This window comes from Ranitomeya imitator, chromosome 1 (genome assembly GCF_032444005.1).
Source record: "Ranitomeya imitator isolate aRanImi1 chromosome 1, aRanImi1.pri, whole genome shotgun sequence".
In the NCBI taxonomy this organism is placed as follows: Eukaryota; Metazoa; Chordata; class Amphibia; order Anura; family Dendrobatidae; genus Ranitomeya; species Ranitomeya imitator.
This window is the reverse complement of record NC_091282.1, coordinates 78,139,918-78,284,096: the sequence shown is the minus strand read 5'-3', so window position 1 is coordinate 78,284,096 and position 144,179 is coordinate 78,139,918. Positions and strand designations below refer to the sequence as shown.

Sequence of the window (144,179 nt, the reverse complement as noted above, 5' to 3'; positions counted from 1 at the left end):
TTCTAAAAACTGCACCCCTCAAGGTGCTCAAAACCACATTCAAGAAGTTTATTAACCCTTCAGGTGATTCACAGCAGCAGAAGCAACATGGAAGGAAAAAATTAACATTTTACTTTTTAGTCACAAAAATGATCTTTCAGCAATAATCTTTTTAATTTCCCAAGGGTAAAAAGAGAAAATGGACCTCAAAAGTTGTTGTCCAATTTATCCTGAGTACGCTGATACCCCACATGTGAGGGGGAACCACTTTTTGGGCGCATGGCAGGGCTCAGAAGGAAAGGAGCGCCGTTTGACTTTTTCAAGCTAAATTTGGCTGGAATTGAGATCGGACGCCATGTCGCGTTTGGCGACCCCCTGATGTGCCTAAACAGTGGAAACCCCCCACAAGTGACCCTATTTTGGAAACTAGACCCCCTAAGGAACTTATCTAGATGTGTCATGAGCACTTTTATCCCCCAAGTGCTTCACGAAAGTTTATAACGCCCGGGCGTGAAAAAAAAAAATCCTATTTTTTCCACAAACATGATCGTTTAGTCCCCAATTTTTTATTTTCTCAAGGGTAAAAGGAGAAATTGGACCCCAAAAGTTGTTGTCCAATTTGTCCTGAGTACGCTGATACCCCATATGTGGGGGGGACCACTGTTTGGGCGCATGGCAGGGCTCAGAAGGAAAGGAGCGCCGTTTGACTTTTTCAAGCTAAATTTGGCTGGAATTGAGATCGGACGCCATGTCGCGTTTGGCGACCCCCTGATGTGCCTAAGCAGTGGAAACCTCCCACAAATGACCCCATTTTGGAAACTAGACCCCCTAAGGAACTTATCTAGATGTGTCATGAGCACTTTTATCCCCCAAGTGCTTCACGAAAGTTTATAACGCCCGGGCGTGAAAAAAAAAATTCCTATTTTTTCCACAAACATGATCGTTTAGTCCCCAATTTTTTATTTTCTCAAGGGTAAAAGGAGAAATTGGACCCCAAAAGTTGTTGTCCAATTTGTCCTGAGTACGCTGATACCCCATATGTGGGGGGGGACCACTGTTTGGGCGCATGGCAGGGCTCAGAAGGAAAGGAGCGCCGTTTGACTTTTTCAAGCTAAATTTGGCTGGAATTGAGATCGGACGCCATGTCGCGTTTGGCGACCCCCTGATGTGCCTAAACAGTGGAAACCCCCCACAAATGACCCCATTTTGGAAACTAGACCCCCTAAGGAACTTATCTAGGTGTGTCATGAGCACTTTTATCCCCCAAGTGCTTCACGAAAGTTTATAACGCCCGGGCGTGAAAAAAAAAATTCCTATTTTTTCCACAAACATGATCGTTTAGTCCCCAATTTTTTATTTTCTCAAGGGTAAAAGGAGAAATTGGACCCCAAAAGTTGTTGTCCAATTTGTCCTGAGTACGCTGATACCCCATATGTGGGGGGGGACCACTGTTTGGGCGCATGGCAGGGCTCAGAAGGAAAGGAGCGCCGTTTGACTTTTTCAAGCTAACTTTGGCTGGAATTGAGATCGGACGCCATGTCGCGTTTGGCGACCCCCTGATGTGCCTAAACAGTGGAAACCCCCCACAAGTGACCCCATTTTGGAAACTAGACCCCCTAAGGAACTTATCTAGATGTGTCATGAGCACTTTTATCCCCCAAGTGCTTCACGAAAGTTTATAACGCCCGGGCGTGAAAAAAAAAATTCCTATTTTTTTCCACAAACATGATCGTTTAGTCCCCAATTTTTTATTTTCTCAAGGGTAAAAGGAGAAATTGGACCCCAAAAGTTGTTGTCCAATTTGTCCTGAGTACGCTGATACCCCATATTTGGGGGGAACCACTGTTTGGGCGCATGGCAGGGCTCAGAAGGAAAGGAGCGCCGTTTGACTTTTTCAAGCTAACTTTGGCTGGAATTGAGATCGGACGCCATGTCGCGTTTGGAGAGCCCATGATGTGCCTAAACAGTGGAAACCCCGCACAAGTGACCCCATTTTGGAAACTAGACCCTCTAAGGAACTTATCTAGTTGTGTGGTGAGAATTTTGAACCCCCACGTGCTTCACTAAAGTATATAATGCCCAGGCGTGAAAATAAAAAATCCTATTTTTTCCTACAAAAATGATATTTTAGTCCCCAATTTTTAATTTTCCCAAGGGTACCAGGAGAAATTGGACCCCAAAAGTTGTTGTCCAATTTGTCCTGAGTACGCTGATACCCCATATGTGGGGAGGAACTACTGTTTGGGCACACGTTGGGGCTCGAAAGGGAAGTAGTGACGTTTTGGAATGCAGACTTTGATGGAATGTTCTGCTGGAATCATGTTCCATTTGCAGAGCCCCTGATGTGACTAAACAGTAGAAACCCCCCACAAGTGACCCCATTTTGGAAACTGTACCCCCTAAGGAACTTATCTAGTTGTGTGGTGAGAATTTTGAACCCCCACGTGCTTCACTAAAGTTTATAATGCCCAGGTGTGAAAATAAAAAATCCTATTTTTTCCCACAAAAATGATATTTTAGTCCCCAATTTTTAATTTTCCCAAGGGTACCAGGAGAAATTGGACCCCAAAAGTTGTTGTCCAATTTGTCCTGAGTACGCTGATACCCCATATGTGGGGAGGAACTACTGTTTGGGCACACGTTGGGGCTCGAAAGGGAAGTAGTGACGTTTTGGAATGCAGACTTTGATGGAATGTTCTGCTGGCATCATGTTCCATTTGCAGAGCCCCTGATGTGACTAAACAGTAGAAACCCCCCACAAGTGACCCCATTTTGGAAACTGTACCCCCTAAGGAACTTATCTAGGTGTTTGGTGAGAAATTTGAACCCCCACGTGCTTCACTAAAGTTTATAATGCCCAGGCGTGAAAATAAAAAATCCTATTTTTTCCCACAAAAATGATATTTTAGTCCCCAATTTTTAATTTTCCCAAAGGTAACAGGAGAAATTGGACATCAAAAGTTGTTGTCCAAATTGTCCTGATTACGCTGGTACGCCATATGTGGGAAAAAACTGTTTAGGCACACGTTGGGGCTCGAAAGGGAAGTTGTGACGTTTTGGAATGCAGAAATTGTCTGCGGTCGTCATGTTCCGTTTGCAGAGCCCCTGATGTGCCTAAACAGTAAAAAAAACCCACAAGTGACATCATTTTGGAACCTAGACCCCCCCCAAGGAACTTATCTAGATGTGCCCCCTTTTTGGAACTAATGTACGCTTTCTTGTAAAGTAAATTAGTAGTGCATGGAGGTGTGGTACAATCTGAAGCAATCCTTCATACACAGGCCAGGTTTTTCGGGGCAGGTGTCGCATTGATAAATGGTGTCCTTGCGTATTCCCCTTTTGTAACACACTCGGCACCTTTTTTGCGGCTTACCTTTTCTGCCGGTTGGCGGGACCACCCCCGGAAAATGCTGGCCTGGTACGATACGAGCACCTTCAGTTCCGGAAGTACTGGGGCCCTCTCCTTCCGGAGTACCAAATATCAGGGCCTTAACCACTACCTCCTGGAACTGAAGGTACGACGTATCGGTGTGGCGTGCACATCGTAACAGCAGGAAAGCGTTGAGCATTGCCATTTGTACGATGTGGACGGCCAACTTTTTGTACCACACCTTGGCCTTTCTCAAAGCACTGTATGGTTGGAGGAGTTGATCAGAGAGATCAACCCCCCCCATGCTTTTGTTGTAGCCCAGTACACAGTCCGGTTTGCAGACCTGTGTAGAGGTACCCCGTACAGTGCTGAGGGCTCTGCCATCACCATGTATGGTGGTCAAGAGAAGGACATCCCTCTTGTCCTTGTACTTGACCACCAGCAGGTGGTCGCTACATTGGGCCTTGCTCTCACCTTTTCTGAGCATCTGCCGAAGTAGCGTCTTTGGGAGGCCTCTCTGATTTTTGCGCACAGTACCGCAGGCTGCGGTACCTCGCGCAGAGAGGGATTTGTAGAGTGGGATGCTGGTATAAAAGTTATCAGTATAGAGGTGATAACCTTTATCCAGCAGTGGGTGCACCAAATCCCACACGATCTTCCCACTCACTCCCAGGACAGGAGGACACTCAGGGGGTTCAATCCTGCTGTCCTTCCCTTCATACACTCTAAACCTGTGGATGTACCCTGAGGCACTCTCACACAGCTTGTAGAGTTTGATTCCGTACCTGGCCCTTTTGTTGGGCAGGTATTGACGGAATCCGAGCCGCCCCTTAAAATGGACCAAGGACTCATCCACGCAGATGTCCCTTTTGGGCACGTACACTTCAGAAAACTTTTTGTTGAAGTGTTCGATGACCGGCCGAACTTTGAACAGACGGTCAAAGTTGGGGTCATCTCGTGCGGGACACTGTGCATTATCGGAATAATGCAGGAATTTATGGATGGCCTCAAAACGTCTCCGAACCATGGCCATTCGGAATACTGGAGTGTTATATAAAACATCTACACTCCAATATTGCCGCATTTCTGGCTTCTTCACGATCCCCATGTGGAGGACCAGGCCCCAAAACTGCATCATTTCAACTGCGTCTACAGGAGACCAGTTGGAAAATGATGTACCGGGGTTTTGCTCCAAAAATTGACGAGCATACAAATTAGTTTGCTCCACCATGAGGTTAATAAAATCCTCAGAGAAAAAGACTTTGAAAAAGTCTGTTTCTGTGAGGCCCGTGGTGTCAAACTTGATTCCTGATTCTGCCACAAAATCAGGAATCAGTGGCTCGTAATTTTCGGGGGGCGAGGTCCATGTGGGTTCCGCAGTGGGGAGCGCTGGTTCAGGAGTGGTGGGGGCTGCCTCATCTTCTGTCCTGGGGCGTCTGCGTGGTGGTTCCGCAGGACCCGAGGAGGAAGAGGAGGAGGAGGAAGAGGATGAAGAATCAGAAAAGTGAAGAAAAGTGGGATCCTCTCCCTCGCTATCAGTGTCGGAGGCAAGGAAAGCATATGCCTCCTCCAATGAATAGCGCTGTTGGGACGAACGGGACGAGCGGGACATTTTTGTGTGAATATGGTGATTGGGTGCACTTTATTGATAACTGTATGTGTATGTGTGGGGGGATAGTGATTTGTGCAAACTTATCTGAAAAGAAAATGCTAAAAGGAGAAGAAAAACCTGTAAAAAAAAAAAAAAAAGGCAGGCACAAACTCTGATAAGAGAACTGCGTCACTTATCAAAGTTTGGCGGCTGCGGGATGTATGTACGGAGGTTACGCAAAAAGGCTGAAGGGAAAAAAGCGAGCGCGAGAGTTGATCGGTGAACTGCGTCACCAATCAACGCTCGGCGGCTGTTAAATGGGCGCACGGAAGGAGGTGCAAAGGGGGGTAAAAAGAGGGGGAAGGGAGATGGGGGTGGAAGTGGGGATTGGGCAGGGATCAGTGATCAAAACGTACGGTTGTAGTCAGGTGGCGCAAAAGGGGGGTGAAAAAAAAAAAAAGGAAAACGGCAGGCACAAACTCTGATAAGTGAACTGCGTCACTTATCAAACTTTGGCGGCTGCGGAATGTGTGTACGGAGTTGGCGCAACGGGGGTGAGGGAAAAAAAGCGAGCGCGAGCGTTGATCGGTGAACTACGTCACCAATCAACGTTCGGCGGCTGTTAAATGGGCGCACGGAAGGAGGTGCAAAGGGGGGTAAAAAGAGGGGGAAGGGAGATGGGGGTGGAAGTGGGGATTGGGCAGGGATCAGTGATCAAAACGTACGGTTGTAGTCAGGTGGCGCAAAAGGGGGGTGAAAAAAAAAAAAAGGAAAACGGCAGGCACAAACTCTGATAAGTGAACTGCGTCACTTATCAAACTTTGGCGGCTGCGGAATGTGTGTACGGAGTTGGCGCAACGGGGGTGAGGGAAAAAAAGCGAGCGCGAGCGTTGATCGGTGAACTGCGTCACCAATCAACGTTCGGCGGCTGTTAAATGGGCGCACGGAAGGAGGTGCAAAGGGGGGTAAAAAGAGGGGGAAGGGAGATGGGGGTGGAAGTGGGGATTGGGCAGGGATCAGTGATCAAAACGTACGGTTGTAGTCAGGTGGCGCAAAAGGGGGGTGAAAAAAAAAAAAGGAAAACGGCAGGCACAAACTCTGATAAGTGAACTGCGTCACTTATCAAACTTTGGCGGCTACGGAATGTGTGTACGGAGTTGGCGCAACGGGGGTGAGGGAAAAAAAGCGAGCGCGAGCGTTGATCGGTGAACTACGTCACCAATCAACGTTCGGCGGCTGTTAAATGGGCGCACGGAAGGAGGTGCAAAGGGGGGTAAAAAGAGGGGGAAGGGAGATGGGGGTGGAAGTGGGGATTGGGCAGGGATCAGTGATCAAAACGTACGGTTGTAGTCAGGTGGCGCAAAAGGGGGGTGAAAAAAAAAAAAGGAAAACGGCAGGCACAAACTCTGATAAGTGAACTGCGTCACTTATCAAACTTTGGCGGCTGCGGAATGTGTGTACGGAGTTGGCGCAACGGGGGCGAGGGAAAAAAAGCGAGCGCGAGCGTTGATCGGTGAACTGCGTCACCAATCAACGCTCGGCGGCTACTAAATGTGCGCACGGAGGCGGCACAAATGGGGGTGGAGGGGGTAAAAAGAGGGGGAAGGGGGGATTGGGGTGGATGAACGGGGATTGGGGTGGATGAACGGGGATTGGGGTGGATGAACGGGGATTGGGGTGGATGAACGGGGATTGGGCAGGGATCAGGGATAAAACTTACGTTTAGTTGTCTTCTTTCTTTAGCAGGGATTGTGGTGCTACAGGCTGCTGTGGCACCACAATACCCAGCACGGCAGGGAGATCCAGGCACAAAATCCAGCAGGGAGATCCAGCAGTATGACCGCTCTGTAGGAATCCTCAGCTAGAATGAGGACCCTGCAGAGCGGTCATACACAGGTCAGGCAGGTGACACAGACAGGTCACAGAGCGGTCATGCTGCTGCTGTGACCTGTCATTGGTGGGATCGACCATAACATCGATCCCACCAATCAGAGCTTTCCTGGTGACCTGGCTGTGACCTGCCTAGGATCGGATCTGTTCGCGCCATCCTAGGCAGGTCACAGCCAGGTCACCTGCAGGGCACAGAGCGGTCACAGCGTGATCGCCGCTGCGCCCTGTGATTGGCGCGATCGACGATGACATCGATCGCGCCAATCGGCTCCTGCAGGCCCTGCTGGGCCTGCACTGTGTCCTATCCTAGGATCGGTGCTATTAGAGCACCGATCCACGCAGGTTCCGGCAGGGCACAGCGCGGTAATACCGCGCGGTGCCCTGCGATTGGCGCGATCGATGCGATCGGGCCAATCCGGGGTGTTCTTGCCGGTGCCTGGCGTTGCCAGGCACCGGACCTAGGATCGAGTACATCGGTACTCGATCCTAGCCTGTGACCTCATTGTTTCAGCCGCTCCGATTGGCTGAAACAATGAGAATGGCTGTGATTGGCTGTTCAGAATTGAACAGCCAATCACAGCGATCGAGAGGGCGGGTGGGCGGCGACAATGCCCTGGATGCCGAGGCCATCTCCCCCCAGGTGAGATGGCGTCGGAATTTTAATGCGATCACCGCGACTTAAGTCGCGGTATCGCATTAAAGGGCAGGACGTACTATCCCGTCAAGGGTCAGATAGGCCCAGGGCACCTCGACGGGATAGTACGTCCAAGGTCACAGAGGGGATAAGGGTTAAAAGTTGACCAGCAATTTCTCATTTTTACAACACCATTTGTTTTTTGGGACCACATCACATTTAAAGTCATTTTGAGGGGTCTATATGATAGAAAATAACCAAGTGTGACACCATTCTAAAAACTGCACCCCTCAAGGTGCTCAAAACCACATTCAAGAAGTTTATTAACCCTTCAGGTGTTTCACAGAAATTTTTGGAATGTTTAACCCCTTTCTGACCTCGGACGGGATAGTACGTCCGAGGTCAGATCCCCTGCTTTGATGCAGGGCTCCGCGGTGAGCCCGCATCAAAGCCGGGACATGTCAGCTGTTTTGAACAGCTGACATGTGCCCATAATAGGCGCGGGCAGAATCGCGATCTGCCCGCACCTATTAACTAGTTAAATGCCGCTGTCAAACGCAGACAGCGGCATTTAACTACCACTTCCAGCCGGGCGGCCGGAAATGATCGCATCCCCGACCCCCGTCACATGATCGGAGGTCGGCGATGCTTCAGAATAGTAACCATAGAGGTCCTTGAGACCTCTATGGTTACTGATCCCCGGCAGCTTTGAGCGCCACCCTGTGGTCGGCGCTCACAGCACACCTGCAATTCTGCTACACAGCAGCGATCTGATGATCGCTGCTATGTAGCAGAGCCGATGCCTTCTTCTAGCCTCCCATGGAGGCAATTGAAGCATGGCAAAAGTAAAAAAAAAAGTAAAAAAAAAAATGTGAAAAAAATAAAAAAAATATAAAAGTTTAAGTCAAAATAAATGAATAAAAAAAAAAAATCAAATCTACAAATATTTGGTATCGCCGCGCTCAGAATCGCCCGATCTATCAATTAAAAAAAAGCTTTAACCTGATCACTAAACGGCGTAGTGAGAAAAAAAATGCGAAACGCCAGAATTACGTTTTTTTGGTCGCCGCGACATTGCATTAAAATGCAATAACGGGCGATCAAAAGAATGTATCTGCACCAAAATGCTATCATTAAAAACGTCATCTCGGCACGCAAAAAATAAGCCCTCAGCCGACCCCAGATCATGAAAAATGGAGACGCTACGAGTATCGGAAAATGGCACAATTTTTTTTTTTTTTTTAGCAAAGTTTGGAATTTTTTTCACCACTTAGGTAAAAAATAACCTAGTCATGTTAGGTGTCTATGAATTTGTACTGACCTGGAGAATCATAATGTCAGGTCAGTTTTAGCATTTAGTGAACCTAGCAAAAAAGCCAAACAAAAAACAAGTGTGGGATTGCACTTTTTTTGCAATTTCACCGCACTTGGAATTTTTTTCCCGTTTTCTAGTACATGACATGCTAAAACCAATGATGTCGTTCAAAAGTACAACTCGTCCAGCAAAAAATAAGCCCTCACATGGCCAAATTGACGGAAAAATAAAAAAGTTATGGCTCTGGGAAGGAGGGGAGTGAAAAACGAACACGGAAAAACGAAAAATCCCAAGGTCATGAAGGGGTTAAAAAAATGAACATTAACTTTTTTTCACAAAAAATTTACTTTAACTCCAATTTGTTTTATTTTACCAAGGGTAACAGGAGAAAATAGACCCCAAAAGTTGTTGTACAATTTGTCCTGAGTACGCCGATATCCATATATGGGGGTAAACCACTGTTTGGGCGCATGGCAGAGCTCGGAAGGGAAGGAGCGCCATTTTACTTATTCAATCCAAAATTGACTGGAATTGAGATGGGACGCCATGTTGCGTTTGGGAAGCCCCTGATGTGCCTAAACATTGAAACCGCACACAAGTGACACCATTTTGGAAACTAGTTCCCCTAAGGAACTTATCTAGATGTTGTGTGGTGAGCACTTTGACCGACCAAGTGCTTCACAAAAGTTTATAATGCAGAGCTGTAAAAATAAAAAATCATATTTTTTCATAAAAATGATCTTTTCGCCCCCAATTTTTTATTTTCCCAAGGGTAACAGAAGAAATTGGACCCCAAAGTTGTTGTGCAATTTGTCCTGAGCACGCAGATACCCCATATGTGGGGGTAAACCACTGTTTGGGCGCATGGCAGAGCTCGGAAGGGAAGGAGCGCCATTTGACTTTTCAATGCAAAATTGACTGGAATCGAGATGGGACACCATGTTGCGTTTGGAGAGCCACTGATGTGCCTAAACAGTGGAAACTCCCAATTCTAACCCAAACACACCCCTAACCCCAACCACACCCTTAACCCCCAACACACCCCTAACCCTAATCCCAACCATAACCCTAACCACACCCCTAACCCTGACACACCCCTAACCCTAATCCCAACCGTAAATGTAATCCAAATTTACTGTGCACTGTGTCAGATTAGCAATCGGACGTGCACTCCTGGAGGCTCAGAGCAGGCGCCGGTAAGCCACCTTCCTGCAGGACCCAGATGCAGCCCCATGGCCATTTTGGATCAGGGGCCTGCAGGGAGAAGGTAGGAGACCCTCGGAGCAACGCAGGGAAGCCCGCAGGGAGCCCCCTCCCTGAAAGATGCTTCCCTATGCCCCCGGAACGCTGCGATCATGTTTGATCGCAGTGTGCTGAGGGCGGTCCGTGACCGCTCATGGCACATAGTGCCGGGTGTCAGCTGACACCCGGCCGTGATCGGCCGCGCTCCCGTGAGCGCGGCCGATCGCTATGACGTACTATCCCATCGGTGGGCATACGGGCCCACCCCACCTCGACGGGATAGTACATCTAATGTCAGAAAGTGGTTATAGGGTTTTTCATCGTATACTTACGGCATTAGTTTAGTAACTAACTCCAAGCCGAATGTATCGATGTCACTTGTGGTGAAATTCGGCCCATTTTGGGGGTTTTATATGAAATTATATCCAATTTGCTTTTTTTCCCTCTGTTTGTTTGTGTTGTTCCAATACACACAAAGGAAATAACGCATGTATAACAAAACATGTATGACTGCAAACATTTTCTGGGAGAAACACTTAATTTTCTGGAACTATTTCAAGGGCGCCAACACTTTCGGCCATGACTGTATTTCTCATGACTGGCACATCGGATCTCTACAAAAAAATTGCTAATTTTTATTGAAAGCCAAGGGAATATACTTCCTTATGTAAAAATATGCTGACTGGTTTAACTTTTACAGATAGACATATCAAGTCTATGTCTTGTTTTGTTCTCAGGAAAAGGCAACCACATCTTGAATTAAAGTAAAGATTTAAGGTTGAAAGATCTGGAATGAAAGGAAACGGAATGAGAAAAAAAGTGTTATAATTCAATATACAAGAGATATAACCGGATACTGAATAAATATAATATAGACAAATAGACAGTAATACAAAAGAGACTTTTCACGTGTAGTCTCAATACATTTCAAATCACAAAGACTGTGGCAAAAACCTGACATTCAAAAAGGACAAAAACAATATAAATGGCACAATTATTCAGAGAATAGCAAGAGAAAAAAAAGCATAAAATCATGCAATCAAGTTCTCTGGATAACGATGTACTGAAATGTAACTCCTTGTCACTTTTGCGGGCTGCCATGGAATACAGGGCCGCAATGTGATGTCATTAATGGTGGGGTGTGAGAATAAACATGATGTCACTTCCCGGAGGACAAGCGTTAGGGAAGTCGTGGGATATTTTCACAGCAAGTCGAGACCCCCCCAAGAAGTTTGGGAGGAAGGTGGACTGAAATCAGAAAGCACAGAATATAGACATATGAAAAGGCGAAAAGCATCTCGGCAACACTGAAGCCATATCATTCCCCAAAATCAGCCGGTACCATGAACCAGTGTCCTATAAGAAAATTTAGGTGGAGAATTTCTATACAGAAAAAAGAAAATCAGTAGTCTGCACATAAAACACGAGAGGTAGTTATAATGACTTAAAGGCTAAAGACAACTTTACCCTGTAAATTTTCAAATGCAAAAATCAGGCATTTTTCCAAATATTAATTAAACATTTAATATTGATTCTGCTGTAGAGTCTATAACACCAGTACATAGCTGGCTGTCGGGCTGCTCATGACAAGTGACAGCAGACTGTTCCACTCTGTGGTTGTAAACAACAGATTAATGTGTGGAGAGAGAGATGGAAGAAAGCACGCAAGTGGTTAGTGAGGGCAGAATATACAGCCATTACTGTATCACAGGAAACCCAGGGATGAGAGAACACATGCAAATAAAGGTGGAAAGTGGTCACATAGGCGGCATCTCTGTGATGACAGAGGGGACATGACAGGCACTGATGTTGGGTGGTGGGCATAAAGCAATCCCTCCTGAGCTGCAGAAGAAGAAATCAGTATAGAAATGTTGTGCTCATGTCTATTAGCCACTAGTCACATGAGGGTGGCTGCCTAGGGAAGCATAAGACCTTACGCTTACAAGTGACCATGCCTGTATAAAGCTAGTGTGCATGTACAGTGAGGAAAAAAGTATTGTCAGCGACCAATTGTGCAAGTTCTCCCACTTAAAAAGATGAGAGAGGCCTGTAATTGACATCATAGGTAGACCACAACTATGAGATTCAAAATGAGAAAAATCCAGAAAATCAACTTGTCTGATTTGGCAAGATTAATTTTGCAAATTATGGTGGAAAATATGTATTTGGTCATTAACAAAAGTTCATTTCAATAGTTTGTTATATATCCTTTGTTGCCAATGACAGTGGTCAAATGTTTTCCGTAAGTCTCCACAAGGTTGGCACACACAGTTGTTGGTATGTTGGCCCATTCCTCCATGCAGATCTCCTCTAGAGCAGTGATGTTTTGGGCCTGTCACTGAGCAACACAGACTTTCAACTCCCTCCAAAGGTTTCCTATGGGGTTGAAATCTGGAGACTGACTAGGCCACTCCAGGATCATCATATGTTTCTTATGAAGCAACTCCTTCATTGCCCTGGCGGTGTGCTTGGGATCATTATCATGCTTAAAGACCCATCCACCTTTCATCTTCAATGCCCTTGCTGATGGAAGGAGGTTTGCACTCAAAATCTCACGATACATGGCCCCATTCCTTCTTTCATGTACATGGATCAGTCGTTCTGGTCCCTTTGCAGAGAAGCAGCCCCAAAGCATGATGTTGCCATCCCCATGCTTCACAGTAGGTATGGTGTTCTTTGGATGCAACTCAGCATTCTGTCTCCTCCAAACACAAGTTTTGTTTCTACCAAACAGTTCTACTTTGGTTTCATCAGACCATATGACATTCTCCCAATACTCTTCTGGATAAGCCAAATGCTCCCTAGCAAACTTCAGACAGGCCCAGACATGTACTGGCCTAAAGGGAACCTGTCAGCTGTTTTGGCTGATATAAGATGCAGCCACTGCTTTTCAGGGCTTATCTACAGCATTCTATAATGCTGCAGATAAGCCCCCAATCCGATCTGCAAGATAAGAAAAATACGTTTTTTATATTCCCCCGGGGGGGCACCGTCCGGTCCGATGGGCGTCGCAGGTTAGGGTCCTGCCATCTTCTTGCAACACCGCCCTCCTGCTCTTCATGGCTCCCCAGCATCGCGCTCCTGCGCAGGCGTACTTATCTGCCCTGTTGAGGGCAAAGTAAAGTACTGCAGTGCGCAGGCGCTGGGTATCTCTGACCTTTCTCAGCATCTGCTCACTGCAATACTTTACTCTGCCCTCAACAGGGCAGAGAACTACGCCTGCGCAGGAGCGCTGATGCCGGGGAGTGATGAAGCAGGAGGGCGGCGTCACAAGAAGATGGGAGGAGTCGGGTCCAGACCTGCGACACCCATCGGACCAGACCGCTACCCCCGGTTGAGTATAATATAACTTATTTTTCTTCACTTGCAGGTCGGACCGGGGGCTTATCTGCAGCATTATAGAATGCTGTAGATAAGCCCGGAAAGGCAGTGGCCGCATCTTATAGTGGCAAAATCTGCTGACAGGTTCCCTTTAAGCAGGGGGACATGTCTGGCACTACAAGGTCTGAGTCCCTGGCGGTGTAGTGTGTTACTGATGGCAGCCATTGTTACAGCAGTCCCAGCTCTATGCAGGTCATTCACTTGGTCCCTCTGTGCTGTGTGGTTCTGAGATTAATGCTCACCGTTCTTGTCATCATTGTGACCCCATGGGGTGAGATCTTGAGTGGAGCCCCAGATCGAGGGAGATTATCATTGGTCTTGTATGTCTTCCATTTTCTTATTGCTCCCACAGTTGATTTCATCACACCAAGCTGCTTGCCTATTGCAAATTCAGTCTTCCCAGCCTGGTGCAGGGCTACAATTTTGTTTCTGGTGTCATTCGACAGCTCTTTTGTCTTCACATAGTAGAGTTTGGAGTGTGACTGAGGTTGTGGACAGGTTTCTTATACTGATAAGTTCAAACAGTTGCCATTACAGGTAATGAGTGGAGGACAGAGGAGCCTCTTCAAGAAGAAGTTACAGGTCTGTGAGAGCCAGAAATCTTGCATGTTTTTAGGTGACCAAATACTTATTTTCCACCATATTTTGCAAAATAAATCTTGTCAAATCAGACAAGGTGATTTTCTGGATTTGTTTTCTTATTTTGACTCTCATAGTTGTGGTCTACCTAAAATGTCAATTAAAGGCCTCTCTCATCTTTTTAAGTGTGAGAACTTGCACAATTGGTGGCTGACTAAATACTTTTTTTCCCCACTGAATGTTCTGAGTGTGTGTTTGCCTTTATTTTTCTTATTTTCAATGTAGCAAAGTCATATTTCTCTCCAGCCGCTACACCACTGCCTCCACTCTAGGTCAATTATTGCTACAGAGTACATAATAAACTTATCACTCTTACCCAAAGCCCTGCACAGTTCTGCACCACCCTACATCTCCATCTACCACCCACTACCTGTGTTCTGTTCTAATCATTTAAGACCAACATTCTCTAGCACCCGAACCTCCCACTTTAATCTCTAGAACTTCCCTTGTGCTACGCCAGTTCTCTAGATTGCACTACCCCGGACAATCCGGTTAAAATTTACAGCATCCAGAGTTTATTTACAAATAAATTAATAATAAAAAGGCACAACATTTAAGGGATACTACAGTAGGACATTTGTTCATGAGGTGGGAGGGGTGATGCCTCCTAAAGATAAGCCAAGGAAATCAAATTAGGCATGTTCTTACAAATGGAAAGGCAGTGGGAATGATATTCCTAGTTATCTGGAGTCTGTCTGGTGGAGGTGTGAATTCTATCCAGGTAGTGACTCATAAATCCAGGTGTTAAATTGAGTCCTAGTGTCAAAAGAATTGAAAATCTTTATATTTAGGACTCAATTTAACACCTGGATTTATGAGTCACTACATGGATACAATTCACACCTCCAACAGACAGACTCCAGATAACTGAAGGTACCTTCACACTGAGCAACTTTCCAACGAGAACGACAGCAATCTGTGACGTTGCAGCGTCCTGAATAGCGATCTCATTGTGTTTGACACGCAGCAGCGATCTGGATCCCGCTGTGCCATCGCTGGTCGGAGCTGAAAGTCCAGAACTTTATTTGGTCGTCAGGTCGGCGTGATTCGTCATGTTTGACAGCAAAAGCAACGATGCCTGCAATGTTTTTTCACGGAGCTACCAACCAGCGAGAACGAGAAGTGAGTCGCCGTTACGTCACTGGATTGCTCCTGCATCGTTCTGGAGTTGCTGTGTTTGACGTCTCTACAGCGACCTAACAGCGACGCTCCAGCGATCTAGTTTACGTCGGATCGTTGTCTATATCGCTGGAGCGTCGCTAAATGTGACGGTACCTTAAGAACATCATTCCTACTGCCTCTCCATTTGTAAGAAAATGCCTAATTTGATTTCCGTGGCTTATCTTTAGGAGGCATCACACCTCCCACCCCCTGAACAAATGTCCATTTCTGCTAAGTCAACCACTTTCCTCCCTTGTCTCTCTGCCCCCATGTGGAAATTTTCACAAATTTAGTTGCAGCAGATTTAAAAACTATTAACAATAAAAAGAAAAATGACAACCTCACCTGGTGCCAGAGAAAAGCATTGCGTGAGATTATGGCACTGCCAGATGTCATTATAAAACCTTCTGACAAGTGAGGAAACGTGGTTGTTTGGCCCACAGATAAATATGAAAGAGAGGCATTTAAACAGCTACGTAATAAAGAAACTTATACATTACTCTCTCAGAACCCTCTTTCTAACTTTATGTCCGAGCTCGTTGAGATACTTGAAGAGTCTCTTGATAAGGGGACCATAAATAAAAAAAATGTTTGATGGATTGGTGATAAAATATCCTGTTGTGCCTACATTTTACCTTCTCCCCAAGGTCCACAAAGACGCTTGTCAACCCTCCTGGACGTCCGATTGTCTCTGGCATGGGAGGGTTATGTGATCCAATATGTAAATTTGTGGATCACTATCTTAGATCGCAAGTTGAAACTTTACCCTCCTATGTTAGAGACACTACGGACATCCTGAGAAGATTGGACGGTTTGATTTTAGAGCCTGATATGCTCCTCGTCACGGCAGATGTGGAAACACTTTATACCTCCATCCGCCATGACGATGGATTGGAGGCTGCAGCATTCTTTCTGGGGTCCAGCAACATTGATTCAGAGATTTGACCTGGTGTTGAGGCTCTTGTGATTCATCCTTACACATAATTTTTTTACTTTCAAGGACCGATACTACCTTCAGAGCCGCTGTACCGTGATGGGCATGGCGTGTGTGCCCTCTTATGCTAACCTCTTCCTAGGACTTTGGGAGAGAGGTTTGTTCCAGGGGGGTGCACACTGCACCTCGCGGATTTTGGGGTGGTATCGGTACATAGATGATATTTTTATTTGGCATGGTTCAGTTTAACAGCTTCAATTATTTATGCAGGATTTAAATCATAACAGCCTCAACATCAGGCTCACATACAATTACAGCTATAAGGAAATCTAATTTTTAGATATCATGTTGCTGGTCCAGGACGATGGCTCCATACATACTGATGTATTCAGGAAAGAGACTTCTGTTAATGCACTCATCCATGCCTCCTCATCCCACCCTGGCTCCACGATTGGAGCCATTCCCATTGGTCAATTTTTAAGGATGAGGAGAATTTGTTCCACGGAGGAGGCATTTGAAAGACAGTCAGTGGACCTTGAGGAGAGGTTTCGTGCACGTGGGTACAGTAACAGGAGTATACAACGCGGTCTTGCTCGTACCAAAAATCAAAGATGTGATCTACTTTCGCAATCACATAAATCTAGAACATTTCAACGTTTAATCACTAATGGGGATTGATGAGGAAGATTCTGAGTAGACACTGGCCAATTCTAAAAACAGAACCCACAGTTGCCAAATACCTTTCAGATGAACCACTTATGACAGCAAGATGGGGCAAAAATCTGAGAGACATACTGGTGAGAAGCCACTATGTAACTAAGACCCCAACCATATTTGGAGCTGGGAAACGTAGGTGGGGATTCTACCCGTGTGGAGATTGTCTAGCCTGTCGTAATCATGTAAGGGCAATGTCCTTCAACTCTGCCAATGGTCATAAAGAATTTAAAATTACAGACTACATAAGTTGTAGCACCACATTTGTGGTGTATATGGCCAGGTGTACATGTGATTTGTCCTACGTTGGTCTGACCTCACGTGAACTAAGGGTCAGGACCCGTGAACATATAAGGGATATTCTGGCGGCTAGTAAGGTGGAGGGCATTGCATCCTTAAAAACTATACCTCGCCACTTTAGGCTGTATCATGAATGCAATCCAAAAGATCTCAAGATTTTTGGCATCGACCACGTGAGATGTGGAATAAGAGGCGGAGACTGTTGTGAATTCTGTGGCAGAGCTCCCTCCTGTGGTCACAAGTGGTACTTCGGCTGATTCTCTCTGTGAGCTTCTGTTGGTGGAGGGAAGTGGAACTGCTGCTTCTGAGTTTCCTCCCTCAGGTGATCTGGTGAGGTCGTTAGGTGCTTCTCTACTTAACTCCACCTAGTGCTTTGATCCTGGCTTCCTGTCAATGTTCCAGTGTTGGACTTGCTTTTCCCTGGATCATTCCTGTGGCCTGCTGCTCTGCATAGCTAAGTTCTTCTTTGCTATTTGTTTGCTATTTTTTCTGTCCAGCTTGTCTAATTTGTTGCTGGAAGCTCTGGGACACAAAGGGTGTACCTCCGTGCCGTTAGTTCGGTACGGAGGGTCTTTTTGCCCCCTTTGCGTGGTTTTCTTTAGGGTTTTGTGTAGACCGCAAAGTTACCTTTTCTATCCTCGATCTGTTAAGAAAGTCGGGCCTCACTTTGCTGAATCTATTTCATCTCTACGTTTGTCTTTTCATCTTAACTCACAGTCATTATATGTGGGGGGCTGCCTTTTCCTTTGGGGTATTTCTCTGAGGCAAGGTAGGCTTATTTTCTATCTTCAGGCTAGTTAGTTTCTCAGGCTGTGCCGAGTTGCGTAGGCAGAGTTAGGCGCAATCCACGGCTGCCTCTAGTGTTGTTTGGAGAGGATTAGGGATTGCGGTCTGCAGAGTTCCCACGTCTCAGAGCTCGTTCTATGATTTTGGGTTATTGTCAGATCACTGTATGTGCTCTGACCGCTATGTCCATTGTAGTACTGAATTGCCTTTCATAACAGTACAGGAAGCCAAAAGTACTAATGATTCTCAATAGAGGGAAAAAAGAAGTTCTGAGACCATTTTTTTTTCTTTGCACTGTGTTTTGCCTTTTTTTTCCCCTAGACATTTGGGTGGTTCAGTACACAGGTGTAGCGATGGACATTAGAAGTCTGTCTTCATTTGTGGATCAGCTCTCGGCAAGAGTACAAAAGATTCAAGACACTATTGATCAGAAAGCTATGTTGGAACCAAGAATTCCTATTCCTGATTTGTGTTTTGGAGATAGAACTAAGTTTCAAAAATAATTGTAAATTGTTTCTGGCCTTGAAACCTCGCTCCTCTGGTGATCCAGTTCAACAGGTTTTGATTGTTATTTCTTTTTTGTGCGGCGACCCTCAGGACTGGGCATTTTCTCTTGCGCCAGGAGATCCCGCATTGAGTAATATCGATGCGTTTTTCCTGGCGCTCGGATTGCTGTACGATGAACCTAATTCAGTGGATCAGGCAGAGAAAAATTTGCTGGCTCTTTGTCAGGGTCAGGATGAGATAGAGGTATATTGTCAGAAATTTAGAAAGTGGTCCGTGCTCACTCAATGGAATGAATCTGCGCTGGCAGCTATGTTCAGAAAGGGTCTCTCTGAAGCCCTTAAGGATATCATGGTGGGATTTCCTATGCCTGCTGGTTTGAATGAGTCTATGTCTTTGGCCATTCAGATCGGTCGACGCTTGCGTGAGCGTAAATCTGTGCACCATTTGGCGGTATTACCTGAGCTTAAACCTGAGCCTATGCAGTGCGATAGGACTTTGACCAGAGTTAAATGGCAAGAACACAGACGTCTGAATGGGCTGTGTTTCTACTGTGGTGATTCCACTCATGCTATCTCTGATTGTCCTAAGCGCACTAAGCGGTTCGCTAGGTCTGCCACCATTGGTACGGTACAGTCAAAATTTCTTCTGTCCGTTACCTTGATCTGCTCTTTGTCATCGTAATCTGTCATGGCATTTGTGGATTCAGGCGCTGCCCTGAATTTGATGGACTTGGAGTATGCTAAGCGTTGTGGGTTTCTCTTAGAGCCCTTGCAGTGTCCTATTCCATTGAGAGGAATTGATGCCACGCCTTTGGCCAAGAATAAGCCTCAATACTGGACCCAGCTGACCATGTGCATGGCTCCTGCACATCAGGAGGTTATTCGCTCTCTGGTGTTGCATAATCTGCATGATGTGGTCGTGTTGGGGTTGCCATGGCTACAAGCCCATAATCCAGTATTAGATTTGAAATCCATGTCGGTGTCCAGCTGGGGTTGTCAGGGGGTACAAGGTGATGTTCCATTTCTGTCAATTTCATCATCCACCCCTTCTAAGGTTCCAGAGTTCTTGTCTGATTACCGGGATGTATTTGATGAGCCCAAGTCCGATGCCTTACCTCCGCATAGGGATTGTGATTGTGCTATCAATTTGATTCCTGGTAGTAAATTCCCAAAAGGTCGACTGTTTAATTTATCCGTGCCTGAGCACGCCGCTATGCGCAGTTATGTGAAGGAATCCCTGGAGAAGGGGCATATTCGCCCGTCATCGTCACCATTAGGAGCAGGGTTCTTTTTTGTAGCCAAGAAGGATGGTTCGCTGAGACCTTGTATAGATTACCGCCTTCTAAATAAGATCACGGTTAAATTTCAGTACCCCTTGCCATTGTTATCTGACTTGTTTGCTCGGATTAAGGGGGCTAGTTGGTCCACCAAGATAGATCTTCGTGGTGCGTATAATCTGGTGCGAATCAGGCGAGGAGATGAATGGAAAACTGCATTTAATACGCCCGAGGGTCATTTTGAGTATCTAGTGATGCCATTCGGACTTGCCAATGCTCCATCAGTGTTTCAGTCCTTTATGCATGACAACTTCCGAGAGTACCTGGATAAATTCCTGATTGTGTACTTGGATGACATTTTGATCTTCTCGGATGATTGGGAGTCTCATGTGAAGCAGGTCAGAACAGTTTTTCAGGTCCTGCGTGCTAATTCTTTGTTTGTGAAGGGATCAAAGTGTCTCTTTGGTGTGCAGAAGGTTTCATTTTTGGGGTTCATCTTTTCCCCTTCTACTATCGAGATGGATCCTGTTAAGGTCCAAGCCATCCATGATTGGACTCAGCCGACATCTCTGAAAAGTCTGCAAAAGTTCCTGGGCTTTGCTAATTTTTATCGTCGCTTCATCTGCAATTTTTCTAGTATTGCCAAACCATTGACCGATTTGACCAAGAAGGGTGCTGATTTGGTCAATTGGTCTTCTGCTGCTGTGGAAGCTTTTCAAGACTTGAAGCATCGTTTTTCTTCTGCCCCTGTGTTGTGTCAACCAGATGTTTCTCTTCCGTTCCAGGTCGAGGTTGATGCTTCTGAGATTGGAGCAGGGGCTGTTTTGTCGCAGAGAGGTTCTGATTGCTCAGTGATGAAACCATGCGCTTTTTTTTCCAGGAAGTTTTCGCCTGCTGAGCGAAATTATGATGTGGGCAACCGAGAGTTGCTGGCCATGAAGTGGGCATTCGAGGAGTAGCGTCATTGGCTTGAAGGAGCTAAGCATCGCGTGGTGGTATTGACTGATCATAAGAACTTGACTTATCTTGAGTCTGCTAAGCGGTTGAATCCTAGACAGGCTCGTTGGTCGCTGTTTTTTGCCCGTTTTGACTTTGTGATTTCGTACCTTCCGGGCTCTAAAAATGTGAAGGCGGATGCTCTGTCTAGGAGTCTTGTGCCCGACTTTCCGGGTTTGTCTGAGCCGGCGGGTATCCTCAAGGGAGGAGTAATTGTGTCTGCCATCTCCCCTGATTTGCGGCGGGTGCTGCAAAAATTTCAGGCTAATAAACCTGACCGTTGTCCAGCGGAGAGACTGTTTGTCCCTGATAGGTGGACCAATAAAGTTATCACTGAGGTTCATTGTTCAGTGTTGGCTGGTTATCCTGGAATCTTTGGTACCAGAGAGTTGGTGGCTAGATCCTTTTGGTGGCCGTCTCTGTCGCGGGATGTGCGTGTTTTTGTGCAGTCCTGTGGGATTTGTGCTCGGGCTAAGCCCTGCTGTTCTCGTGCCAGTGGGTTGCTTTTGCCCTTGCCGGTCCCGAAGAGGCCTTGGACACATATCTCTATGGATTTTATTTCTGATCTTCCTGTTTCTCAAAAGATGTCAGTCATTTGGGTGGTCTGTGATCGCTTTTCTAAGATGGTCCATCTGGTACCCTTGTCTAAATTGCCTTCCTCCTCTGATTTGGTGCCATTGTTCTTCCAGCATGTGGTTCGTTTACATGGCATTCCAGAGAATATCGTTTCTGACAGAGGTTCCCAGTTTGTAAGGTTTTGGCGAGCCTTTTGTGGTAGGATGGGCATTGACTTGTCTTTTTCCTCGGCTTTCCATCCTCAGACTAATGGCCAGACCGAACGAACCAATCAGACCTTGGAAACATATCTGAGATGCTTTGTTTCTGCCGATCAGGATGACTGGGTGTCCTTTTTGCCTTTGGCTGAGTTCGCCCTTAATAATCGGGCCAGCTCGGCTACCTTGGTTTCGCCATTTTTCTGCAATTCTGGGTTCCATCCTCGTTTCTCTTCAGGACAGGTTGAGTCTTCGGACTGTCCTGGTGTGGATACTGTGGTGGACAGGTTGCAGCAGATTTGGACTCATGTAGTGGACAATTTGACCTTGTCCCAGGAGAAGGCTCAACGTTTCGCTAATCGCAGATGCCGTGTGGGTCCCCGACTTTGTGTTGGGGATCTGGTTTGGTTATCTTCTCGTCATGTTCCTATGAAGGTTTCCTCTCCTAAGTTTAAACCTCGTTTCATTGGTCCGTATAGGATTTCTGAGGTTCTTAATCCTGTGTCTTTTCGTCTGACCCTTCCAGATTCTTTTTCCATCCATAACGTATTCCATAGGTCATTGTTGCGGAGATACGTGGCACCTATGGTTCCATCTGTTGATCCTCCTGCCCCGGTTTTGGTGGAGGGGGAATTGGAGTATATTGTGGAGAAGATTTTGGATTCTCGTGTTTCTAGACGGAAACTCCAGTATCTGGTTAAATGGAAGGGTTATGCTCAGGAAGATAATTCCTGGGTTTTTGCCTCTGATGTCCATGCTCCCGATCTTGTTCGTGCCTTTCATGTGGCTCATCCTGGTCGGCCTGGGGGCTCTGGTGAGGGTTCGGTGACCCCTCCTCAAGGGGGGGGGGGTACTGTTGTGAATTCTGTGGCAGAGCTCCCTCCTGTGGTCACAAGTGGTACTTCGGCTGATTCTCTCTGTGAGCTTCTGTTGGTGGAGGGAAGTGGTACTGCGGCTTCTGAGTTTCCTCCCTCAGGTGATCTGGTGAGGTCCTTAGGTGCTTCTCTACTTAACTCCACCTAGTGCTTTGATCCTGGCTTCCTGTCAATGTTCCAGTGTTGGACTTGCTTTTCCCTGGATCATTCCTGTGGCCTGCTGCTCTGCATAGCTAAGTTCTTCTTTGCTATTTGTTTGCTATTTTTTCTGTCCAGCTTGTCTAATTTGTTGCTGGAAGCTCTGGGACGCAAAGGGTGTACCTCCGTGCCGTTAGTTCGGTACGGAGGGTCTTTTTGCCCCCTTTGCGTGGTTTTCTTTAGGGTTTTGTGTAGACCGCAAAGTTACCTTTTCTATCCTCGATCTGTTAAGAAAGTCGGGCCTCACTTTGCTGAATCTATTTCATCTCTACGTTTGTCTTTTCATCTTAACTCACAGTCATTATCTGTGGGGGGCTGCCTTTTCCTTTGGGGTATTTCTCTGAGGCAAGGTAGGCTTATTTTCTATCTTCAGGCTAGTTAGTTTCTCAGGCTGTGCCGAGTTGAATAGGCAGAGTTAGGCGCAATCCACGGCTGCCTCTAGTGTTGTTTGGAGAGGATTAGGGATTGTGGTCTGCAGAGTTCCCACGTCTCAGAGCTCGTTCTATGATTTTGGGTTATTGTCAGATCACTGTATGTGCTCTGACCGCTATGTCCATTGTAGTACTGAATTGCCTTTCATAACAGGAGACATGAAGCGGTCATTAGCACAACTAGAATGTCGCTGGATAGTAACATTAGGAACCATGTCTCCCCACGGCCTCAATGAGCAACTTAGCTTTTCGTCTTTCTTATAATTCATTGGGTCAGGTTAACGGTTTCTCTGTTTCTGGATTTTAATTTTGTGTGTTTTCATATTCTTTTATGTAGTATCGCCTCTAATCTATACACTTCTATCAATATCCGATATCCTGAGTATTTATGAATCGTCACATCAAGACGTACCATCTGAAAGACAACTGAGATTTGGCTTATGAACACTATGCAATATCCATCATCTGCATGAATTTGGGAGTATAGTAATATGTACACTTCATTGTATCTTGTCTTTTTCTTTGTGCATCTTTTTTGGAATTTGTTATCAACGTTTTTAAGTGTGTTATATATATATATATATATATATATATATATATATATACACACTAGATGGTGGCCCGATTCTAACGCATTGGGTATTCTAGAATACGCATGTCCACGTAGTATATTGCCCAGCCACGTAGTATATTGCCCAGCCACGTAGTATATTGCCCAGCCACGTAGTATATTGCCCAGTCACGTAGTATATTGCCCAGCGATGTAGTATATTGCCCAGCGACGTAGTATATTGCCCAGTCACGTAGTATATTGCCCAGTCACGTAGTATATTGCCCAGCCACGTAGGATATTGCCCAGCCACGTAGGATATTGCCCAGCCACGTAGTATATTGCCCAGTCACGTTGTATATTGCCCAGCCACGTAGTATATTGCCCAGCCACGTAGTATATTGCCCAGCCACGTAGTATATTGCCCAGTCACGTATTGCCCAGCCACATAGTATATAACATAGCCCACGTAGTATGGTATATTGCCCAGTCACGTAGTATATTGCCCAGCCACATAGTATATAGCAGAGCCACGTAGTATATTGCCCAGCACAGAGCCACGTAGTATAGAGACTTAAAAAAAAACATATACTCACCTATAGCCCGTTGGAAGTCCTGCTATACTTACCATCCGCCGCCTTTGCCGCTCTTCGCCACGCTCCCTGGATCGCTTCATTGCAAGCGGCAGCTTCCGGTCCCGTCCCAGGGCTGGTGTGAGCAGCATCTATGATGACGTCGCGGTCACATGACCGTGACGTCATGGCAGCTCCTTGTCGCACACCAGCCCTGGGACGGGACCGGAAGCTGCCGCTTGCAATGGAGCGGTCCCCGGAGCTTGGCGAGGAGCGAGAAAGGCGGCGGAGGGTGAGTATAGCAGGTTTTTTTTTTTTTAATTATTTTTAACATGACATATTTTTACTATTGATGCTGCATACGCAGCATCAATAGTAAATAGTTGGGGACACACAGGATTAATAGCAGCGGTAACGGAGCGCGGGCCGTTACCGCTACCATTAACCCCGTGTGAGCGGTGAGCGGAGGGGATTATGGAGCGGGCGCAGGGCAGTGAGTGCAGGGGAGGAGGGGAGGGACTAATCGGACTGTGCCCGATTGGTCGCGGCAGCCATGTCAGGCAGCTGCCGAGACCAATCAGCGAACGAATAACCGTGACAGGACAGACGGAAGTACCCCTTAGACAATTATGTATATAGAAAATATATATATATATATATATATGTATGTATATATATATATACATTTTTTTTTTAATTTGTTCGATAGTAACGATTATGTGTCACTATACAATAATTGTCTATATGATTGTTTGGCACACTTGTATTTTCAATATTTTAACACTTTATGTGCCTTTATAGTGTCTATGCCACCTTTTGGATATATATATATATGGATGGGTTGCATATTTTATCATCCTTCTCACTTTCACACATTTTCATGATATTTCTTATAGAGAGATAATACTCTTTTGGTACACCCCCTTCACTTTATTTTAACTTCCTTTTGCTATACTCACAATCCGCTGTCTTGCCCTCTTTCGATATGGAGACTGCGGCGTACACGCATGCGCAGTTTGGCAGGATTTGGGACTTACCTCCTCCTGCCTCTGGATGCGATATGACACATTTCACCTTATTATTTCTTCTTACTTTTATAATTTTTGACATCCCCTATATATTGAGAGACATCATTCCCCTGGCACACTCCTTTCACTCTATTATAATAGGTTTTTACTATACTTACTATCCGCAGTCTTGCCCTCTTTCAATATGGAGAACACGACGCGTGCGCATGCGCAGTGCGGCGGGTTCCGGGACGCATCCCATCCTGCCTCCGGAAGTGACACGGCGGGCTATTGACGTCATGAGGGATTTCCCTCTCCCCGCCCGGTCGCAGGGATGGCAGGGGTTGATGCGATTGATCGGATCCGCATGACGGTGCGCATGCGCCAATATTGGCGCTGATGATTTTAAACAGGTGTCTTCAGTATATAAATAATACTCAGCACACACATATTGTTACAGCCCCCCGAGGAAGCCCAACGCGAAACGCGCGTCGGGGCTGCTGGACACACACTGGCATATACTAATGGGTAAGATGAGCATATTCGTATTATTTTTTTCCCTTCTGGCCATGGATATGATATGGGACATATAAGATATTTATTTATCTGGAGGGACTGACAGTATGTACTCTGGCACTTTACTATGCACTTTTTTGAGGTTTCCTATGGTATATGCACTTTTTAAGGTATCTGCTCATTAAGCCCATGTTGCCATTACAGTGGGTTGTTTCCTATGTACACTAACTCTGTCTGTACCTTGTTATGTTAGGGTGGTTTCACATTTGCGGTTTTTTTTTTGCGTTTTTGCGGTAAAAAACGCATGCGTTTTTTTCTCCTATACTTAACAATAAAAACGCATGCGTTTTTTTGCATGCGTTTTGACGCGTTTTTGCAACGCATGCGTTTTTTCACTGCATGCGTTTTGTTGCAGAAATGCAACATGTAGTAATTTTAGCGGCGTTTAGCGGCGTTTTTTCATTGATGTCTATGTAAACGCATGCGTTTTTAAGCACATGCGTTTGCATGCGTTTAAAAACGCATGCGTTTTTATAGAAAAACACAAGAATACACACTTATAAGCCATCCCCCAACCCTAACCCTAAAACACAAACTGTAACACAAACTGTAACACAAACTAACACAAACTCTAACACAAACTGTAACACAAACTGTAACACAAACTCTAACCCTAGGGATCATAACCCTAACCCTAACACAAACCCTAACCCTAGGGATCCTAACCCTAACACAAACCCTAACCCTAGGGATCCTAACCCTAACACAAACCCAAACCCTAACCCTAGGGATCCTAACCCTAACCCTAACACAAACCCTAACTCTAACCCTAAAACACAAACTCTAACACAAACTCTAACACAAACTCTAACACAAACTCTAGCACAAACTCTAGCACAAACTCTAACCCTAACCCTAGGGATCCTAACCCTAACCCTAGGGATCCTAACCCTAACACAAACCCTAACCCTAAAACACAAACTGTAACACAAACTGTAACACAAACTCTAACCCTAGGGATCCTAACCCTAGCCCTAACCCTAGGGATCCTAACCCTAACCCTAACACAAACCCTAACCCTAAAACACAAACTGTAACATAAACTGTAACACAAACTGTAACACAAACTGTAACACAAACCCTAACCCTAGGGATCCTAACCCTAACCCTAGCCCTAACCCTAGCCCTAACCCTAGGGATCCTAACCCTAAAACACAAACTGTAACACAAACTGTAACACAAACTGTAACACAAACTGTAACACAAACTCTCACACAAACCCTAACCCAAACTGTAACCATAACCCTAGGGATCGTAACCCTAACCCTTAGGGTTAGGATCCCTTAGGGTTAGGGTTACGGTTAAAGTTAGGGTTTGTGTTAGGGTTAGGATCCCTAGGGTTAGGGTTTGTGTTAGGGTATGTGTTAGGGTTAGAGTTTGTGTTAGGGTTAGGATCCCTAGGGTTAGGGTTTGTGTTAGGGTTAGAGTTTGTGTTAGGGTTAGGATCCCTAGGGTTAGGGTTTGTGTTAGGGTTTGTGTTAGGATCCCTAGGGTTAGGGTTTGTGTTAGGGTTTGTGTTAGGGTTCGGATCCCTAGGGTTAGGGTTTGTGTTAGGGTTTATGTTAGGGTTAGGATCCCTAGGGTTAGAGTTTGTGTTAGGGTTAGGATCCCTAGGGTTAGGGTTTGTGTTAGGGTTAGGATCCCTAGGGTTAGGGTTTGTGTTAGGGTTAGGATCCCTAGGGTTAGGGTTTGTGTTAGGGTTAGAGTTTGTGTTAGGGTTAGGATCCCTAGGGTTAGGGTTTGTGTTAGGGTTAGGATCCATAGGGTTAGGGTTTGTGTTAGGGTTAGAGTTTGTGTTAGGATCCCTAGGGTTAGGGTTATGGTTTGTGTTAGGGTTTGTGTTAGGATCCCTAGGGTTAGGGTTAGTGTTAGGGTTTGTGTTAGGGTTTGTGTTAGGGTTTGTGTTAGGGTTAGAATCCCTAGGGTTAGGGTTAAGGTTTGTGTTAGGGTTTGGGTTAGAGTTTGTGTTAGGGTTAGGATCCCTAGGGTTAGGGTTTGTGTTAGGGTTAGAGTTTGTGTTAGGGTTAGGATCCCTAGGGTTAGGGTTTGTGTTAGGGTTTGTGCTAGAGTTTGTGTTAGAGTTTGTGTTAGAGTTTGTTTTACAGTTTGGGTTAGAGTTTGGGTTAGGGTTAGAGTTTGTGTTAGGGTTTGTTTTACAGTTTGGGTTAGAGTTTGGGTTAGAGTTTGTGTTAGGGTTTGTGTTAGGATCCCTAGGGTTAGGGTTTGTGTTAGGATTCCTAGGGTTACTAGGGATCCTAACCCTAAGTATTTATGTTTATAGTGGGTTTTCTAGTTGATTTTGATGATTGGCAGCTGTCACACACTTCTCATTATGCGTTTCAAAAATGCAAACGCAGGGATAAACGCGTTTAAACGCGTCTAAACGCGATTAAACGCAAAAAAAACGCATGCGTTTAAACGCGTTTTTGCATCAAATGTGTTTGCGTTAAAAACGCTGCGTTTTAAAACGCAAGTGTGAAACCAGCCAGCGTCTGTATGCTTTCTTTTGCTTAATTTATTGTCAATAAAATGTATTGTTACTTCTTTTAGTAAAAGTCTTGGGACTTTTTACTGCATGGTTTGTTGTAGGATCTGTAGTACCACTTAACCTCTTAATCCCACATCACGTACTATCCCATCAAGGTAACCTGGGACTTAATTCCCAGGGACGGGACAGTACGTCATAGGTGATCGGCCGCGCTCCCCCCGTGATGTCAGCGGATTATTAGCACGATGTGCCAGGAGTGGTCACAGACCGCTCCTGGCACATTAACCCCCGGCACACTGCGATCAAACATGATTGCAGCGTTCCTGCAGCATAGGGAAGCATTGTGCAGGGAGGGGGATCCCTGCGTGCTTCCCTGAGACCCTCGGAACACAGCGATGTGCTGTCCTCCTCCCTGAAGGCCCCGAGTCCAAAATGGACACGGGTCTCTTTCCGGGTCCGGCAGGGAGGTGCTCAGAGCAGGCGCCGGAAAGCCTTGAGCACTGCCTGTCAGATCGCTGATCTGACAGTGTTTTTCAAAGTGTCAGATCAGCGATCTGACACTATACTGCGATGTCCCACACTGGGACAAAATAAAAAAATATATATATTTAGATGTGTAAAAAAAATCCTAAATAATGAAAAAAAAATTAAAAAAATATTGTTCCAATAAATACATTTCTTATCTAAATAAAAAAAACAATAAAAGTACACATATTTAGTATCGCCGCATCCGTAACGACCCGACCTATAAAACTGTCCCACTAGTTAACCCCTTCAGTAAACACCGTAAAAAAAAAAGAGGCAAAAAACAATGCTTTATTATTATACCGACGAACAAAGTATAATAACACACGATCAAAAAGACGGATATAAATAACCATGGTACCGCTGAAAATGTCATCTTGTCCCGCAAAAAAACGAGCCGCCATACAGCATCATCAGTGAAAAAAATGTAAAAGTTATACTCCTCAGAATAAAGCGATGCAAAAATAATTATTTTTTCTATAAAATAGTTTTTATCGTATAAAAGCGCCAAAACATAAAAAAATATATAAATGAGGCATCGCTGAATCGTACGGACCAGAAGAATAAAACGGCTTTATCAATTTTATCAAACGTGGAACGGTCTAAACACCCCCCCCCCCCCCCCCAAAAAAAAAAGGAATTCATGAATAGCTGGCTTTTGGTCATTCTGCCTCACAAAAATCAGAATAAAAAGCGATCAAAAAATGTCACGTGCCCTAAAATAGTACCAATAAAAAGTCAACTCGTCCCGCAAAAATCAAGACCTCACATGACTCATCACTTCCTTAGTTAGGGAAAAATAATAAAATTTAAAAAAGTATTTATTTCCATTTTCCCATTAGGGTTAGGGTTGGGGCTAAAGTTAGGGTTATGGGGCTAAAGTTAGGGTTAGGGTTGAAGCTAAAGTTAAGGTTAAAGCTAGGGTTGGGGATAATGTTAGGGTTAGGGCTACAGTTAGGGTTGGGGCTAAAGTTATGGTTGGGGCTTAAGTTAGGGTTAGGGTTGGGATTAGGGTTAGGGGGGTGTCAGGGTAAGGGGTGTGGTTAGGGTTATGGTTGAGATTAGGGTTAGGGCTGTTGGAGTTAGGCGTGTGGTTAGGGTTGGGATTAGGGGCATATTCGGGTTAGGGGTGTGGTTAGTTTTATGGTTAGGGTTGGGATTAGGGGTGTGTTTGGATTAGGGTTTCAGGTAGAATTGGGGAGTTTCCACTGTTTAGGCACTTCAGGGGCTCCCCAAACGCGACATGGCGTCCGATCTCAATTCCAGCCAATTCTGCATTGAAAAAGTAAAACAGTGCTCCTTCCCTTCTGAGCTCTCTGCACCCAAACAGGGGTTTACCCCAACATATGGGGTATCAGCATACTCAGGACAAATTGGACAACTTGTGGGGTCCAATTTCTCTGGTTACCCTTGGGAAAATAAAAATTTGGGGGCTATAAAAATAATTTTTGTGGGAAAAAATGATTTTTTATTTTCACGGCTCTGCGTTATAAACTGTAGTGAAACACTTGGGGGTTCAAAGCTCTCACCACACATCTAGATAAGTTCCTTAGGGAGTATACTTTCCAAAATTGTGTCGCTTGTGGGGGGTTTCTATGTTTAGGCACATCAGGGGCTCTCCAAACGCGACATGGCATCCTATCTCAATTCCAGTCAATTTTGCATTGAAAAGTCAAACGGCGCTCCTTCTCTTCCGAGCTCTGCCATGTACCCAAACAGTGGTTTAACCCCACATATGGGGCATCAGCGTACTCAGGACAAATTGCACAACAAGTTTTAGGGTCCAATTTCTGTTGTTACCCTTGGAGAAAAAATTGGGGGCGAAAAGATCATTTTTGTGAAAAAAAGGATTTTTTATTTTTACAGCTCTACATTATAAACGTCTGTGAAGCACTTGGTGGGTCAAAGTGCTCACCACACATCTAGATAAGTTCCTTAGGGGGTGTACTTTCCAAAATGGTGTCACTTGTGGGGGGTTTCAATGTTTAGGCACATCAGGGGCTCTCCAAACGCGACATGGCGTCCTAGCTCATTTCCAGTCAATTTTGCATTGAAAAGTCAAAAGGCACTCCTTCCCTTCAAAGCTCTGCCATGCGCCCAAACAGTGGCTTACCCCCACATATGGGGTATCAGCATACTCAGAACAAATTGTACAACTTTTGGGGTCCAATTTCTCCTGTTACTCTTGGTAAAATAAAACAAACTGGAGCTGAAGTAAATTTTTTGTGAAAAAAAGTGAAATGTTAATTTTTTTTTAAACATTCCAAAAATTCCTGTGAAATACCTGAAGGGTTAATAAACTTCTTGAATGTGGTTTGAGCACCTTGAAGGGTGCAGTTTTTAGAATGATGTCACACTTGGGTATTTTCTATCATATAGATCCCTCAAAGTGACTTCAAATGCGATGTAGTCCCTAAAAAAAAAAAAGGGGCTGTAAAAATGATAAATTGCTGGTCAACTTTTATCCCTTATAACTCCCTAACAAAAAAAAATTAACGTCCTGGAAGGATGTAGTTTATAAACTAGCGGATAAAGGGGGCAATCTCGTCATCTGGCCTTGCCAGATGTACGAGAAACAAGTTTACTAGCTGCTGGAAGATGCAACATGCTACCGTAAAGTGATAATTAACCCTTTACCTTACAGGAGAAGCATGTGAACATCTTAGACAAGGTGTTCATGGAAGGCATCATCTCCAAGAAATTACTGGACACCATCAAGAACCTCCACCCCAGACTGCCTACATTCTACATCATTCCCAAATTGCACAAGAACCCTCTGGACCCACCCGAACGACCAATCGTCGCAGGTATTGGTGGACTGTGTGAAATTGTGTCCGATATTGTGGACTATGTTTTGAAACCTATAGTCTCTACTTTACCTTCATACATTAAGGACACCACAGCGGTCCTCCAACGTATTGACCAATTACAGGTGGAAGAAAATGTCCTCATGGTCACGGCTGACATGGAGGCGTTGTATACGTCAATTCGCCATGTGGATGGGTTAAAGGCTACTAGATGGTTTTTGCAATCCAGCAACATCCATCTCCCCATTGCAGACTTGATTCTGGTTTTGTAGGGAGTTTATTTTGAACCATAACGTATTTACGTTTAATAACAACATTTTTCTTCAGTTACAGGGTACGGCAATGGGGGCTTCCTGTGTCCCGGCTTCTGCCAACCTATTTTTGGGGGCATGGGAGAGAAGCATCTTTCAGGGGGATCTCATCCAGGATGTGAACTATGTTCACAACTGGATGAGATATATAGATGACATATTGTTCTTTTGGGAAGGCACTCTGGAGGGACAGAATGGATTCATGAACGCTTTGAATAACAATAACATCAATGTTAAACTTACGTTTCATACCGGCAGAAGCCTGGATTTTCTGGATCTGAAGATTGTGGTGGCACAAGACGGCCATATCAGTACCGACGTATTTAGGAAACCTACGACCACCAATGCATTGTTACAAGCGGACTCTTCCCACCTTAGATCAACCATCAGAGGCATTCCCATCGGGCAATTTTTACGACTTAGGAGGATATGCTCGAAGGACACCCAATTAGAGAATCAAGCCAAAGATCTCACTCGTAGATTTGGAGCAAGAGGGTACAGTGCCCAGTGTATAAAAAGAGGATATATGAGAGCTAAGAGGGCCATGTGGAATTAACTTCTATATAAACAGAGGAAGGAGATCACAGATAAAGAAGAAAACTAGGTGAGATTCATCTCAACGTACAATTGCCAGTGGCAAATTCTAACCAATATTATCCGAAAACATTGGGAGGTATTGATGGTTGATCCTACGTTGAAACACGTGTTACCCCCAGTTTCATCCTTTGTGGCTAGACGCTCTCCAAACCGTAAGGATACCCTAGTGAGAAGTCATTATGAAGCTCCAAGGGTGGGACCCTCTAGACCTACAGGTGGGGACCGAAAAGGGTTTTTCCCATGTGGAATGTGCAAGGGATGCCTCAACCACACTAGGTCCACAGAGTTCTGCAACTTTGATGGATCAAGAACATACAAAATTAGAAAGCATCTCAGTTGCAATTCCCGGGGGGTCATTTACCATGCCCAGTGACCCTGTGGCAAATTATACATTTGGCTAACCACTAGGGAACTCAAAATTAGAACTAGAGAGCACGTCAGGGACATTAAAAAAGCGAGGACTGTTGAAGATAAAACCACGTTGAAGACCTTACCCAGGCACTTTAAGAAATTTCATGATGGGCAAACTAGAGGCATGAGGATTAAGGCCATTAACCAAATCAACCTAAACATACGTGGGGGTGATTTACGTAGAACCCTGGCCCAATTAGAGAGTAGATGGATCTACAGGTTGGGGGCCATGACCCCTCAAGGACTTAATGAGAACCTGGCATTTGCTCCATTTCTGTGATGCGCACTGGATCCTTGTGTATTTACTTCCATTTTTGTAATATTACGGGACATTCTTTTATGGGATTGGGTTGTTTTTTTTGGGGGGGGGTTGGTTTTAGACATTAAAATGGTCATGGTTTTAACTGTTGATTCATTAGTTTTTAGGTACATGTAATCTAAAATAGCCCTTTTTTTGCCTGCCGTGGTGAACCGAATAGGAGATAAGCCTTCCCGTATGCTGGATAAAAGACAGCCTTACACCGTGATGAATATGGACTGTTAATGTCAACACTATTCCAGGAAATGGGACCATTGAACATTATAAATGGACATTAACTCCTGTCTAGTATCGTATGGGCTAGAATAATTAATATAATGAATCCATTTATTTAGTCTTTTTCCCTTTTTCTTTTACTACTATAGTGATATTATGATATGACATCTAGGATTTCTGTGTATTAAGGTATGGGTCGTCATTTTAGAGGGATATGGAGATAGAGCTTCTTAAGACATACCTGTTGGTTTGTCTAAGAGTAATATAGTATACGTAGATATATGTGGGGGGGACACCAATCAATGGACATGCACTTTATGTCTAGTCTTATATGAGATTTTTTAATAGAGTTTTCAATAAATTTTCATATGTATACTATGCACAGTCACTTTATTATTAATGGCACTTTATGAGCATAGCGTGCACAATGCACTGATACTGTATGATTATTTATGTCCAATAGGCACTTGAAGCAATAATATGCACATTATCACTTTTTAATTTATAAGTGGTAAGGAAGCACACAAAAATTGCTCCCTGGAGTAAGGATATGCACCATTCCACTTTTTTATTCATTTTATAATATATGAATGCACTGATTATAAATAGGCCGTAATAGAAATATGTTTAGTACACCTCCTCAGCACATAGCACTATAGTTCACTAAACCCTATTTACCGTTTGTCTCCTGTAATTAATAAAAGGGCTGTTCTTTAATTAGTATGGTTCCCTTTGGCAGTGTAATGTGTTAACAGGGCTGTGCGCATGCGTCCGCTTCCCGTCCTACTCAGTTCCGGATGCGCTCTAACTTGGATCGCTTGCGTGTCTGCATGTGTTCCATTGGGCGCAGGTCCGGAAGTGACCTGTTACCTCAGGAAGCGGGGATGAGCGGTGCATGCGCCGAATAAGCCTGACGAACACGACGTCACATGTTGTGAGTTCTGTTTTTGGGCTCCCTCTGGTGGTTACTGATGGTACTGGGTGATTTGTGTTCTGCTGTCTCTGGTGTCCACCTGTTCTATTAGGATTTGGGAGTTTCCTATTTAACCGGGCTTTCTTGTCATTTCCTCGCCGGCTATCAAGGTTATCAGAGTGTTTTGTTACCTCAGCTTCTGGCTTCAGTAATCTTCAGGACAAGCTAAGTTTTTGATTTTCTTGTTCCACGTTTTGATTTATTTTTGTCTTGTCCAGCTTGCATATAATTGTTTCTTTGCTGCTGCTTGCTCTAGCGGGCTGTAATTGCTCCTCATGTTCCATGAGTTGGAACATGAGTTCAAGTAATTACAGGATGGTTTTTTGAAGGGTTTTTTGCTGACCGCGCAGTTTACTTTTGTATCCTCTGCTATCTAGTTTTAGCGGGCCTCATTTTGCTGAATCTGATTTCATACTGTGTATGTGCCTTCCTCTCATTTCACCGTCATTATATGTGGGGGGCTGCTATTTCTGTGGGGGATTTCTCTGGAGGCAAGAGAGGTCTGTGTTTCTTCTAATAGGGGAAGTTGGATCTTCGGCTGGTGCGAGACGTCTAGGATCAACGTAGGCACGTTCCCCGGCTATTGTTATTTGTGTGTTCAGGTTTAGGGTCGCGGTCAGCTCAGGTTCCATCACCCTAGAGCTCGTTGGTGCTTGTCCTTTTGTGATTCCCTGCCATTGGAATCATGACAGTATAGCCGGCCACAAAATGTTTGGGCTGAAGTAGGAGGAAAAGTAGTCTGAGGAAGTTTTTTTTTTTTTTTTCTCCTCTGAGGTTGCTGCCTAGCCCTAATTGCAGCCTGGCTGATTTTTTTTTTTTTTCCTCCTCTTAATCCTTGAATGGCTCTGACCTTAGCTGTTTATCATGGACGTCCAGAGTTTAGCTTCCAGCTTGAATAATCTTGCTGCTAAGGTTCAAAATATACAAGATTTTGTTGTACATGCTCCTATGTCTGAACCTAGAATTCCTATTCCAGAGTTCTTTGCTGGAGATAGATCTAGTTTTCTGAATTTTAGGAACAATTGCAAGCTGTTCCTTTCTTTGAAATCTCGCTCTTCTGGAGACCCTGCTCAGCAGGTTAAGATTATTATATCTTTCCTGCGGGGTGACCCTCAAAATTGGGCATTTGCATTGGCACCAGGGGATCCTGCGTTGCTTAATGTGGATGCGTTTTTTCTGGCATTGGGTTTGCTCTATGAGGAACCTAACCAAGAGATTCAGGCTGAAAAAGCTTTATTAGCTCTCTCTCAGGGGCAAGATGAAGCAGAAATATATTGTCAAAAATTTCGGAAATGGTCAGTGCTTACTCAGTGGAATGAGTGCGCCCTGGCTGCAAAGTTCAGAGATGGCCTTTCTGAGGCCATTAAAGATGTTATGGTGGGGTTCCCTGCGCCTACGGGTCTGAATGAGTCTATGACTATGGCTATTCAGATTGATCGGCGTTTACGGGAGCGCAAACCTGTGCACCATTTGGCGGTGTCTTCTGAACAGGCACTTGAGACAATGCAATGTGATAGAGTTCAGTCTAGAAGTGAACGGCAAAACTATAGGCGGAAAAATGGGTTGTGCTTTTATTGTGGGGATTCAGCTCATGTTATATCAGCATGCTCTAAACGCACAAAAAAGGTTGATAAGTCTGTTGCCATTAGTACGTTACAGTCTAAGTTCATTCTGTCTGTGACTCTGATTTGCTCATTATCATCCATTTCCGTCGATGCCTATGTAGATTCAGGCGCTGCCCTGAGTCTTATGGATTGGTCATTTGCCAAGCGATGTGGGTTTAGTCTTGAGCCTCTGGAAGTCCCTATTCCTTTGAAGGGAATTGACTCTACACCTTTAGCTATGAATAAACCTCAGTACTGGACACAAGTGACCATGCGTATGACTCCCGTTCATCAGGAGGTCATTCGCTTCCTGGTGTTGTATAATTTACATGATGTTCTAGTACTTGGTCTGCCATGGTTACAAACTCATAATCCAGTCCTTGACTGGAAAACAATGTCTGTGTTAAGCTGGGGATGTCAGGGGGTTCATGATGATGCACCTCCGATTTCTATCGCTTCATCTACTCCTTCTGAGGTTCCTGTATTTTTGTCGGATTATCGGGATGTTTTTGAGGAGCCTAAGCTCAGTTCGCTTCCTCCTCACAGGGATTGCGATTGTGCTATAGATTTAATTTCTGGTAGTAAATTTCCTAAAGGTCGTTTGTTCAATCTGTCAGTGCCAGAGCATACTGCTATGCGGGATTATGTTAAGGAGTCCTTGGAAAAGGGACATATCCGTCCATCTTCGTCCCCTTTGGGAGCAGGTTTTTTTTTCGTGGCCAAGAAAGATGGGTCCTTGAGACCTTGTATAGATTATCGTCTTTTGAATAAGATTACCGTAAAATATCAGTATCCTTTGCCTTTGTTGACTGATTTGTTTGCTCGCATTAAGGGGGCTAAATGGTTCACTAAGATTGATCTCCGGGGTGCGTATAATCTTATACGAATAAAGCAAGGTGATGAGTGGAAAACCGCATTTAATACGCCTGAGGGCCATTTTGAGTATTTGGTAATGCCTTTCGGACTTTCTAATGCTCCTTCAGTCTTCCAGTCCTTTATGCACGATATTTTCCGTGAATATCTGGATAAATTTATGATTGTGTATTTGGATGATATTTTGGTTTTTTCTGATGACTGGGAGTCTCATGTTCAGCAGGTCAGGAAGGTGTTTCAGTTCCTGCGGGCTAATTCCTTGTTTCGTAAAGGGCTCAAAGTGTCTCTTTGGAGTCCAGAAGATTTCTTTCTTGGGGTATATTTTTTCCCCTTCTACTATTGAGATGGATCCCGTCAAGGTTCGGGCTATTTGTGACTGGACGCAGCCTGCATCTCTTAAGAGTTTGCAGAAGTTCTTGGGCTTTGCTAATTTCTATCGTCGTTTTATAACTAATTTTTCTAGTGTTGTTAAGCCTTTGACGGATTTGACTAAGAAGGGTGCTGATGTTGCTGATTGGTCTCCTGCGGCTGTGGAGGCCTTTCAGGAACTTAAACGCCGGTTTTCTTCTGCTCCTGTGTTGCGTCAGCCTGATGTTTCGCTTCCTTTCCAAGTTGAGGTTGATGCTTCCGAGATTGGAGCGGGGGCGGTTTTGTCACAGAGAAGCTCCGATTGCTCGGTGATGAAGCCATGTGCGTTCTTTTCTAGAAAATTTTCGCCCGCTGAGCGGAATTATGATGTGGGTAATCGGGAACTTTTGGCCATGAAGTGGGCATTTGAGGAGTGGCGTCATTGGCTGGAGGGTGCTAGACATCGTGTGGTGGTCTTGACTGATCACAAAAATCTGATTTACCTTGAGTCTGCCAGGCGTCTGAATCCTAAACAGGCTCGTTGGTCACTGTTTTTCTCTCGTTTCAATTTTGTGGTTTCATACCTGCCAGGTTCAAAGAATGTGAAGGCGGATGCTCTTTCTAGGAGTTTTGTGCCTGACTCCCCTGGAAATTCTGAGCCCACTGGTATCCTTAGGGATGGGGTGATTTTGTCGGCCGTATTCCCAGACTTGCGACGTGCTTTGCAGGAGTTTCAGGCGGGTAAACCTGATCGTTGTCCGCCTGAGAGACTGTTTGTTCCGGATAGCTGGACCAGTAGAGTCATCTCTGAGGTCCATTCTTCTGCGTTGGCATGTCATCCTGGAATATTTGGTACTAGAGACTTGGTGGCCAGGTCTTTTTGGTGGCCTTCCTTGTCTAGGGATGTGCGTTCTTTTGTGCAGTCTTGTGAGGTTTGTGCTCGGGCTAAGCCTTGCTGTTCTCGAGCCAGTGGATTGTTGTCACCTTTGCCTATCCCGAAGAGGCCTTGGACGCACATTTCCATGGACTTTATTTCGGATCTCCCTGTCTCTCAAAAAATGTCCGTCATCTGGGTTGTGTGTGACCGCTTTTCTAAAATGGTTCATCTTGTACCCTTGCCTAAGTTGCCTTCCTCCTCTGAGTTGGTCCCTCTGTTTTTCCAGAACGTGGTTCGTTTGCATGGGATTCCGGAGAACATCGTTTCTGACAGGGGATCCCAGTTTGTGTCTAGATTTTGGCGGACGTTCTGTGCTAAGATGGGCATTGATTTGTCCTTTTCGTCTGCATTCCACCCTCAGACGAATGGCCAGACGGAGCGAACTAATCAGACCTTGGAAACTTATTTGAGGTGTTTTGTTTCTGCTGATCAGGATGACTGGGTTACCTTTTTGCCGCTGGCCGAGTTTGCCCTTAATAATCGGGCTAGTTCTGCTACCTTAGTTTCTCCTTTCTTTTGTAATTCGGGGTTTCATCCTCGTTTTTCCTCTGGTCAGGTGGAGCCTTCTGATTGTCCTGGAGCGGACATGGTGGTGGATAGGTTGCATCAGATTTGGAGTCATGTGGTGGACAATTTGAAGTTGTCCCAGGAGAGGGCTCAGCAGTTTGCTAATCGCCGTCGCCGCGTGGGTCCTCGACTTCGTGTTGGGGACTTGGTGTGGTTGTCTTCTCGTTTTGTTCCTATGAAGGTCTCTTCTCCTAAGTTCAAGCCTCGGTTCATCGGTCCTTATAGGATCTTGGAAATTCTTAACCCTGTGTCGTTTCGTTTGGATCTTCCGGCATCGTTTGCTATTCATAATGTGTTCCATCGGTCGTTGTTGCGGAGGTATGAGGTACCTGTTGTTCCTTCGCCTGAGCCTCCTGCTCCGGTGCTGGTGGAGGGAGAATTGGAGTATGTTGTGGAGAAGATCTTGGATTCTCGTGTTTCCAGACGGAAACTCCAATATTTGGTCAAGTGGAAGGGTTATGGTCAGGAGGATAATTCTTGGGTGGTTGCCTCTGATGTTCATGCTGATGATTTGGTCCGCGCTTTTCATAGGGCTCATCCTGGTCGCCCTGGTGGTTCTCGTGAGGGTTCGGTGACCCCTCCTCAAGGGGGGGTACTGTTGTGAGTTCTGTTTTTGGGCTCCCTCTGGTGGTTACTGATGGTACTGGGTGATTTGTGTTCTGCTGTCTCTGGTGTCCACCTGTTCTATTAGGATTTGGGAGTTTCCTATTTAACCGGGCTTTCTTGTCATTTCCTCGCCGGCTATCAAGGTTATCAGAGTGTTTTGTTACCTCAGCTTCTGGCTTCAGTAATCTTCAGGACAAGCTAAGTTTTTGATTTTCTTGTTCCACGTTTTGATTTATTTTTGTCTTGTCCAGCTTGCATATAATTGTTTCTTTGCTGCTGCTTGCTCTAGCGGGCTGTAATTGCTCCTCATGTTCCATGAGTTGGAACATGAGTTCAAGTAATTACAGGATGGTTTTTTGAAGGGTTTTTTGCTGACCTCGCAGTTTACTTTTGTATCCTCTGCTATCTAGTTTTAGCGGGCCTCATTTTGCTGAATCTGATTTCATACTGTGTATGTGCCTTCCTCTCATTTCACCGTCATTATATGTGGGGGGCTGCTATTTCTGTGGGGGATTTCTCTGGAGGCAAGAGAGGTCTGTGTTTCTTCTAATAGGGGAAGTTGGATCTTCGGCTGGTGCGAGACGTCTAGGATCAACGTAGGCACGTTCCCCGGCTATTGTTATTTGTGTGTTCAGGTTTAGGGTCGCGGTCAGCTCAGGTTCCATCACCCTAGAGCTCGTTGGTGCTTGTCCTTTTGTGATTCCCTGCCATTGGAATCATGACAGTCACACTCCCGGTCACATGACTCCATTCCGATATTTCATTGGTGCTAGGTTATGATAAGAACCCCGCACTTACCCACCCCAGACACGCCCCCGGAAGATGCTATTTGCGAAACGCGCGTTGGGGTGAGGTGGGACGCTATGCTGCAGGTAGATATCAATATTATCCTTTGGTTCTATATACATCTGTATTATATGTATGCTTAGGCAGCTAGGGATGTACCGGACAGCATAAGGAATGTATATAGACTACTCTGCACTACTTGCTACTGAAAAGTATACAGTTAGTCTTTGGGTTACAACGGTCTCGAGTTACATCGTTTCGTGGTTACGACGTTTTATACGACGCCTCATTCCAACTTACGCGGTTTTGCGTCATAAGTCGAACTACGTGCAACTATGTGCAGCGGCGGAAGAAAAGAGTCCAGTACTGTACACTATACCCGGTTACACGAGGAAAACGAGTCTCCTGCACGCCATAACACCCTAATTATGTAGGGTACTGTGTTAGGATAGGTGTTTGGATAGGTTAAGTGTTTGCAGTACTGTACTGTTATTATGGTACAGTACTGTATGAACGTATGGTCCGACTTACGTCGAAATTCGGTTTACGCCGCCGCGTACGAACGGATCATCATCGGAAGTTGAGGACTACCTGTATAGTATTCAGTTTCCCACTTCGTTAGGGTGCATGGGCATTTATGCATTGGATAGTAACTGTTTACAATAAAGCTTTATTTTACTTCATTCTGGATCGCTTGGTTTCCGCTGTTTTTTTAGGTCAGACCGAATTTTGATGAGTATGTATTGGGAAGTGCCAGCCATAATATTTGGACATTGGTGATTAGACTGTTATTAAATATTTTGTGTGACATATCTCTGTGATTTAAGGGCATAGAAATACAAAGTTGAAAAATTGTGAAATTTTCAAAATTTTCGCCAAATTTCCATTTTTTTCACAAATAAACGCAGGTAATATCAAAGCAATTTTACCACTATCATGAAGTACAATATGTCCCAAGAAAACAATCTCACAATCATCAGGATCCGTTGAAGCGTTCCAGAGTTATAACCTCATAAAGGGACAGTGGTCAGAATTGTAAAAATTGGCACGGTCATTAACGTGCAAACCACCCTTGGGGGTTAAATGTTGTGCCTTTTTCTTATTATTTTGTAATCCTGCCTGAAGAAGGAGCCACTGTGCTCTAAAAGCTTGCAAACATATATTATTTTCTAGTTAGCCAATAAACGTATCACTCCGAATATACTTTTGTCATCATTGGGCAGAAAAGTATTCACATCGATAAGTTTGGTCTAAAAGCACATCGCTTTTGGACTGTCCTATAATCTCACCTCACTAATCTAATTATTCCCTTTTCTCGCTTCCTAAATTCTCCTCGGAATCTGTTCTCATCTATCATCTGTTTCCACATCCCCCATACACTCAGTAACACTATATAATTGGACATATACAGATACTGGCTAATGACTGGTTGATGCCGCTTCATTTGAATACCCCTTACTTATTTTAGCGATGGCTGGACCATACACTACAAGCACTTTTTACCCTTGTTTTCTCATAGAATGTAAGCTTGCGGGTCAGGTCCTCATTCCTTTCTTTTGAATTGTTGGATATTGTGTTACTATGTAATACCTGATATAGTCTGTATATGTCCCCTCTGGTTTTGTAAAGTGCTGCGGAATATGTTGACTTTGCAATTGTACTTATTTTCAAAGGTTAGACAACCCCTCTAACTCCAAGGCATGCACTAAAATATATATATTTTCACTTCAAATGCTGTTTATAGCCTTTAAGAAATCATTATAACACTAAGTCTTCATAGTATAACAGAAGGCAAAATAAATAAATTGGTGATTACTTCGGAGGAAAACCAAAAATATACATATTTATAAAATATGTTTCCTATATAATAAATGTGGACCTAGGCACAGATTTCTATACCCAGTACTGATTAGTTTTAAGGGTTGGATTAGTCTTCCGACAATGCTCAGTCATTTCAGGATCCATCTGTAGCCAAGAGTTCTGTTGAGTATTGACTCCCAAGGAGGGAGTGGAGTTTGTACGTAAGTGGTCATGTCTTGATGGCAGTAATGGGCTTACAGAGCAGTAGTCATTGTTTTTTTGTAGAAGGGTTACCGTCACTGTTGGTACAGTGACACTTTGCTCTGTAAATGGGGAGGGCACCTGGGGCACCATGCTATAGGAATGGCTTCTAACGTGTGGTGGATCCTTCTTCTTTGCCTTCCGTTTTCTAACAACGAACAAGACAATGAGTATGAGAGCAAGTAGAAGGATGGCAAGGACAACCAGTGGAATTATAATAGAGAGAGGACTGGTTTGATTTAGTTCAGCTTTTGGAGTAATTGCCATCAGTTTAATGGTACTAGTATCTCTAACAGAAGGGGTGGTGAATCCTACATCTGCAGATGGGATGGGTTCCTCAATTTTTTGGTTGCCCCAACGATTGCGGTTGCCAAATCTTTTGATAGGAACTTCTGTAAGGTTTTTATTTAGCCAATGATTTGTGGTCTGTCTTTGGTAACCCAAAGTGGTATAAAATGGACTGTAGGAAATGCCTGAAGAAGCTCCTGAAGCTGTGGAAGATTCTACCATCAATGGTTCATAAGGGACAACAGAGTATGTGAAATAACCCAAAGCAGATGGCACGCCATGAGCTTTGAGCATGAAAACAAAGGAATCATTCAACATTTCATGGTCTGTGATGTTGGCATCAATATATATTGATATACGCCCTGTATCGATGTCACTTTGACTGAACATCTCAGTATCTGCAGATACAACTTTTGTGAGTGGTTTTCTTTTTATTTTTCCATAGATGGGTGGATTAAGTATTAGATATTCTGGATCACTGTTGGTAAGGTTTCCTAGTTCAGTTGCATCCAAATCCATGGTCTTTATAGTGTACACGAGGCCAGTGGGGATTTTGAGATCAGGTCTAATAGTTACTAACGGCTCCACTGTGATGTTGACTTCATGTCCGGTGAGGTTGGTTTCTGAAGTAAAGATCGACACCTCAAACCTATCTTCAAACACTGTGAAATTGTCGATGTGGTAAGTCACTTTCCCCAAGTCTATATCGGTTTGCTCAAACGTCGTCACAGGTCTCCTGTCAAGCATGATGTTGCCAAATCTAGGAGGCTCTGATACTTGATAAGTAAAGGTCGTACTCTTTCCATCTGTTGATGCTGCCAGATTTCTATTAGAGAGGGTCAAAAAGGTTTGCCCTTGCAAAAAGATCAGATTGGTTTTATTAGTCATTGTAATGGAGACTGGTATGATATCCAGGTTAAAGAGTTTATAAAGTGGTTTATGTTTCCCATCAGACACGCTGAAATAAAATACTCCAGAATGTGGACTTCCATCTTGTATAAACCATAAGTCACCGTTATTGATATCTGCCTGTGTAAAAGCCTGGACGGAAGCGTTGAAATTGTCAGATTTTGCCAAGTAGCCATTGTTTGGCAAGCTGATAATGGTGTATTTTATATCTTCAGGAGGATTGTCCAGATCTTCAACGTTTAGGTTTTCAGGACCCAAGGATATCATTTGTCCTTGCAGGACTATTAAATTTGGCCTCTTTGTCTTAAGCTCAGGCACTTGGTCGTTAACAGGAATAACGGTAATATTGAATCTCTCTTCTATCACGTCCATGTCCGGTTTCACTGCCGATTTGCTTTTTAAATTTAACCAGGTGGCAAAAGTGAAGTCATCGGTGGACGACTCTGCTCCATTGTGTATATATGTGACACCAAATTTACTGATGATGTATTGGGAGAAGTTTGGCTTCTCTTTTGTAATGTTCCTGTCTCCTACTACGATGACACCATGTTTTGGCAAAGAGGTCACCTGAAACCAGACTTCATAGAAGGGACGCTGGGATTCTGGCAATCTGGCTAAAAGATTTGAGCCATCTAACTTTGACTTGTCTATTTTCACGTTTCCTCCTTCCACAACAGAGGCACCTGGTAATAAAGGAAAATTAAATATTTCAGTGATATCACATGAAAATTGTGCAAGTACAAGCCATTGTTCTTAAGGCCTGCTGACCTGTATTGGCAATAAGGCGAGTGGATCTACTGGGATCACTGATCTCATAGGAAACTCTGATAATGAACACTTGCATTTCGAGAACAGCTGGAGGAGAGGATACGGAGAAGGTAAAAGAATCCTGCACACTCCACACCAAGGCTTCAGTGTCTGTGTGCTCATATACAATTTCTCCATCATTGATCTGCAAAAGGCAAAACCACACAGTGTCAAAATGTCGGCAACATAGAGAGGCTTTAGATTCTATAGAAATGAAGCGCTTTTCCTGGAGCAGATTTCCACTGAGAAACATCAAAGTGACATCCTGCAACAATACACACAGAGAAACCAGACTGATATAGCAGATGGATCTGACCGCAAGCCTCACTCATGGAGCTTCATTTCTGATGACACTAGCATAAACATGATCTATCATTTGAATATGAGATAACTTATTGATCGCTGGTGGTCTGATTGCTAGGACCCCCACAGCAGAGGTCAAGCATGCATACACTCTTTACGGAACTGTCCAAGATAGCCACGTACTGCTCTCCTATAGAGAATGAAGGCAGCAGAGGAGAACATGCTCAACCTCTGCACCATTCAGACAGGGCTGTCCATACGGGATCGGAGATTAGACCCCCAGTCATCAATAACCCCTTTACGATTTAATAACGTGTACCTAGGCCTAACTGGCAGGCTATGGCTCTATTCACATCAAAACATCCTGTTTTAGCTATGTGTTTGCCCTTTTTATATTCATACAGTGGAATGGTTGCAATTATGTTTGTTTGCTTGCTTTTTAATAATAAAATATTATATTTATTCTAAAAAAAAAAAAAGAACAAAAAACCTAAGGGCAACAAATTCCACTGTATGACTATGAAAAGGACACACACACAGCTCCTATAGATGGTTCTGATGTGAACAGAGCCTCAGGTCCATTCACAGTGCGTAATGCACGGCGTTAAATGACCACTGACTAGCAACATATTTGCGGAGCGGGGGTAGTTTTGAAGCTTGTTTACATAGGCCGACCCAGCTTCAGATGTGCACAGAATGATCAGTTTGTACTTCGCGTGATCGCCAACCTGTTTACACTGCACGCTAATGATGAGGGGTAAATGCCCCGATAGCCTGACAACAAATTTTATGTACACAGTGTTGAAAATGACACAGTAATAAAAGGGTGAAGGACGATACCATGCACATTTCTCACCATCTGTTGTGTAAAGCTGGAGGCCTCTTCTGTAGTATTTTCTTGAACAATTCTTAAGATCTTCCCGTGCTTGGGAGAAGCAGTGATGTCAAAAATGATTGAACGGTTATGTAGATTATGCTCATCGTTGGTTGCAGCTTTTAATACATCAGAAGAAATTGTTCTTCTCATTCCTGGAAGATAAAACAAACTGTACCACCTTAGTATTGGCAATATCTAACAGGAAAAGCTCCATATTTCACCTATAGAGGTCATACTGTTGAATCAGAACTTAGCTTGTTTTTACAATAATTAGGAGTGACAGCTACAAAATATTTCAGAGAAAGATTTTGGGAAGAAAATGGGGCAGATGAATGAAACTGTTTTTTTTCTGAAAAAAAAATTGGCAATGTGTGCGCTTTTCACCCCTTTCTCCCACAGGCTGTCAATCACAGCTCGGCAGGTGATCCAGCAGTCTTAGATGCTGCCAAGCTGTGATTGGCAGTGCATGGGAGGGAGGAGTGAAAGGCCACACAAGCCACACCCTCAAAGACTCTGTAGAAACACACAATTGCACTACAAGCAGAGATTTCACATACTGAGCGCCAAAAGCTATAATTGTGAATATCTCTGCAATAGAGCGACACAGTGCAAAGCGGAAAAGAACAACGGAAGCAAGGGGAGATCTGGGATTTTTTCAATGCATTTATCTTTTTTCGAGAAATTGACAGGTCTTCTTAAAAACATATCTCTGAGAGAGAAGGGTTTATTAGAGATGGAGTACCGCTTTCTGACTAATATACATGACCAGCTCAGCCAGTTCATTTTCTCGCCCTAACTGACCAGGAATATTGTCAGCATTTTTTGTACATGAATTTTTAGGAACTCTAAAAATGTTCTCGTTCTGACATTCCAAAAATGTTTGCCTCTTAAATTTGTCATAGGTAAGGACTAATTTTTTCAATAGAGAAAATATAAAGACAAGAAAAAAAAAAAAAAAGAAAAAAGTGACTGCTTTTACTTTTATGACCACAAAAGTCCACTAAAATAATTTTTACTTTTCATTTTGTAACTCTCTGCATAGAAATTGTTTTTTTTAAATCTTTAGGGTACATACCCTGAACAGGGTTTAGAGCCTTTATGGCGCCCGGGATGGTTCTGCGCAGGCTAGCAGGAAGTTCGCAACACATTTAGTGATGTCATGACACCATTGACCTCCCAGGATACCCTGAGAGCCATGACCATGATGTGAAGAGCGAAGAGCAGAACAAAAATGATTACCTCAATGAACAAAAATAAAAAAAAAAGAATTTGTGATAAACATTGACCTGTCCATTCAAGGACATTTTAGCTATAGTATGAAATCCTGTTTTTCTTGTCTGTGGAATTGCCTTTGTACTGTTTGTTGTGAAACTGCCGCCCACGAAACTGTTTTCTTTTCTTTCTTTCCTGTTTTGTCTCTTTGTTTAAACATGCAAAACTTGTATAACCACTAAACCTACTGAAACAACTATATAAAGAAGGGATAGCACCTTGAAGGCAGGCGTGCTTCAGAGACTTCCCAGTGATACACTATACAAGACGTGTCTTGTGTATTATTTCTGGTGATTCCCCACTTCCAAAGGCTGCTCCGACTGAGTGTGATCCCGACATTTCCTGGCGCCCGAACAGGGACCCGAGGTCTGTGTATTCCTTCAAGAACACCAGCAGAATACGAACGAAAAGAGAATCTGGGATAATGGACGGCAGATGAACAAAAACCTGGCCAGGTAAGAGACACTGTTAGATCTCTTATATCTGCCCTGCACTGTCCGTAAGATTTTCTGTGTCGTGTTCTTTAGCGGGTAGTTCTAGTAGAGGAGGATACCTATAGCTCGGGTTCTTGAACTATTTAGGAATTGATCACCTCACGGAGTACGGCATTGAATGAGAGTGAATGTGAATAGAAGGTGTGTGGAAGTTGGGAATAGCCCTATAAGCCGCCCAGGGGGTTGAAACAGAAGAAGTGACTGTCCCACTGGGCAACGTGGTTGCGTCCTTTCGGGGAGACCTCCGCGCCTATGTTCAATCTCTGATCCTGTCTTTGACAAAAACCTGGTGACGGATAAGTGTATGATAGTATGAGCCCAGGACAGATAAATTAGCCTGGGACAAGAATACGTTGTATGTGATAGTATAAGCCCAGGACAGATAAATTAGCCTGGGACAAGATACGTTGTATGTTCTTTTTCTGTCTGGTTGCATTTGTGTTGTTTGCTATAGGTGTAGGAATCAGGATTTTCTTACATCAACACAGTTTAAACATCCTAGCTCCTTAGGAAGAAGGTAACGAGGTATTCTCATACCCAAACGCCACCTAGGGCAAGAAAGCTCAGGATAAGAAAATGGGGAATAAGCAAACAAAGTCGGAACCAGAAGAATTAGATATCTATACTATCATAAAGGAGAGAAGTGGTGAAGATGCCACTAAGGGGCTGAAAAAGATTTTTAGTAAGTTTGGAGTTACTAGGGCAGAAGCTTTTAGTAGAAAACTATGGGAAGGAATTCAGGAAAGGAAAAAAGGCATAATCAGAGACAAGAAATGGATAGATCAGATCCAAGCATTGATTGATGTCTCTAGGGTAGCAGAAAATGAGGGATGGACATATAATCAACAGAGTAAAAAGTGGTGTATTAGACCCACAGGCTGTGGAGAAAAACAAAATGTGGAATCTAAAAATACCCCACCCCCATACCTTAACCCACATGCCCCATCTTTTCTCCAAACACCACCTCAAAGTTTAGCCGGACCAGGAGGATGGGTATGTCCGCACTGTGGACAACAAAATCCAGACTGGAGAAATGATTGCCTAGCCTGTGGTACACCTAGACATGGCGCTGTACTTGCCCCTGTTAGGGTAGTACCAAGACCCTTTAGGGAACCTGGTGCTGACGGAGTAATGGGAACTAGATATCACCAAACTCGACAATATTTCCCTTGGTCCCCCGCTGAAGGCATGTCTCTCTTGCATAACGCACCAGATCCCACCCAGTGTCCAGTTAGATTTGCACAATATATACAGCAAATTATGCAGACTCACGCTGGAGTTTGGGCAGATGGAGAAGAATTATGTAGAATGAAAATGACTCCTGGACTCTTCCAGGAGCTATTATCAAATCTACAGGTACATAGGCCCCAAGCAGGAGATGGTGCCTTACAAACGATAGAATCAGGTACACAATTTGTAGATCACTTAATGGTTTTCATGAGGGAGAGACAGAGGCAGAGAGGAACAACGGGAGTGGTGGCTCAGAAATCTGGACAATCAGTAGACGAATATTATCTAAGTGTAGAAAATAATTTCAGAGATGAAGGCATGGATCTAACCGCTCCAGGAATGATGAGGTTAGTTACAAAAACCTTTATAGATGGATTGTCTCCAAAAGTGAAGGAAAAGCTTAAGGCCGCAACCCCTGATTGGAGAACCTTGGAAGACCCACACCTGGCTAGACAGAAAGCTGTAGGGATAGAAATGGACTTAAGAGAAAATTCTAAGCCAGTAAGAATTGCACAGGCTAATACTGGCTCTGCTAATCAAAAGTTTACTTGTCATTACTGTAAGAAGCCAGGACATTTCCAAAGGGAATGTAGGAAGAGAAAAGCAGATATAGATTCAGGAACCTTTGTACCCAAAAATAGGATAAATAACCCAGTGCCTGATCAAACAGACAGCTCAGAATGACTGAAAGTTATGCAGGTCTCTCTTCCTTCTAGAAGACCAATAATACAAGTTGAAGTTGAGGGTAAAAATGTACCTTTTCTGATAGATGCGGGAGCAACATCCTCCATTTTAAATCAGGACTTTTTACCATATCTTGACAATATATCCTCAAAGGTTACATATGCAGAAGGGTATGATGGTAAAATTCAGGCGTTGCCCTTTACAAAACCTTTAAATGTGAACTTTGGCCTTAAAACTTTTGTATCCAAATTTTTATTTGCTAAAGGTGCACCTACCTGCTTGTTGGGTACTGATGTCTTAAGTAAAATGCATGCAAACATCCATTTTAGAGAAGATGGCACAGTTATGCTGACCATCCCTGAAGATGCAGAAACTCTGGAACCATATGTTAGAATACAGGCTATGGAGGATTTTCCCGAAATTTACACTCAACAAGCAAAAATTGACTTGTCTCGGGTTCCTGACAGCCTATGGGCAAAAGGAGGCACTGATGTAGGATTTTTATCAGTAGCTCCTATACTGTTAGAAACTGCCCCGGGAACCATATTACCTCAGCTTAGGCAATACCCCATCAGCGCCCAGCAAGAACAGGCGATTTCTCAACAAATTCAGGATTATGTGTTACAAGGTGTTTTGGTAGAAATCAGGTCACCCGCCAAAACACCCTTATATCCTGTTAAAAAGAAAGTGTCCTCCAAAGAAACTATGGTGAAATATCGCATGGTGCACGACTTACGGGAAATCAATAAGGTTTTGGCACCGGTCACCCCTGTGGTACCGAATCCTCATACCTTACTGTCTCAAATTCCCAGCACTGCTGCATATTTTACGGTAATTGACTTATCAAACGCATTTTTTTCTGTGCCACTACATAAGAACTGTTGGCATTTGTTTGCCTTTACATTCAAGGGTAAACAATTAGCATGGACAAGATTGCCACAAGGTATGGTACACTCACCAACTTTGTACTCTGAAGCAATGCAGACCGTGCTAAAAAATTTCATCCCAGAACCAGGAGTAGTCATTCTACAGTATGTAGATGACTTACTTATTTGTTGCCCTGATGAGCAGACGGCAGTTACCTCAACTGTTAATTTCTTAATTTTCCTAGCGCAAGAAGGCTGTAAAGTAAATAGACAGAAACTCCAGGCTTGTCAACAAACAGTCGTGTTTTTAGGTCACTGCATATCACAGGGCATCAGACACCTCACACCTCAACGTACGGAAGCCATACGTAACATGCTTGAACCCAGGAATCACAAACAGCTGCGTGCTTTCCTAGGTATTGTTTCACACTGTAGACAGTGGATCATACATGCAAGTCAACTCATGCAGCCTTTATATGACTGTATTGCCAACACACCATATTCACTCAGTGAAGAGGCTAAACAGTCATTTTCCTCTTTGAAAACAGCACTGGTATCAGCTCCGGCTTTGGGACTCCCAGACTACACTAAACCTTTTCAATTGATGGCAGCTGAGATATCCTCACATGCTACAGGGGTGCTCACACAAAAACATGGAAACAAACAGAGACCTGTGGCATACATATCAGCTCATCTGGACCCTGTAGCTAGAGCCGCACCTTCTTGTGTAAGAGTAGTAGCCGCAATTTCACTGTTATTAGATAAAGCTTCTGAGATTGTTCTTGATCACCCACTTCTAGTTCAGACCACTCATGATGTACATGGCATTCTTAACCAGGTCCAACCTAAACATATTTCAATGGCCAGACACCTCCGTCTCCAATGTTCCCTACTACTGCCGCCCAACATTTCCTTTGCCAGGATTCAGACTCTTAATCTCGCGTCTTTGCTCCCTTTAGAGTCTGAGGGGGGTACCATACCTGAGGAAACTGCAACTGCACTCTCCAACTCCTTTGACCCATCAAAGTCAATGCATGATTGTGTACAATTAATGGAACAAGAGACTCAGGGCTTATGTAATGTACGTGACAAGCCACTCTGTAATGCTACATTTGAACTTTTCATAGATGGCAGTAGATATGCAGATATGAATGGACAATTTCATACAGGTTATGCGGTAGTAACTCAGCATGAAGTGCTGAAAGCAGAACCTCTCCCTGCTAATCAGTCTGCACAAGAAGCAGAACTTACGGCATTAGTTGAAGCTCTAAAAATAGCCAAAGATCAGACAGCAAACATATACACTGATTCTAGATATGCACATGGCATTATTTTCGATTTTGGCGTAATATGGAGAGCCAGAGGTTATATGACTGCTTCAGGCCAACCTGTTAAACATGCCTCCCTCATTAGACAGATTCTGGAGGCAGCACAAGAAACTAAAGAAATAGCGGTGATAAAGGTAGCTGCACATGTGAGACTCGACACCGAGGAAGCCAGGGGTAACGATAAAGCCGATAAGGCAGCAAAACAGGCAGCACGTAAACCCTTACATCATGCCCACACACTAGATAGCTCTGAAGATGATGAGGAAAGATTGAAGGAAGCTCAGAAACAGGTAGACGACGAAGAACGAGGGCAGTGGCAGAAAAAAGGGGCAGAAGATCAGCAAGGATTATGGAAAAAAGGAACTTTGTTGTGTTTACCCAGAGCCTGGTACCCCGCAGTGGCAAGTGACCTCCACCTACCCACGCATGTGTCGGCAAATGGTATGACGCTCAAGGTAAAAGAAAGGTGGTTGGCTCCAGGTTTTGGTAATTTTGCTCGGAACATGTGTGCTGCATGCGCTATATGCCTGGCACACAATCCAGGTCAGGCCATTAAAACCCCAACCAAGCATCATGTAAGACCACTGTATCCCTTTCAAAGACTCCAGATCGACTACATCCAACTTCCTAGGTACAATGGATACGAATATGTGCTTGTGTGTGTGGACATGTTCTCAGGGTGGCCAGAGGCTTATCCAGTTCGTAAAGCCTCAGCAAAAACTACTGCCATTAAAATAGCACATGAACTGATACCCCGTTACGGCATGCCTGAGGTGATCGAGTCAGATAGAGGTACCCATTTTACTGGGGAAATATTCCAGAATGTTATGAAAATGTTGGTAGTAGAAAACCAGTTTCACACTCCATATCATCCACAGAGTTCAGGTAAAGTGGAAAGATTAAATGGGACAATAAAATTAAAAATCCAGAAGGCCATGGCAGAAACAGGAAAGCCTTGGACCGAGTGTCTACCACTTGCCCTGTATTCCATCCGAAACACCCCAAGGGGGAAGGCTAAGCTGTCACCACATGAGATTCTTTTTGGTAGAGCAGCAAATTTGGGTTGTTATTTTCCACAACAACTGATGTTGAATACTGAGACTTTAACTGCTTATGTACAAGAATTACAAAAACGTTTAACTAAAGTGCATTCGCAAGTTTTTGCTTCCCTTCCAGATCCAGAAAATCTCGAAGGAGGCCACAAGTTGGAACCTGGTGATCAAGTCTACGTGAAAAGACACACCAGAAAGACTCTGGAACCGAGATTTGACGGACCTTTCCAAGTCCTGTTAACAACTCCAACAGCAGTCAAGCTTGAAGGAAAGGCATCATGGATACATGCAAGCCATTGCAAAAAAGCAGTATAAGACTCATGATATTGATGTTAATAATGTTAACCTCAACGGAGGCATGGGAAAGACTGAATTCTCTAGCCCCTTTGAACAATAGATTCGTACAACATCATAGAAAATTAGTGCATGACTTGTTAAATAATACGCAACCCCTGGCAGATTGTTGGATCTGTACCCATTCACCAGTATCAGCCACAAGTATACCTTTTCTAGCAGTTCCCGTGTCAGCTGAAGAAATATTCGCTTGGCCTAATTGTTCAGACAACCTGGCCAACAACCAACCTGGCAATACTAGACTATGGAATACTACAATCGCCATACCAATTGTGGGATGGGTAGAATTTCCTTGGTGGCAGGGCAATCTTACAGGAAAAATAGACAACTTACAATATTTAGCATTCAAGGGAGGAAAATGGGTACCTAAGAATAAGACTGGATTAACTGATTTAGGACAGGTCCCCACTGAAAATCTACAGCTCAGTTTCAGTACAACCACCCCTTCCTCTGATGCTTTCAAACCTACAGTATTGGAAAGATATATACATAATAGAAAATGGGAACATTCTGAGTTGTTCCCCCAAGGTGATGCAAACAGTTGTACAAGTAAGCCGGGGAACCTGGTTTGTAATGAATCCAATGAGTATGTCAACGGAATGCATCTATGTGGGAATCCCGCAGCCGGGTACTGTAGCCCCTTGGGACAAAAACCCTCTTGGTGTATGCTTCAGAATGTATCTAGTTTTGTGGATTTGGCTCACAGATTGGTATTGCAGCACTCAGCTTTGTGGGATCTGCCTGAGGGTACATTTTGGATATGCGGAGAAGGAGCATATAAATGGCTTCCCGTAGGTATAAAGGGTACTTGTACATTAGGACGCCTAACCCCGGCTACTTTCATAATTTCAAATAAACAAGTGAATATGCAAGCCGTGCCCAAGCACACACTGTATAAAAGAGCTGCAGATAACTCACCACGTCCCTCGGGGAGGGCGCATATAGTACAAATGGGAATTCCCAACAAAATTGCTAGTACCATTTTTATTTATCCTATGTTAACACAGATGTGGGATAAATTAGTTAGAGCCACGGATTATCTAGATGATCAGATTTGGGATATATTGGACATATTAAATACTAGTATAGCTGTACAGAATCAGCTTATAATAGTCACTAACCAACATACCCTGGTATTGGATTACCTAACTGCCTCACAAGGGGGTATGTGTCAAATCATCGGACCCACCTGCTGTCATTATATAGACCCGAATAGTACTATGAGTATGAGATTTAAATTAAAAGACGTACAACGACTCAGGGATCAGTATGACAAAGACAATGACCAAAATAAGGATAGCTGGTGGTCAGATACCTTTTCTTTTCTTAACCCGGCCAATTGGTTCAGAGGGATCGGTGGGTGGGTTACCGGGATTATGCAAAGCCTAATACATACAGTTATGGTTATTGTAATTATATATGTATTATTCAAGGTTGTACTCAAGGGTATCTCGGTATGCACAAATAAATTTTGTGTAATGGATGCGAGAATATAAAGGTTTTTTTTTGTAATATCACAAAAAGAATGACTAAAATGATCGACAAGGTTTTGAATGGAATATGTCAAAGGGGGGATTGTGAAGAGCAGAACAAAAATGATTACCTCAATGAACAAAAATAAAAAAAAAAGAATTTGTGATAAACATTGACCTGTCCATTCAAGGACATTTTAGCTATAGTATGAAATCCTGTTTTTCTTGTCTGTGGAATTGCCTTTGTACTGTTTGTTGTGAAACTGCCGCCCACGAAACTGTTTTCTTTTCTTTTCTTTCTTTCCTGTTTTGTCTCTTTGTTTAAACATGCAAAACTTGTATAACCACTAAACCTACTGAAACAACTATATAAAGAAGGGATAGCACCTTGAAGGCAGGCGTGCTTCAGAGACTTCCCAGTGATACACTATACAAGACGTGTCTTGTGTATTATTTCTGGTGATTCCCCACTTCCAAAGGCTGCTCCGACTGAGTGTGATCCCGACATTTCGTAGCGAATGAACCGGAGAGATGAGAGAAGGGCGAGTATAAGTACTTTTTACATATTAAGTGTGTTGTGCTACTGGGTTTGGAGAGATCGCAGAGCACAAGGAACACTGTATAACTTCTCTGGGAATCGAAATTCCCTAGAAAAAAAAAAACATAAATAGGTGGATTCGAATTTTGTTTGATCTGCTCTTCTTTCAACAGGACTCGTTCATAATAATGGGTTGTCTTCTGCTTTTGGTACACAGTACATTAAAATGTAGGCTCTCGTTACTAAAAATGTTATTTTTTTTTGTTAGTACCATCCGCTCCAGGCTTCTCCAGCCCAACACATACCTGGAAACACACCCAACCCTTTATTCAATTCCATGTTGATGACAAGGGTCCTTGCGGTGATACTGAAAATTTGCCTAGGTGCAAAGTTGACACCGTCTGTAACCTGGAAGTTGAGACCTCCAGACATGGAGCCTGAAAGAAAAAAAAGAAGAGAAAATATGAAGTATTGGTTGCCCGTATCTAATAGTGGTCGACCATAAAACTAATTTTCAAATTGAGGTCAATTTAACTGAAATCAAAACATTGGGGCCGATTCCTAAAGCTATAAGCACCAGAAAAGTAACCACCGGAGACTAGACGGAGGTGGACATGACTTGGCGATGGGTGGACCGTGAACTCCTGCAGCTGTTTGTATTGCGGTGTAGATTTTAAACAAGAGTGTTGTTGCTTTAAGAGGAAGTTTAGATGTTTGTGCCTGGTGTATTACTGTGAGGAGGCTGGGGCTTATATAGGGCAGGCAACTCTGGCTCTCCCTCTTTCTCTCACAGGATGGACAGGAGGAAACATTACCCGCCCTCTTGCCCTGTTTATAATCTCTATCCTAAAACTTTTTAATTATTGCTGGTATAATGATAAATGCTTTATTGTATTTTTGAATGTGCCATTGTATATCTTGTACCAGGTTCAATTGTATATTGGCAATAAAGATTTATTATTTGCGGTAACCTTCTAAGCTCAAGGGAAGGGCAATCCTTCAGCCATGGTTCCCTAGAGGTTTCCTCCACAGGGGGTTTTTCCTCTCCTGAGCGCTGTAGGATGACTCTTTGTGAGTCGGAGGTTTGCGAAGTTTAATCCCATTAATGCTTTTGCAGGGACTTCTAGTTTTTAAGTTTACAAAAATGATTTCATTATGACAAAAAAAAAAGTGTCAAATGAGACTTGGAATTTATAACCAGTCACGGCTTTGCGGTTTAGGAGTCAGGTGGAAGTTGCGGACAAGTTAAGGTGAACTCATTTTAACTAATAGAGGAAGTAATACCTCATGGTGGTGAGCAGGCTCGACTTTGGTGGCCAGCCTCAAGGACGTTGTAATGGTAACATCAATCAGGGGCGGGCACAGTGGTTAAGCACAGGAGTGAAGATAATAGGGTCATTGGTGCCCTTAAAGTAAACCGGCTCTGCTTGAATGGCAAGCCAGTGCGTGCCGCCCCTTTATGGCTGTCTGTCCTGGTGCTGTATGTCAGACAGCTGGGGATATCGCAGTACTTGTGAATCCCAATGTACTAGCACTCCTGTTACGATCTGGTAATTCATAGTAACATAGTATTATAGTTAGTAAGGCCGAAAAAAGACATTTGTCCATCCAGTTCAGCCTATATTCCATCATAATAAATACCCAGATCTACGTCCTTCTACAGAACCTAATAATTGTATGATACAATATTGTTCTGCTCCAGGAAGACATCCAGGCCTCTCTTGAACCCCTCGACTGAGTTCGCCATCACCACCTCCTCAGGCAAGCAATTCCAGATTCTCACTGCCCTAACAGTAAAGAATCCTCTTCTATGTTGGTGGAAAAACCTTCTCTCCTCCAGACGCAAAGAATGCCCCCTTGTGCCCGTCACCTTCCTTGGTATAAACAGATCCTCAGCGAGATATTTGTATTGTCCCCTTATATACTTATACATGGTTATTAGATCGCCCCTCAGTCGTCTTTTTTCTAGACTAAATAATCCTAATTTCGCTAATCTATCTGGGTATTGTAGTTCTCCCATCCCCTTTATTAATTTTGTTGCCCTCCTTTGTACTCTCTCTAGTTCCATTATATCCTTCCTGAGCACCGGTGCCCAAAACTGGACACAGTACTCCATGTGCGGTCTAACTAGGGATTTGTACAGAGGCAGTATAATGCTCTCATCATGTGTATCCAGACCTCTTTTAATGCACCCCATGATCCTGTTTGCCTTGGCAGCTGCTGCCTGGCACTGGCTGCTCCAGGTAAGTTTATCATTAACTAGGATCCCCAAGTCCTTCTCCCTGTCAGATTTACCTAGTGGTTTCCCGTTCAGTGTGTAATGGTGATATTGATTCCCTCTTCCCATGTGTATAACCTTACACTTATCATTGTTAAACCTCATCTGCCACCTTTCAGCCCAAGTTTCCAACTTATCCAGATCCATCTGTAGCAGAATACTATCTTCTCTTGTATTAACTGCTTTACATAGTTTTGTATCATCTGCAAATATCGATATTTTACTGTGTAAACCTTCTACCAGATCATTAATGAATATGTTGAAGAGAACAGGTCCCAATACTGACCCCTGCGGTACCCCACTGGTCACAGCGACCCAGTTAGAGACTATACCATTTATAACCACCCTCTGCTTTCTATCACTAAGCCAGTTACTAACCCATTTACACACATTTTCCCCCAGGCCAAGCATTCTCATTTTGTGTACCAACCTCTTGTGTGGCACGGTATCAAACGCTTTGGAAAAATCGAGATATACCACGTCCAATGACTCACCGTGGCCCAGCCTATAGCTTACCTCTTCATAAAAACTGATTAGATTGGTTTGACAGTAGCGATTTCTCATAAACCCATGCTGATATGGAGTTAAACAGTTATTCTCATTGAGATAATCCAGAATAACATCCCTCAGAAACCCTTCAAATATTTTACCAACAATAGAGGTTAGACTTACTGGCCTATAATTTCCAGGTTCACTTTTAGAGCCCTTTTTGAATATTGGCACCACATTTGCTATGCGCCAGTCCTGCGGAACAGACCCTGTCGCTATAGAGTCACTAAAAATAAGAAATAATGGTTTATCTATTACATTACTTAGTTCTCTTAGTACTCGTGGGTGTATGCCATCCGGACCCGGAGATTTATCTATTTTAATCTTATTTAGCCGGTTTCGCACCTCTTCTTGGGTTAGATTGGTGACCCGTAATATAGGGTTTTCATTGTTTCTTGGGATTTCACCTAGCATTTCATTTTCCACCGTGAATACCGTGGAGAAGAAGGTGTTTAATATGTTAGCTTTTTCCTCGTCATCTACAACCATTCTTTCCTCACTATTTTTTAAGGGGCCTACATTTTCAGTTTTTATTCTTTTACTATTGATATAGTTGAAGAACAGTTTGGGATTAGTTTTACTCTCCTTAGCAATGTGCTTCTCTGTTTCCTTTTTGGCAGCTTTAATTAGTTTTTTAGATAAAGTATTTTTCTCCCTATAGTTTTTTAGAGCTTCAATGGTGCCATCCTGCTTTAGTAGTGCAAATGCTTTCTTTTTACTGTTAATTGCCTGTCTTACTTCTTTGTTTAGCCACATTGGGTTTTTCCTATTTCTAGTCCTTTTATTCCCACAAGGTATAAACCGCTTACACTGCCTATTTAGGATGTTCTTAAACATTTCCCATTTATTATCTGTATTCTTATTTCTGAGGATATTGTCCCAGTCTACCAGATTAAGGGCATCTCTAAGCTGTTCAAACTTTGCCTTCCTAAAGTTCAATGTTTTTGTGACTCCCTGACAAGTCCCCCTAGTGAAAGACAGGTGAAACTGTACAATATTGTGGTCGCTATTTCCTAGATGCCCAACCACCTGCAGATTTGTTATTCTGTCAGGTCTATTAGATAGTATTAGGTCTAAAAGTGCTGCTCCTCTGGTTGGATTCTGCACCAATTGTGAAAGATAATTTTTCTTGGTTATTAGCAGAAACCTGTTGCCTTCAGTACCACAATGGACATTTAAGTCAGAGCACATACAGTGACCTGACAATAACCCAAAAACATAGAACGAGCTCTGAGACGTGGGAACTCTGCTGACCGCAATCCCTAATCCTCTCCAACCACACTAGAGGCAGCCGTGGATTGCGCCTAACGCTCCCTATGCAACTCGGCACAGCCTGAGAAACTAGCTAGCCTGAAGATAGAAAATAAGCCTACCTTGCCTCAGAGAAATACCCCAAAGGAAAAGGCAGCCCCCACATATAATGACTGTGAGTAAGATGAAAAGACAAAAGTAGAGATGAAATAGATTTAGCAAAGTGAGGCCCGACTTTCTGAACAGAGCGAGGATAGGAAAGGTAACTTTGCGGTCAACACAAAACCCTATAAACAACCACGCAAAGGGGGCAAAAAGACCCTCCGTACCGAACTAACGGCACGGAGGTACACCCTCTGCGTCCCAGAGCTTCCAGCAAGCAACAAAAAACAAATAAGCAAGCTGGACAGGAAAAAACAGCAAACAAAAAGCAAAAGCGGAACTTAGCTATGCAGAGCAGCAGGCCACAGGAACGATCCAGGAGGAAACAGGTCCAATACTAGAACATTGACTGGAGGCCAGGATCAAAGCACTAGGTGGAGTTAAATAGAGCAGCACCTAACGACTTCACCACATCACCTGAGGAAGGAAACCCAGAAGCCGCAGTACCACTCTCCTCCACCAACGGAAGCTCACAGAGAGAATCAGCCGAAGTACCACTTGTGACCACAGGAGGGAGCTCTGCCACAGAATTCACAACAGTACCCCCCCCCTTGAGGAGGGGTCACCGAACCCTCACCAGAGCCCCCAGGACGACCAGGATGAGCCATATGAAAGGCACGAACAAGATCGGGAGCATGGACATCAGAGGCAAAGACCCAGGAATTATCTTCCTAAGCATAACCCTTCCACTTAACCAGACACTGGAGTTTCCGTCTTGAAACACGAGAATCCAAAATCTTCTCCACAATATACTCCAACTCCCCCTCCACCAAAACCGGGGCAGGAGGATCAACAGATGGAACCATAGGTGCCACGTATCTCCGCAACAATGACCTATGGAATACGTTATGAATGGAAAAAGAATCTGGAAGGGTCAGACGAAAAGACACAGGATTAAGAACCTCAGAAATCCTATACGGACCAATGAAACGAGGTTTAAACTTAGGAGAGGAAACCTTCATAGGAATATGACGAGAAGATAACCAAACCAAATCCCCAACACGAAGTCGGGGACCCACACAGCGTCTGCGATTAGCGAAACGTTGAGCCTTCTCCTGGGACAAGGTCAAATTGTCCACTACATGAGTCCAAATCTGCTGCAACCTGTCCACCAGAGTATCCACACCAGGACAGTCCGAAGACTCAACCTGCCCTGAAGAGAAACGAGGATGGAACCCAGAGTTGCAGAAAAACGGCGAAACCAAGGTAGCCGAGCTGGCCCGATTATTAAGGGCGAACTCAGCCAAAGGCAAAAAGGACACCCAGTCATCCTGATCGGCAGAAACAAAGCATCTCAGATATGTTTCCAAGGTCTGATTGGTTCGTTCGGTCTGGCCATTAGTCTGAGGATGGAAAGCCGAGGAAAAAGACAAGTCAATGCCCATCCTAGCACAAAAGGCTCGCCAAAACCTCGAAACAAACTGGGAACCTCTGTCAGAAACTATATTCTCTGGAATGCCATGTAAACGAACCACATGCTGGAAGAACAATGGCACCAAATCAGAGGAGGAAGGTAATTTAGACAAGGGTACCAAATGGACCATCTTAGAGAAGCGATCACATACCACCAAAATGACTGACATTTTTTGAGAGACGGGAAGATCAGAAATAAAATCCATAGAGATATGTGTCCAAGGCCTCTTCAGGACCGGCAAGGGCAAAAGCAACCCACTGGCACGAGAACAGCAGGGCTTAGCCCGAGCACAAATCCCACAGGACTGCACAAAAGAACGCACATCCCGCAACAGAGATGGCCACCAAAATGATCTAGCCACTAACTCTCTGGTACCAAAGATTCCAGGATGACCAGCCAACACCGAACAATGAACCTCAGAGATAACTTTATTCGTCCACCTATCAGGGACAAACAGTTTCTCCGCTGGGCAACGATCAGGTTTATTAGCCTGAAATTTTTGCAGCACCCGCCGCAAATCAGGGGAGATGGCAGACACAATTACTCCCTCTTTGAGAATACCCGCCGGCTCAGATAGACCCGGAGAGTCGGGCACAAAACTCCTAGACAGAGCATCCGCCTTCACATTTTTAGAGCCCGGAAGGTACGAAATCACAAAATCAAAACGGGCAAAAAACAGCGACCAACGAGCCTGTCTAGGATTCAACTGCTTGGCAGACTCGAGATAAGTCAAGTTCTTATGATCAGTCAAGACCACCACGCGATGCTTAGCTCCTTCAAGCCAATGACGCCACTCCTCGAATGCCCACTTCATGGCCAGCAACTCTCGATTGCCAACATCATAATTTCGCTCAGCAGGCGAAAACTTCCTGGAAAAGAAGGCGCATGGTTTCATCACCGAGCAATCAGAACTTCTCTGCGACAAAACAGCCCCTGCTCCAATCTCAGAAGCATCAACCTCGACCTGGAATGGAAGCGAAACATCTGGTTGACACAACACAGGGGCGGAAGAAAAAAGACGCTTCAACTCTTGAAAAGCTTCCACAGCAGCAGAAGACCAATTGACCACATCAGCACCCTTCTTGGTCAAATCGGTCAATGGTTTAGCAATACTAGAAAAATTGCAGATGAAGCGACGATAAAAATTAGCAAAGCCCAGGAACTTTTGCAGACTTTTCAGAGATGTCGGCTGAGTCCAATCATGGATGGCTTGGACCTTAACAGGGTCCATCTCGATAGTAGAAGGGGAAAAGATGAACCCCAAAAATGAAACCTTCTGAACACCAAAGAGACACTTAGATCCCTTCACAAACAAAGAATTAGCACGCAGGACCTGAAACACCGTTCTGACCTGCTTCACATGAGACTCCCAATCATCCGAGAAGATCAGAATGTCATCCAAGTACACAATCAGGAATTTATCCAGGTACTCTCGGAAGATGTCATGCATAAAGGACTGAAACACTGATGGAGCATTGGCAAGTCCGAATGGCATTACTAGATACTCAAAATGGCCCTCGGGCGTATTAAATGCAGTTTTCCATTCATCGCCTCGCTTAATACGCACAAGATTATACGCACCACGAAGATCTATCTTGGTGAACCAACTAGCCCCCTTAATCCGAGCAAACAAATCAGATAACAACGGCAAGGGGTACTGAAATTTAACCGTGATCTTATTTAGAAGGCGGTAATCTATACAAGGTCTCAGCGAACCATCCTTCTTGGCCACAAAAAAGAACCCTGCTCCTAATGGCGACGATGACGGGCGAATATGCCCCTCCTCCAAGGACTCCTTCACGTAACTCCGCATAGCGGCGTGCTCAGGCACAGTTAAATTAAACAGTCGACCCTTTGGGAATTTACTACCAGGAATCAAATCGATAGCACAATCACAATCCCTATGCGGAGGTAGGGTATCGGACTTGGGCTCATCAAATACATCCCGGTAATCAGACAAGAACTCTGGAACCTCAGAAGGGGTGGATGACGAAATAGACAGAAATGGGACATCACCATGTACCCCCCGACAACCCCAGCTGGACACAGACATGGATTTCCAATCTAATACTGGATTATGGACTTGTAGCCATGGCAACCCCAACACGACCACATCATGCAGATTATGCAACACCAGAAAGCGAATAACCTCCTGATGTGCAGGAGCCATGCACATGGTCAGCTGGGTCCAGTACTGAGGCTTATTCTTGGCCAAAGGCGTAGCATCAATTCCTCTCAATGGAATAGGACACTGCAAGGGCTCCAAGAAAAACCCACAACGCCTAGCGTACTCCAAGTCCATCAAATTCAGGGCAGCGCCTGAATCCACAAATGCCATGACAGAATAAGATGACAAAGAGCAGATCAAGGTAACGGACAAAAGAAATTTTGACTGTACCGTACCAATGGTGGCAGACCTAGCGAACCGCTTAGTGCGCTTAGGACAATCAGAGATAGCATGAGTGGAATCACCACAGTAGAAACACAGCCCATTCTGACGTCTGTGTTCTTGCCGTTCAACTCTGGTCAAAGTCCTATCGCACTGCATAGGCTCAGGTTTATGCTCAGATAATACCGCCAAATGGAGCACAGATTTACGCTCACGCAAGCGTCGACCGATTTGAATGGCCAAAGACATAGACTCATTCAGACCAGCAGGCATAGGAAATCCCACCATGACATCCTTAAAGGCTTCAGAGAGACCTTTTCTGAAAATAGCTGCGAGCGCACCTTCATTCCATTGAGTGAGTACGGACCACTTTCTAAATTTCTGACAATATACCTCTATCTCATCCTGACCCTGACACAGAGCCAGCAAATTTTTCTCTGCCTGATCCACTGAATTAGGTTCATCGTACAGCAATCCGAGCGCCAGGAAAAACGCATCAATATTAAATAATGCAGGATCTCCTGGCGCAAGAGAAAATGCCCAGTCCTGAGGGTCGCCACGTAAAAAAGAAATAATGATCCTAACTTGTTGAACTGGGTCACCAGAGGAGCGAGGTTTCAAAGCCAGGAATAGTTTACAATTATTTTTGAAACTAAGAAACTTAGTTCTATCTCCAAAAAACAAATCAGGAATAGGTATTCTAGGTTCTAACATAGATTTCTGATCAATAGTGTCTTGAATCTTTTGTACTCTTGCCGTGAGCTGATCCACACATGAAGACAGACCTTTAATGTCCATCGCTACACCTGTGTCCTGAACCACCCAAATGTCTAGGGGAAAAAAAAGGCAAAACACAGTGCAGAGAAAAAAAAATGGTCTCAGAACTTCTTTTTTCCCTCTATTGAGAATCATTAGTACTTTGGGCCTCTAGTACTGTTACGATCTGGTAATTCAGTACCACAATGGACATTGAAGTCAGAGCATATACAGTGACCTGACAATAACCCAAAAACATAGAACGAGCTCTGAGACGTGGGAACTCTGCTGACCGCAATCCCTAATCCTCTCCAACCACACTAGAGGCAGCCGTGGATTGCGCCTAACGCTCCCTATGCAACTCGGCACAGCCTGAGAAACTAACTAGCCTGAAGATAGAAAATAAGCCTACCTTGCCTCAGAGAAATACCCCAAAGGAAAAGGCAGCCCCCACATATAATGACTGTGAGTAAGATAAAAAGACAAAAGTAGAGATGAAATAGATTTAGCAAAGTGAGGCCCGACTTTCTGAACAGAGCGAGGATAGGAAAGGTAACTTTGCGGTCAACACAAAACCCTATAAACAACCACGCAAAGGGGGCAAAAAGACCCTCCGTACCGAACTAACGGCACGGAGGTACACCCTCTGCGTCCCAGAGCTTCCAGCAAGCAACAAAAAACAAATAAGCAAGCTGGACAGGAAAAAACAGCAAACAAAAAGCAAAAGCGGAACTTAGCTATGCAGAGCAGCAGGCCACAGGAACGATCCAGGAGGAAACAGGTCCAATACTAGAACATTGACTGGAGGCCAGGATCAAAGCACTAGGTGGAGTTAAATAGAGCAGCACCTAACGACTTCACCACATCACCTGAGGAAGGAAACCCAGAAGCCGCAGTACCACTCTCCTCCACCAACGGAAGCTCACAGAGAGAATCAGCCGAAGTACCACTTGTGACCACAGGAGGGAGCTCTGCCACAGAATTCACAACACACTCCACCTGACTCCTACTGTTATTATTTAATCCTGTGATTTGAATAAAAGCTGTGGCCATTTTGACAACCAAAATAATGTGTTTTGTGTATTTATTTTAGTACCTAGGTTTACAATAGTTATGGTGGTTTTAAGATGGAGTGGGGTCCATCCAATATCCAAAAGTCATGCAGCTTAAATCTGTGGTAACAAACAGTCTTTGGTGTTCTACATTTATTTAGGTTAATTAGGTGCTCTAGATACAATACAGACAAGGTGGGAAAGGTCGGAGAAAGGGGAGACCTATTGTGATTCCATGAGCCAAAACTTGACAGGACTTTGTGGTCCAAAGTCAATAAAATTAACACATGGCCTAAACTTTCACCAGTCTTAGAATGCACCAGATTTATCAGCCGTCTAAAAGTTAGGTAGCTTTAATAAATCTGCCCCAATGTGTACTTATAAATTACAATCCACATCAATTGTTCTCATGATAATGACGATTTACTTAGCTGGCAATTAGTATTTATCTGCACAATAAAATAATAAAATTAAAAAAATGATGAAAAAAATAAATAAGAAAACATAAAACAAAACCAAAAATTCACACAAGTACTCTTTCAGCAGCAGAAAGTCTGAAATGTTTTGTATAACCTTGAGTTTGGAGACTTCTTCCATCTCCATAAGCGGACTGTTCCTGGTCTGCTGTCAGCTGATTGCCCTTTCATCGTTCTAAAAACGCTCAGACTCAGATTCATCATTTGCTGTTTTTAAGTTACTTTTCTTTTTTGGCTCTTGCCATTCATTTGCCAATATTTTTGTCCTCAACCATAATTGCGACTGTTGGGAGGGGACTGGAATACATTTGTGCAAAAAAAGTATGACTTTTGGAAAAGTCTCGAAAGATGAATTAGGGGAATATATCTGGGAGCCCCAAACCTCAAAATTAAAATTATGAATATGGCAGAAACAAAAAACAGGCCCAAAAAAAGGTGCAAAAGCAATGATGAATTGGCCTTCCAGAATCTGCAGCTGCATCCCCCTCCTCCATTTTTTGTGTATGCCATTCTCCACTACATGGTTACAGACCATTTACAGACAAGAGGAAGATTCTGTTTTCCTTTAATAACGTATAGTACAAAGTTTCATAAGGTTGCACAATAATACTGATTTATGTAGAGGACAGTAATGATGTCTCCATCTTAATGTTGAGGATGAGTTGAACTATTTTTATATGTGATACTTGATGTCTTTTTTTTTTTTTTAAATGGTCATTCAGGGTAACGGTCTCAAATTAATATCTCGATATGCACTTGCTCTGTTGACAGACGGGGACCAATTACATTGTGCTAAAGTAAAACTTAGCAGACTACCTGGTGAAAATTCTTTGTTAAAAAAAGAAAGAGTGATATGGACATCTAAACATTATGATGGCTTACCACTGTGCACAAACACCAAGTGACCATCACTTATGTGTTGCTGAGTAAAATTCAGAATGCTTTTATCCGGATGAGATTTGAGGGCTAGATGACCATTGCTTGGTGGTGTAATGGAGAAGACAAGATCCTCAGGGGACGAGTCCTTATCTTCAGCTGATAGATCATTGGTTGTCACTTCAGTCACTGAGCCAACCCACACCTAGAAGACAAAATAAGCAAGTCTAACGTCTTTTATACACAACTGCTAAAAAACAAGTTAAATGTGCATTAGTTTAACCCATGTTTATGCTTTTGTGATAACAGGAGAACTTCGTTTTCAAATTTTAAATGTTTCCACTTCTTCTTCTAAGAGTCATACCTTTATTTTTTTGATGACAGTTATTTGAGGACTTGTTTTTTTGCAGGATAAGCGAGTTGTAGTTTTGAATGACACCATTCATTTTAGCATAAAAAAGGGGAAAAAACTATTCCGCCATTATTATTTGGGGGTTAGGATTTTACGATATTCATAGTGCAGTAAAAATGACCTGGCAACATTATTCTTTAGGTTAGTACACTTGGGCTATGTGCGTATAGTTTTTGAAGAGTTCTTGGAGCAGAAACTCAAATCACCAAACCTTAAAACTCCTCAAACAGCCTCTTGTGTGCACATAACCTTACAGCAACTCCAAATTTGTAGGTTTTCTTTATGTGATAGTGGATACAAATAAAATTGATTTATGTCACCATGTTCCAAAACCAATAGGTTTATTAATGTTTCTATTGACGGAGCTGAATGGACGCCTGTTTTTTGTAGAAAGAGCTGACGTTTTTATTGATATCATCTTTGTATGTCTCATCTATGTATCTATTATGCAATAAAATTATTTTATTATAATAAACTAGCTATTGAACCCAGGTGGCGAGCATTTATATTGGTATATGGTCCCCATCCTGTCATGTGCTGCTCCCATCCTGCGCCCCCGCTTTAATCAGTGATGGCAACAGACACTGTGGCGGTATTGAGCCGAAAGTGGCTGCCTTGCTCCACAGATGTGTGTTATATATTCTCTAGAAAGTTTCTTGGTAGCTTTGCTGACGTATTGTATAGTGTAGATATTCTTACACATGCTCCTGATATCTGTAACGAAATCATTAATGTGGGCGGAAATGCCACGACATCATGAGAGGGCGGGATTGTGATGCAGTATTCGGCGCCTGCGCAGTCCGCGCAGCAGTGTCTCTTCAGATGTATGTAAGTAATGTCATGAGGGCAGGATCGTGTCCACCGTGTCCCCACGGCCCCTGATTCCAGCCCATAAATGTCCCCCTGCTACCTGCGAAGTCCACGCCTTCCGGCGCCATTTTCTTGAAGATACACTGCAGTATCCAAGAAAATGGCACCAGAAAGCGCGGACTGCGCAGGTGCCAATTCCGGGAGCAGGGGGACATTCATGCCCTGGTATCAGGGGGCCTAAGTAAGAAATTGCTGTGGCATGAACTGCCACAACGTCATGAGGGAGGGATCGTCTCCCCACACCCCCTGATTCTGGCTCATAAATGTCCTCCTGCTCCCGGAATTGGCGCATGTGCAGTAAGCGCTTTCCGGCGCCATTTTCTTGAAGACACACTGCAGTATCCAAGAAAATGGCGCCAGAAAGCACGGACTGCGCAGGCGCCAATTCCGGGAGCAGGGGGACATTCATGCCCTGGTTTCGGGGGGCCTAAGTAAGAAATTGCTGTGGCATGAACTGCCACAACGTCATGAGGGAGGGATCGTGTCCATCGTGTCCCCACGCCCCCTGATTCCGGCTCATAAATGTCCTCCTGCTCCCGGCATTGACGCATGCGCAGTCAGCGCTTTCCAGCGCCATTTTTTTGAAGACACACTGTAGTATATATTCAAGAAAATGGCGCCGGAAAGCACGGACTGCGCAGGCGCCGATTCCAGGAGCAGGGGGACATTCATGCGCCGGAATCAGGGGGCGTAAGTAATTGCTGTGGCATGACCTGCTGCAACGTCATGAAGGCGGGATCGTGTCCACCGTGTCCCCATACCCCCTGATTCCGGGAGCAGGGGGACATTTATGGGCCAGAATCAGGGGGCGTGGGGACACTGTGGGGGTGGAAACTAAGTAATATGGGCGGGACTGTGACATATTTCGTCGCCAGCGCAGTCTGCGCTTTCCGGCGCCATTTTTTCTTGAATACGGACACTGTGTCTATAATCTAATGCTAGGAGCGTCACGCTTGCGCAGTCTATAAAGGCTTCGGACAGAGTGACACTCCTACCGTTATTACAGATAATAAGCATTTTTTGGGAGTGCAGTTTTTGAAAAATGGCGGTGCCATCTTGGAGGAGGAATTTTTTTTTCTCTAGCATGATGACGCCACTATCACTGATTTCTCCTGCTGGGCAAGCATAGCGGGCGCCATTTTCAAATGGATTTTTTGGGAGGGAATATCACGATAACCTCAAACATATTAATTATATACACAGTACATATTCGATTATGCGCGGTTGGCGGCCGCCTGCAGAAGAGTTTTTTTTTTTTTTTAATATGTATATATAATATTCATTATGTTAACTAGGGGGCAGGATACTGAGGGAGAAGCCATACAGATGAATTCCTAATCAGAGCACCACATGAAGACCCCACCACAGGCCGCCCCAGAGCATGAGCCTATCATTAACTCAAAACTGAAAATAAAGAATAAGCAACAACCACAAGACCGATTTAATCAACCAAGGTATCATCGTAATCAGTATAACAGCGCCGATCTGACACGGTCTGTAGGTTACTATGCACAATCCTGCTGACTGATTCCCTTTAAATATTTTTTAAAACTTTTTTTATCTTTATAAATGTTTCACGCTTCCTAAGATATTTGAACCTGTAATCGTTTACACACTGCAATATGTTAATATATACTGTACCACTGCAGTATATAGCAAAAATCAAAGTCTCTTAAAAAGTTCATCCTGCAAGATGCAGATACTGGCTGTATACCACAGCTCTCACCTACCCTGTGTGGAGCTGGCACAGCTGCATAATTAGGGAATTGTAGAAGTCTCCTGCTTTAGACATAGTGACGACTTAGGCCACATATCATTTTTCAGCACTGTCATTGGTGAGATGCAGCTAAAATCATAGAATGTTAGAGTTGGAAGAGACATCCAGGGTCATCGTGTCCAATCCCCCGACTCAAAGATGTCTGTCCAGCCTCACCACCTCTCGTGGCAGCCTGTTTCACTCATTGATCACCCTCACTGCCTCTCCATTTCCATGTGCAAATGAGAATAATGATGATCTCTCTACACTGACATTCCTATTTGTAGACAGCTATTAAGCCTCCTCTTAGCCTTCTTTTTTGCAAGCTAAACATTCCCAGATCCTGTATCGGTCCTCATAGGACACACTTTGCAGTCCATCCTGGTAGCACTTCTCTGAAGTTGCTCCACTTTTTTAATGACTTTTTAAAAATGTGGTGCCCAGAACTGGACACAGTATTCCAGATGAGGCCTGACCATGGGGGAGTAGATGAGGATAATTACGTCTTGTTACCTAGACTATGCTTCTCTTAACCCCTTCCTGACATGCGCCGTACATTTCTGACAGCCGCAGTACTAGTACGGCTCACCACGATCACCACGGCCTCACGCTGAGCGCCGCGGTGATCGGGTGCGGGTGTCAGCTGTATGTGACAGCTGACACCCCGCCGCAATGCCCACGATCGGTGCTCGCACCGATCGCGGGCATTTAACCCCTCTGATGCCACAGTCAGTAGTGACAGCGACATAGTGGGGCATCTAGCAGGGACGGGGGCTTCATGCGCTCTCCCCCCAGTACAACGCAATCGCATCGCATTGTTCCGGCGGTCTCAATGGAGACCCCTGGATCTAAGATGGCCGATAGGTCGTTCCGAGTCCTTCAGTGAGGTGGCTTGTCAGCACCTGCAAGCCTCCTGCAATGCCTGTTAGATCGCTGATCTGACACAGTGCTATGCAAAGTGTCAGATCAGCGATCTAACATGATACAGTGATGTCCCGAACTGGGACAATGTTATAAAGTAAAAAAAAAAAAATAGAATGTAAAAATATATATTTTTTAAATCCCCAAATAATGAAAAAAAAATACCGTATATACCTGAGTATAAGCCGAGATTTTCAGCCCATTTTTTTTAGGCTGAAAGTGCCCCTCTCGGCTTATACTCGAGTCATTGTCCCAGGGGGTCGGCGGGGGAGGGGGAGCGGCAGCTGTCAAATCATACCCACCTGCTCCCTGCGCGTCTCTGCACGTCCCTGCTTCTCCAGCGCCCGCAGCTCTTCCTGTACTCAGTGGTCACATGGTACCACTCATTAAAGTAATGAATATGGACGCGACTCCACTCCCATAGGGGTGGAGCCGCATATTCATTACTTTAATGAGCGCTACCAGTGACCGCTGTACACAGGAACAAGCTGCCAGCTCGGGAGGACAGAGAAGCAGGGACTGCGCTGGGAGGGCGAGTATAACTGGGGAGGGTGAGCATTGCGATATTCACCTGTCCCCGTACCACCACTAGGCTCCGTCTTCCGCATCCTCTGGCTGTGACGTTCAGGTCAGAGAGCGCGAAGACGTAGATAGTACGAGCCGCCCTCAGCCTGAACAGTCAGAGACCCAGAAGACGGAGCGGCGCACAGTGGTGGAACGGGGACAGGTGAATATCGCAAGTGCCGAGGGCCTGAGCGACGAGAGGTGAGTATGTCATTTTTTTTTTCTTCATCGCAGCAGCAACAGCATATGGGGCATAATCTATGGAGCATCTTATGGGGCCATCAACCTTTATGCAGGATTGTATGAGGCATAATCTATGGAGCATCTTATGGGGCCACCAACCTTTTTGCCGCATTATATGGGGCATAATCTATGGAACATCTTATGGGGCCATCAACCTTTGTGCAGTAGCATATGGGGCATAATCTATGTAGCATCTTATGGAGCAATTAACCTTTGTGCAGCATTATATGGGGCATAATTTAATATGGAGCATCTTTGGGGACCATCATGAGCATTATATGGGGCGTATTTTGTATGGAGCATGTTATGGGGCCAATCATGAACTGTATGTAGCATTATATGGGGCTCCTGGTTCAATATGGATATTCAAAAACACTTAACCTCAACCATCAATTTTACTTTTATTGGTATCTATTTTTATTTTTTAAATTTACCAGTAGCTGCTGCATTTCCTACCCTAGGCTTTTACTCGAGTCATTAAGTTTTCCCAGTTTTTTTGTCAAAATAAGAAGTTTCGGCTTATACTCGGGTCGGCTTATATTCGAGTATATACGGTACAAAAATATTTTTCCAATAAATCCATTTATGTAAATTAAAAAAAACAATAAAAAGTACACATATTTGGTATTGCCGCGTCCGTGACGACTCGCTCTATAAAACTGTCCCACTAGTTACCCCTTTCAGTGAACACCGTAATAAAAAAAAAAAAACGAGGCAAAAAACAATGCTTTATCGTCATACCACAAAACAAAAAGTGCAATAAAACGCAATCAAAAAGACGGATGTAAATAAAAATGGTACCACTGAAAACGTCATCTTGTCCCGCAAAAAACAAACTCCATCAGCAGAAAAATAAAAAAGTTATAACTCTCAGAATGAAGCGATCCAAAAATAATTATTTTTTCTATAAAATAGTTTTTATTGTGTAAAAGCGCCAAAACATGAAAAAAAAAAGTGAGGTATCGTTGTAATCATACTGACCTGAAGAATAAAGCTGCCTTATCAATTTTACCACACGCGGAACGGTATAAAAAGAAACTATTAAAAAAAAAAAAAAAGCAATTCCTGAATTGCTGGTTTTTGTTCATTCTGCCTACCAAAAATCAGAATAAAAAGCGATCAAAAAATGTCATGTTCCCGAAAATGGTACTGATAAAAACGTCAACTCGTCCCGCAAAAAACAAGACCTCACATGACTCTGTGGACCAAAAAATGGATAAATTATAGCTCTCAAAATGTGGTGATGCAAAAACTATTTTTTGCAATAAAAAGCATCGTTTAGTGTGTGACAGCAGCCAAACATAAAAACCCGAAATAAAAACCCGCTATAAATAGTAAATCAAACCTCCCTTTATCACCGCCTTAGTTGGAAAAAATAACAAAATAAAAAAAATGTATTTATTTCCATTTTCCCATTAGGGTTAGGGCTAAAGTTAGGGTTGGGGCTAGTTGGGGTTATGGTTTGGATTACGTTTACGGTTGGGTTTAAGGTTGGGATTAGGGTTAGAGGTGTGTTGGGGTTAGGGGTGTGGTTTGGGTTATGGTTAGTGTTGGGATTAGGGTTGTCTTGGGGTTAGGGTTGGAGTTACAATTGGGGGGTTTCCACTGTTTGACTGTCGTCCGATCTCAATTCCAGCCAATTCTACGTTGAAAAAGTAAAATGGTGCTTCTTCCCTTCCGAGCTCTGACGTGTGCCCAAACAGTGGTTTACCCCACATATGGGGTATCAGCGTACTCAGGACAAATTGTACAACAACTTTTGTGGTAAAATTTCTACTGTTACCCTTATGAAAAAAAAAAAAATTGGGGGGGCTAAAAAAATCATTTTTGTGGGACATTTTTTTTATTTTCACGGCTCGGCGTTATAGACTTTAGTGAAACACTTTGGGGTTCAAAGTTCTCACAACACATCTAGAAAAGTTCCTTGGGGGGTCTAATTTCCAATATGGGGTCACTTGTGGGGGGTTTCTACTGTTTAGGTACATCAGGGGCTCTGCAAACGCAACGTGATGCATGCAGACCATTCCATCAAAGTATGCATTCTAAAATGGCGCTCCTTCCTTTCCGAACTCTGCCATGTGCCCAAACAGTGGTTCCCCCCCACATATCGGGTATCAGCGTAGTCAGGACAAATTGCACAACAATTTCTCCTGTTACCCTTGGGAAAATAAAATATTTGGGGGAGAAGATCATTTTTGTGAAAATAATACGATTTTTTTATTTTTACAGCTCTACATTAAAAACTTCTGTGAAGCACTTGGGGGTTCAAAGTGCTCACCACACATCTAGATAAGTTCCTTAGGTGGTCTACTTTCCAAAATGGTGTCACTTGTGGGGAGTATCCACTGTCTAGGCACATCGGGGGCTCTCCAAACGCGACATGGCGTCCGATCTCAGTTCCAGCCAATTTTGCATGAAAAGTCACAGGGCGCTCCTTCCCTTCCGAGCTCTGCCATGCGCCCAAACAGTGATTTACCCCACATATGGGGTATTAGCGTACTCAAGACACATTGCACAACAACTTTTTGGGTCCAATGTCTCCTGATACCCTGGGTAAAATAAAACAAATTGGATCTGAAGTTAATTTATTGTGAAAAAGTTAAATGTTCATTTTTGTTTAAACAATCAAAAAATTTGTGTGAAGCACCTGAAGGGTTAATAATCTTCTTGAATGTGGTTTTGAGTACATCGAGGGGTGCAGTTTTTAGAATGGTGTCACGTTTAGGCATTTTCTGTCATATAGGCCCCTCAAATTCACTTCAAGTGTGAGATGGTCCCTAAAAAAAATGGTTTTGCAAATTTTGTTGTAAAAATGAGAAATCGCTGGTCAACTTTTAACCCTTATAACTCCCTAACAAAAAAATTCTGTTTCCAAAATTGTGCTGATGTAAAGTAGACATGTGGGAAATGTTATTTATTAACTATATTATGTGATATGACTCTCTAATTTAAGGGCATAACAACTAAAAGTTTGAAAATTGCGAAATTGTAAACATTTTTGTCAACTTTCTGTTTTTTTCACAAATATATGCAAGTCATATTGAAGAAATGTTACCACTATCATAGGGTACAATATGTCACGAGAAAATCTCAGAATCACCAGGATCCGTTGAAGCATTTCAGAGTTATGACTTCATAAAGTGACAGTGGTCAGAATTGAAAAAAATGGCCTGGTCAGGAAGTTGAAAACAGGCTTCATTTGTGAAGGGGTTAATACATCCTAGGACTGTGTTTGCCTTTTTGCTGCTGCTTCTCATTGTTGACTCATGTGCAGTCTGTCATCTATGTGCATATGTGACACCCAAGGATCCTGGTTGTCACAGTGGCATTGCTTTCCTCACGGGGAGAGTGATGTCACGCTTGGAATGGAAGGAAGATCTTCTTATCAGGTAATCACAAAGCACACATGTTCACACTCCAGGCCAGAAGGGGGAGCTCTGATCCAGCCTGTGGGTAGATCCCCTATATATACATTCTGGCTTGGAGGGAAAGTCAGTCAGAGAGTTAGTTCCTGTCAGTGAATGCCAGAGAGGAGCTTGTCAAGGAACATCAGCTTAGGCGGAGCTGGTAAGAAAGGAGTATAGCTGCAGATCTTGGACAGAGATAACACAGAAAGAAGAAAAGATTTGTAGTCAGTGTGCAGGAAAGCGAAGCACAGGCGAGTGACAACTGGGGAGGACAGCTGCGATTGGGCTATCTCCCTGCGAAGCGCAGATACCGGTAGCCGGAAGACCGAGGTTGTGAGGGACTCCAAGCAGAAACTGGCAGGACAGCTGGACTACACGTAACCTGTCCACCCTAATACCCAGGAGACTCTGTGGTGCATAGAGCCCGGGTCATGTTAGAGACCCTGTAAAAAGGCTCGAGCCACCTGTCATACGGGTTAGAGTCCCACCTTTATGGAGAACAGAGAGAACTGTGAGGACCTTGACAGAAGTCACAGGCAGTAAGGGACTACACCACCGCGCTAGTAGGAAGGCTTTTAACTCCACCTGGTAATGGGGACTCTGAACTCGCTTCCAAGCCGGCCGGACCCTGCCTGTACCTATGATCTGGTGCCTTGGACTGTGGTTGCCTGAAGCCTTCAGTAAACCAGGTAAAGAGACTGCAAACCTGTGTCCTCTGTTTCTCTATACACTACCCACCACCTCCATCTACACACCGGGAGCTCTGGGGGACCCAACTTCAACTGTGGGAAGTTATACCATCTTAGCTGCCATAACAACACCACAGGGACCCCTTTATGCAGCGTTGATCCCCACTGACCGAATACCACAGGTGGCGTCACGAACACAAACTTTATTCACCAAATCCCTTTGAAGACTTTTCCTTCAACGTGGGCACCCAGGGCCATGGACTGAGTCGCCATCACCGTGACATCCCCCTTTAAGTATCGGACCAGGTACCGAGTACCCCACGGCCCTGGCAGGCAACTCATTTTGGCGCCACGAACAGGATGGACCAACCTTAAGAATCGGGTCATGTGCGCCTAAGAGACTGTGTTGTGCTGAAAGACTGTGAACTGTAAATTGCCACCAAAACAGCCACCGTTATATCGCCACGAGGAGCGCAGGAGAAGAAAGGTGTGCCATCGTGGGCGGAAACTGTGCGGCGCGAAAAGTCATGTGTTACTATACAACGAGGACATGTCCATCGGCCCCGGAGGTCCGCCTCCTGATCTGTTATGGCGGGAACCAGAAGACCCGCCCTTGGAGAACAGAGCAGGAGGAGCGCGGATGTGAAGATGCGGACACAGGGGAAAAGATGGCGACCGGTGGCGACCCGGAGGGTGGAGAAGCAACCGAGGACTGTCCCGGACGATGTGAGGAGGATCTGGACTTACGGCCACTTGAGGATCCGGACTTCCTGAGAGCGCAAGTGGAGGAGCTGAGCCGCCAGCTCCTGAGCATGGAGCTGACCGCGGTGAAGAGATGGAAGGCGTCCCTGCACAGAAAGACTGCGCTGGAGGAGCCGGGGCCTGTCCTGCGACCAGCGACTGCAGCTTCAGCAGCAGAGCAGACCGGCACCGGAGGGATCACATCAGAAGCAGGTATGGAGAACGACCCTGCCCCGGTGACCGACCCCGCTCCAGCGACAGCTCCTGCCCCAGCTACTGACCCCACTCCAGTGACTGACCTTACCACCACCGACGAGACACTGGTAGGCCCGCTCCTGGCACCATCAGCCCCCCGACCTGGTTGGGGCCATTACAATGTCCCCTGGGACCAGGAATCCGGGATGGAGGGGCATATGAGAGCACTGCCGTCACCCATAGGTGAGCGCAGAGGGGGTAGTCTTTCAATGGGACAATCCGGGAGCAGAACTGATCGGGTTCTCTGGTGAGGCCCAACCGGAGGGGTTCCATATAGAAGTCCTCAGCTGGGAGGAGTATAGACACCGTTTAGAATTAACGTGGAAAAAGAAAGAGGATTAGCATGATGCCCGGCGTAGGGCCATTGAAGAACACAATCTGTGGGCCAAAGCTCAGGCCCGTAAAGCCAAACGATTAGACCGGGGCCCATGGAGGCAGGGCGTTATAGTGGCCTTCTACCTTCAAAAAGGTTGGGGTTTCCTTAAGGAGCCTGGACTACTAGAAGAGGTCTTTGTCCCCCGCCGTGATGTTGAATCTCACCTCCTGGAGGGGCACCCGGACAGGGATCTGTACCCAGGGGATCGTGTGACCTACACCCGTCACTGGGGTGAAAAAGGCTGGTATGCCCTGAACGTTAGGAAATTCAAACCAACAGCTGCCAGTCATGACAAGTAGGTAGCACTAAAATTGACCAAACTTAAGCCATCTGCAAGTAGTTCAGCCCAAAAATCTGCAGAGGTCAAGTCAGTACCTCCAACAACGAAAAAGCAGTGTACAGTGTGCTCACGGGCTACACAAACTGAACTGGAAACACAGTGGAGCAGCACTCAGACTCGCATAGTGGGAACAGACCAAAATTTCATTATCCTAGGGATAAGGCTGGAACCCAATATGAGTGAGCGTAGCATCCAGGTGCTACCAAAGCAGCAAGATTAAATAAGAAAAGTGAAATGACTGTAAAGAGTTAAAAGTTAACCTGGTTGGATGTGTTCCTGTTGTTCAAGTTTAATAAACCTGCAGAATCATGATCTACGCATGATCAAAACTTTCCTGTACATAGTTGGCACTTACTTAGGTGCTTCCTACTAGTTTTACAAGGACCTCTAAAGAAACTGTTTCTAATGTTGTCTTAAAAGTTGAGTTGTTCCTGAAACCTGAAGCGCAATACCGTCTGGCGTGGCTGAACACCGGGTCTGGATATACGCCTTGCAGCAGACCTATGTTGGGGGTTTATGACGGGTCCCTCTCATTGTTGCTGCTGTTTAAAAGTTATTAAATTACGGTACTTGAATAATGATTGCACTTTTAAATGAACGTTGAATTTGTTGCACTTTGTTTAATAAAGTGAATAGTGTTTTATATGCAAGAAAGTTAAAATATGCAGATAGTTTTGAGAATTACAGTGAGAGTTAGAAAATGAAAATAAAGCTGATGTTTGGTTTTGCACTTTGAATATAGGGAACGTTAAAGATAGTATGCACGTAAGGGTAGTTGACATTCCATAATATATCATAGTAAAGTTTTACATTTTTTAATGGGGGGGGAGGGGAGTGTGACACCCCAGGGTCCTGGTTATCACAGTGGCATTGCTTTCCTCACATGAAGAGTGATGTCACGCTTGGAAGCGAAGGAATATCTTCTTATCAGGTAATCACAAAGCACACATTTTCACACTCCAGGTCAGAAGGGGGAGCTCTGATCCAGCTTGTGGGTGGCTCCCCTATATATGCATTCTGGCTTGGAGGGAAAGTCAGTCAGAGTTAGTTCCTGTCAAGGAATGCCAGAGAGCAGCTTATCAAGGAACATCAGCTTAGGCGGAGCTGGTAAGAAAGGAATATAGCTGAGCACACGTGGGAGTCTGCAGCTCCTGGCAGAAAGAGAGATAAAAGACTGAGGGGCCGTGCAGCCACGAGAAAGAGCTGCAGCTCCTGGACAGAGAGAACACAGAAAGACGAACAGAATTGTAGTGAGCGTGCAGAGGAGCGAAGCACAGGCGAGTGACACTGGGGAAGACAGCTGCGATTGGGCTATTTCCCTACGAAGAGCAGATACCGGTAGCCAGAAGACCGAGGTTGTGAGGGACTCCCAAGACTTACAGCAGAAACTGGCAGGACAGCTGAACTAAACGTAACCTGCCCACCTTAATACCCAGGAGACACAGTGACGCATAGAGCCGGGGTCATGATAGAGACCCTGTAAAAAGGCTTGAGCCACCTGTCATATGGGTTAGTGTCCCACCTTTATGGAGGACAGAGAGAACTGTGAGTACCTTGACAGAAGCCACAGGCAGTAAGGGACTACACCACCATGCTAGTAGGAAGGCTTTTAACTCCACCTGGTTAAAAGGGACTCTGATCTCACTTCCAAGCCGACCGAACCCTGCCTGTACCTGTGATCTGGTGCCCTGGACTGCGGTTGCCTGAAGCCTACAGTAAACCAGGTAAAGAGACTGCAAACCTGTGTCCTCCGTTTCTCTATACACTACCCACCATCTCCATCTACACACCGGGAACCCTGGAGGCCTAACTTCTGTGGGAAATTATACCATCTTAGATGCCATAACATCACCCCAGAGGACCCCTTTAACCCCAAGGGTGGTTTGCACGTTAATGACCGGGCCAATTTTTAAAATTCTGACCACTGTCCCTTTATGAGGTTATAAGTCTGGAACGCTTCAACGGATCCTGATGATTCTGACATTGTTTTCTCGTGACATATTGTACTTCATGATTGTGGTAAAATTTATCTGATATTACCTGGGTTTATGTGTGAAAAAAACAGAAATTTGGCAAAAATTTTGAAAATTTTGCAATTTTCCAACTTTGAATTTTTATGCCCTTAAATCATAGAGATACATCACACAACATACTTAATAAGTAACATTTCCCACATGGCTACTTTACATCAGCACAATTTTGGAACCAAAATTTTTTTTTGTTAGGGAGTTATAAGGGTTAAAAGTTGACCAGCAATTTCTCATTTTTACAACACCATTTTTTTGGGGGGGGACCACATCACATTTGAAGTCACTTTTAGGGGTCTATATGATAGAAAATACCCAAGTGTGACACCATTCTAAAAACTGCACCCCTCAAGGTGCTCAAAACCACATTCACGAAGTTTATTAACCCTTCAGGTGTTTCACAGGAATTTTTGGAATGTTTAACAAAAAATGAACATTTACTTCAGCTCCAATTTGTTTTATTTTCCCAAGGGTAACATGAGAAATTGGATTGAGATCGGATGCCATCTCGCGTTTGGAGAGCCCCTGATGTGCCTAAACAGTGGAAACCCCCCAATTCTAACTGAAACACTAACACAAACACACCCCTAACACGCCCCTAACCCTAATCCCTACCATACCCCTAAACCCAACACACCCCTAACCATAATCACACCTCTAACACCAACACACCCCTAACCCTAATCTCAACCATAACCCTATCCACACCCCTAACCCTGACACACCCCTAACCCTAATCCCAACTTTAGCCCCATCCCTAATTTTAGCCCCAACCCTAACCCTAACTTTAGCCCTAACCCTAACTTTAGCCCCAACTCTAACTCTAACTTTAGCCCAACCCTAACCCTAATGGGAAAATGGAAATACATTTTTAATTTTATTATTTTTCCCTAACTAAAGGGGTGATGAAGGGGGGATTGATTTACAATTTATAGCAGGTTTTTTTAGCGGATATTTATGATTGGCAGCTGTCACACACTAAAAGACGCTTTATATTGCAAAAAATTGTTTTTGCGTCTCCACATTTTGAGCGCTATAATTATTCCATATTTGGGTCCACAGAGTCATGTGAGGTCTTGTATTTTGTGGGACGAGTTGACGTTTTTATTGGTACCATTTTCGGGCACGTGACATTTTTGATTGCTTTTTATTCAGATTTTTGTGAGGCGGAATGACCAAAAAACAGCAGTTCATGAATTTCTTTTTTTGGGGGGGGGCGTTTATACCGTTCCACGTTTGGTAAAATTGATAAAGCAGTTATATTCTTTGGGTCAGTACGTTTACAGCGATACCTCATTTATATAATTTTTTTTATGTTTTGGCGCTTTTATACGATAAAAACTATTTTATATAAAAAATAATTATTTTTGCTTCGCTTTATTCTGAGGACGATAACTTTTTTATTTTTTCGCTGATGACGCTGTATGGCGGCTCGTTTTTTGCAGGACAAGATGACGTTTTCAGCAGTACCATGATTTTTTATAGCCCTCTTTTTGATCGCGTGTTATTCTACATTTTGTTCGGCGGTATGATAATAAAGCATTTTTTGCCACTTTTTTTATGGTGTTCACTGAAGGGGTTAACTAGTGGGACAGTTTTATTGGTTTTTTTTATTATTTAGATAAAGAAATGTATTTATTGGAACAATATTTTTTCTTTACACATGTAAATATATATTTTTTTTACTTTATAACATTGCCCCGGGGGGACATCACAGTATAGTGTCAGATCGCTGATCTGACACTTTGCAGTGCACTGTGTCAGATCAGGGATCTGACAGGCACTGAAGGGAGGCTTGCTGGCGCCTGCACTGAGCAGGCGCTTGTAAGCCACCTCCCTGCAGGACCCGGAAGGAGCCCCGCAGCCATTTTGGATCCGGGGCCTGCAGGGAGGAGGAGGATGTAGGAGACCCTCGGAGCAATGCGATCACATCGCGTTGCTCCGAGGGTCTCAAGGAAGCACGCAGGGAGCCCCCTCCCTGCTCGAAGCTTCCCTATGCTGCCAGAACGCTGCAATCATGTTTGATCGCAGTGTTCTGGGGGTTAATGTGCCAAGAGCAGTCTGTGACCGCTCCTGGCACACAGTGCCGGATGTCAGCTGCGATAGTCATCGGTCACCCGGCCTCGATCGGCCGCGTTCCCCCCTTAAGCGCAGCTGATCGGTAATTACGTACTTTCCCGTAGGTGGTCATACGGGCCCATACCACCTCGACGGGATAGTATGTCATATGTCAGAAACGAGTTAAGCAGCGTCGGTCCCCACTGACCGAATACCACAGGTGGCGTCACGAATACAAACTTGATTCACCAAATCCCTTTAAAGACTTTTCCTTTAATATAGGCGCCCAGGGCCACGGACTGAGTTGCCGCCACCGAGACATCCCCCTCTAAGTACCGGACCCGGTACCGAATACCCCACGGCCCTCGCGGGCAACTCACATACCCAAGTCTGTTGCCTAGTTATATTCCTCCTATTCTGTAGATGTAATTTTCATTTTTCTTGCCCAGATGAACAAGCCTTCAATGTCTGATCACCTTCTATAATCCAAGCGATCACTAAAACGAATTGTCAGCTATGCTAGGAAACTACCCTGCCACTGTGATGGAACTTGGTTCGGCTTTGCACATCTTTTTACTATTTGCTTCATAGACAGCCACTAACTAATAGGACGAGCATGCCCCCTCCAAAAAAGGAAAAAATAGTACTTAAAGTGGACCCCCATGATCAGACATTGATGGCATATACAGGTGAAACGTCACCGAGTTCTATACTGAGACGATAACTTTAATTTAATAAGCAGAAATTCCTGTAGCGACCAGAGTATAGAAATAAAAGCCACAAATTGACTGATATATTTTATCTTATCAATCCCTCATCACAGGTTATCCATATGATTAAGCTGGCAAAAAAAAAAAAAACACAACATGAAAATAAAATATCCTTACCCGAAAAATCTTATTAACCGTAATAACTGGGAATTCGTCATTCACAGGAGTGATGGTGACAAATATCATCTGCGGAAGACTTTGCTTGGAAAGTTCTGTACTGTTCACAATGATGGTAAAGTTGTCCTGCGAGGTCTCACCGTCATCGTGGAGGTAATAAATCAGCTCTTGCTCCATCTTGAAAAATTAAACATAATCAGTTTTACATATTATTGGTAGGATTTGCTGTGACATCAGAAATAACAAGCGGCTTTATGTATGAATAATTGCATTTCTGCTCATATCAGAGAAAAAAAAATAAAGAGATGAAGTGATGAAGGAGCACAGTGACAACCTGAATAGCTATAGTCGAACCTCATTGTCCTGAAATCAAAGAATTATGTGCCAAACAAATAAGATGACAGAGCAACATAAAATGTATATCGATGTATTAATTCTGATATAACACAACTTTTTAAAGTGTCTCCACCAATATTCTGTCACCAGATTTCACAATACAAACTACAGAAATTATTAAATACTTCTTTGTCAGAATGGCTGTATAATCCTTTCTGAAAGTCTCCTCCCACCGAGCCTGATTGACAACTCCTCAGCGTCCTTCTCCATTGCTGTTGAATCTCCACCCACCTTGCCTGATTGACAGCTCCTCATTGACCCTCCTCCCTGTTGAGATCTCACACAGCTCAGTACAAGCTACAGTAGTCAGTCAGGTTGGACAGGTGGGGGCTGAATATATCTGGACTTGAGCGTTATTATTATTTAGTTGAAATCAAAAATGCTCATTTTAATATCAGGATTATAAAATTCAACCATTGTGATGTGGATTTTCGCAGTAAATATACCAGTCCCGTATTGTCTACGTGTTTTATTTAGTAATGTATGCGGCTTAGGCTACTTTCACACATCAGGTTTTTTGCATCAGGCACAATCCGGCGAATCTAAAAAAAAAAACGGATCCATTTTTTTTCCTGCCGGATCCGTTTTTTCCCCATAGAGTTGCATTAGCGCCGGATTGTGCCTAATGTCCCAATGTTTCATCCATTTTTTGCTGGATCAGTCAAAGGCAAAAAACTGATGTGTGAAAGTAGCCTAATACTGTGAAATCTGGTGACGGAACCCCTTTAGAGCTTAAAGGGAACCTGTCACCCCCAAAATGGAAGGTGAGCTAAGCCCACTGGCATCAGGGGCTTATCTACAGCATTCTGTAGTGCTGTAGATAAGTGTTATGATCCGGTGACCTTGGAGCCGCATGGAACTTTCTCTGAGTTGGTGGAAACTGTACTGACCGCAAATCCTGAACTTATCATCGCAACTAGAAGTAGCCGTGGGGTGTGCCTAACAAATTCTAGACACCTCGACACAGCCGGAGGACTAAATACCCCTATAGATGGAAATAGGAATTCTACCTTGCCTCAGAGCAGAACCCCAAAGGATAGGCAGCCCCCCACAAATATTGACTGTGAGTAGTAGAGGAAAAGACACACGCAGGCAGGAAACAGGATTAAGCAAAAGAGGCCACTCTAGCTAAAATAGGAAAGGATAGGACAGAATACTAAGCGGTTAGTATTAAAACCCTTCCAAAAATATCCACAGCAGAAAATACAAAAAATTCCACCATCTAACTAAAGATGTGGAGCGTATATCTGCAACTCCAGAGAATCCAACAAGACTGAGAAAACACTGACACAATCTAAGCTGGACAAGAGAAAACAAATCAATAGCACAGAATTATTAATCACACAGCATGTGTGCCACAGAAACAAAAAACCAGACACTTATCTTTGCTGAATTGGCAGCAAGGCAGGAGGAACCAGACAAAGATCCAAAACCTCCCAGAACCATGGACAACTGGCAAGGACTAATGAATCCTGCATACCTAAATATCCCAGTCAGAACTGCAATCAGCAGATACACCTGGCCAGGACTGCAACTCAGGGACAACTGCATTACCACCTACAACCACTGGAGGGAACCCAAAAGCAGAATTCACAACAGATAAGCCCCCGATGTATCCTGAAAGATGAGAAAAAGAGGTTAGATTATACTCACCTGGGCGAGAGGTTCGATCCGATGGGCGTCGCGGTCTGGTCCGAGGCCTCCCATCTTCTTACGATCACGTCCTCCTCTTATCTTCACACCGCAGGTCCGGCGCAGGCGTACTTTGTCTGCCCTGTTGAGGTCAGAGCAAAGTACTGCAGTGCGCAGGTGCCGGGTAAGGTCAGAGAGGCCGGACACCTGCGCACTGCAGTACTTTGCTCTGCCCTCAACAGGGCAAATCAGTACGCCTGCGCCGAAGCCGCAGCGTGATGACAAGAAGAGGACGTCATCTGATGAAGATGGGAGGCCCCGGACCGTGATGCCCATCGGATCGAACCTCCCACCCAGGAGAGTATAATCTAATCTCTTTTTCCCATCTTTCAGGATACATTGGGGGCATATCTACAGCATTACAGAATGCATTGCAGAATGCTGTAGATAAGCCCCTGATGCTGGTGGGCTTACCTCACCATCGATTTTGGGGGTGACAGGTTCCCTTTAAAGGGAATCTGTCAGGTGCCCCATGTCCTCCAACCCAGCAGCATTCACATTTGTACTACGAAATTGCCTGCCTAACAAGTCCCTTATAATGTCACATAAATCCATGTTTAAAAAAGTATTTATAAGCTCTGTTTATGCAAATTAGTTCTTTGTCTAGTCGATGGGGTGTTATTTTCCCCAGACTAGTTGGCTATCTCCACATCTTATCATGCCCCTGAGGGCGTGAAAACATGATTTGCAAGAGCTGGTCTGCGTGCGGCTCTATACGGCAGTGTCATTGTGCCTCTGAAGTCGGGTATACGCATCTCAATTTCAGAGACGCACTGCGCATGACCGAAAGAGCAGAAGATATACACGGTCCATCTGGTGAACATCCGGTCATACGCAGTGCGAAGCTGCAATGCATTTTTGTGTAGACAGTAAAGGTGGATCTTTGAATTATAAAGTGTGGCACCTGGTTTGAACGGGTGTAGTCACTGGATTTTATAGACAGAGATAGATATATAGGAGTGTTTATGAGAAGTTTATGACGCTGCGCTGACCTGCGTCGAACGCAACACGTTGCATTTTGTTGCGGTCGGTGCAACGTCAAAACGACGCATACAGAGGCATCCACATACATCCGCATGGCCTGCGAACCCAATGTTAAAGATAGGGTACGCAGCACGCATGCAGACGTAGGCGGAGCTGAAGGAAGAGGCACGGCAGTGGGCGGGGATTAACAGAGGAAGAAGGCCGCCATCCGCAGCCCTGCCAAACGCTAGTGTGAAACTAGCCTAAGTGAATATTAGTATACAGTGGGGCAAAAAAGTATTTAGTCAGTCAGCAATAGTGCAAGTTCCACCACTTAAAAAGATGAGAGGCGTCTGTAATTTACATCATAGGTAGACCTCAACTATGGGAGACAAACTGAGAAAAAAAAATCCAGAAAATCACATTGTCTGTTTTTTTTAACATTTCATTTGCATATTATGGTGGAAAATAAGTATTTGGTCAGAAACAAAATTTTATCTCAATACTTTGTAATATATCCTTTGTTGGCAATGACAGAGGTCAAACGTTTTCTGTAAGTCTTCACAAGGTTGCCACCCACTGTTGTTGGTATGTTGGCCCATTCCTCCATGCAGATCTCCTCTAGAGCAGTGATGTTTTTGGCTTTTCGCTTGGCAACACGTACTTTCAACTCCCTCCAAAGGTTTTCTATAGGGTTGAGATCTGGAGACTGGCTAGGCCACTCCAGGACCTTGAAATGCTTCTTACGAAGCCACTCCTTCGTTGCCCTGGCGGTGTGCTTTGGATCATTGTCATGTTGAAAGACCCAGCCACGTTTCATCTTCAATGCCCTTGCTGATGGAAGGAGGTTTGCACTCAAAATCTCACGATACATGGCCCCATTCATTCTTTCATGTAGCCGGATCAGTCGTCCTGGCCCCTTTGCAGAGAAACAGCCCCAAAGCATGATGTTTCCACCACCATGCTTTACAGTAGGTATGGTGTTTGATGGATGCAACTCAGTATTCTTTTTCCTCCAAACACGACAAGTTGTGTTTCTACCAAACAGTTCCAGTTTGGTTTCATCAGACCATAGGACATTCTCCCAAAACTCCTCTGGATCATCCAATTGCTCTCTAGCAAACTTCAGATGGGCCCGGACATGTACTGGCTTAAGCAGTGGGACACGTCTGGCACTGCAGGATCTGAGTCCATGGTGGCGTAGTGTGTTACTTATGGTAGGCCTTGTTACATTGGTCCCGGCTCTCTGCAGTTCATTCACTAGGTCCCCCGGCGTGGTTCTGGGATTTTTGCTCACCGTTCTTGTGATCATTCTGACCCCACGGGGTGGGATTTTGCGTGGAGCCCCAGATCGAGGGAGATTATCAGTGGTCTTGTATGTCTTCCATTTTCTAATTATTGCTCCCACTGTTGATTTCTTCACTCCAAGCTGGTTGGCTATTGCAGATTCAGTCTTCCCAGCCTGGTGCAGGGCTACAATTTTGTTTCTGGTGTCCTTTGACAGCTCTTTGGTCTTCACCATAGTGGAGTTTGGAGTCAGACTGTTTGAGGGTGTGCACAGGTGTCTTTTTATACTGATAACAAGTTTAAACAGGTGCCATTACTACAGGTAATGAGTGGAGGAAAGAGGAGACTCTTAAAGAAGTAGTTACAGGTCTGTGAGAGCCAGAAATCTTGATTGTTTGTTTCTGACCAAATACTTATTTTCCACAATATGCAAAAAAAATGATAAAAAAACCGACAATGTGATTTTCTGGATTTTTTTTCTTAGTTTGTCTCCCATAGTTGTGGTCTACCTATGATGTAAATTACAGACGCCTCTCACCTTTTTAAGTGGTGGAACTTGCACTATTGCTGACTGACTAAGTACTTTTTTGCCCCACTGTACAGAGCTGGTTAGGCAGGGAATTTAGTAATACATATACAATTGGTGCTGGGTTGGAGGGCATGGGGGACCTGACACGTTCCCTTTAAGAACATGGTCAAAATAAAGGCCATCCGCTACAGAAAGTCATAGGCCATGGTGGTCAAGTGTCCCAGATTTGAAGACACTTGATCATTGCAGCAGGATGTACGAACTTAGAGGGGAGTGATTTGCTCAGTGGGTTTGTGAATTAAAAATGCTTATTAGAAAGTAAATTCTAGATTTCGGCCCCATAAATTGGTGCAATCTTTCAGTAGGCCCTCGGATGAACAAAAAAATACCCTTTTTTAAAAAAAAAAATGAACTAATAATCCTACAAACATTTCTTGGAATAAGTATCCCCCATCTCCCTCACCAAAAAAAATTGCAAACTAAAAATATTTTACCTGTTTTTTGGAAAATCTTGATAACTTTACCCCAGGGAATCTAGTATTTTCCAAATAACCATTTTGGGGTCTATCCAAAAGAATAAACTCAAAATTGAGATCTTGAAAGTGTTTATTCACAACACGTAGATAATCTGGGGTCAAGGCTTTGGAAGCTCCTTCCCTCACAGTAATATTCTGGATTTCCAGTGGAATAAGGACTGGAATTATATCAACAGACACTGTAATCCCACTAATTTCTCGCACGCCGTTCGAGACGTCCAACGTAAAGTTGTCCTGTACTTGGCCAGATGCAGTCTGCACATACTGAACGTTTCCTCGGTTAATATCTTGCTGGGTGAAGGTTGTAATGGATTTTGGATCATCTGGAAAAAGTCCTTCAGTGGATTCAAATCGACGGATGTATCCATGTGACGGACCTGTCACTACAGTGAACATAATCTCGCTGGGCACGTTATCTTCGTGGATGACCTAAAATAAGAGTCATGCAAAATGAGAAAATCCCACCTAGGCTAGGACATACTGTGAAAAAAACAAAATACAGCCAAAATACAAACATAAAAGAAGATACAAAAAAATCTAAACAAATTAACAAAACTAATGATAATTCTTTAATAAGAACCAACATGGTCAAAATGATAACTTTTAAAAGAAACTTTCAAATGAAAAGGGGCTTTAACCCGTTAATGACAGCCAATACGTCTTTTAACTGACCTGAGATATAAGAGAATAGCCTCCCCATACAGGTGACAATCCAGCAGCTGTTGGCTGTACACTATAGCTGACAACTTGCTGCATCAGCCACGATCAGTGTTGGCACCGTACGTATCTGTTTAACCCCTTAGATGCTGCTGTCAATAGTGACTACATCATTGTAAAGGGTTAACAGAGTGTGGGGGCTTCCTCTTTAACCCAATTGGTGCCCTCAGATCATGATTGTGTGTTCCACCATTACTCAGAAATTAATTGAAAGGGATTGTTATCAATGTCAACTATCCTTCCGAGCTAGTCACATTTTTATATTCAATTCTGTCTAAGAGAGGTCTCGAAATATAATTTATATTCAAAACTCAGTTTTATATACTAATTAAGGGGAGATACATTTTAACCAAATAGTGCCCCAGAAGAAGCAAAACAGATGGGGTGAAACTTTCTATAAACTCTGTTGTCCCTAAAGTCATATACACTCATGGCCGAAAAGACTTGGCACCCTTGAAATTGTTACAGAAGATTTAATATTTCTCCCACAAAATTATTGCAATTAAATATGTTTTGTTATATACATGTTTATTTCCTTTGCGTGTATTGGAACAACATAAAAAAGGAAAAAAAAAGCAAATTGGACAAAATTTCACACAAAACCTCAAAAATGGCCTACACAAAATTTTTGCACTCTCAACTTAGTATTTGGTTGCACACCCTTTGTAATAAATAACTGCAATCAATCGCTTCCGATAACCATCAACAAGCTTCTTACAACTTTCTACTGGAATTTTGGACCACTTTCGTAAACTGCTCCAGGTTTCTCACATTTGAAGGCGCCTTCTCCCAACAACAATTTTAAGATCTCTCCACAGGTGTTCACTGGGGTTTAGTTCCGCTTTTATTGCTGGCCACTTCAGAGCTCTCCAGCGATTTGTTTCCAGCCATTTCTGAGTGGTTCTTGAAGTATGTTTGGGATGATTGTCCAGCTGGAAGACCTATGACCTAGGACGCAAACCCAGCATTCTGACACTGGGCACTACACTGCGATCCAAAAGCGATTTCATGATGCTTTGCACCCTTAATTTTTCTCTGCCATCCACGTACAGAGAGATTAGCTACAGTGCCATGGGTTGTAAACTTCTTGATTATGTTGCGCACTGTAATGGTCTGGGTGGTGGAACCACTGTGCCATGTCCCAAGGAAACCCTAGAGGGGAGTAACTAAGTGCCTCACCAAGTACAACCTGGGATACACAGTGGATGACGACACCATGATCCGAGGAGAGATGAAGGAGAAGGAACCAGGTGCTACACTAGGACAGACCTTGGGTGGATGGCAGCTGAACCCCAAAGGACTGGAGGCAGGGATGATGGACTGGGCAAGTCCAGCCAGGCTCTGATGGAACAGTAGCTGGCATAATTGACACACGGACTGGTACTGGTGGACACAGCAATGCAAAGATTGGTCAACTTCTCCCTTTTTTATCTGGTTTTAGGTGTGATTTTTATATTGCCCTCACCTGTTACTTGCCACAGGTGAGTTTAAATGAGTATCACATTCTTAAAACAAAGTTGTTAACCCTTAATTTTGGAAAGGTGCAAACAATTTTGTCGGGCTCATCTTGTGGTTATGTGAAATTATGTCCAATTTGCCTTTTTCCTGTTTTTTAAGTGTTTTTCCAATACACACAAAAAGATATAAAACATGTATTAAAAAATCATGTGTAGTTGCAATAATTTTCTGGGAGAAATACTTCATTTTCTGAACAACTTCAAAGGTTTAAGCGCTTTTGATCATGACTGTATGTATAGAACTACCTATTGCATAACAAATAGAAATATTTATTGGAATGTTACAGTAACTTTTTTTTATTAAAGGGAATCTGTCACCAAGTTTTTGTTCCCCCATCTGAGGGCAGCATATTGTAGGGGCAGACACCCTCATTTCAGCGACATGCCACCTATTTTACTGGGTGCTGCAATTTTGATTAAAAACTATTTTATATGCTGCAGATCTATCAGTGATCTGAATGTTGAGCTCTATATACCACCATTCACACCACTGATTGGCAGCTTTGTGTAAACTGTGCATAGGCAGAAAGATGCCAATCCGTGGTGGAGGCATGGTTGGACTACCTGGCAGCAGGCCAAAATGTCCTCTAGTGATAAACGCCCTGTAAAAGTGATTTAATACAAATTATACTAAGAACCTTGTATGTGATACTTTCCTGGAATTGGAATATCTCCCCCCGCATCATGATGCTCTCATATTATGTAGCAAAAACTTCCCTTTAGCTTTGATAAAAGGCCTGATATACTCACTTGCAGTCTGTCTTTCCCGATTTTGACCGGCTTTCCTTCTTCTACTAGAAGGCTTTCATGACTCTGCACAGTTGGAAGTTTTTGATGACTTTCCAAATGGACACGAACTTTAATGTCGACATCCTGAGTGATTGTATCGATTTTTACCGCAACGGTAATCACGTCTACTAGATGATTGCCATCATTGTGCCTATAAACCACATGACCATTTTTTAGGTCTTGGTTTGTAAAAGAGTCTTTCAGCAAATTCTGGATGTAAATCTTTCCATGTTTTGGTTGGGATGTAATATAATACAGAACATTATGGTCACTTTCAACGTACATATTAGTGGCAATGCTAAAATTGGTGGAGGATAATATGCTCTCTTTGCCTTTTTGTACCAACAATCCTGTGTTGTGGACTATCTTAATGTAGGGCTCGGAAGCACTAACTTCTAGAAGTGAAGACGTGTAATGTTTTCCATCTGTAACAAACAAGACAAAGCGACCATAATCCGCTCCATGATGTACATAGAGGACACGGTTATTTTCTAAGTCCTCCTGGGTAAATTGGTACAGCTTTTTCGAAGTATCATTAGATGAAACAAGATCTCCATTTGGAATACCACGTCTGGTGTAGAGTAACTGGCCATCATCGAAATCTGTGTCAGGATCATGGTAGCACAAGTCCTCCAACGTTACCAATTTCTTGCCATTCCTAACTACATGGAATAGCTTGTCGACAACACGGACAGGCTTCTCGTCATTCCTCAATTCTATGGATACATTAAAAGCAAATTCTGTCTCCAATGGTGTTGCATCGGAATCAACTTTTTCTTGATCCGAAAGTAGGGAGGATGCAAGAACGACAAAGGCATCGGACAAAGTCTCGGAATTATCGTGAACGTACATAAGACGTTCACTCAAAATATCTTGGCTAGAGAAGGTGGTGATGTTATCATTGCTTATAAGAGAATCTGAAAAATTGATTAGCTTTAGCTTTCCATGGAGAGGACTTTTCAAAACATTAAAGGAAAAGGTTCTGTTACTTAAGGTTTGTATAAAGAGTTCATCTTTTGTAATAAGTCTTGTTTCACCTTCGGCTAAGGACAAGCCTTTGTTCGTCAAAAGGATGCTGTTCAAGTCCGCTTTAATGTTAATGATGAAAGTAAATGGCTTTGATTCTGCATATTTTGTGAACAGGGTAAATCCAAAGGAATCCTGGGAATCTTCACGTGGCTGCCCACTTAGTAAATACTCAATGTTTCCTTCCGTTATATCTGTCTGGCTGAACATGTCGTCTTTGCTTAAATTGTTGTTTCTGTACATAATCGTTCCTTTAGCAGGCAAAGACTGAATCTTATAATATATTAATATGTCGTCCATGAGGTCTCCTTCCACGGCAGCTTCAAGGTTATTATAACCAAATTTAGCCTTTTTTGAATTCTCGATGGTCAAAGGAAAATGTTTACTCAATGCATATTTAAGCCACTGGACCTTAATTGGAAAGAAAAATTCTTCACTGGAACGGTTCGCTACAGTAACTCTAAATTTAAAGCCATCCATTAAATCAGTTTCTTGAATTTCTTTAAAGGTATTAAGGTATCGGATTCGATCTCGCTCAAGAGAACGTTGAGTAAAAGATGCTACTGGCTTCCATTCATTTCCAGAACTCTTTCTTTGTATGTGACCAAACATTGGCATCTCCGTAACATCATACCATATTTCCATATCCTGATTTACAGCATTGGTTTCAACTGCTAAATTACTGATCTTAAGGAAAGCACTTGATCCTTGTATTACTTCAATCCTGGTATTGTTCACAATTTTATATTCTAGAGGAATAGCCAAAATTCTCAACACAACGGTGTTACTCACTTTATCTGCATCACTAACCCTCAACACAAGCCTTGCATTCTTCAACCCATGGTGAACGTAAAAAATATTTCCCTCAAGCAGCTCAGAATAAAGAAAGCTGATAAGAGCTTTTCCTGGATCTTTCTTGTTTTCTAGATATCCAGCCTCTATGTTGAGGTTGCCAAGCACTACCAGATTTAGATTTTGTGGTTCTGAGTCCACATCGGATATTTTTATCAGATTACCAGTTAGGCATTTCTTGGAAGTTTCAAGTAATGTGAATAAATTTCCTTCTGGTAGAGACAGTTCTGGAGCATCGTTAGATGGTGTCACAGTGATGTTAAACACGTGGACCTCTTCTCCTTTCAGATATGAGGGCATCTCATTCTTGCTGGTTGCAATAACAGAAAAACTAAAGTGATCTTTTGTTCCCTCCGAGCCATCGTGGACATAACTAATTCTTCCATGCCACAGGTCAAGCATAGTAAAGGTACCCTTGTCTTGTTGTGGAGAAACATCTAGTTTTAATTGCCCTTGTGAAGGATGCTCAACAACTTTGAATGAAACTTGCGACTGTCGAAGACCTAGCCTTTTATAATCCAAATTAAGTTTGATATGTTTTGATTGTAAAGCAGCTTTGCTTCCTTCTTCTACCACCAAATTATTAAGAATGAGGAAGTTATTTTTATGATTATTCTTTGGTACCATAGTAGTAACCAGTGAAATTGGAGGAGCCAAGGATATTAATTGTAAGATTCTGGGTTGTGATGGTGGAACAGTGCTCAATGCAACCTCCGATTTGCAGCCAGGTGATACATCTTTCGTAGCCAAGGCGTTCTTTAATCCAAATTTAATAGAGTTCACTTTTATGTTTTTAATACACCCTTTAAGCGATCCTCCTTTGGCATTTTTCCCAGAAAGTGTTGTTAAACCAAACCTCTTCACATGGTCTCGAGAAGCGTCATCAATGCCACCTATGTACAAAGAGCCGTGTGTTTTAATGTGGAAGTTGACTAAAGTTTTCTCAGTTTTGTCATTTACAGTCAGATGAACATGCCTTGAGGTTATTGTAAATTTAATATAATTCCATGTATTTTCCTTAAGAGCACTGGAAGAATTCACATGCACAACATTTTTCCCTTTGCCAATACTGGCTTTCAACACCCAGTCTACTATTTCTAGGGAAATTAATTCGTCAGCTTTTCCTGAGTGATAGAGTAATAAGCCTCTTCCGTCTGTTGCTTGTATCACACACTCCCAGACTGCATCGTCCACAATGGTCCAACGATGAAAAGCTAAGAAGGACTTGGAACTGAACAAACTGATGGGGTCATCTTCGCTTATGAAGAACTCATCACTGCATCCAAGGGAAACCTCATGAACACTTGTCTGACCAGGGTATGGTCGAAGTGAAGAAAGTAATTCATACTCGTTGAAGACAACATCATCTAGACAACCTCTGAAATATTCATGAATGTCTTTTAGATATGAAGCTTTCAGGCTTGCAAGTCCACCAACATAGTAGCCATGCTCAATGTGAAGTTCTTTGGCCCCAACAGCATTTATAATACTTGATTTAATATTTGTATCGACGGTAAGCGTCACTTCTGTGTTTTCATAGGTCAATTTGACCATGTGCCATTCCATGTCATCTAAGCGAGGTCCTTGGTCGAGGAAAAGTATCACTTCATCATTTCCAAGATTCAATTTTGCCTAAAGGTATAAAAAAATAATAAAAATTAACAGTAGTACTATAAAATGAAATATAATAATACAAAATACAAGAAGGAAATTATTTAAAGTGTTATAGCCACATGAAATATCTGCTAAAGAACAATATGGAGCCAAGCACAAACATTTGGTCAGCTATCTCTCAAGCCTCCTATTGCCCCATGGCCAAAGCGTGCATTTGTGGGGAGAAGCTAAATCGGACAGTAGCTTATATTAGTAACATCAGCACAATCGGGTATTAAAATTCAATATACCAGAGCCATCACTCACCTATCAGGGAACAGCTGGGAAACCCCAAATGCATTTTGACCGGTTCTGACCAAATTAGCATGTCTGACTGATTTTGCTCTAATGTGGGTCCCTTCAGTCTTTCTAATACTGCTCATCCTTCAAAGTGGCTCACAAGTGTAGCTCAACCACATAAGTTATAGGACATATGTGATGTCATGGTGGATATCAAGGCACACATCTATTTAGCGGATAAGCCTATTGACTCCTAATCTAAGCATAGGCATGGCCACGGTTGCAACCGTCCAGAAACTCCAGGACAGTCAGTCAAAATTGGTGACTTTTTTATCTGTCCGTAAAAAAATATAGGCTCGTCAATGTTTTTGGCTTTTTTTTGAGGCTGAAGAAACCTGTATAGATTCTGTTAACTATAATAACCTCAATTTACAGTGATTGAGGGTGATATCTTATCAGAATTATGGGCTGTAGATACGTACCATATATACACGTGTATAAGCCGAGTTTTTTCAGCACTTTTTTTGTGCTGAAAACTCCCCCCTCGGCTTATACACAAGTCAATTGTCCCAGAGGGTCAGCGGGAGCGACAAAATTAGGTGCCTCGGCTTATACTTGGGTCGGCTTAAACTGGCGTATATACGGTATCACTTTTAACCCTAATGATTAATTATGGTTTTCCAATGTGTCCATGAAAAACTTTTTGTCTGTTGCGATTTTCTGATAAGCTGTCTAAAGTTAAGTTGGAAATTGTGGGCATGGCGTTAGATTAGCTCTGTCCAGGCATCTAATATTGATAACTTATTCCTAAGATAGGTCAATATTAGATCAGTTAGGTCCAAAACCTGACATTGCCATTGATCAGCTGTTTTTAGCTCTGGCAGGGCCTGGAAGTAAACTGAATAGAGAAGAACAGCGCATCTCCATTCAATATTTAGAGGCCGCTGCCAAGTACTTCACATCGGTTCCTATTCTCTTGAAGCCAACTGCCTGCCCAATTTATATATATAAGAGGCATCATGATTACTTGGTAATCCCGCCCCCTGCACAGTAGCTCCACCCCACCTCATTACCACACATAATCCTGCCCCGCCACATTGCCACACGAGGCTCCGTCCCCACACATTACCACACGAGGCTCCATCCCCACACATTACCACATGAGGCTCCATCCCCACACATTACCACACGAGGCTCCGTCCCCACACATTACCACACGAGGCTCCTTCCCCACATATTACCACACGAGGCTCCGTCCCCCCACATTACCACACGAGGCTCCGTCCCCACACATTACCGCACAAGGCTCCGTCCCCACACATTAACACACGAGGCTCCGTCTCCACACATTACCACACGAGGCTCCGTCCCCACACATTACCACACGAGGCTCCGTCCCCACACATTACCACACGAGGCTCCGTCCCCACACATTAACACACGAGGCTCCGTCCCCACACATTACCACACGAGGCTCCGTCCCCACGCATTACCACACGAGGCTCCGTCCCCACACATTACCACACAAGGCTCCGTCCCCACACATTACCACACGAGGCTCCGTCCCCACACATTACCACACGAGGCTCCATCCCCACACATTACCACACGAGGCTCCGTTCCCACACATTACCACACGAGGCTCCGTCCCCACACATTACCACACGAGGCTCCGTCCCCCCAACATTACCACACGAAGCTCCGTCCCCACACATTACATAGTAACATAGTAACATAGTTAGTAAGGCCGAAAAAAGACATTTGTCCATCCAGTTCAGCCTATATTCCATCATAATAAATCCCCAGATCTACGTCCTTCTACAGAACCTAATAATTGTATGATACAATATTGTTCTGCTCCAGGAAGACATCCAGGCCTCTCTTGAACCCCTCGACTGAGTTCGCCATCACCACCTCCTCAGGCAAGCAATTCCAGATTCTCACTGCCCTAACAGTAAAGAATCCTCTTCTATGTTGGTGGAAAAACCTTCTCTCCTCCAGACGCAAAGAATGCCCCCTTGTGCCCGTCACCTTCCTTGGTATAAACAGATCCTCAGCGAGATATTTGTATTGTCCCCTTATATACTTATACATGGTTATTAGATCGCCCCTCAGTCGTCTTTTTTCTAGACTAAATAATCCTAATTTCGCTAATCTATCTGGGTATTGTAGTTCTCCCATCCCCTTTATTAATTTTGTTGCCCTCCTTTGTACTCTCTCTAGTTCCATTATATCCTTCATGAGCACCGGTGCCCAAAACTGGACACAGTACTCCATGTGCGGTCTAACTAGGGATTTGTACAGAGGCAGTATAATGCTCTCATCATGTGTATCCAGACCTCTTTTAATGCACCCCATGATCCTGTTTGCCTTGGCAGCTGCTGCCTGGCACTGGCTGCTCCAGGTAAGTTTATCATTAACTAGGATCCCCAAGTCCTTCTCCCTGTCAGATTTACCCAGTGGTTTCCCATTCAGTGTGTAATGGTGACATTGATTCCTTCTTCCCATGTGTATAACCTTACATTTATCATTGTTAAACCTCATCTGCCACCTTTCAGCCCAAGTTTCCAACTTATCCAGATCCATCTGTAGCAGAATACTATCTTCTCTTGTATTAACTGCTTTACATAGTTTTGTATCATCTGCAAATATCGATATTTTACTGTGTAAACCTTCTACCAGATCATTAATGAATATGTTGAAGAGAACAGGTCCCAATACCGACCCCTGCGGTACCCCACTGGTCACAGCGACCCAGTTAGAGACTATACCATTTATAACCACCCTCTGCTTTCTATCACTAAGCTAGTTACTAACCCATTTACACACATTTTCGCCCAGACCAAGCATTCTCATTTTGTGTACCAACCTCTTGTGCGGCACGGTATCAAACGCTTTGGAAAAATCGAGATATACCACGTCCAATGACTCACCGTGGTCCAGCCTATAGCTTACCTCTTCATAAAAACTGATTAGATTGGTTTGACAGGAGCGATTTCTCATAAACCCATGCTGATATGGAGTTAAACAGTTATTCTCATTGAGATAATCCAGAATAACATCCCTCAGAAACCCTTCAAATATTTTACCAACAATAGAGGTTAGACTTACTGGCCTATAATTTCCAGGTTCACTTTTAGAGCCCTTTTTGAATATTGGCACCACATTTGCTATGCGCCAGTCCTGCGGAACAGATCCTGTCGCTATAGAGTCCCTAAAAATAAGAAATAATGGTTTATCTATTACATTACTTAGTTCCCTTAGTACTCGTGGGTGTATGCCATCCGGACCCGGAGATTTATCTATTTTAATCTTATTTAGCCGATTTCGCACCTCTTCTTGAGTTAGATTGGTGACCCTTAATATAGGGTTTTCATTGTTTCTTGGGATTTCACCTAGCATTTCATTTTACCACACGAGGCTCCATCCCCACACATTACCACACGAGGCTCCGTCCCCACACATTACCACACGAGGCTCCGTCCCCACACATTACCACACGAGGCTCCGTCCCCCCCACATTACCACACGAGGCTCCGTCCCCACACATTACCACACGAGGCTCCGTCCCCACACATTACCACACGAGGCTCCGTCCCCACACATTACCACACGAGGCTCCGTCCCCACACATTACTTTCTATGTAATTCAACCACTTCAGCCAAGGTAAACGTACATTTAATTGCATAATCACCAGCAGCGTTAATTAGATAGCAATGAGCGTGCCAAGCGTTAGCTGGCTGGAAACAGCTAGTAAGAATCATATAAACCAAACTATGCATGCACCACCAACCAAAATACCAGGGATGCTTGGATATATATTGAGGGCTCAGTGCAACAAAAAGTAAACAGAAAAACCAAGAAAAGTAGCACTACGAGAACCAAGTAAAAGTAACAAAATCTTTATTAAATAGCTAATAAAAACATCATGCATATATTATAGGGATTACAAAAGATGACAATGATTACCAAAACAACAGGCAGTGTAGAGACCAACAGGTAACTGATATTAAAAACATATGTACCAGATTATAGCCACTTATTTACTAGAAAAAGTGCAAGTGCAATGTGCTATGGGGTATACTATTCACATTGGCCCATTATGATGCATAAGAGTATACATAATAAAAAAAAAAGGCATAAGTGCAAAAAAGTCACCCAAGCATGCATAACAAAGCCAAGAGCGCTGGTAGGTAAGTAGATGAGTACAGGCTAAATAGTCATATTTACCTGAGGGAAACACACTGCCCCAACGCGCGTTTCGGCACGGTGCCTTCTTCCGGGGGTGTAGCATAATAGAAAGTGTGGAGTATTTAAGAGTAGTGTGAACCAATCGCAATGTCCCTTATGGAGCGCCGCATTAATGCATGTAGCCTGCACAATTAAGTACAAGCCGCGGCACGGCAGAACAGAAGAGACCAATCAGGTTGCCTCTAACATCCGACTGCGTCTCAACGGCACATGCGCACTTGGTCCAGCAGTCAACACGGCAATGATGTTTTATTAGCTATTTAATAAAGATTTTGTTACTTTTACTTGGTTCTTGTAGTGCTACTTTTCTAGGTTTTTCTGCCTGCCCATTAAGCAGGGAGCCAGGAACGAGGGGACCTCACTACTGCGTTACTTATAGTTAAGTGGCAGGAAAAAAGGGGAGATAAAACTTATTGGATCAAAAAAAAGAGCAAGCGATTTACATTTAAATTTTTAACATAACGGTAAAAAAAAAATAAGATGAGTGGATACAGGACACTATGATAAGAAGAACAAGGAGATGGCATAACTAAGCTGCTGTGAATTCCTACACATACGTCACCTGTATATGTCCAGAGCGCAGCTCCACCAAGCAATAATCATGTTTCCCGGCTGCCAAGAAGAGTAATCCATTCGATTTACTGGTTCGAAAACGTAACTGAAGTGATGACTTAGAGAACGATTCTGCTTTCTTTAGTTCTACATAACTTTCACCAAAAAAAGAAGCTGCAAAACAAAAACAAAAAACTCAGTATTACCAAACAACATTAGAATAAAGAATTTTATGATTATAGTTATGTACTATAGATTATAAATGGAGTAAATGCATCGGTAATACAATATAATTTATAATGGACAGAGGGCTGAATTATCAGATATACAGTGGGGAAAATAAGTATTTGATACACTGCCGATTTTGCAAGTTTTCCCACCTACAAAGAATGGAGGGGGACAGAATCTAAAAATAAAACCCAGAAAATTATTAGTGGTTTTTGCATAATTAATTAGCATCTTATTGCATGAAATAAATATTTGATACAATAGAAAAACAAAACATCATCCCTTCAAGATGGTGCAGTCGTCCTGTCCCCTTTGCAGAAAAGCACCCCCAAAGTAGGATGTTTCCCCCACCATGCTTCACGGTTGGGACGGTGTTCTTGAGGTTGTACTTATCCTTCTTCCTCCAAACACGGTGATTGGAGTTGATAAATTTAATTTTGGTCTCATCTGCCCACATGACCTTCTCCCATGTCTCCATTCTAGATGGTCATTGGCGAACTTCAAACGAACCTGGACATGTGCTGGCGTGTGCAGGAGGACCTTGTGTGCCCTGCAGGATTTTTAATCCATGAAAGTGTTGTGTGTTACTAACACTAATGTTTGAGCCAAAAAAAGAAAAACGGCTAACAAAAGCTGCAGCCAGCTCACCAACCAGACCATCAGATGTGGAGCACGAAAGTAAGTCCTGACTCGGGACTCCAAGCAGCAGCAGATCCAACCATGTATACACTCCAGCTCCAGATAAATGGTAAAAAACTTTTTCTTTATTGATCCAACGTAATAAAAACAGGATAATCCTTACAGATGGCAGACAGAATAAGTGATTGCGCAGAGAACGGCTATGCGTTTCGACCACAACGGGTCTTACTCATGCCTAGATAATCTCAGAAATGGTAGCTATATATATAGCACCCTAGAACCTATCACAAGCATTTCATCCGTCACATGACTAAATACACAGGTCCTGGAAGTGCAATAAAGACAAATGCAGATAGTGCATATAAAAGTAAAATAACACATACATAAATGCAAAATATAAAATTGTCAAACCTACCTATTGCCCTAATTAGCAATAATGGTAAAGTATTTCGTTTCTTTTATTCATACCCGCGGGGAAGCGAGTGTTCAGACTGTACATCCAAAACGCCTCCCTAGTAAGTAGGCGTCTTTTTATATCACCCCCGCGGCTTTGAGGAAAAACTCTCTCTATGCCGTGTACTCTAAGAGCTGCGGTGTCTCCATTATGTGTCATACCGAAGTGTTTGGATACCATTGAGATATTCCTATTAATCATGTTGTAATTTTTTGCGTCCCTGAGATGTTCGGAGACGCGTGTTTTCAACTTTCTTGATGTGCACCCTATGTTTGAAATTTGGCAAATTAAACAGTCTATTTTGTAGATCACATTTTTATTGTGACAATTTATAAAACTATTAATTTTGTAACTTTTAGTTTTTTCGGTATTTTGAAAGGTGTTGCCTACACAAGAATGAGCACAGGTACTGCAAGCCGCAGTGCCGCATCTAAAGAAACCCTTGCATTCAAGCCAGGTTTTGGATCCTGATTTAGTCAGAAACGAATTCGGAGCTACTAGATCCCCGATAGTTCGAGCCCTTCTCGCCACCACATTAACCCCATCTTTCAGAATATTCATGAGTGTATGGTCTTCATATAAAATAGGTAATCTATGATTGATAATTTTTTTGATATGATTAAACTGAGAACTGAACTGTAAACATACATGAGGTTTATCACTTAATCTCTTTTTATTAGATCCACTCATAGCACTATTTACCAAAAGATCTTCTCTGCGTTTTTTGTCCACTATATTTTTGGCCCTATTAATCGACCAATTGGGGTATTTACGGGCTTTTAATTTTTCGTTAAGTTCACTGAATTCTTTTAGTTTATCCTCATCCCTACTGCAATTACGTTTTAACCTAGTGAACTCACCCACAGGTATAGATTTTATTGTGTGGGCTGGGTGGCTACTGGTCGCATGGAGAATAGTATTTCCACTGATGGGCTTTACATAGGTTTTACTAGCTATAGGTTCATCAACTATACCGTACAGATTTAAATCAAGAAAGGAAATGTTACTTTGATCAAAAACATAAGTGAACCTAATACCAAAATCATTTGTATTAATATAGTCAACAAATCCTGGTATGGCAGACACATCACCACCCCAAATAATGAGCGTATCATCGATGTATCTGCCATACCAGGAGATGTGATCAACAAAAGGATTGTCTGGAGAATACAAATATTGCTGTTCCCAATGAGCCATTGTCAAATTAGCTAAAGATGGCGAATATTTAGCCCCCATAGGAACTCCTGACTTTTGAACAAATATTTCATCACCAAATGAAAAAACATTGTGTCTCATAAGAAAGAAAATAACCTGCAACGCAAAATTAATTAAGTCCTGTGAATAATGTCCATAATCTGTTAGATGAAACTGTAAAGCTCTCATAGCTACATCATGAGGTATATTTGTGTACAAAGACACAACATCACAGCTCAGCCAGACATAATTCTTTCTCCAAGTCCAGTTAGAAAGTATTTTTAACACCTCTCTTGAGTCTTTGATATAACCTGGCATTTTCGTGACTATAGGTTGCAGCAGTGAGTCAACCCACTCACACAGGTGTTCCGTCACGGATCCGATCCCGGATATGATGGGACGCATTGCTGGAAATCCATCACCCTTATGCATCTTAGGCAACCCATACATGATGGGTAATTTGGGGGATTGTACAAACAGATAGTCAGCCTGTTTTTTATTAATAACTGACAAATTTAGACCTTCCTCAATAATTTCTGCAATTTCTTCATTAAATTCTTTAGTTGGATTTCTTCCCAGTTTTTCATACATAGTTGTTGTCTGACAATAGTTCACACATTTTATTTTTGTAGTCATTCTCATTCATCACAACGATGGTACCACCCTTATCACTTCTTTTAATTGTGATGTTTTTTAGTTGTTTCAATTCTTCCAATGCTTTCCATTGTTGCTGAGTTAAATTTCTCCGATTTTGTTTGTAGTTCCAATCCTCCTGTAAATTTTTTAGATCTTTTTCAACCAATTCTTGGAACCTATCCATGCATTCAGCCCTTGTTTGGATGGGATAAAAATAGGGATTTTTAGTTTTAAATTTCTCCGAAGTGTTCAACAATCCTTCCGATAGATCCCCATGTTGTTCTCTCGATAATTTCAGCAGACAATTCAGGGTGACCTGTTCTTTAAAACCCAAATTCTCAAATTCGTTATTTTCCGATACTACATCATGTGTGTGAATTGGTGTCTCTTCCGAAAAAAAATGCTTTTTAATGGTAAGATCTCTCACAAATTTATTTATGTCTAAAATTGTCATAAAGAGATTGTAATTAGTCTCTGGCACAAAATTAAGCCCAAGCGCCAATACGTCCAATTGCTCCTGCGTTAGTATATGGGATGACAAGTTGACCACACTACTCTTTACTACTTGTTGTGCTTCTTTCTGTGTCGTGTCATTATTCCTGAATGGCTTTTTGTGCTTCCTCCCACCTCGTCTTTTCCGTTTTTTGCCGTTTTTCCATGCTTCTTCTTATTAGTTTGCTTGAGCTCACCATAGACGTATCTGATGTGCTGGCATTTGTATCAGAGGATTCGAGTTCGGTAGAGGAAAAAACCACCTGAGGCCTGTTGGTAAATTTACGTCGAGTCTGGCTTTTTTTCAAAATTGATTTGTGTGACTTATATGTATTTTCCCAATGTCCCCATTCATACACAAAATCGGTAGAGTAATCATTGAGATCTCTCTCAAATTTACACCTCTTTTCTACTCATTATTTCATCTTCAAGAGTGCGTACATTTTCTTGCATTTGTTTTACCGACTGCTCATAATGCGGCAATGATTTATATTCATCCAAAGTAATTTTAATTTTCTCTACATTTCTTTGCGTTTCTTCCAATTTTGCTTCTTCATTTTTTATAATTAGTCTCATTAAAGTCAGGGAACAATTAGTAAGGATTTGGTTCCATTCCCTTTTAAATTCATCTGAATAGAGGGTTGTGGAAATTTTTTTAATCCTTAAGCCTCTTGGAACCATCTCCTTCGCCACATAGTTTTGGAGAGTGGTGTGATTCCACCATAATTTTGTTTCGCTTTTCATAAGTCTCTCAGCTTCATTTAGACATGTGGTGAAATCACAATTCCCCAGCAAGTCCACTCCTGTGTCTCTGAACACCTGCGCCACTTTAGCTAATCTATCCTGGGATCGCATAGTGGTAAATGCAGGAAACGAAATACAATGAACTATAGCAATACACTAAGGCTATATTCACACGTTGCGGTTTTTACCGCGGAACCGCAGCGATTTTGCCGCTGCGGGTCCGCAGCAGTTTCCATAGCGTTTACAGTAACATGTAAACCCTATGGAAACCGCAAACCGCTGTGCACATGCTGCGGGAAAAACCGCGCGGGAACGCAGCGGTTTACAACCCGCAGCATGTCACTTCTTTGTGCAGAATCGCTGCGATTCTGCACCCATAGGAATACATTGAACCGCTTACTTCCCGCATGGGGCTGTGCCCACGTTGCGGGAAGTAAGCGGATAATGTGCGGATGGTACCCGGGGTGGAGGAGAGGAGACTCTCCTCCAGGCCCCGGGAACCATATTTGTGGTTAAAAAAAAAAAAATAAAAAATCATGTATACTCACCCTCTGAAGTCTCAGCGCTGCACGCGGCCGTCCGGTCAGAGTTGCTGTGTGACCAGGACCTTCGGTGACGTCGCGGTCACATGACCGTGACGTCACGAAGGGTCCTTCGCGCACAGCATCTTTGGAACCGGACCGCCGCCTGCAGCGCCGAGGAGATCCGGACATCAGAGGGTGAGTATACCGATTTTTATTATTTTTAACATTACTATTGATGCTGCATATTGCTGCATATGCAGCATCAATAGTATAGGCGGAAACCCGCAGCGGAAACCGCGGAACAAACCGCGATAAATCTGCAGGGAGAACCGCAGTTGTTTTGCCCTGCAGATTTATCAAATCCGCTGCGGGAGAACCCGCAGGGACAGGACGCAAAGTGTGAACATAGCCTTAGAGTCCGCCTCTATTAAAACTGTAGGAATGTGGTTAGGAGACCTCGGCACAGTCAAATACTATAAAGCCAAAAAAAGAAAAACGGCTAACAAAAGCCGCAGCCAGCTCACCAACCAGACCATCAGATGTGGAGCACGAAAGTAAGTCCAGACCACCCAGCCCACACAATAAAATCTATACCTGTGGGTGAGTTCACTAGGTTAAAACGTAATTGCAGTAGGGATGAGGATAAACTAAAAGAATTCAGTGAACTTAACGAAAAATTAAAAGCCCGTAAATACCCCAATTGGTCGATTAATAGGGCCAAAAATATAGTGGACAAAAAACGCAGAGAAGATCTTTTGGTAAATAGTGCTATGAGTGGATCTAATAAAAAGAGATTAAGTGATAAACCTCATGTATGTTTACAGTTCAGTTCTCAGTTTAATCATATCAAAAAAATTATCAATCATACATTACCTATTTTATATGAAGACCATACACTCATGAATATTCTGAAAGATGGGGTTAATGTGGTGGCGAGAAGGGCTCGAACTATCAGGGATCTAGTAGCTCCGAATTCGTTTCTGACTAAATCAGGATCCAAAACCTAGCTTGAATGCAAGGGTTTCTTTAGATGCGGCACTGCGGCTTGCAGTACCTGTGCTCATTCTTGTGTAGGCAACACCTTTCAAAATACCGAAAAAACTAAAAGTTACAAAATTAATAGTTTTATAAATTTTCACAATAAAAATGTGATCTACAAAATAGACTGTTTAATTTGCCAAATTTCATACATAGGGTGCACATCAAGAAAGTTGAAAACACGCGTCTCCGAACATCTCAGGGACGCAAAAAATTACAACATGATTAATAGGAATATCTCAATGGTATCCAAACACTTCGGTATGATACATAATGGAGACACCGCAGCTCTTAGAGTACACGGCATAGAGAGAGTTTTTCCTCAAAGCCGCGGGGATGATATAAAAAGACGCCTACTTACTAGGGAGGCGTTTTGGATGTACAGTCTGAACACTCGCTTCCCCGCGGGTATCAATAAAAGAAACAAAATACTTTACCATTATTGCTAATTAGGGCAATAGGTAGGTTTTACCAAATTTATATTTTGCATTTATGAATGTGTTATTTTACTTTTATATGCACTATCTGCATTTGTCTTTATTGCACTTCCAGGACCTGTGTATTTAGTCATGTGACGGATGAAATGCTTGTGATAGGTTCTAGGGTGCTGTATATATAGCTACCATTTCTGAGATTATCTAGGCATGAGTAAGACCCGTTGTGGTCGAAACGCGTAGCCGTTCTCTGCGCAATCACTTATTCTGTCTGCCATCTGTAAGGATTATCCTGTTTTTATTACGTTGGATCAATAAAGAAAAAGTTTTTTACCATTCATCTGGAGCTGGAGTATATACATGGTTGGATCTACTAATGTTTGAGACTGTGGTCCCAGCTCTCTTCAGGCCATTGATCAGATCCTCCCGTATAGTTCTGGGCTGATTCCTGACCTTTCTCAGAATCTTCTTTGCCCAACGAGGCTAGACCTTGCATGGAGCTCCAGATCAAGGAAGATTGACAGTCATCTTGTGTTTCTTCCATTTTCTAATAACAGTGCCAAAAGTTGTTGCCTTCTCACCAAGCTGATTGCCTATTGCCCTTTAGCCCTTCCCAGCCTTATGCAGGTCTACAATTATGCCCCTGTGGTCCTTAGATAGCTCTTTGGTCTTGGCCATGGTGGAGAGGTTGGAGTGCGATTGATTGAGTGTGTGGACAAGTGTAACAAATTCAAACAGGTGCAATTAGTACAGGTAATGAGTGCAGAGTAGGAGGGCTTCTTAAATAAATACTAACAGATCTGTGAGAGACAGAATTATTGCTTGTTAGTAGGTTATCAAATACTTATTTCATGCAATAAAATGCTGATTGATTATGTAAAAATCATACGATGTGATTTTCTGGTTTTCATTTTTAGATTCTGTCTCTCATAGTTGAGGTGTGTCCACGATACAAAATTACAGACCTCTACATTCTTTGTAGGTGAGAAAACTGGCAAAATCAGTGTATCAAATACTTATTTGCCCCACTGTATAGCTTCAAATCCACTGGACATACACAGGTTTAAAGGCATTGTCAAATTTAAAGGGGTATTCCCATCTACAATATCCTAGCCCAAAATGTAGTAGATGTAATAATAATTATATTAGCAAATACTGTATCTCCAATTAGAAACGCAGTATAGTTCTTCAGATATGCAGGTTCCTTACCCCATGTGTAGGGCATTGCAGTAACTTAGGTATCCATGGTTACGACCACTAGCAACTAACTACCTGTCACTATATGAGTAGTTATAACTGTTGGTAGCTAAGCTGCAATTCCCTGCACATGAGGTAAGTGACATAGCTTATCAGAATAACTATACTACATTTTTAATTGGAGATATTTTCTAATTTAATTATTATCATCATCATCATGGAGTTGGGAAAACTCCTTTAAGTAAAAAGCTACCCACGAGCAGTAACCCTTCATACAGGACAGTCCTGGATTTAAGAAGCTGTTCCACTGTCCTGCATATCCCTCTTTCAAATGTATCTGTGCCTTTAGGATGTAGTTACAGCTGAATCTAGTGGTGGAGGAGTGTGCGGTCATTTTCCTTCTCCACCACTGTCCTGTGCCATGAGGCTCTGCAGAGGAGACGTCATTATATTGTGCCTGCTGCCAGGTACGGACTGGGGCTCTGGCATTTGAAATCACACAGGCCCAGGCTGTACCTGTCCCCAAGTACCAGATGGGATATATTACTAATATTTCCCTGCGTGGAGGAAAGCAAGATTTACTACAAGACCAATATTTCTAATGATACATTCATCACAACTTAACAGTATGGGTATCTTGAGAACACTGATTCTTTTAACAACATAGTAGACAAGGTGGCCCATGACCAGAAAGGCCCTTCTGGCATTTACCAGAATTGCCAGATGGCCATTCCGGTCCTGCCTGCTGCCCCTGTAGCCCACATCACAAAGCAGAAATCGATTCTGTTCTTCATGGGAATGGGACTAGCCTATTTTTTTATTATTTGCCAGTGGAGGGACACTAAATTCAGGGGAAGGGAGCACTGCAAGGCAATCATACTGTGAGAGGGAGCAGTGTGGGGCATCATTGTGTGGGGGGAACTGGAAGAATCACTGTGGGGAGCACTGCGGTGGCACCTGATGACTAAGAGAGGGAAGATGGAGGTATTGAGTGTGGTGTACTGGCGGAAGTCATTGTACCGCGGAAGGTATATATTGTGGGGTGGATGGTCATCCTATTTGGGTGAAGGGCGGACTGTGATGACATCATACGATGTGTGGGCATCATGTGTGCTGTGTATGGGTATGTTCCCATGTTCAGGATTTGTTGTCGGTTTGACGCTGCATAAATTTATGCAGCTTCAAAAACGCAGCAGCCAGATGTCACAGCATAGTGGATGGGATTTCTAGAAATCCCATGTCCACTGTGCATCTGTGTGCACCTGCGGATAACCTGTGGAAATTGACATGTGGCGCGTTGTTCAGCATGTCAATTTTTGCTTGTGCGTGTGGATTTTCCTCGTAGACTCGCATTAATGAGGAAAATCCGTACATGTAAAAAATGTAAATGCGAGTCGGCAAATTTGCATAATAGGTGTGAACATTCTGCAGCGTCAAAACCGCAACAAATCCTGAACGTGGGTTCGTACCCTAAAAGCGTCATACTGCATGGGGGGCATAAATGGGGTGAACTGTGTGGGAACACTTAGGGGCTTCAATTGGGGCACCATTTCTGAATAGGAACAGAAAAATGACTTGGCATGTTCTCTTCACTGGGAGGTTTGGTGATAATCTACCAAAACCAAAAACACAACAAAAATGAAGTGTCAATCAAAGTATAAAAAGTATTTTTCTCTGCAATCATGAACAAAGTTGTGATAAAAACAACAACCGGCAGAAATATGTAGAACTTCACTCAGAAATTCCTGTGCTAAGTGAAGATGGTAACAAAGGAAGCAGAACAAATCCACAGTATTCCTGCATTCCAGGCGCGGCCTGCTCAGGCCTGTAAGTATTTGTTGCAATTTCCAAGACATTTACAAGTGCAGTCAAAGGGCCTCTCATTAGATAAAGGTGCTGTGTAAACAATGTCGCCAACCTGAAGAAATGTGGAGGGCTGTATATGGCCTGTGGCCTCCCACTAAAAAATGGCAACTGGACAGAGTGGTGAAAAGGTGAAAAAAAACATAAAAAAAAAGTGCTTAAAGCAATCGAAAGACTCTTCCTATTCATTGCTATGTTTGCTCATATGTTCAGTGCTTTGAGCGTTTTTTTTTTTTCTCCGCTTTCCACTTGGAAAAAAAAAACACCTGGTGAAGGAGAAGAAAGTGTGTGTCATTTTTGTCTACCAGCTTCTGATGGAATCCACTCCAAAACTAGACACTGTCCAATCAAAAGGCTACACTGAAAGGTTCAGGAAAAGAAAACTTTCCAAAACGCACAGAAGACTCTTTTGAAAAAGTTTCCTGAAACAAAAAACTCCTTCAAAAAATCCTCAAAGAAGGAGCATTTCCTGAAGTGGTTCCCACTAGAAAAATCTTGTCATTTATGACCGCCTCAAAAAACCTTAGTCTGCACACAGCCTTAAGGGATCTTTCACACATCAGTGTTTCTCACTGCATGTGGTGACAGTGGACCGTGTGCCCGTGGGCAAAACACGCTGACATGTCTGGTTTTTAACAGCAGCACTGATTGAAAAATGTCCCGTACATGTGCACACTGATGACACACGGATAACGTCCGTGTGTCATCAATGTAACACATACTGACACCGCCTGCGCTATAAAGAAAATACAAAATGACATGGGGTTCCTTTGCATTTTTGATAACCAGCCAGTCAAAACTGACAGCTGCGGGCTGCAACCCTCAGTTGTCAGCTGTAGCAACGTTATAGTTATCAAGAATAGAGAAATCCCCAAGCTGTATTTTTAATTATTTAAAAAAAAAAAAAAAAAAAAAAAAACAGCGTGGGGGTCCCCCTCAATTTTGACAACCAGCCAAGCTAAAGCAGATTGCTGAGGGCTGGTATTCCCAGGCTGATAAGGGGCCATGGATATGACCCATGGAGGTTACCACAGGTCACTGAGGCCGTGTTCCCAGAAGGACCAATGAACTGCGGTGACCTCAGTGAGATTACCACTCGCACCGTGAGAAAAAGTCTCATGGTGCAGCACTGAGTTCAGTGTGTTCTCCTCAATTCACCGTGAGACGGAGCTCAAAATTCACCATCCCCTTTTTCTCACGGTGCGAGCAGTGATTTCAGTGAGCTAATCACTGAGGCTGTTATCGGTGTCATCAGCCGCAAGTACTCACTTGAAGAGCACTTCGTCAAGTGAGTACCTCAGGCTGGCGGCTGCTGCCGAAGTCACTGATAACCACTGATCGGTGGGGGTGCTGGGGTCAGACCCCAGCCAGTCAGACATTGATGACATTTCCCAAGGATGGAGGAGTAGTGGACAACCCATTTAATTTTACGATGTGTTCACACTTCACACTGAGTTTGTACAGGAGTTCAAAAGAGGCTACAGGAAACTGCATTTTGGGGGGAAGATTTTGGAGACTTTTTTATTTTTCTGAAGCGTATTCTGGAGGAGTTTGGAAGCGTTTTGGAAAAGTTTTTCCCCTGCCTTTTATTTTGCTGCCTCTTGATTGGATGGTGCCTGGTTTGGTTATTTGCAGGAGCCGTTTCAAAAAAGTGATATGCACTTTCCCTCATATGAGCTGTGAAGTGGATCAGCCAAATAAATGAATTGGAAAAGTTTTTAAAGCAGTATCTGTGGAGGATTTTGGAAAGTTTCCACTAAAAGAAACCTCCTATATACTCCTTTACTACAACCTCTGGCAAAAATTATGTAATCACCTGTCTTGGAGGATGTTCATTCAGTTGTTTAATTTTTTAGAAAAAAAGCAGATCACAGACTTGGCACAAAACTAAAGCCATTTCAAATGGCAACTTTAATGCAATAACGGGCGACCAAAAGAACGTATCTGCACGGATTTGGTATCATTAAAAACGTCAGCTCGGCACGCAAAAAATAAGCCCTCATCCAACCCGAGACCGCGAAAAATGGAGACACTACAGGTATCGGAAAATTGTGCAATTTGTTTTTTTTTTAACACTGCTGTTCTGTTCGGGTCATAGTGACCCGAACAGACTTTTTGCGGCCCTGTAGATTTTTTTCTGTAAGTCTCTAAAACTTGAGACTCCTTGACTTTTCCTCATTTGGGGGGACCTACCTATGAGTATTTTTTTTTTTTCGTTTACTTTTTGCTACACGCAAAAAGTTACACTTGTTGTGTTCGGGTCATAGTGACCCGACATCGTTTTTTACACCTGTGAGGCCATATTTTCAGGGAAATAAAGGAGTTATAACCTCAGTTGGGTCTATTTATTGCATCTACTATTGTATATCAATTGATTTATTTCCTAAATTATTTCAATGGGGTCGTACACGCGCTCTACCGGGGGTATGCATTGAGATCTGCGAACCATAAAAATGGCTTTATATTGATTATTTTTGGTGCGCAGTCTATTCTAAAATGTAGAGTGCATCCAGAGAGATCACTATGTGTGCACTACACATGTAAATTATGCGCAGAACGGACTGCTCAGAACGCGCTGTCTAAGACGTTTTTTTTTTGTAAAGCTGAGCTGTAAAGTCTTGCAAATAATTTTTTTTTGCTAAGTAAGTCTGTCTTCCTGGCTTATCTGCTTGTTTTCAGAAGGGTTCTTATCTTCTCTGCTCTTATCAGTACACATATGCTAGCCCAGACATGTTACCTTTCAGTTTCTTTGGAGAGCAGCTGTGTGCTTCTACCCCCATGGCCTCTTCCGGCATCAAAAGAAAAAGATGCAGCTATTGCCCTTCTACTTGTGACAACAAGACGAGTATAACATGTTCTGGCTGTAAAACATTTCTATGCAAAAATCATGTGTATTGTTTTTCATGCAAGAATCCGTAAATTTATTTGATCATGTAAATATATTCACATTGTAATGTTTATTATCTTTAATTTTTTATCACAAAATGTTTGATTTGATTGTTTTGTTTTTGTTTTTTTTACAAAATATGTGTAGTTTTCTATTTTCGTTTTGCTCATTGGATGGATCTGTTTTTTCAGAATAAAAACAAAAAAAAAAAAAGATTTCTAGTTCATTTTTCTTTTTTTTTTTTTTACTACCAAACATGTTCACAAACAGTCTAGTAAGCAAAAAGTATAAAAAAATGGAGTTAGAGTGTCTAAAATCAAGGTTTAATAAGCCAGGTCATAGTGACCCGGAACACTACAAGTGTATAGTAAATGCAAACAAAACAGCAGGGTTAAGCAAAGTTAGGAATTTTTTTTCACCACTTACCGTATATACTCGAGTATAAGCCGACCCGAGTATAAGCCGACCCCCCTAATTTTGCCACAAAAAACTGGGAAAACTTATTGACTCGAGTAGAAGCCTAGGGTGGAAATGCAGCATTCACCGGTGAATTTCAAAAATAAAAATAGATCATTATTTCCCCATAGCTGTGCCATATAGTGCTCTGCACCGTTCATTATTGCCCCATAGCTGTGCCATATAGTGCTCTGCACCGTTCATATTTCCCCATATCTGTGCCATATAGTGCTCTGCACCGTTGATATCTCCCCATAGCTGTGCCATATAGTGCTCTGCACCGTTCATTATTTCCCCATAGCTGTGCCATATAGTGCTCTGCACCGTTCATATTTCCCCATATCTGTGCCATATAGTGCTCTGCACCGTTGATATCTCCCCATAGCTGTGCCATATAGTGCTCTGCACCGTTCATTATTTCCCCATAGCTGTGCCATATAGTGCTCTGCACCGTTCATTATTGCCCCATAGCTGTGCCATATAGTGCTCTGCACCGTTCATATTTCCCCATACCTGTGCCATATAGTGCTCTGCACCGTTCATATCTCCCCATATCTGTGCCATATAGTGCTCTGCACCGTTCATATCTCCCCATAGCTGTGCCATATAGTGCTCTGCACCGTTCATATCTCCCCATAGCTGTGCAATATAGTGCTCTGCACCGTTCATATCTCCCCATAGCTGTGCCATATAGTGCTCTGCACCGTTCATATCTCCCCATAGCTGCCATATAGTGCTCTGCACCGTTCATATCTCCCCATAGCTGCCATATAGTGCTCTGCACCGTTCATATCTCCCCATAGCTGCCATATAGTGCTCTGCACCGTTCATATTTCCCCATAGATGCTCCATTGAAAGCTCTGCCATTGCTGCTGCTGCAATAAAAAAAAAAAAACACATACTCACCTCTCTTGCTTGCAGCTCCCGGCGGCCGGTCCCAACGTCTCTCTGCACTGACTGATCAGGCAGAGGGCGCCGCGCACACTATATGCATCATCGTGCCCTCTGCACAGTCAGAGGGAAGAGACGCCGGGAAGATGGAGCGGCGACGGGAAGATGGAGCGGCGCACGGCGTGTGGAACGGGGACAGGTAAATATGACATACTTACCTGCTCCCGGCGTCCCGCTCCTTCCTCCGCACAGCTGGTCTTCGGTGCCGCAGCCTCTTTCTCTATCAGCGGTCAACAGCACCGCTGATTAGAGAAATGAATATGTGGCTCCACCCCTATGGGAGGTGGAGCCGCCTATTCATTTCTCTAATGAGCGGTCCCACGTGACCGCTGAAGAGGGGAAGAACTGCAGAACCAAAGGCCGTGGGATGGCAGGGGGAGCGCCAGGATCGCCGGGACTAGGTGAGTATGCCTCAGCGCCCTCTCCCCCTCACCCGCCGACCCTGCCACCCACCTTGACTCGAGTATAAGCCGAGAGGGGCACTTTCAGCCCAAAAATTTGGGCTGAAAATCTCGGCTTATACTCGAGTATATACGGTAGATAAAAAAAGAACCTATACATGTTTGGTATCTATGAACTGGAGAATCATAATGGCAGGAGAAAACAGGAAAAAAATTCCAAGTGCGATGACATTGCAAAAAAAGTGCAATCCCACACTTGTTTTTTGTTTGTTTTTTTTGCTACGTTCACTAAATGCTAAAACTGACCAGTCATTATGATTCTCCAGATCATTACAAGTTCATAGACACCAAACATATCTAGGTTCCTTTTGAACTAAGTAGTGAAAAAGAATCCAAAATTTGCTAAAAAAAAAAAAAAAAAGCTCAATTTTCCGATACCCATAGCGTCTCTGTTTTTCGTGATCTAGGGTTGGGTGAGGGGTTATTTTTTGCGTGCCGAACTGACGTGTTTAATTATACCACTTTTGTGCAGATACATTTTTTTGATCGCCCGTTATTGCATTTTAATGCAATGTCGCGGCAACCAAAAAAACATAATTTTGGCATTTTGATTTTTTTTTCTCGCTATGCCGTTTAGCGATCAGGTTTTTTTTAATTGATAGATCGGGCGATTCTGAACGCGGCGATACCAAATATGTGTAGGTTTGATCTTTTTAATTGTTTTATTTTGATTGGGTGGCGCCCATAGCAATCGGCCATCAACAATCATAGAGGTCTCAAGGAGACCTCAGGTTGGTATGACAATGCACCGATGACCCCCGATCATGTGATGGGGGTCAGCGGTGCGAGTGCTTCCGGTCGCGCAGCCGGCGGCGCTTGTTAAATGCCGCTATCAGATTTTGACAGCGGCATTTAACTAAGTTAATGGGCGCGGGCGGATCGCGATTCCGCTCGCACCCGTTGCGGCCACATGTCAGCTGACATGTTGCGGCTTTGAGGTGGGCTCGCCGCGGGAGCCCACCTCAAAGCGGGGATACTGCCAGCTGACATACTATCCCGTCAGCTGACAGAAAGGGGTTAAAGACAAATAACCATTAGATATAGATGATGTAATATAAAACAATACAAATTCACGGTCTTTCGCAACTATGATTAATTTATAGTCTGGTATTGTGAACTAAAATTGATGCCGCAAACATTGATACTTTACATATACCGCCATAGCTCCAAATTGATCTGGATCCAGCAAGACTGACCCAATTTGGGAGGGCACCTTCTCACTTTGTGCAATGTCTTTGTAAGGGGGAAAAACTAACCAGGCTTGCCTCATCCATAATGGGTCCAGAACCGTCGTACCTAGGATACAGGGGGAGAGCTTGGGGTGTCCCTGTGCTCGAGAGAAGGGGGCATAGCTAAGCAGACAGTTAATGCACGTCAAATAACAAAATAGGAGGACACGGATTACATAAGTGCATATAAAAATTTTTGTAATTTTATTTGTCTATCAAAAGATATATGTAGAAAAAACATTACAATACAAAAAACACATTCAGGGAAACACAGAGATTGAGGTTACTGTCTATCTACTATATAATTGTCTAAGGGTCACTTCCGTCTTTCTGTCTGTCCTTCTGTCTGTCACGGATATTCATTGGTCGCAGCCTCTGTCTGTCATGGAAATCCAAGTCGCTGATTGGTCGTGGCAAAACGCTCACGACCATTGCCACGACCAATCAGCAACGGGCACAGTCCGCCGGCAAAATGGCCGCCCCTTCCTCCCCGCAGTCAGTGCCCGCTCCATACTCCCCTCCAGTCAGCCCTCACACAGGGTTAATGGCAGCGTTAATGGACCGCTGTGTATGCAGCATCAATAGTAAAAAGATCTAATGTTACAAATAAAAATAATAATAAAAAAAAAGGTTATTCTCACCCTCCAAGGTCGTGCGCTGTCCTCGGCAGTGCAAGCGGCAGGTTTCGGTGGCAAGGATACTATGCAAGAAGGACCTGCCATGACGTCACGATCATGTGACCGCCATGTCATCACAGGTCCTGCGTTCATACCAACCCTGGGACCGGAAGCTGCCGCGTGCACCGCACACAGGCGCCAGGACTATAAGGGGCCCTCGGAAGGTGAGTATATGTTTATTTTTTATTTTAAGTCTTTTTTAACCACGCATATAGTGCCCACATTGCTATATACTACGTGGGCTGTGTTACATACTGCGTGGGCTGCGTTATATACTACATGGCACATGGCTGTTATATACTATGTGGGCAATGTTACATACTGCGTGGGCTGCCTTATATACTACATGGCTGCTATGTACTTTATGGGCAGAGTTATATACTACTAGATTGTGGCCCGATTCTAACGCATCGGGTATTCTAGAACAGGGGTCCCCAACTCCAGTCCTCAAGGCCCACCAACAGGTCATGTTTTCAGGATTTCCTTTGCATTGCACAGGTGATGCAATTATTACCTGGGCAAGACTAAGGAAATCCTGAAAACATGACATGTTGGTGGGCCTTGAGGACTGGAGTTGGGGACCCCTGTTCTAGAATATGCATGTCCCCGTAGTATATGGACAATGATGATTCCAGAATTCACGGCAGAATGTGCCCGTCGTTGATTGGTTGAGGCAACCTTTATGACATCATCGTCGCCATGGCAACCATTATGACATCATCGTCGCTGTGCCCGTTGCTGATTGGTCGAGGCCTGGCGGCCTCGACCAATCAGACGCGGGATTTCTACGTCCTTTATGACATCATCGTCGCTGTGCCCGTTGCTGATTGGTCGAGGCCTGGCGGCCTCGACCAATCTGAGAGCCGGGATTTCCAGGACAGACAGACAGACAGACAGACAGACGGAAAAACCCTTAGGCAATTATATATATAGATGTGGGCAATGTTATATACTGCGTGGGCTGCGTTATATACTACATGGCTGCTATATACTATGTGGGCAGTGTTATATACTATGTGGGCAATGTTATATACTGCGTGGGCTGCGTTATATACTACATGGCTGCTATACACTACGTGGGCAGTGTTATATACTGTGTGGGCTGCGTTATATACTACATGGCTGCTATATACTACGTGGGCAGTGTTATATACTACGTGGGCAATGTTATATACTGCGTGGGCTGCGTTATATACTACATGGCTACTATACACTACGTGGGCAGTGTTATATACTGTGTGGGCTGCGTTATATACTACATGGCTGCTATATACTACGTGGGCAGTGTTATATACTACGTGGGCAATGTTATATACTGCGTGGGCAATGTTATATACTACATGGCTACTATACACTACGTGGGCAGTGTCATATACTGTGTGGGCTGCGTTATATACTACATGGCTGCTATATACTACGTGGGCAGTGTTATATACTACGTGGGCAATGTTATATACTGCGTGGCCTGTATTAACGCATCGGGTATTCAAGAATATATAGTGGCCGGTGCGGCTGCTATATACATACATATTCTAGAATACCCGATGCGTTAGAATCGGGCCACCATCTAGTAGTTGTATAACCATGCATTCGCACATGATATCAAACAATCACATGGATTCAGTGTTATTATGTCAATGCACCAATGCGGGTCAGAAAGGCACTAGGTCAGGCAATCGTATCTATATATGTATTTGTATCAAAATGTGCATCATAATTCAAAAGACCGTGCCAAAACCTGATAAACCTGATAAGGTGTATCCCACCTGAGGCATGAAGGTGCTGCAACCAGTGTCTATTACAAAATTGCACATGCCCCGCAATCTACCCAGAAGGGAAAAGAGGGAAGAGGAAAAAAAAAAAAAAGGCGCTGACTGGAGCAGGGGACGAGAGGACGCGCTGAAAGGAAACGATCAACAGGGTCCTGCTGAGAAACCCCAGATAACACTTTCCTCGCTGACACCGCTGTCCCGGCTTACATAACGGACCTTTAACCCCTTTACCCCCAAGGGTGGCTTGCACGTTAATGACCAGGCCAATTTTTACAATTCTGACCACTGTCCCTTTATGAGGTTATCACTCTGGAACGCTTCAACGGATCCCAGTGATTCTGACATTGTTTTCTCGTGACATATTGTAATTCATGATAGTGGTAAAATTTCTTTGATATTACCTGCGTTTATTTGTGAAAAAAAACGAAAATTTAGAAAATTTCGTAATTTTCCAACTTTGAATTTTTATGCAATTAAATCACAGAGATATGTCACACAAAATACTTAATAAGTAACATTTCCCACATGTCTACTTTACATCGGCACAATTTTGGAACCAAATTTTTTATTTATTAGGGAGTTATAAAGGTTAAAAGTTGACCAGCAATTTCTCATTTTTACAACACCATTTTTTTTTAGGGACCACATCTCATTTGAAGTCATTTTGAGGGGTCTATATGATGGAAAATACCCAAGTGTGACACCATTCTAAAAACTGCACCCCTCAAGGTGCTCAAAACCACATTCAAGAAGTTTATTAACCCTTCAGGTGTTTCACAGGAATTTTTTGAATGTTTAAATAAAAATGAACATTTAACTTTTTTTCACAAAAAATTTAATTCAGCTCCAATTTGTTTTATTTTACCAAGGGTAACAGGAGAAAATAGACCCCAAAAGTTGTTGTACAATTTGTCCTGAGTACGCTGATACCCCATAGGTGGGGGTAAACCACTGTTTGGGCGCATGGCAGAGCTTGGAAGGGAAGGAGCGCAGTTTGACTTTTCAATGCAAAATTGACAGGAATTGAGATGGGACGCCATCTTGCATTTGGCGAGCCACTAATTTGCGTAAACATTGAAAACCCGCACAGGAACTTATCTAGAGGTGTGGTGAGCACTTTGACCCACCAAGGGCTTCACAGAAGTTTATAATGCTGAGCCGTAAAAATAAAACAAAAATTTTTTCCCACAAAAATTATTTTTTAGCCCCCAGATTTGTATTTTTCCAAGGATAACAGGAGAAATTGGACCCTAAATGTTGTTGTCCTATTTGTCCTGAGTACGCCGATACCCGATATGTGGGGGGGAACCACCGTTTGAGCACATGGCAGAGCTCGGAAGGGAAGGAGCATCATTTGGAATGCAGACTTAGATGGAATGGTCTGCAGGCGTCACATTGCGTTTGCAGAGCCCCTAATGTACCTAAACAGTAGAAACCCCCCACAAGTGACCCCATATTGGAAACTAGACCCCCCAAGGAACTTATCTAGATGTGTTGTGAGAACTTTGAACCCCCAAGTGTTTCACTACAGTTTATAACACAGAGCCGTGAAAATAAAAAAATTTTCCCCCAAAAATTATTTTTTAGCCCGCAGTTGTTGTCCAATTTGTCCTGAGTACGCTGATACTCCATATGTTGGGGTAAACCCCTGTTTGGGCACACGGGAGAGCTCGGAAGGGAAGGAGCACTGTTTTACTTTTTCAACGCAGAATTGGCTGGAATTGAATTTGAGATCGGACGCCATGTCGTGTTTGGAGAGCCCCTGATGTGCCTAAACAGTGGAAACTCCCCAATTATAACTGAAACCCTAATCCAAACACACCCCTAACCCTAATCCCAACGGTAACCCTAACCACACCCCTAACCCTAATCCCAACCCTATTCTCAACCGTAAATGTAATCCAAACCCTAACTTTAGCCCCAACCCTAACCCTAACCATAACCCTAATGGGAAAATGGAAATAAATACATTTTTTAAATTTTTTAATTTTTCCCTAACTAAGGGGGTGATGAAGGGGGGTTTGATTTACTTTTATAGCGGGTTTTTTAGCGGATTTTTATGATTGGCAGCCGTCACACACTGAAAGACGCTTTTTATTGCAAAAAATATTTTTTGCGTTACCATATTTTGAGAGCTATAATTTTTCCAGATTTGAGTTCAGAGTCATGTGAGGTCTTGTTTTTTGCGGGACGAGTTGACGTTTTTATTGGTAACATTTTCGGGCACGTGACAGTTTTTGATCGCTTTTTATTCCGATTTTTGTGAGGCAGAATGACCAGGATTCTCTGGGGCCAGAAGAGGACAGTCATGTGACCTCAAGGCGACATGCTTTCTTCCAGTTACATAAAAATATGACACTGGACGTGTCCGGCCTAGCTCAATTTACTTGTATTGTACATCCACTGCATACACCATTGAAGGAACATATGTAAAATCCAAAAAGCGTCTGGCTTGGCTAATGTTAGAATGTATATAAAATTACACACCGCAGCACTCACGAAAAATGTGTAGTGGAATATTCCCTAATGTCTGAGGAACCACGAACGTGAACACTGAAATACAAGCACAAGTAGTAGTGATTTCAACAGACTGCTGTCCATCTGCACAAATATGCAGTCGGTTGCAAACTACGGCCACTTACTTGCGGTCAAGCGCTTACCTGCTCACTTGTATTGAGTTAGGCCGCGTAAGTTTAGTAGGCAGGTGACCGCTTGTATGCAAGTTTCTTACCCACCTGCTCTCAGTGCCGACACGGGAGAATCCTGACAGTGCACACTGTGCATGCTGGGAGAATTCACAAGTCTGCAGTCAAATAAAGTGACTGCAGACTTGTACCCCAAGAATACAAGATCTTAGGCACAGACCAAGTAAAAGAAGTGGTGTACGGCTACTTGCCACAACCACTCATTGCAATAGCTATGGATATACTCCCATCAAATTGTAGACAATCTCAAAAAATAAAGTAGTGCATCCAAATTGAATTTATCACAAATATTTTTATTATAATACATCAATAACAAAAAATGCGCAATATATTACTGGCAAGTTTGCCCAATGACAGAATTTGAAGGAAGGGAAAAACAGGTGCAGCAAAAGTGCAGCACCACTAAGCAAGAGTAAGGGGATATCCATCCAAGTCAAACTAAAGTGACATGTGCAATAATGTGACAGTGCAAAATTGGATAAAAAAACAACCAATGCGGTCATGTCAGTGTAAATGTAGTAAAAACCTCCAGTATTTTACCAGGTAGCAGTAGGCCCCCGGAAGAAGCCCACGCGAAACGCGCGTCGGGGCGGAGGGTGTGGCACCCTTTAGAGTCATGGGTTAGAGGATTTACTTGTAATTATTGATTGTGGTCTAATGTTCAGATATTGCCTACATTTATAAAAAAAATACTCACTGCATTGGTTGTTTTTTTATCCAATTTTGGAGCCTTTAACACATTATCGTACTCCAAGCTGCTGCACAATCTGGTGCTGAATGGGTTACAGATCCCTAGGGTATTTTCAGAGGGCGAAACAGTCTCAGCTGTTGGACTTGAAAGTGGCACATGACATCTGCTTTCTAATCCCTGTAACTCACAGATTACAAGCCGGAGAAATGGAGATGATAGAGGAGAGACCATCGCTGCAGGCTGGGACTCAACCAGCAGTGAAACAGGAGACAAGACACGTGGACAAATATAGGGGCGAAAGGTAGAAAAGGGGCTATCCAGCTCCACTGACTTCTGGGTCGGAGGTGTTGATGTTATGCCCCCAAACACTCATCGAGACACATGCACACGGCTCCGTTGGTGTCATAACGTCTACATAACGCTCACCTCCAATACAGGAGTGCAGCCGGATAAACCCTTTAAGAGACCTTTAATGGTATAAGACTTTATATTCTGTTTGGAAAACTCTAGGCCTCTCCTGTTCACAACTGTGTACAATGGGACACCCAGGTCAACTGACTGCCGATGAATCCAGTGGTGTAGAGATTAATTTTTACGCATGACTTAAAGGGATGTTCCCATCTCCAATATGTAGTGGGTGTAATACTAAAAATATAAGCAAATACCTCCATTTAGAAATGTAGTATAGTTCTTCTGATTCGCTATGTCAACCCATGTGCAGGGCATTGCAGTAGCTTAGGTATCCATGGTTACGACCACTCATAATTAATGACAGTTAGTTGTTATTGGTTGCAACCATGGATACCTAAGCTACTGCAATGCCCTGCACACGGGGAAAGCGACATAGAGAATCAGAAGAACTATACTACATTTCTATTTGGAGGTCTTCGCTAATAATAGTTACACCTAATACATATTTAGAATAGAATCTCAGAGATGGGAATGCCCATTTAATATTTATAGCTTTATTTATACTGATTCATATAAATGAGAACTGTCACTAGATTTCAGAAGAGAAACATTACATTTCTTAGATGGGATGAGGCTGGTGTACTTGCGCTGAAAATCCAAGTCAGAATGGCTGTATGATTCTGAAATTAAAATGAGAATTAGGAAACCAGCTAACACTAGTCTCCAATTTCTCATTTTGTTACAAGCTGAAAAAAAATTATTCTGCAGCCATTCTGACATGAATTTTCACGGTGAGTACACCAGCCTCGTCAGGTATGGGAGATAGATTTAAAAATCTATGCAGCTCGTATTCTGAAACCTAGTGACAGATCCACTTCAGGAAGTTAAAAAAGGACTTAGAAATCAATAAATTTGGGCTTAACATTAACAAATTGGATTCTTCCTTGGTCTCCGAAGCAGGTATTTGGAGTCTCCTGGGGCGCTCGTTGTGTCATAACATCAGTGGGACATCAGGTAACCAGAGAGGCCAATTACGAGCAGTAATAATAATGTTTTGTGAGATCTGGCCCGATGTCACTATAAGTATGCAGCGAGGTACAAAAGTGGGGAGACGCGCATGAGACCGGAGGCTGGGAATGACGCTGATAAACAGGGTGGACAAGATTACTTTTCTTGTTGAGCTTTATAAATGAAGAGTGACATCACCAAGGGCGAGATGTCACCCAGGGAGCGATTGCTTTTTGGGGCACTTGGATTTTATGATTCAGTTTATATCATCATCGAGGTTTGCAAAGAGTAGTGGAGAATTTAGGAGACTCTCCCAGTGGAGCAAATTAACCTATGGTTGATTTAACCCGTTCCAGACCATGGGAATTTTTGTGTTTGCGCTTTCCGTTTTTTCCCCTCCACCTTTCTGTAAGAAGACTTGTAGTTTTAACCGGTTCCCAACCGCCGACGGTGAGTAAACGTCGGCACTTGCTGTGCTGTATGCTGCGCCGACGTTCTATTACGGTTGACAGTCATGAAGCGCTAGGGACCCCCACAAACCCCCAAGCGCAGTGATTCCGATACAGAACGCTAGATCTGAACTGATAACAAAAAAACTGACCGTCACATGCAAACATAAATCAGGTCTGAACAGGTGCTTACTTACCTAGAGTCGCCAACTCATATACAATGAAAAAAATAAGGCAGCACTCTGTAGCGCCATAGCATGCAAACATAAAATATGAAAATTTAATTGCATTACTGCACCAAAGATATGAAAAATTGAGAATGCTTAGCGCATAAATTCATGTGTACCTGGCAGCCACGTTAAGGCGTTTCTCGTTGCCAGGACCTAATGCCAATCCTCTCTTAGACAGCCTAAATCTCTCTGGGAACCTAGCAGGATCCCACACCCCTCCACAGAGATATAGACTTTAGTCCAAGAGAGGATTCACATTAGGCTCCCTGAGAGATGTAGACTGTCTAAGAGAGGATTGGCATTACATCCTGGCATCGAGAATCGCCTTAAAGGGAACCTGTCACCCCCCACAGGGCATTTTAAGTAAAAGAGCCACCTTCAGAAGCACTAAGGCTGCATTCTGTGAAGGTGGCTCTTATGTTTAGCATCCCTAGGAATGGTGAAATAATCACTTTTATAAATTTTGCGCAATACCTGTATTGTGTCCCGGAGGTATGTCTTCTCCCCCGGTCTCAACCGCCTCCGAGATGTCAATCATCCCCCTGTGTCCTCCGGGCGCTGCCTCCTCTCTGTCGTGACATCGCCGGCACCTTCGTGTAGCCGAGGCCCCAGATCCCTCCCCGCAGTGTGTTATGATGTATATTCACACTGCGGGACTGGGAATCTGGCGCCTGCGCAGTGGAGCGGGTCACCGTGCTCCATTGAAGATAGTGCCAAAGTCTCACGAGAACACACGCAAAATGACAAACCCCACCCCCCCAAAAAAAAATCCTAAATTGCTGGTTTTTGAACATTCTGCCCCCCAAAAATCGGAATAGAAAGCGATCAAAAAATGTCATGTGACCAAAAATAATACCAATAAAAACATCTACTCATCCCGCAAAAAAACAAGCCTTCACATGACTGTCAGCAGAAATATGGAAAAATTATAGATCTCAAAATATCACGATGCAAAAACTTTGTTTTTGTATAAAAGGCGTCTTTTAGTGTGTGACAGCAGTCAAACATAAAAACCTGATATAAATCTGGTATCACTGTAATCGGACCGACCGGAAGAATAAAGTCGCCTAATCACTTATACCGCACGAGGAACAGAGTAAAAAATAAATAACACTTATTATTCAGTTGCTGTTGATTTGTTCATTTTACCTCCCAAAGATCGCAGTAGTGATCGGCTCACATTTATTCTGCGCCTTGAGCTTACACCAGGGCTTCAGTGTAAGGCTGTGTTCACACGTTGCGGTTTTTTTGCGGTTTTTCCCGACAAAAACGCTATAAAACCGCAAAAAAAAACCGCATACAATAAGCATCCCATCATTTAGAATGAATTCCGCATGTTTTGTGCACATTTTCCACGAAAAAAACGCATCGCGGCAAAAAACGCAGCATGTTCATTAATTTTCCGTTTTTTTTTGCGGATTTCCCACTCCAAAATGCATTGGGAAGTGTCCGGAAAAAAACGCGTTAAAAACGCGTCAAAACCGCGGCAAAAATGCGTCAAAACCGCGGCAAAAACGCGTGCGTTTTTTTTGCGGATTTCTTGCAGAAAATGTCCGGAATTCTCAGGAATTTTCAGCAAGAAATCCAGAACGTGTGCACATAGCCTAAATCTTTGAAATACGTGAATCAGATGGAACCCCCCAGGGGAAGATTCCCTATAATGAGGCAGAAGGAGGCACTGTGGACATGCCTGACCTATGAGCCGGCAATATCTGTTTTAGGATTATACAGACAACCACAGTTTTGTGCACTTATAAAAAGAAGGACAATGCTGAACAGAAGCTAGACGGAGTCCAGAGTTACTCTGCTGCCTCATTATAGTAAACTAGATTGTGGCCCGATTCTAACGCATCGGGTATTCTAGAATATACATGTCCCCGTAGTATATGGACAATGATGATTCCAGAATTCGCGGCAGACTGTGCCCGTCGCTGATTGGTCGAGGCAACCTTTATGACATCATCGTCGCCATGGCAACTGTTATGAACAGGTGATTCAGAACCACAATGGACCTAGTGGTTAAGAGCACACAAAGTGACCTGATAGTTACCAACATAGGACGAGCTCTGAAACGTGGGAACTCTGCTGACCGCAATCCCTAATCCTATCATACCACACTAGAGGTAGCCGTGGATTGCTCCTAACGTTCCCTATGCAACTCGGCACAGCCTGAGAAACTAGCTAGCCCTGAAGATAGAAAAATAAGCCTACCTTGCCTCAGAGAAATTCCCCAAAGGAAAAGGCAGCCCCCCACATATAATGACTGTGAGTTAAGATGAAAATACAAACACAGAGGTGAAATAGATTTTAGCAAAGTGAGGCCCGACTTACTGAATAGACCGAGGATAGGAAAGATAGCTTTGCGGTCAGCACAAAAACCTACAAACAACCACGCAGAGGGGGCAAAAAGACCCTCTGCACCGACTAACGGTACGGAGGTGCTCCCTCTGCGTCTCAGAGCTTCCAGCAAGCAAGAAAAACCAATATAGCAAGCTGGACAGAAAATATAGCAAACAAAAAGTAACACAAGCAAAACTTAGCTTATGCAGGGCAGACAGGCCACAAGAACGATCCAGGAGAGAGCTAGACCAATACTGGAACATTGACTGGAGGCCAGGAACAAAGAACTAGGTGGAGTTAAATAGAGCAGCACCTAACGACTTAACCTCGTCACCTGAGGAAGGAAACTCAGAAGCCGCAGCCCCACTCATATCTACCAGAGGAAGCTCATAGACAGAACCAGCCGAAGTACCACTCATGACCACAGGAGGGAGCTTGACCACAGAATTCACAACAGGCAACCATTATGACATCTACGTCGATACTGTGCCCGTCGCTGAATCAGAAACGTGGGATTTCTACGTCCTTTATGACATCATCATCGCTGTGCCCGTCGCTGATGGGTCGAGGTCTGGCGGCCTCGACCAATCAGACGCGGGATGTCTACGTCCTTTATGACATCATCGTCGCTGTGCCCGTCGCTGATTGGTCGAGGCCTGGCGGCCTCGACCAATCAGAGACGCGGGATTTCCAGGACAGACAGACAGACAGACAGACGGAAAAACCCTTAGGCAATTATATATATAGATGGATCTCTCGGGGTTTCATCTGAATCACGTCACTTGAAGATTTAGATGTAAACCCCAAAATAAGTGCTCAGCGTAGAGCGCCGGATAAATGTGATCATAAATGTTATGTAAAATGTTATGTAAAATGTTCCCAACGAAAGCTTCAACTCAATCCACAAAAAAAATCAAGTCCCCACTCAGGTCCGTCATCTGTTAACGGAAATATAGCAGGCTTCCACGTTACTGGTAGTACAAAGGCTCTGGAAAAGTGAAATGGCTCCAAGCCCCCCAAAAGAAATTCAGCAAATTCTGCGATGCCAGAACCAAATGTCCTCCTCCCTTCTGAGCCCCACAGTGTACTTAAACCACATTTAGCATCCACATTTGGCATTTCTGTAGTGCTGAGTGCCCGCTGTAACAATCCTGCTAGCATCACTGCATGGCCTCCCATCCCCCACCCGCTTTACACTCAAACTAACTCACTTCTCTGGTCCATGCTGAGTTCTCTCTGCTGCCAGCTCCATGCTGTGTGCCTCATGTCTGCTGCTTGCTCTGTGCATGTCTTCTGTCTGTGTGCGTAGGGGGGCGGCGCCGGCAGTTCCTGTGTCTTATTGAGACAGTGTGCACCTTGCTAAGGTGTCCCCGGCCAATTGCCATGAGGCTTCCTGCATTTAAGACTTAGGCTACTTTCACACTAGCGTTTTCTGCAATCCGTCACAATGCGTCGTTTTGCAGAAAAAACGCATCCTGCAAAAGTGCTTGCAGGATGCGTTTTTTCCCCATAGACTTGTATTGACGACGCATTTGGGACGGATTGCCACACGTCGGATGCGTCGTGCTTCTGCGGACTGTCGGGAGCAAAAAACGCTACATGTAACGTTTTTTGCTCCTGACGGACCGCTTTTTCCGACCGCGCATGCGCGGCTGGATCTCCGCCCCCACCTCCCCGCACCTTACAATGGGGCAGCGGATGCGCCGGAGAAATGCATCCGCTGCCTCCATTGTGCAATGCATTAAACGCTAGCGTCGGAATCTCTCCCCGACGCATTGCGATGAGGGAGATTCCGACGCTAGTGTGAAAGAAGCCTTACCCACCCATTGGTCGGGGCCTGTGCAACTTACTCCCTCAGTCATTTCTTTGCTACTGAGGTGCCAGGCCCTGTCTCTGTGACTCTTCTGTCCGCCATCCAGTGGGGCGTTGTACCCTGGCCTGTGTTTGCCACCCAGTGGGGCTTCGTACCCTGACCTGTGTCCGCCACCCAGTGGGGCGTCGTACCCTGGCTTGTGTCCGTGTCTCTGTGCCTTTTCCCGTTCCTGACTGTGTCTTAGTCTAGTCCTGTTCCTGTGTTCGTTTATATCCCTGTCTTGGTTTGCTTTCTCTGCTGTGCGTACTTTGTGTCTTGCTTTGCTCTGCTTTCGGCTTTGCTCTCTGCGACCTTGCTTTGCTCCTTGCTCTGCATTCTGTGGTTTTGCTCTCGGCTCTGCACTCTGTGTCTTGCTCTGCTCTCAGCTCTGCACTCTGTGGCTTTGCTCTGCGGCTCCGCTCAGCTCTCGCTCTGCGGCTCCGCTCCTTGCGGTCCTACCTTGCTCCGCTCCTTGCGGTTCTTCCATGCTCGTCTCCTGCGTCTCTGCCTCCTGCTCTTTGCTCCGCCTCCTGCATTTCTGCTTTTGGCTCCGCCTTCTGCATTTCTGTTCTTGGCTCCACCTCCTGCTCTTGTCTCCGCCTCCTGCGTTTCTGCTTTGCTCTGCTTCTTGCGGTCTTTCTCTATCTGTTCTCATATACCCTCCTGTCTGAACAGGTTCTTACCTGTTTTACATACCTGAATGCATACCGGTCCCTACCGGTCCTTCCAGTGTACCAGCCTTGCCAGCTGTACCTGCCTACCAGAGAGCCAGCCATACCCGCCTGCCTGCCAGTGTCTCTGTTGTACCCGTCTGCCTGCCAGTGTCCCAGTTGTGCCTGCCAGTGTCTCTGTTGTACCGGTCTGCCTGCCTGTGTCCCAGCCGTGCCCGCCTGTCTGCCTGTGTCCCAGCCGTGCCCGCTTGCCTGTCTATGTTCCGTTCCCCGGTGGGATCTGCAGCCACAGCCAGACACTACCCTGGAGTGGTACCCGATAGCTTCCTGCAGCACAAGCCTGACCTCACATCAGAGGCTCCATTGAACACCAAGGTAGCTGCTTAGTCACGCCCCTTCCAGGGTAGTCTGGTCTGTGGCAGTGGGGCCACACCCCCGCATGCCCATGCCAACCAGTCTGGGCGTGAGCGTGACACCCGCCTACTTTACGTGATGCATGTTTCCAGAAGCATGAGCTGGGCATGATGTATGAGCACTACAACATTCTGGTCACTAAAATGGCAGATTTGCAACTTTTACTCAGCAACATACATTGCTGATTGTTTCTGGAAAACACCTGTACATAAATTTCCAGAGTGGTCACATGCTTTTCTAGCACTTAGGGGCTCTGTATACGGAGTCCGCAAAGTATACTACAATAATTTGTTCTCAGAGTCTAAGGCTATGTGCACACGTAAGAAAAGAGGTGCAGAATTTTCTGCACAAAATCCGCATCTCCTGGCAAAATCCGCAGCTGCGTTTTTTATGCATTTTTAGTGCGGATTTTGTGCAGTTTTTGTGCAGATTTTACCACTGCAGATTTCTATTAATGGAGGGGTGCAGAAACGCTGCAGAACTGCACAAAAGAAGTGACATGCACTTCTTTGAAATCTGCAGCGTTTCTGCGCGGATTTTTCTGCACCATTAGCACAGCTTTTTTTTTTCACATTGATTTACATTGTACTGTAAATCACAGTGCAGTTCTGCAGCGTTTCTGCGCAGAAAATAACGCTGCAGTTCTGCACTAAATCTGCATCGTGTGCACACAGCCTAATAGCGCTCCGTCTCTCCCGAGTCTCGCCGTGTGGCTAAGGCTACGTTCACATTTGCGTTGTTGGGCGCAGCGTCGTCGACGCATGCGTCATGCGCCCCTATCTTTAACATGGGGGGCGTATGGACATGCGCCGGTATGCGTTGTACTGCGTTTTACGACGCATGCGTCATATAGACGCACAAGACAGGGCGCAGAGGACGCTACTTGTAGCGTTTTCCCTGCGCCGAAATTCCTGATCTGTAGGATCTTATAACAATGCGTGTGTCGCAAAACGCTGCGTTGTGTACATGCGTTGTTGGTTGCGTCGCGTCACCGACGCTGCGCCCAACAACGCAAATGTGTACGTAGCCTAAGCAGTACTGTACAGCCACATATGGGGTATTTCTATGTCCAAATGAAATTGTGGGACACATTTTGGTGCCATTTTTACCCATTTCCCATGGTGAAAACGTACAATTTTGGGCCAGAACAAATTTTTGATGGTAAAAATTTAATTATTATTTCTTCACCAATGGTCTAAAATTCTGTGACACACCCGTGGTGTCAATTTGATCACTGCACCCTTAGATAAATTCATTGAGAACTTTAGTTTCTATAATGCGGTCACTTACGGGGGTTCTGCTGCCCTGGCACCTCAGGGGCTCTGCCAATGTGACATGGCACTCGCAAACCATAACAGCCAAATCTGCACTCCAATATGGGGCGTTTTCCCTTCTGAGCTTTGCACTGTGCCTCATAAGTAGTTTTCGACCACATATGGGGTATCGGTGTACTCAGGAGAAATTGCGTATTAAATTATAGTGTTAGTTTTCTCCTATTATCCACTTTGAAAACTACAAACTAGGGGTCAAAACAACATTTTATTTAAAAAAAAAAAATTGTAATTTTTAATTTACTCAGCCCAATGTTATACAATTCTGTCAATCACCTGAGGGTTAAAAATGCTCACTACACCACTAAAAGAATTCCTCGAGAGCTATAGTTTCTAACCTGGAGTCAATTGTTGGGGGTTCTGCTGTTTTGGCAGGTCAAGGGCTCTTCAAATGTGACATACAGTAGCATTCACAATCTATTCCAGTCAAAATGGCAATCTTTCCCTTCTGAGTCCTGCCGTGCGCCCAAACCGTAGTTTTTCACCATATATATTGGGTATCTGTGTACTCAGGAGAAATAACACAACAAATTGTATGGTCCATTATCGCCTGTTACCCTTGTGGGACTAAAGCAACATTAATGTGGGAAAAATGAGACTTTTTATTTTCACAGCTCAACGTTATAAAATTCATTTAAGCATCTGGGGGTTGAAGGCCCTCACCAAACATATAAATTCCTAGAGGGATGGAGTTTCCAAAATGGGGTCACTTGTGTGGTGGTTCCAACTGTTTAGACACATCAGGGGCTCTGTAAAGACAACATTTTCTGTTAGCTATTCCAGCCAATTTTGCGTTTCAGTCAAATGGCGCTCCTTGCCTTCCGAGCCCTGCTTGGGGCTAAAGTAACATCTTTGCGGGAAAGAGGTAAAAGAAGGTCAATTTTCAGTTTTTCCTTCCACACTGCTTTAATTCCTGATAAGCACCTGAAGGGTTAATCAACTTCTTGTGTGTGGTTTTGAGCACTTCGAAGGCGTGCAGTTTTTAGAATGGTGTAATTTTTTACTATTTTCAGACATTTTAGAATTTTTTACTATTTGTTTACTATTTTCCGACATAACCCTTTTAACCCTTCTAATTTTCTAACAAAAAAAATGTGGGAAATGTTAATTATTAACTATTTTGCGTGACATATCTCTCTGGTTTAAAAGGGTTGTCCACTATGATGACAACCCCTTCTTGACCAAAATGTTTGGCCCCGATAAAATAATAACGCCTATACTCTTCTCCCGTGCGGTCACCGTTCGATTTGTCTGAATTCGGAGATGTGACTATGTCCGCCTTCAGACAAATCGAACGGTGACAACAGCATTGGAGCCCTGGGAGAACTAGTGCCGACACCGCGGGAACGGCACCGACACGGGAGTATAGGCTTTATCATTTTATTGGGGCTAAGCAAGGGGTATGACCAGAAGTTGTCCATGTAGTGGACAACTTCTTTAAGGTTAAAAAAAAATGAATAGTTTGTAAATTCCAATATTTTCACAAACAAATGTGAAAAAATATTAACCCAAATTTACCACTAACATGAAGTACAATGTGTCATGAACAAACATCTGCTGTCTTCTCTCATGACATCTCTTCTTTGACCTGTGTACCCCATGTGCTCTCGTACACGGTCAGACACAGACAATTTTTAAAATGAACTTTTGTTCATGGGAAAACCCCTTTAATGTGACCGGCTTCCTCTGCCTGTAGACACGTCGCGCATCTGCCGCCGGGATCACCCAAATGATTCACTTCGCAGGCGCAGTAAATCAGACCGCCGCCATCTCTGTGCAGATAGATAGCGGCGGTCACATTAAATCTGCGCATGCGCTCCTCCTGTAGAAAGATGGCGGCAGTCAGTGAATCATTCAGCTGATCCCGGCGGAGGCGTGTTCGCGAAGGGGGCCCGCTGGTGGTACGGCGCAAGAGGCTGCGTAAGGTGTATACAATGTGTCTGAGGTGCGTACAGCGTATACAGTGTGTGTGTGTTGCGTACGGTGTATACAGTGTGTGTGAGTGGTGCGTACGGCGCAAGAGGCTCCGTACGATGTATACATCGTGTGTGTGGTGTGTACGGCGTATACAGTGTGTGTGTGTGTGTGTGTGTGTGTGTGTGTGTGTGGTGCGTACGACATATACAGTGTGTGTGTGGTGCGTACGGCGTATACACTGTGTGTGTGGTGCATACGACATATACAGTGTGTGTGTGGTGCGTACGGCAGATAGTGTGTGTGTGTGTGGTGCGTACGGCATATACAGTGTGTGTGTGTGTGGTGCGTACGGCATATATAGTGTGTGGTGGTGTGTACGGCATATACAGTGTGTGTGGTGCGTATGGCATATACAGTGTGTGTGTGGGTTGCGTACGGCGTATACAGTGTGCGTGTGTGTGGTGTGTACGGCGTATACAGTGTGTGTGTGGTGCGACGGTGTTCCGCTGGTGGTACTGCACAAGAGGCTGCGTACGGTGTGTGTGGTGTGTAAGGCGTATACAGTGTGTGTGTGTGTGTGTGGTGCGTATGGCGTATACACTGTGTGTGTGTGTGGTGCGTATGGCGTATACACTGTGTGTGGTGTGTATGGCGTATACAGTGTGTGTGGTGCGTATGGCGTATACACTGTGTGTGTGTGTGGTGCATATGGCGTATACACTGTGTGTGTGTGTGGTGCGTATGGCGTATACAGTGTGTGTGTGTGTGTGGTGCGTATGGCGTATACACTGTGTGTGTGTGTGGTGCGTATGGCGTATACACTGTGTGTGTGTGTGTGGTGCGTATGGCGTATACACTGTGTGTGTGTGTGGTGCGTATGGCGTATACACTGTGTGTGTGTGTGTGTGGTGCGTATGGCGTATACACTGTGTGTGTGTGTGGTGCGTATGGCGTATACACTGTGTGTGTGTGTGGTGCGTATGGCGTATACAGTGTGTGTGTGTGTGGTGCGTATGGCGTATACACTGTGTGTGTGTGTGGTGCGTATGGCGTATACACTGTGTGTGTGTGTGTGTGGTGCGTATGGCGTATACACTGTGTGTGTGTGTGGTGCGTATGGCGTATACACTGTGTGTGTGTGTGGTGCGTATGGCGTATACAGTGTGTGTGTGGTGCGTATGGCGTATACACTGTGTGTGTGTGTGGTGCGTATGGCGTATACACTGTGTGTGTGTGTGGTGCGTATGGCGTATACACTGTGTGTGTGTGGTGCGTATGGCGTATACAGTGTGTGTGGTGCGTATGGCGTATACACTGTGTGTGTGTGGTGCGTATGGCGTATACACTGTGTGTGTGTGTGGTGCGTACGGCATATACAGTACGTGTGTGTGTGTGTGTGTGTGTGTGTGTGTGTGTGTTGCGACGGTGTTCCGCCAGTGATACCACCAGCAGTTTCCATATTGAGACAGCCATCACTTGGGTTTCCCAATATGGAGGTCGGTGAACATCCGCTGATTGGAATTCTGGGATCCGGACACATCTGGACGGAACAGAATATGAAGACATCACAAGGTAAGTATATGTTAAGATGCTACAAATTTTGTAGCATTTTGTGGAATATGCAGTTTTTTTAGTTTAAAAAAAAAAGGCACAAATGTAAAAAACAAAACAACAAACATTCTGACTGCAAAATCTGCGCGTCAAATGATAAATCGCGACTGTGAAAGGCAATAGTTCTCCCGTTCACAACTTGGGATTTTTTTTTTACAGACATTTTTCTTTTTCCGCCTTGTGCTATTCGTTAACTTTTTTTTTTCCTTTCTCAAACTTAATCAGAATTTATTTTCACCTTTCTCCTGTTTGGCGACAAATCTGCACATTCCACTAAACAGGTCATGAAAAAAAAAAAGTAACTTTAAAAAAGGTGCAAATAGAAGAATATGGAGAAAAAAAATAGAATAAAATCACAAAAACTAAATAAAACAAATGCAATAATGAGCGGCGCCCTGAGACTTTAATTGACACCGCACATGACACTTCACCAGAGTTCTGTGCCCCCTTTCAGAAAGTAATGCCAATCACACGGCCCTAGAAACACAAGGGGAGCAATGACCCAGTGAGTGACAGCAAGCAGAGATCCTGAACATGGCTGACACCAGGCAGCGCACCGTCTCACTGAGCCACAAGGTGCCGAAAGCAGAACTCCCCAAACGTCCGAGACCTCCCAGTTAACCCCTCAGTGCCGGGACCCCAGACTCCATGTTACCTGGGGAGGTGCGGACCCCGGAGCTCCAGCACAGCGCGGCGCCCAGCAGCAGCAGCAGCACAGCCCCGGGGACGCTCATGCTTCCTGCCGGGGTTCATGGACTCCTCTGCCCCGGAGCACGCACGGCGGCGGCGGCCTGACGTCAGGGGCCGGGAGGGGGCTCCGAGCAGTAGTCTGTCTGCAGCTGAGGAGGAGGGGACACAGGTCTGCTGCTGGGGAACTACAACTCCCAACATGGCCACCATCACGGACGCGAAGCCCTGATTTACCAGGTTCTCACACACCTCTCGGAATTCAAGACTTTTTAACTTATTTTTTTCCCCTACTTTTTCAAAGAAACGTGTATTATTATTTTTTTTTTTTAAGTAGAATTGAATTACTTCAGTTTACCGTGTAATTTACTAAAAAAATAACCAGGGAAAAAAATGAAACACAAAAACCCCGTAATTTTCCCCCACCTATTTCCATCTGTTTTTATGATGTTCAGGATGCAGCAGAAGTGACTGTATTCTGTGAGTGGCGATGGTTTGGGGGAAACCAATACTGGAGAATCGTGGCGGTGTGCGGTGCCGCGCAGTCACACAGAGGCTCTGCAGACTATCAGCAAAAGACCGGACAACCCCATTAAATGGTTAAGTTCAGGGCCGACTCCAGGTTTTCATGAGCCCAGCCGACAGACTCTCAGTGGGCCCCTGTAACACATACCACAATTCATGATGCATAGATACCGCAGAGAAATATATGTAGAGTACAGTGCCAAAGATTTCACTTCTTAAATTACTGATATCTATTGTAAATTCTACAATAGCTCAGCATAGTCCTCCATACAGTATTATGGGCACCACATAGTCCTCCATACAGTATTATGGGCACCACATAGTCCTCCATACAGTATTATGGGCACCACATAGTCCTCCATACAGTATTATGGGCACCACATAGTCCTCCATACAGTATTATGTACAGAGTTATGGTCACCACATAGTCCGCCATACAGAATAATGAGCCCCATATAATGGGCCCCATATAATGCTCCATACAAAGTAATGGGCACCCCATAGTGCTCCATACAGAATTATGGTCACCACATAGTCCGCCATACAGAATAATGAGCCCCATATAATGGGCCCCATATAATTCTCCATACAAAATAATGGGCACCCCATAGTGCTCCATACAGAATAATGGGCACTACATAGTCCGCCATACAGAATAACAAGGCCCATATAATGCTCTATACAGACTAATGAGCACCCCATAGTGCTCCATACAGAATAATGGCCACCACATAGTCTGCCATACAGAATAATTCGCTCCATATAATGCTCCATACAGAATAATGGGCACCACATAGTCCACCATACAGAATAAAGAGCCCCATATAATGCTCCATACAGAATAATGAGCCCCATATAATGCTCCATACAGAATAATGGGCACCACATAGTGCTCCATACAGAATAATGGACACCACATAGTCCACCATACAGAATAATGAGCCCCAAATAATGATCCATACAGAATAATGGGCACCACATAGTCTGCCATACAGAATAATTAGCTCCATATAATGCTCCATACAGAATAATGGGCACCACATAGTCCGCCATACAGAATAAAGAGCCCCATATAATGCTCCATACAGAATAATGGGCACCACATAGTGCTCCATACAGAATAATGGACACCACATAGTCCACCATACAGAATAATGAGCCCCAAATAATGATCCATACAGAATAATGGGCACCACATAGTCTGCCATACAGAATAATTAGCTCCATATAATGCTCCATACAGAATAATGGGCACCACATAGTCCGCCATACAGAATAAAGAGCCCCATATAATGCTCCATACAGAATAATGGGCACCACATAGTGCTCCATACAGAATAATGGACACCACATAGTCCACCATACAGAATAATGAGCCCCAAATAATGATCCATACAGAATAATGGGCACCACATAGTCTGCCATACAGAATAATTAGCTCCATATAATGCTCCATACAGAATAATGGGCACCACATAGTCCGCCATACAGAATAAAGAGCCCCATATAATGCTCCATACAGAATAATGAGCCCCATATAATGCTCCATACAGAATAATGGGCACCACATAGTGCTCCATACAGAATAATGGACACCACATAGTCCACCATACAGAATAATGAGCCCCAAATAATGATCCATACAGAATAATGGGCACCACGTAGTCCGCCATACAGAATAACGAGGCCCATATAATGCTCCATACAGAATAATGGGTGTTATGAAGGCAATCCAGTAACAGTGTGCCAGTAATCAGAGCACATACAGTGATCTGACAATAACCCCAAAACAATAGAACGAGCTCTGAGACGTGGAATCTCTGTAGACCGCAATACCTGAACCTATCCTAAACACAACTAAAGGCAGCTGTGGATTGCGCCTGACACTACCTATGCAACTCGGCACAGCCTGAGGAACTGACTAGCCTGAAGATAGAAATACAAGCCTGACTTGCCTCAGAGAAATACCCCAAAGGAAAAGGCAGCCCCCCACATATAATGACTGTTAGCAAGATGAAAAGACAAAACGTAGGGATGAAATAGATTCAGCAAAGTGAGGCCCGATATTCTAGATAGAGCGAGGATAGCAAAGAGAACTTTGCAGTCTACAAAAAACCCTAAAGCAAAAACCACACAAAGGGGGCAAAAAGACCCACCGTGCCGAATTAACGGCACGGCGGTACACCCTTTGCGTCTCAGAGCTTCCAGCAAAAACGAATAGACAAGCTGGACAGAAAAAACAGCAAAAAAAACAAAGAAGCACTTATCTAAGCAGAGCAGCAGGCCACAGGAAAGATCCAGAAGCTCAGATCCAACACTGGAACATTGACAAGGAGCAAGGAAGACAGAATCAGGTGGAGTTAAATAACAAGGCAGCCAACGAGCTCACCAGAACACCTGAGGGAGGAAGCCCAGAAGCTGCAGTACCACTTGTGACCACAGGAGTGAATTCAGACACAGAATTCACAACAAATGGGCACCACATAGTCCGCCATACAGAATAAAGAGCCCCATATAATGCTCCATACAGAATAATGAGCCCCATATAATGCTCCATACAGAATAATGGGCACCACATAGTGCTCCATACAGAATAATGGACACCACATAGTCCACCATACAGAATAATGAGCCCCAAATAATGATCCATACAGAATAATGGGCACCACGTAGTCCGCCATACAGAATAATGGGCACCACATAGTGCTCCATACAGAATAATGGACACCACATAGTCCACCATACAGAATAATGAGCCCCAAATAATGATCCATACAGAATAATGGGCACCACGTAGTCCGCCATACAGAATAACGAGGCCCATATAATGCTCCATACAGAATAATGGGTGTTATGAAGGCAATCCAGTAACACAGTGTGCCAGTAATCAGAGCACATACAGTGATCTGACAATAACCCAAAAACAATAGAACGAGCTCTGAGACGTGGAATCTCTGTAGACCGCAATACCTGAACCTATCCTAAACACAACTAAAGGCAGCTGTGGATTGCGCCTGACACTACCTATGCAACTCGGCACAGCCTGAGGAACTGACTAGCCTGAAGATAGAAATACAAGCCTGACTTGCCTCAGAGAAATACCCCAAAGGAAAAGGCAGCCCCCCACATATAATGACTGTTAGCAAGATGAAAAGACAAAACGTAGGGATGAAATAGATTCAGCAAAGTGAGGCCCGATATTCTAGATAGAGCGAGGATAGCAAAGAGAACTTTGCAGTCTACAAAAAACCCTAAAGCAAAAACCACGCAAAGGGGGCAAAAAGACCCACCATGCCGAACTAACGGCACGGCGGTACACCCTTTGCGTCTCAGAGCTTCCAGCAAAAACGAATAGACAAGCTGGACAGAAAAAACAGCAAAAAAAACAAAGAAGCACTTATCTAAGCAGAGCAGCAGGCCACAGGAAAGATCCAGAAGCTCAGATCCAACACTGGAACATTGACAAGGAGCAAGGAAGACAGAATCAGGTGGAGTTAAATAACAAGGCAGCCAACGAGCTCACCAGAACACCTGAGGGAGGAAGCCCAGAAGCTGCAGTACCACTTGTGACCACAGGAGTGAATTCAGACACAGAATTCACAACAAATGGGCACCACATAGTCCGCCATACAGAATAAAGAGCCCAATATAATGCTCCATACAGAATAATGAGCCCCATATAATGCTCCATACAGAATAATGGGCACCACATAGTGCTCCATACAGAATAATGACCACACATAGTCCACCATACAGAATAATGAGCCCCAAATAATGATCCATACAGAATAATGGGCACCACGTAGTCCGCCATACAGAATAATAAGCCCCATAGATTGCTCCATACCGAATAATGAGCCCCTTATAATGGGCCCCATATAATGCTCCATACAGAATAATGGGTAATGGGCACCACATAGTGCTCCATACAGAATAATGGACACCCCATATAATGCTCCAAAACTGTATATGCTGATCTCCACATAATGCTCCAGTATATGCTGGGCCCCATATAATGCTCCAGTATATGCTGGGCCCCACCTAATGCTCCAGTATATGCTGGGCCCCATATAATGCTCCAGTATATGCAGGGCCCCACATAATGCTCCAGTATATGCTGGGCCCCATATAATGCTCCAGTATATGCTGGGCCCCACCTAATGCTCCAGTATATGCTGGGCCCCACCTAATGCTCCAGTATATGCTGGGCCCCATATAATGCTCCAGTATATGCTGGGCCCCATATAATGCTCCAGTATATGCTGGGCCCCACCTAATGCTCCAGTATATGCTGGGCCCCACCTAATGCTCCAGTATATGCTGGGCCCCATATGATGCTCCAGTATATGCTGGGCCCCATATAATGCTCCAGTATATGCTGGGCCCCATATGATGCTCCAGTATATGCTGGGCCCCATATAATGCTTCAGTATATGCTGGGCCCCATATAATGCTCCAGTATATGCTGGGCCCCATATAATGCTCCAGTATATGCTGGGCCCCACCTAATGCTCCAGTATATGCTGGGCCCCATATAATGCTCCAGTATATGCTGGGCCCCATATAATGCTCCAGTGTATGTTGGGCCCCAATGCCCATATAATGCACCAAATATAAAAAAAATGAAATACCCCTCTGGCCGCTGCTCTGTTCTGGACTTCCGCGTCGGCGTCTTCCGGCTTTCTGATCTGTGACTGTACAGGCAGGGGGGCACACACTAGTTGCATCATCACGCCCTCTGACACTGAAACGTCACAGAGTCGGAAAACGCAGCAGCGGAGGAACAGGCAGAGGTAAGTATTGCAAGTACCAGGGCCCTGAGCAACCGGGGGCCCCTTTATGGGTGCTGGCACCAGGCTCCCGTGAGTGGTCCTTCCACCTCAGGGCCCCAGCACTTGCCCAGGTGCGCCGGGTCCTGATGCCGGCCCTGGTTAAACCTCAGCAAGCTCAGATCACTGCCGGTAAGGCAGATGCTGAGGGCCCATACATCGGCACCCAGCATAGGTTTTACTGTCCATAAAACAAGTTCTTGGAAAGGGGAATAAGAAATTGCAAAAATAAAAATTAGCCTTGGGGAAAAAAAAGGGTTAAAAAAATGTGTCTTCAGTTGCTAGCTTCTCAGAGCCATAATTTTTTTTTTTTTTTTAGCGATTGCTTGACTGCTTATACCATAGATGGAATTTCAGTGTATTGTGAAATTGATGATCTGCTTCATAGGTATGACCTGACAGATGCGGGAGGTTTTCAGGCGGCCTCTGGTCACCATACCTTTCCATTACCATTCACAACGGCATCTAATTGTGATCGGATCTAGCTCTAATGACTGCTGTGAGGGTGAGGGCTGTATACCGCAGCTGGTATCGGTGCTGTACACTGCACCTGGCACCGGCACTGTATGACGCTACTGGCATCGGCACTGTATGATGCAATCTCAGCTAATGTAGTAAGTTCACACATCCCTGTACATGAATTTCAGATTGTGCAAGTTCTCCTGTTACCTTTAGTAAAATTAAAAAAAATTAATCTGAAAATTTTTTGTGAAAAAAAAGTTAAATGTTAATTTTTTTTAATCATTCCAAAAAATCCTGTGAAGCACCTGAAGGGTTAAAAAAATGGTGTTGTAAAAATGAGAAATCGCTGGTCAGCTTTTAGCCTGAAGACCCACCTCTTCCGACAAGCCTACAACCTGCAGTAACCACCGATTGACCAAACCGCTGCATGACCAGCTCTACCCTCACCTACTGTATCCTCACCCATCCCTTGTAGATTGTGAGCCTTCGCGGGCAGGGTCCTCACTCCTCCTGTACCAGTTATGACTTGTATTGTTCAAGATTATTGTACTTGTTTATTATGTATACCCCTCCTCACATGTAAAGCGCCATGGAATAAATGGACGCTATAATAATAAATAATAATAATATCTTACTAACAAAAAAAAAAGAATTGGTTCCAAAATTGCGCTGATGTAAAGTAAAAGTAAAACATGTGGGAAATGTTACTTATGAAGTATTTTGTGAGACATAGCTCTGTGATTTAAAGGGAACCTGTCACCCCCCAGGGCGCTTTTTTTTGGAAAAGAGCCACCTTCAGCAGCACTAAGGCTGCATACTGTGAAGGTGGCTCTTATGCTTAGTATCCCTGGGAAAGGTGAAATAGCGTATATACTCGAGTATAAGCCAAGATTTTCAGCCCAAATTTTTGGGCTGAAAGTGCCCCTCTCGGCTTATACTCGAGTCACGGTCGGCAGTGGGGTCGGCGGGTGAGGGGGAGAGGTCTGAGGCATACTTACCTATTCCCGGCGATCCTGGCACTCCCCCTGCCGTCCCACGGTCTTCGGTGCTGCAGTTCTTCCCCTCTTCAGCAGTCACGTGGGACCGCTCATTAGAAAAATGAATATGGACTCCACTCCCATAGGGGTGGAGCCGCATATTAATTTCTCTAATCAGCGGTAACGGTGACAGCTGATAGAGGAAGAGGCTGCGGCCAGGGCTGCCACTAGAAATTTTGGGGCCCCATACTGGCAAAATTTTCGGGGCCCCCTTGAAACTCTGCCCAGGCTCCACCCCAGCCCCGCCTCCAGGCTCCACCCCTCGAACTGTCCACAGTCCCACTGCTCTCTCTTGGAAAATCTCCACTTCTCACCTATCACACATTGACAGTTCCCATCACCAGATCACACATATAGCCGGCAGCTTTTATTTTGGCCAAAAGATTTTTTAAGCCGCCACCATAACACGGTAGACACTTTTGGCCGGGCCCTACTCTGCTGTAACCTATTAAATATTTGTTAAAATATGCAATACAATTTAGGTATATTTTTATTTATTTTTCAATTTTTAAAATGACCTATAATACTACATACAAGGAACAAATACCACAGCACTATGACCAGATGACATATTACCACCACAGTGATCGAATAATATAAAATACAAGGAACAAATACCGCTACACCATGACCAGACCGCATATTACCACAAATGACTGAATACTACAATACTGATCAGTAATAAAAAAAAACCCACAATACTATCACCATCAGTGCCATTATGCACAGGAGATCTGCAATTAGTAAGCAGTGTCTGTGTACAGGTAATACAGTGATCACCGGTGACATTATACACAGGAGCTATGTATATAATGTATAGGTAATACAGTAATCACTGGTGACATTGTACACAGTACCTCTGTATATAGTATACAGTGTATAGTGTTATGACCTGGTGGTTAGGAGCACCCGGAATGACCTGATAATAAAACCTCATACAGGACGAGCTCTGGGATGTGGGAGCTCTGCTGACCGCAAGCCCTAATCCTATCACACACACTAGAAATAGCCGTGGAGCGCTCCTGACCAGACCTAGGCACCTCGTCACAGCCTAAGAACTATCTAGCCCTAGAGATAGAAAATAAAGCCTACCTTGCCTCAGAGAAATTCCCCAAAGGTAAAGGAAGCCCCCCACATATATTGACTGTGAGTAAAGATGAAAGTCACAAACGCAGAAATGAAACAGGTTTCAGCAAAGGGAGGCCAGACTTACTAAATAGACAGAGGATAGGAAAGGTAATTTTGCGATCAGCACAAAAACCTACAAAAGACCACGCAGAGTGTGCAAAAAGGACCTCCGCACCGACTCACGGTGCGGAGGGGCCACTCTGCATCCCAGAGCTTCCAGCCAGCAAGACAAAATCATGAAAACCAGCTGGACAAGAAAACAGAGAACAAAATAAGACAATAAGGAACTTAGCTTCTGCAGGAGAAGGCAGGTCACCAGAGAGATCCAGGAGCGAACTGAACGAATGCAAAAACATTGACAGCTGGCATGGAGTAACGATCAGAGAGGAGTTAAATAGAGCAGCCAACCAAAGGATAAACCACGTCACCTGTGTAAGGAACCTCAGAAGCAGCAGCTTCACTCATAGCCACCAGAGGGAGCCCATAGACAGAACTCGCCGAAGTACCATTCACGACCACAGGAGGGAGTTCGACAACAGAACTCACAACAGTATAGTGTCAGTGTATAGGTAACACTGACTCACCAGTGACGTCTCTAGGTGAAGTCCTTCATCTTTCATCCAGCACAGACCACCATCACTTCATCCAGCCAGGACTCGTCTCTGCAGGAAATAAAACAGTTATCTCGAGTTCCGCTTGTAGAACACATTACTTAATTTTCCCAACTTCTACATTACACCACATGAAGAAGGCAACATAGTATCACTCTACACAGTAACAGGACCGCCCCCCCATTTAAAACAGTATACTCAAAAAATAAAATAAATACATCACTGCAATAATAATATCCCTTAATTAGCCCCTATGGTAATATTCGCCATCCTAGCCCCCGTGTGTCTCATTCCAGGCTCCAGCCATATGTTCTCCCATCCTGCCCTCATGATTATCCATTCTGCCCCATATGATCTCCCCATCCTGCCCCATCTGTCTCCAATCTTGCCCCATCTGTCTCCAATCCTGCCCCATCTGTGTCCAGCACTCTGCCCCATCTGTGTCCAGCACTCTGCCCCATCTGTGTCCAGCACTCTGCCCCATCTGTGTTCAGCACTCTGCCCCATCTGTGTCCAGCACTTTGCCCCATCTGTGTCCAGCACTCTGCCCCATCTGTGTTCAGCACTCTGCCCCATCTGTGTCCAGCACTCTGCCCCATCTGTGTCCAGCACTCTGCCCTATCTGTGTCCAATCCTGCCCCATCTGTGTCCAGCACTCTGCCCCATCTGTGTCCAATCCTGCCCCATCTGTGTCCAGCACTCTGCCCCATCTGTGTCCAGCACTCTGCCCCATCTGTGTCCAATCCTGCCCCATCTGTGTCCAGCACTCTGCCCCATCTGTGTCCAGCACTCTGCCCCATCTGTATCCAGCACTCTGCCCCATCTGTGTCCAGCACTCTGCCCCATCTGTGTCCAATCCTGCCCCATCTGTGTCCAGCACTCTGCCCCATCTTTGTCCAATCCTGCCCCATCTGTGTCCAGCACTCTGCCTCATCTGTGTCCAGCACTCTGCCCCATCTGTGTCCAGCACCCTGCCCCATCTGTGTCCAGCACTCTGCCCCATCTTTGTCCAATCCTGCCCCATCTGTGTCCAGCACTCTGCCTCATCTGTGTCCAGCACTCTGCCCCATCTGTGTCCAGCACCCTGCCCCATCTGTGTCCAATACTGCCCCATCTGTGTCCAGCACTCTGCCCTATCTGTGTCCAGCACTCTGCCCCATCTGTGTCCAGCACTCTGCCCCATCTGTGTCCAGCACTCTGCCCCATCTGTGTCCAGCACTCTGCCCCATCTGTGTCCAATCCTGCCCCATCTGTGTCCAGCACTCTGCCCCATCTGTGTCCAGCACTCTGCCCCATCTGTGTCCAATCCTGCCCCATCTCTGTCCAGCACTTTGCCCCATCTCTGTCCAGCACTCTGCCCCATCTCTGTCCAGCACTCTGCCCCATCTCTGTCCAGCACTCTGCCCCATCTCTGTCCAGCACTCTGCCCCATCTCTGTCCAGCACTCTGCCCCATCTCTGTCCAGCACTCTGCCCCATCTCTGTCCAGCACTCTGCCCCATCTCTGTCCAGCACTCTGCCCCATCTCTGTCCAGCACTCTGCCCCATCTCTGTCCAGCACTCTGCCCCATCTCTGTCCAGCTTTCTGCCCCCCCTGTGTCCAGCTTTCTGCCCCCCCTGTGTCCAGCTTTCTGCCCCCCCCTGTGTCCAGCTTTCTGCCCCCCGTGTCCAGCTTTACTGCCCCCCCGTGTCCAGCTTTACTGCCCCCCCTGTGTCCAGCTTTACTGCCCCCCCTGTGTCCAGCTTTCTGCCCCCCCTGTGTCCAGCTTTACTACCCCCCCTGTGTCCAGCTTTACTACCCCCCTGTGTCCAGCTTTACTACCCCCCCTGTGTCCAGCTTTACTGCCCCCCGTGTCCAGCCTTACTGCCCCCCCCTGTGTCCCCTGGGCCCCCCCCCTCCCCACCCTGTCATGATTCCAATGGCAGGGAATCACAAAAGGACAAGCACCAACGAGCTCTAGGGTGATGGAACCTGAGCTGACCGCGACCCTAAACCTGAACACACAAATAACAATAGCCGGGGAACGTGCCTACGTTGATCCTAGACGTCTCGCACCAGCCGAAGATCTAACTTCCCCTATTAGAAGAAACACAGACCTCTCTTGCCTCCAGAGAAATACCACACAGAAATAGCAGCCCCCCACATATAATGACGGTGAAATGAGAGGAAGGCACATACACAGTATGAAAACAGATTCAGCAAAATGAGGCCCGCTAAAACTAGATAGCAGAGGATACAAAAGTAAACTGCGCGGTCAGCAAAAAACCCTTCAAAAAACCATCCTGTAATTACTTGAACTCATGTTCCAACTCATGGAACATGAGGAGCAATTACAGCCCACTAAAGCAACCAGCAGCAAAGAGACAATTATATGCAAGCTGGACAAGACAAAAATAAAGCAAAACGTGGAACAAGAAAATCAAAACTTAGCTTGTCCTGAAGATTACTGAAGCCAGAAGCTGAGGTAACAAAACACTCTGATAACCTTGATAGCCGGCGGGGAAATGACAAGAAAGCCCGGTTAAATAGGAAACTCCCAAATCCTAATAGAACAGGTGGACACCAGAGACAGCAGAACACAAATCACCCAGTACCATCAGTAACCACCAGAGGGAGCCCAAAAACAGAACTCACAACAGTACCCCCCCCCCTTGAGGAGGGGTCACCGAACCCTCACGAGAACCACCAGGGCGACCAGGATGAGCCCTATGAAAAGCGCGGACCAAATCATCAGCATGAACATCAGAGGCAACCACCCAAGAATTATCCTCCTGACCATAACCCTTCCACCACCATGTCCACTCCAGGATAATCAGAAGGCTCCACCTGACCAGAGGAAAAACGAGGATGAAACCCCGAATTACAAAAGAAAGGAGAAACCAAGGTAGCAGAACTAGCCCGATTATTAAGGGCAAACTCGGCCAGCGGCAAAAAGGTAACCCAGTCATCCTGATCAGCAGAAACAAAACACCTCAAATAAGTTTCCAAGGTCTGATTAGTTCGCTCCGTCTGGCCATTCGTCTGAGGATGGAATGCAGACGAAA

At 44.1% G+C, this 144,179-nt stretch overlaps 1 protein-coding gene across 1 annotated transcript; it reads right to left on the bottom strand.

Annotated features, from left to right (window-relative positions):
- Positions 1–41,789: 41,789 nt before the first annotated feature.
- LOC138662620 (chondroitin sulfate proteoglycan 4-like) lies at positions 41,790–132,655 on the bottom strand. Its single transcript, XM_069748451.1, has 10 exons — positions 132,512–132,655; positions 98,361–98,524; positions 89,737–93,285; positions 86,711–87,181; positions 81,350–81,526; positions 65,810–66,008; positions 54,906–55,037; positions 45,290–45,462; positions 44,092–44,275; positions 41,790–44,006 (listed from the first exon to the last, which is right to left on the bottom strand). The coding sequence occupies exons 1-10, from the start codon at positions 132,588–132,590 to the stop codon at positions 41,959–41,961; spliced, it is 7,176 nt and encodes a 2,391-aa protein (XP_069604552.1). The 5' UTR covers positions 132,591–132,655; the 3' UTR covers positions 41,790–41,958.
- Positions 132,656–144,179: the final 11,524 nt, after the last annotated feature.

Bases quoted from the DNA above. Each gene is read 5' to 3' on its own strand.
- LOC138662620 (XM_069748451.1), bottom strand. From the start codon at position 132,590: ATGAGCGTCCCCGGGGCTGTGCTGCTGCTGCTGCTGGGCGCCGCGCTG. The intron at 45,463-54,905 runs GTATGTGTTGGG...TTTATCTTCCAG, and splicing joins AGGGTTGGGTGTGTTTCCAG to GAATGAGAAGAACAATTTCT. The intron at 44,276-45,289 runs GTGAGAAATGTG...TGCCTTTTGCAG, and splicing joins CCAGCTTTACACAACAGATG to ATCAATGATGGAGAAATTGT.